General features: G+C 45.3%; 7 protein-coding genes, 2 long non-coding RNA genes and 1 pseudogene across 11 annotated transcripts; 7 read left to right on the top strand and 3 right to left on the bottom strand.

Moving 5' to 3' along the window:
* Positions 1 to 30,381: 30,381 nt before the first annotated feature.
* LOC311428803 (uncharacterized protein) lies at positions 30,382 to 48,429 on the bottom strand (the record flags this gene model as incomplete). The annotated part of the gene is made up of 6 exons (XM_084540080.1): positions 47,980 to 48,429; positions 47,720 to 47,875; positions 42,014 to 42,099; positions 40,868 to 41,348; positions 40,678 to 40,763; positions 30,382 to 30,390 (listed from the first exon to the last, which is right to left on the bottom strand). Exons 1-6 carry the CDS (start codon positions 48,404 to 48,406, stop codon positions 30,382 to 30,384), a joined length of 1,245 nt encoding a protein of 414 aa, XP_084396206.1. The 5' UTR covers positions 48,407 to 48,429.
* An 18,298-nt stretch (positions 48,430 to 66,727) lies between these two features.
* On the bottom strand, positions 66,728 to 69,032 carry LOC311428804. Its single transcript, XR_014687894.1, has 3 exons — positions 68,896 to 69,032; positions 67,798 to 67,844; positions 66,728 to 66,864 (listed from the first exon to the last, which is right to left on the bottom strand). It is a non-coding gene; the product is annotated as an uncharacterized lncRNA (long non-coding RNA).
* Positions 69,033 to 70,682: 1,650 nt separating this feature from the next.
* On the bottom strand, positions 70,683 to 73,841 carry LOC311428797. Its single transcript, XR_014687893.1, has 3 exons — positions 73,678 to 73,841; positions 71,983 to 72,187; positions 70,683 to 70,836 (listed from the first exon to the last, which is right to left on the bottom strand). It is a non-coding gene; the product is annotated as an uncharacterized lncRNA (long non-coding RNA).
* An 18,270-nt stretch (positions 73,842 to 92,111) lies between these two features.
* Positions 92,112 to 94,036, top strand: LOC311428800 (zinc finger CCCH domain-containing protein 11A-like; the record flags this gene model as incomplete). Its single annotated transcript, XM_084540078.1, has 5 exons — positions 92,112 to 92,188; positions 92,483 to 92,593; positions 93,326 to 93,388; positions 93,655 to 93,756; positions 93,960 to 94,036. The coding sequence occupies exons 1-5, from the start codon at positions 92,161 to 92,163 to the stop codon at positions 94,034 to 94,036; spliced, it is 381 nt and encodes a 126-aa protein (XP_084396204.1). The 5' UTR covers positions 92,112 to 92,160.
* A 512-nt stretch (positions 94,037 to 94,548) lies between these two features.
* On the top strand, positions 94,549 to 98,339 carry LOC311428799 (zinc finger CCCH domain-containing protein 11A-like; the record flags this gene model as incomplete). The annotated part of the gene is made up of 6 exons (XM_084540077.1): positions 94,549 to 95,036; positions 95,262 to 95,338; positions 96,049 to 96,241; positions 96,882 to 97,051; positions 97,466 to 97,527; positions 98,072 to 98,339. Exons 1-6 carry the CDS (start codon positions 94,562 to 94,564, stop codon positions 98,337 to 98,339), a joined length of 1,245 nt encoding a protein of 414 aa, XP_084396203.1. The 5' UTR covers positions 94,549 to 94,561.
* Positions 98,340 to 107,210: 8,871 nt separating this feature from the next.
* LOC311428802 (zinc finger CCCH domain-containing protein 11A-like) lies at positions 107,211 to 112,714 on the top strand (annotated as a pseudogene). The gene is made up of 10 exons: positions 107,211 to 107,631; positions 107,832 to 107,951; positions 108,731 to 108,854; positions 109,285 to 109,487; positions 110,129 to 110,248; positions 110,786 to 110,866; positions 111,161 to 111,271; positions 112,004 to 112,066; positions 112,333 to 112,434; positions 112,638 to 112,714. The product of its transcript is annotated as a zinc finger CCCH domain-containing protein 11A-like (transcript).
* Positions 112,715 to 115,645: 2,931 nt separating this feature from the next.
* On the top strand, positions 115,646 to 117,005 carry LOC311428798 (zinc finger CCCH domain-containing protein 11A-like). The gene is made up of 3 exons (XM_084540076.1): positions 115,646 to 115,706; positions 116,121 to 116,182; positions 116,727 to 117,005. Exons 1-3 carry the CDS (start codon positions 115,674 to 115,676, stop codon positions 116,992 to 116,994), a joined length of 363 nt encoding a protein of 120 aa, XP_084396202.1. The 5' UTR covers positions 115,646 to 115,673; the 3' UTR covers positions 116,995 to 117,005.
* Positions 117,006 to 125,749: 8,744 nt separating this feature from the next.
* Positions 125,750 to 139,918, top strand: LOC311428801 (zinc finger CCCH domain-containing protein 11A-like; the record flags this gene model as incomplete). Its single annotated transcript, XM_084540079.1, has 5 exons — positions 125,750 to 125,776; positions 126,161 to 126,338; positions 126,541 to 126,660; positions 127,440 to 127,563; positions 139,845 to 139,918. Coding segments are annotated over exons 2-5 (372 nt in total), but the record flags the coding sequence as incomplete, so codon positions are not given.
* On the top strand, positions 128,000 to 134,048 carry LOC311428806 (zinc finger CCCH domain-containing protein 11A-like; the record flags this gene model as incomplete). Its single annotated transcript, XM_084540082.1, has 11 exons — positions 128,000 to 128,196; positions 128,789 to 128,908; positions 129,414 to 129,494; positions 129,789 to 129,899; positions 130,631 to 130,693; positions 130,960 to 131,061; positions 131,265 to 131,330; positions 131,850 to 132,341; positions 132,567 to 132,643; positions 133,332 to 133,490; positions 133,995 to 134,048. The coding sequence occupies exons 3-11, from the start codon at positions 129,467 to 129,469 to the stop codon at positions 134,046 to 134,048; spliced, it is 1,152 nt and encodes a 383-aa protein (XP_084396208.1). The 5' UTR covers positions 128,000 to 128,196; positions 128,789 to 128,908; positions 129,414 to 129,466.
* LOC311428805 (zinc finger CCCH domain-containing protein 11A-like) lies at positions 134,276 to 135,630 on the top strand. Of its 2 annotated transcripts, XM_084540081.1 has the most exons (3): positions 134,276 to 134,334; positions 134,749 to 134,810; positions 135,355 to 135,630. In XM_084540081.1, exons 1-3 carry the CDS (start codon positions 134,302 to 134,304, stop codon positions 135,620 to 135,622), a joined length of 363 nt encoding a protein of 120 aa, XP_084396207.1. In that variant the 5' UTR covers positions 134,276 to 134,301; the 3' UTR covers positions 135,623 to 135,630. The 2 variants fall into 2 exon arrangements, 1 of the variants encoding a protein (XP_084396207.1); XR_014687895.1 differs by lacking the exons at positions 134,276 to 134,334; positions 134,749 to 134,810 and adding an exon at positions 135,027 to 135,143.
* Positions 139,919 to 140,665: the final 747 nt, after the last annotated feature.

Genomic DNA, 140,665 nt, shown 5'->3' with positions numbered 1-140,665 from the left:
AAGGATGATGTAGACTTGCGTTGCTGATAGTAAATAAGGCACTAAAAGGTGCTAGAGATCATTTCTGAGAGTAAATAAAGGACTAGAAGGTGCTAGAGAATGTATGAAAGTGAACTTGTTTATGCTTACTCGGTGCTTCCGTTCAAGCACGCTTCCTGCATAGCATCAACAGTATAGCGCAAGAACTCGTGTGCGTCTTCTTGACTGCCAAAACGGAAATGTTGTCCTATTCCTAAATAAGAAGATGATAGTATTGACCTCATTTAAAAATGAAATCATTCTTGTATTTCTAAAATCTCTCTTCATTGGAGTGTTAAAACCACTTAGACACATCAAATAATTATTTGAAGATTACAAGCTATCGAAAAGAAACACATCTGAAGCCACTTACGACTGAGATTACTGATAACATGCGTAGGCTCGATGGCATCAACAGTGCAACGCAGGGCCTGGTTAATGTGAGTCTCCATCGTGCACATCATGCAAAAATCTTGTTCACGACCTGAAGAGTGAAAGAACAAAGCATCCCAGTCCAGCGAAATATCCATACCTACGAACATCTAAGTACAATTTAAGCTATAGATACCATATCCACTCTCCTTGCTACATTCTCTTCTCCCAAGATGCCAATGTCCCAACAGTCTTGTAACATTTCATTTCACACAACTTGACAGAAGAAAAATATCCACTAAGCCTGTATTCAAATGCATTTTGTGATGAGAAATCTAAAAGACTACTGCAAAGTCGCAGTTGTAAAGGCTGACAGGAATGGAACTCCACAGGCTGCAAAATGTATTACTCTCTAAAATTATTACTAAATGCATTACTGTCCAATGCACTTCATTATTCCCATGAAGCAATAAATGATCCTTTAATAAACAAACAAACAAACAAACAAACAAATAACTAAATAAATAAACCATGGTGCATTAATTGCACTCCATATGCTATTCGGAGCCCACTGCTAATACGGTGCTCAAAGCCAGCTGCTACAGGTAAAATCAGGCAAATAAGCTTATCTCACAGAATCACTGCTGTTCTTTCACCTTCAGAGCTATCCAACAGATTCAAAATACTGTTAGAAAGTACTCACATGACTGGCTGTGCTCAAGAGAAAGCATGTAATTGGCAAGTGGGGGTGTGTAGGTCAAACACTGCAGAGTAGCATTAAGAAAACATGTGTTGCCAAGATTGTACAGGCCAACTCCAACACTTTGTGTTTCTCGCCAATCCATACAAATCTTCTCAGGTGGAAAAAGAATGCTCTGTGGCGGAGCAATTCCATCATTAACGACTGCAAGAAAGTTAAATTTAAAAAGAGATCTTGTTTGTTTGTTTCGAAGAAAGGTATTTAAAAAAATACTATTCTGCAGGAGCACCTAGAGGAGCTAGCTACAATCCAAACCAGAAAAACTTATTGCAGACAGCTTTAATACCACCAAATTCATATTGGCTGGTCAACACAATGTTTTGGGAAAAAAAAAACAAAAAACAAAAAACAAACAACTTTAGTCAACCATTTTAATGTTGACTGTAAATATATCAAAATTAATTTCTGTAACATCAGTCACTTCAGTTGCCTTAGGGGATTCGCTTTTGAAGTCTTTGTTCACAGTAGTCCCCTTCTCTATCAGCGCAACAAGTAAGAACTGCATTTTCTACTTTTGCTTTGAAGACAATGGAGGCAGGATAGAACGCACACTTACTTAGATCTCTTGGGGCAAAAGCCTTAGATTTTTCAGATGATCTACAGTAAATAGCACCTCCACGTCCTTGGGCCACAGAGACTTGGCTTGAATCTTCTGCAGGCACTATCCGGCCCCAGTTGGCGGTGCGTGACATCACTATTTTAGGACTTGGTTTCTTGGATTTGCCAGACCGCCTTGAAGAGGGCTTTTTAGGCTTTGAAGATTTGGGCTTCTTAGCTACGGTCATTGTTCACATCTGCAACAGAGACAGAAGTTCTGGCTGACGTAAGAATATCAAGAAGCATTCCAAGAAGAAAAGAGTAACAGAAGTCCTGTCACTTAATCTCAAAGAAACAGCCTTAAGAACTAAATCGCTGGTATGAATGATTTAAAAAGAATCCCCAAACTAAACACACAAAGTGAAAATTTCCATCTAAACTCTATCAGTATTACTTTTCGCTTCTGCAGAACTAGTGGCTGATGCCATTTCTTTCCCTTCCGTAGGATTTTAATCCATTACAACTCTGGAGTCTTTTTAATATAAAAATGTAGAAGACATTCTCTGAGGGGAATCAGTTATTTATTGATTTCCGGAGTTGCGCAATTATCTGTTAATTAGTACCTATGATCTAACAGATAATTGTTGCAATTATCTATTGCTGGCATTAGTAACGGAACACTATTACTTCACTGCCTGCGTTTTTCTGTTTCGTCTGCACAAAGGTACCCAGAACTCACTGCTACTTTTCTTCTGTCTTTCCAGGGCTCGCCCTCTACCTCACTGTCTACTGCACCAGTCATGAGGGGTTTGTTGTGATTCTATAATGAGCCTAGCTTTTAAATACACCTTTTCTGGGCGTCACTTGGTGACGGCAAGTTAATTTGTGAGGGCTCCTCAGTCTACATCATGCGGTCGCTTTTTCCAGGTGAAAAAGCGGAGCTGTAAGTGGCAGTACACTAAAGCCCTGGCATGCTGAGATCCAAGAGGAGAGATGTTTGGCCCTCCTTTTCACTCCTGGGAACCATATACCTCAAAACCCACAGAGGATGGGCTATATCTCAGAGAAATCTTGGGAAAGGAGAGCATGAAGAGCATGTTTGCAAATTCATTTCTCCCTGGGCTTCTTCTGCTTCTCCAAGAAAGACGAGTTTGAATATAACTTTGGCAGCAGTACTTCTGGTGTTTTACTCCTACCACATTTAAAACTCCTACGACAAACTGAAAAGTTAGACTAAAAAGCAGCTCTTTCCGTTCTACTTTGTAAAGTTGCACGCTTTCCTCATGCAAAACAACAGGGGAATGTAAGCTAGAAACGGAAATGCTGAATGTAAAACAAAACAAAACAAACCTCAGCCCTCCAGGACAAAAGCCAATAACTGCTACAAAGTCCTTTTTAAAATGCTGATTAGGTTTCAAGGTGATACCGCTTTAAATAAGCGTAGTTGTGTGTCCATAGGCAGAAGCTGAATAATGACAGGATGAACTTCTATACCTCATGTTTTGTTACTGTCTTACTGTAGCACACAGGGACTTGTTACCTTTAGGGAAACCACTAACCTCATGGAGGGTTTAAAACATAAGCTAGTTTGTTATACCAAAATGACGGAGAGAACAAAGCATAAAGTGCTTTCAGATTTCTAGCACACCTTGATTGCTGTCCATTAAACTTCAGACACGTTAAACAAAACACAGTAAATAAGAAAACTCCTAGTCCCACAGCTGGCAAATTGTGTGCAGAGGTTGTAATTAGAACTTTTTTGCCCTGACGTTTTACATTTAAAATTGATTTTAAATCCATTCTATACACACTTTCCATTCCTGAAAAAACAATACGCAAACCTGACAAATGCATTTACATGAGAAATGAAGTCGTCCTTGTCCGATTGGAAGACTAAGGTGACAGCTCCTGGGCTCAGGGATAAGCTCCGATCTTCACCAGTGACAGCTCCTTTTGTAGGATTGAAAGGGAAAATGTTTCAGCAACACTTTGGAAACATACTTAAGGGACAAGAAACAAAATCAAGACTGCAGTGAGAAGGAGAACAGAAAAACAATACTGGGGAAAATGAAAAGGGAAGGGAAGGGAAGGGAAGGGAAGGGAAGGGAAGGGAAGGGAAGGGAAGGGAAGGGAAGGGAAGGGAAGGGAAGGGAAGGGAAGGGAAGGGAAGGGAAGGGAAGGGAAGGGAAGGGAAGGGAAGGGAAGGGAAGGGAAGGGAAGGGAAGGGAAGGGAAGGGAAGGGAAGGGAAGGGAAGGGAAGGGAAGGGAAGGGAAGGGAAGGGAAGGGAAGAAGAAAAAAAAGAAAAAAAGAAAAAAAGAAAAAAAGAAAAAAAGAAAAAAAGAAAAAAAGAAAAAAAGAAAAAAAGAAAAAAGAAAAAAAAAATAAAAAAAGAAGAAAAAGAAAAAACGAAAAAAAGAAAAAAAGGGAAGGGAAGGGAAGCAAAGCGAAGCGAAGACCTTGATCTTTATACTGACCAATGAGATAAGCCTTACACATTTTTAAGTTTATTTTTGACAACTGATTGAGGTGTTACCAGGTATTAAGTACGATTCAAGAGCAAATATTAACACTAGAAAGAAGAAATCCGATCCACCACCACTGTTTCAAAATACATCCATTTCTCATTTGGAGATGACGTCTCTCTGGCAAGATAGTAGAAAAACTGTAAATACCAATAGAGCTTCCTCTCCCGATGTTCCATATACATACCGATGCTGTTCCTACACCTACGCTCTGAGCATAAATTTATGTTGACATGAGTGACAAGAGAGGGTGTTACTCCTCTCTTTGTTTGCCTTGAGAGACACACCTCTTGTCCATTGAAAAGTAAATTCAAGATTCCAGATCAGTTAAGACAGTTGCTATCCCCCCATTCAGAGTTCTGCAGCAGCACTCTTCAGATGTGTTTAGCAGTCTCTTTAGAAAATGTTATCACTTAGGACCTGCTTCTCAGTAGGTCCACGTTTGGCCTCCGCTTAGCAGAGAGTCAATCCCAGCTTAAGCTTTCGTACAAGAGCCCCTTCACGAAACGGAGTTGAACCCTGACATAACTGAGTTGAACCTTTAACCTTGAAGCTTCCTTAAAGAAGAAAGCAGCACCCAGGCCAGGAAATAGAAATTAATCGTCACTTTACCCTGAAACGCAGTGGGCTATTCTGTGCTGGCAGGATTGCTGCCGGGCTGGCCGACGAGGCGGCGGGCAGCTCCCCGGGGCCACAGGGCCTGGCACAGGGAGCCGCCGGGGGTCTCCAAGGTCCGGGAACAGCGGCAACAGCGGCAACAGCAGGGACAGAGGGGACAGCAGCGACAGCAGCAGCCACCTCAGCCGGGGCCGTCTCCACAACCGCCACAACGGCCTCGGAACGCCGCCGAACTCGGAGCTCCAGCGTGACGCCTTTTGAACCTGGCCGTGCTGCTCATGGCTAAAACCAGAGCGTTTCCTCCGGCGTGTGTTTACTGTCGGTGCCGGATCGGCCCTCACCCCGAGCTCTCCCTGCCGGGAGGGCTTTGGGGTTGGGGTTTCCCTCCCGCCGCCGCCGCGGGCAGGCCCCGCGCGCAAGGGGTCCGCGCTGGGGAGCAGCATCTCACCCACGGCGAGAGCCTGAGGGCACGACATGAAAAAGCCCCGACACGAAAAAGCCACGACATGCGGCCGAGGCGGCGGGGAGACGGCTCTGAGGGAGCTGCCACTTCGCCCCGCCGTCCTCCCCTCCCGGGCCGCCCCGCCGAGCCCCGTGCGCCTCAGGTGCTGCGCTGAGGGGGTGGCTGGCTACTGAGACAGCTGCCCAGGGCACTGCTCATGGCACCGAGCCTGACGGAGGTCAACAAGTGTTGAACAATGCTCTCAGACATCGGGTCTCACTTTGGGGTGGTCCTGTGTGGAGCCACCAGTTGGACTTGGTGATTATTGGGAGTCCTTTCCACCTTGGGATGTTCTCTGATTCTAGGTCAGCAATCCAGTAGCTGATGAGAAGTGTGGAGTCATTCAAAGGGAAGAGAGAGCACAACACTTCTCGTTTGCAGAAGCGGCTATTTGGTAACCAAACCGACGATTCCTTTGCTTCTAGAGCAACTAACAGCAGGGATCCGCTTTACAATGGAGGGAAAAGAGTCGTTGGCATGTCATGTGAAGTAACCTTCAAATCCCAGAGGATGATTTTGTTGGAACTTTATTCAGCTGAAAACACAGAAGCCTTGCTTTTGCTTGTGTTAGTTACAGCTCCAGTTTACTTTGGTTGGGAGGGAAGGCATTCCAGGCTAATGTGCTGTACCTGTTCCTTCAGCTCATTGTCCATAAATGGAGGAGCAAACGAAATCAGTTTTATCTCCATTAAATGCAGCAGACAAAGCGGAGTAGAGGGCGATCTAGCACTTAATTTTTCCTGTAAGCAGGAAACCCAGAACTCAACAACACTTTTCAAATCTTGTCCTGCAGTAAATGACCAGCTGAGTGAAGCTTGCATTTAGAGGATGTGCTCCTCCAGTAGACGGAAATAGCTTTTCCTCTTCACAAGTGCAACTGAGTGGTGGACTGGCAGCTACGTGGTTAACTAGTTGTGCCAAAGGGGTTGTGTTGAATGCACAGAAAAATATGCAGGTCCCAACAGTAAAGGGTTGTCTGTAGGCATGACACTGAGTACAGATGTTGTCTGCAGGTTCGTGCAGAGTGCACCGCGCCAATAAGCACCCAGAGTCGGAATGCACACGAAGGTCTTTTAATTATATAATTACTTATAGAACTCTGCAGAGTCAGGTACTTGGCCATCTTTCGCAAAGCAAGCACACCTCTGACTCGAATCACCGTCATTTATACACAGGAAACTTGTGAAAACTCTCTCTTTGGCTCCTTTGGATTGGTTATTACAGCTCACCTAACTTATCTCCACTGAGCTTGTGCATTACAGAGGAATACCGGGGGGGAGGGGGAACAGGAGAGGGGGGACACACACCGAATCCCACATTAGCATAGTTTAGCATTTTGACAGGTGTGATTTTTAATGTGCTAATGACCCTTAATGAGAAAAAGGTTACTAGAGGTCAGTCTGGAGCTGGTGTTCTCCTTCCTGTTTTTTCCCTTTTAGCCCTTCTCTTCCTTGCTTCTGCTAGCTCAAGGCTACCTGTCTCTCTCCTTCTTTATTTTCTCAGCTAAAAGACTGCACAAGCTACAGGCCTCCCTATTTGCTTCAACATTTCCTTGGTTTTGTTTTTTTTTTTTTTTTTTTTTTTCCCAGCTCTGGGACGACACAGGTGTGGTTTGATATTTGCCAGTATAGCTAAAACTCACGCCAGTCTGCTCACGCACAATAAGTAGTAAGATTTAAGGACTGGTTTCATCGGCTTCTTCCATACTAACATCCTTCTTATGTTTTAGATATGCTGAAGTTAAATCAACACTAAGTTACTACTTGTGGAGTAATCGCCTTAAGCGACTAGGCATCATAAGCACACCTCCATCCCAAAAGCTACCCGCCTCCAAGGTGCAACCACCCCTCACTGAGCACGCCCTCGGAATTTCTCACAGCCTGTACCTTTAAACGCAAGTGAGATCATTTCTACCAAGCACAACCAAGATATGCATGACTAGAGTCACTCAAGCTCCACCTTAAAGATAGAAAATAATATCAATTGCTTTAAGAGAAAGGGGATGTTAGGGAAGATACTATCAGGAAGGATTCCTTCTGACATCACTCGACAGGCTGAGCCTCTCACTCCCCCACCCCCACTCCATTGGGACGCCGTGGGGTAAGATCTGAACGCTTGCTTATACCAGGCGTCTCTGTGGAATCTTAGAAATCTCTAGAGTTTTGATGCTTTTTCATGTCTTAATACCTAGGCTGTGTACCTGTGCATTTCATGCATGCTAGCTTGCTTTTGCAGACAGTGAATTTATCACTGACAATCCAAAGAACCTGTGTACCTGTCGCCGTAAGAAATTGCACTTAATTGCATTCTTCCTAGCTGTGAGAGTTCTCCTTGAATGCGACTAGAGCGAGGCCGTACTGCGTTGTTGGTGAATCCGTGACCGTGATAGTTCAGCACCCTGAATCCGACGGGACCCATGACGGTCAATCGGCTACACCCCTTAACGCGACACTACTAGACGAAGAAGATGACAGGGCTTGCATGCACTGCATTAGGCTTTGCATGTGAAAACACCCCCAAATAATTTCACGTACATTTAACGTTTTTAAAGGGAAAAAAACAGGAAGGTGTAGTCTCTCTGTAAGCTACAGCCCTACATAGTTAAGGCATCAGCATTCATTCCTTTGCTTGATAGCAAAGTATGAACATACAGAAGAGTTAAATATTTTCTTTGCATTCTTAAAGGCGATTTTTCAGACTTGGGCTTCAGTTGTTGGAGTTGAAGAAATCAGTAGACATCCTTACTTTTACGTTAAGACCAAAATCTTTATCTAAGATTGTGTTATCTAACGCAACTAAACTCCCACCCCCACATGGTTTTTTTGTAACTTCGCAATGATCTTGCTGCAGTCCCACTCTGATGGTCTTTCAGTAACATGCAAACTGCCGTGGCAGATTCTGTTACGGTGCTTTTCTATTGACAGTGTGCATAACACTCAAGGTAAAGCCCCTCATTTTGCAGTGGGGACATAAAGTGTTTCTTTGGACCCTGCTGCTTCTGTTAGTACTCATTTTTTCACAAACTTCTTGAACCTGAGCCGTGCCTACTGAGCCAACGAATGCTTTGATGACACAGTATTTTGTCAAAGCAGTTTTGCTTCTTGGAGCTACAGAAGCAGCTCTGGCTACGTGATAGGGAATTGTGCTGCATTGGCAAAACCAGACTTAGCTACAGACTTACAACACTTGCTAACTCGATCTATTTCAAATCTCATTTTAACTTTAAAGGATAATCAGTTTTGTGGCTCCTGTCTTACTAATTTGCCTTGTTTTGCATGGAAGGGCAGCCTGTGAATGTTTTGCTTTATTGCATGCTTCAAAAAAAGGCTGAGGAAGAGACTGGAGGAACCTTTGCTATTCTATGGACTTTCCCCCGAGAGGGTGGAATTGCAGGCTACTTGGATGAATGTTCCAATGTGAGTAAGGGAGCAGACCTCAGCCAAAGGAGGTGGAATCCTTGCTTAATAGTAAGTATCAGTGTGGGGACATCTTTGCTTAACGGGAGCCGTTTAAACTCTTCATAGAAACAAAATAAGCTGGACATCTTATGTTTGGAAAGCAGTATGGTTACACAGCTGCTAACATAATGACTTGAGTCTACTGCTCTGCAACTTCAGGTTTTGTTTTCAAGCAGTGCATACATCAGTTTAAGCTTTGGACAAGGAGATTTGCAATGCAAATAGTGATAAACCAGAATCAGCGGCGCTGACGAGTGTAATGGTGAAATGCAGCAAATCAAGTATTCCTGCAGAAATGTGAGATTACAAAACTAGCAAGCCATGAAGCACTTTTGTTGTTGTTGTTGTTGTTTTTTAAATCAATTCTTATATGCTGAAATAGCACCTTCAAGAAAATCTGTTTATCTAGCCAGGTAACGGTGTCTCCCTGTAAACAGGAAGGAAATGCCAGGAGCAGCCATACCTCTTTGCTGTCAAACTAAAGAGCAAGTCGAGGCCAACATCATGCCATAGTGCAAAGGCTTGCTAAGAAAGATCATTCTAAGAGGTCTGCAAGAAAAGATGACTTACTTTGTCATAAGTTTGTCAAATAGAATGGACGAGTTAGTAGTCGAGTACCGCCTGTGTCCGACTCTACAGCTGCGGCGCAGCTCCAAGTCCCTGTTTTCTCCGTGGACTCGTCTCACAGTTTTTGCACCAGCTCTACTCCTCAGTGTTCTGGTGACTGAAACGCAGAAACAAAGGATTTTGAAACAGTGAAGATGGGATTCTCCTTATTTCACCGTTGCTCTTGTAAAATGGAAACAGACAAACAAAAAAGGCACCCTGAAGTGGATTGAGTTTTCTTTACATTTCAGATCAGAAGTTGGTGTCACAACCACTGCATTCCACTTCTTTATCGCTCTGCACGTTTAAACTGTCTACTTAAAACTGGGACCTGTAGGGAAATTTTTAAAGAGACTGAAAGCTAGCCAGACAAAAACAAACGTGCAACTTTTGTTCCATGCAGGAGGGAAATCTACTCCACTTATTTCTGTCTTGGAAAAGTGAGAACAATCAACACCTTTCTCTAAGGTGTTTTCACTCCATTCATGTCAAACTGTATCTAACAGTGCTCAAAACAAACACTAGGACATTGCAAGCCTCTTCCTAAGAGGTGTATGTTTGATTACTCTGTTTATGCATGCAGCACTTCCATTTCCTGCATTAGGATCTAACAGCTCAAGGAGGGAAGAATCGTTTCAAGAGAAACACCCAAACACCACATAAACTCGTGCTTTTTAGAAAAAAGCCTGCCCATTGTTTGCCATACAACACCCTTTGGCACAGGTTGGTTGCTTGCACTGTCATTAAAAGAGCTAAGAGGACAAGGGGAAGGGAAGAGCTACACCACTGTGCTGCTAGGATCACAGCTAAGGTTTACTTTTGTGCTTGCCAACTATAAAACTAAGTTTGAACTTATCAAGTATCGATTTACTTTGCACAATTAGAACAGTTTGCTTTGTGCCTACCAAGCTGCAATTCACACTGCTCCCTCCCCAAGGAATTCATAAAATCTCCTATTTGCACCTACCTCTCTTCACAGAAAAGTCACTGAGGAGTGAATTCAGCTGACTACAGAAGGCTTTGGGGCCAAATGAAAGCCATGGAGTGACCAAGTGCCATCCTCTTCAGTAACCAGCGTAAATAGGTATCCCGGGGACTTACAGCCACTTACCTGTGTTATATTCTTTTTTTCGTTCCAATTTTGGCTTTCTCAACTGCCTACATTAAGAAAGAGGACAGGGCAGAGAAGGGAGAAAAGACTTGTTGTATTAGACCCATCAAGGATGGGAAATTTCACCATGTTTACAAGCCAGTGCTCCATGGTATACAAAGAGAAGCCTGTAGGCCTCACGCAGGATCCACATCCCAAGTCTGTTGTGTGCCATATACACGCGGTTCTGTATGTACCCACATTTCCTAGCTTGCTCATGTTGAATTCTCAAAATTATGAGCAATAGCACCCAAGTGGAAAAGATACATGTCCTGGTTTCAGTTAGGACAGCGTTAGTTCTCCTCCTAGTAGCGGGTAGGTTGCTATGTTTTGGCTGAGGATGTGTGAAAGGATGTTTAGAAGAGTGCTGATACCACCCCGATATTTCAATTGCTGCAGAGCAGTACTTACAACAAGCCAAGGACCTTTCGGTGTCTCACTGTCCTACTGGCGATCAGAATCGGCGCACAGCAACAGCTGCGAGGGGACAGACTCAGGATGGCCGACCCCAACTGGCCAAAGAATTCTATGCCTTATGGCAACACGCTGCACCATGGATAGGGCGGGGCAGCCGGGCTGCTAGGGGTTACACTGGGCACTGGTCAGCGGGTAGTGAGCAACTGCATTGTACATCACTTGTTTTGTACACATTACTAGTAGCAGTACTATCATCATCATCATCATCATTATTATTATTTTCCTGTCTTAATAAACTGTCTTTATCTCAACTCGCGGGCTTCACTGTCCCGTTTCTCTCCCCCATCCCAGAGAGGGAGGTGGGAGGGTTGCAGAAGGGCTGTGTGGTGTTTAGCTGCCGGCCGGGTTAAACCACACCACCACCTCAAAGGGGTTGGGGAAAAAAACAGGCTTTTTTTAGAAAAGCAGAAGACTTTCACTGAGAAGAGGGATTCTAGTTTTAAGGTACTGGTACGCCATCAGCATGCTCATAGGCCTCTGCTGATTTTAGCCGGAGGTTTATCAGGCCACAACTCACTGCACATGCTTTCTCTCTTGCTTTTCAATCTACAAATCGAACAGAGATTGAACATATAGAAATACAGTACCTTGAAAAGCGTCTTCTCTTGACATTTCCCCTCAGTATCGCCATACTTTCTTCAAAGCTGGAGACTGAACACCGCAGGATGCTTTTGCTCATTGATCTTCAATGGTGTCCGTTGAAACATTCATTACTGGGAGAAGAATAATCCTAGGGAAAGAAGGAAACAAGAATATATTTATGTGAACCACGTAGATTCAGATAAAGAAATTCTGCCTCACGCAAGTTTAATTGACCCTCCTGACTTGGTAGTGGGGCAACTAATGGCAGGCAGACACTGAAACGCTGCTGTGCTCAAGAAAAACCTGGAGAGAAAAAAAAAAAAAAAAAAAAAAAACTTTCAAAACTAAAGCTTCCTTTTCCCCACCGTTTTCTTGTGGATAACTTAAGCTTAATATCCTTGGCAAAAAGATATTGCAGCAAAACCTTTCACATAAACTTAGTGTTTCGTGAAAAACTACAACAACAAAACATTAAATTCAATTGGAATTTTTTTCAATAAATTCAATTGGAATTTAAATTCAAAACTTTAAATTCAGTTGAATTTAAATTAAAAAAAATAAACTAATTAATTTAAATTAAAAAAATTTAAATTCAATTGACTGTTCAGAGGAACAGTCAAGCTTGACATTATACATCCTAGAATTAAAATCTAGTTTGAGTTTTTCTCCCATCTCCAGACCTTGCTAAAGATGCTTATTAGGAGCTCTGTCAAAAAAAGTGAAAGGCTTGTTATATCAAAGCTTCGAACCCTTCTTACTGCCCTTGACCTTCTTCACATTGCTGCTCCTACAAGGGTGAGTACTATCATTTTTAGTACGGGAGGGAAGCTGTCATATCCTTGAGTGGGGGGTCGTTCTGTTTACAAAATGAAGTTCCAGTAAGAGTACATCAAATGAACCAACTTTCTTTGAACTTTAATTCATCGCTATATTGAATGAATGACCTCTGGATTTCTCTCTCCCATTTGGAAGTCAATTTGAAAACAAACTACCTCTGCCATAAAGAGCCAGGCATCAGAGACACCTGTTGCGCCTCAAGAACAGAGAAGGTATGAATGACAAGAGCAGCTGAATAAAATGCAACTTGCCATTAGAAATGGGTGTACTGGCATCTACAGGTGCCGCTGGCATCTCCTCATTTTCATTACTCTCTTCATCTGGTTTCTCATCTTCAGTAGCAGGGTTCTGCTGTGGTGACTTGGAGTTGTCGCATGGAGCACACGCTGCAGAGGTGCGACCTTGCAAGAAAGAATAGATACCAAAGATCTTCGTCATGCATTTTCAGTTACAAATGCAGAGACAAGTCTTCAAATCCTTAGCGTTAAAGCACGTACCTCTTTTCTCACGAGATTCTTTAATTTGTTCACAAAGTCGTCTAAACTCTGTATCCAGTTCGTTCCTCACCATTGAATATGCAGTGTCTTGCAAAACATAGGCGCTGTGACGATCTGAAATTTTACAGACTTTAACTGAATGTTGTCTACCAACCAATGAAACTGTTTTGATCACAGAAGAAAATTGCTTTCTTCATAGGTTGGTTCCGAAAGGTTCTCTCAGTGAATATTTTCAGCATAACAACATCGAAGTTAATTAAAACAAAAGCACTAGTTCCTTGGGAACACTTATATCACAATTCCATGCCCAAGTAGCAAAATGATAAAATATTTACAGTCTGGACGTCCAAAATCATCTAATCCATCCGAAGTCTATTGTCCGCACACAGCATTTATCCATCTATACGTTTGACAGATTTTTTAAACTAGGGCTAAAAAGCACATCCTCACCTGTAGATCTTTGATCCGGGTAGTACTCTAAGGCATTGTTACAGATTAGATCGATGTCCTTCAGCTAGTCTCCGGCAGCGAGGTACTGGCGCGAGTCAATTTGAGTCAGAACTGTTGAAAGATCCATCGGCTCTTTAATCCTTGTGGCATAGTCAGGTACCTGCAGATCAAATACAAGCATTCAGAGGTTTTCTTAACCTTGCACACTGTCTACCAAAATTATTCTGAAGACTTTAAATAAACGACTTCCTAAAAACTCTGAACATTTGCGATGCATCAGAAGATGCTGACATTAACCAGTTTGCTTCTCAAAAATGGAAGGGCTTTTTCATTTTTTCATTAGAGCGGCCACGAGAGGACAACAAGAAGTAGGGAGGTCAGAAGCACATGCATGGTAGAGAAGAAACACTGAGGGTGGGAGATTCATTTCACTTTGCTTCAGAAAATCACAACAGTGAAAGCTGAGCAAGCCATCCGGCATTCTCTTTGTTGTCGACATTGAGGAAAAGGTGCATGAATTGCACCTGTGAAGTACCTATTGCAGGCATCTACTTTAGAATGAGATAACTGGGCCCTGAGGTGCTCATTTCTTCCCTCAGACCAGAAGAGGAGACTAATGACCAGTTCAGATGAGGACATATGTATCTGTCTAGATTTTTCACAGCTCAAGAACCTAGGAGAAAAGGGGAAGAAAAGCCAGTGGAGGCCCACATCAAGAGGACTTTGCTGATCCGCAGGTATATTCAAGTTACATCTGTCTTTGAAATATACGCCCCTAGTTTAGGCTTATCTCATAAATTAAGGAGAAAAAGGCATCTAAGCAGCCAATTGGAGGAAAAAGAAAATACACTGCACTTATGGTTGATTCCTATTGAGGAGTTCCAGATGAAACAGAGAACAGGATCTCAAAACTTAGTTTTACAAACTGCTGCTCTTATTCCTGTTCCCACAGGAACTGACAGTCCAAGAAAGGGCTTCAGACTTCACTCAAGTAGTCCTGTAAATACTGTTTGTAATTATAAGGAAAGATCTCTGTGCTTTGCAGTGCTGTGACACGCCTACATATCAAAGCTTTTTCACGAGCAAACTGTGTTGGCATTTGGACTGGCTTTTTAGAATGAAACCAGGGCTTTCAGCGAATAATCCCATAAGACACATTTGAGAGTCAGCAGAAGTAAAAGCACTGCCTCTGCTTCTTGCAAAATCCTTACAGTGCAGCCCTAAAAACAAAGTTGAACCTTCCCCAAAACGCTGAGAAGTACGAACACTGAGAAGTTACAGACACACACGGATCAGCACTACTTTACCTTCTGTGGGTCAACGGGCTTTGCAAATTCCCTGAAACGTCTGTCAGTGGCAAGTCTGTGAGTAACGTCCCTCAAGAAAATTCTAAGGTCACGCAAGGTATCCTCCTCTTCCTCCTCCAGCATCCCTACTTTTGTGGGGATCACTCTTGTGGCTTCTGAGGCTCAGCTGGTGGTGCTACAGGCACAACTTCCAATGTCCAATCAACTTCAATTCATCAGGAAAAATTAGCCAATTTACAGTACTCAAATACAAGCATACGACAAATTACTGACAGAAAATGACCACCAAAGCAAAGCCCTAAGAGCTAGTAACTTCGATAGGAAAGTTTTAGATGTACTTCTCATATCCTCCTCACCTCTTTTCTTTACAGGAGGCTTAGCCACTTCATTTAGAATTAGGTCCTCAAAAAAAGGCTGCTCTCTCTGCCCTACCAGGCAACTCAATATTGCACACTTCTCCAAATTCCGTATTAAATAATTTTTGCATCTAAAGCAGAAGGAGGAAAGACATTTCAGATTTAAGGCCACAAAAAACTCATCTTCTATTCCAAAAAGACGAGTACCTTTTCAAATTAAGAATAACCTGAAGAACACAAACTGAGAAAAGTTATCATCCTGGCCTTAAAACGCTACATTTTCAGAGGCTGGCACGGCAAATTCAAATATCACCTTTAAGAATCACCTGTAGAATTAAAGCTCGCTGAAGGGATTGTACGCTACACTGGTAAAGTAATGGCTTTCACCACATCCAACAGCGCCTCCTTTGTATTTACTTGCCTTGCTGCAGCCTTTACTTAGAACCTTTACGGCTATAGAGGGAAGAGAAAGGCTTCAGCAGACAAGTGAGGGCTTTTTGCTGAGTTTTTATTTCTCTCCCAAAAGGTGTCTGAAGTAGCTAGTACCTCTACGTCTTCCTCCATTTTCAAGTTCTAGTAATAAAAGGTAGGTGAGGAATTTCACTACTTATTTTAGAAGGAATTTACAGCCTGTACAAAAACTTCTGTGGGAACTCAAGCACTTTCAAAGCAGTTGATAATAAACACGTCTAGGTAAGACCCGTTCTCTTCCCCCAGTGACTGAGACCAAATCATCAGAATGACAACAGCGTGGTCCTGTTTTGGGCACCTTCCCTTAATGTAAACTCTCAGAAGTCAATGAAGTTCTGCACCTACTTTTACTACAGTTTATTTAGGACTACAACTAGAATTCGATTCCAAAGTTACTTTAGCAGAAATTGGAACTCAGCTTTCCAGCTTGGAAAGCTTTGGCCTATATGAAGAAAGAAACTGATTTACTTATTTTTTTTTAATCAAAGTGTTTCAATTCTCTACTAAATTGCATTATTAGCAGTTTACCCAACATAGCATGGAATGGCAGACTGTCAGAAGAAATCTCTTCAGTAAAAACCTCCTCTTGTCATTTCAAGCACTGCATATTCTTGACTGAACCACTTTGTAGCCACCAGAATTATTGTATTAATTTATTATTTGCATGTGTGAGAAGGGGGTGAAAGTCACTTGCTTGACTCAGAAAAAACCTTAAGCAGATGCTTTCACAGTATTTTTTTCTCTAAGCAAATTTTAAGTGATTTGTTAGGGTGCCTGAGTAATAACAGCATGCATTTAAGAAAGCACAGCATTTTGATGCTGAAAGCATTCATAAATTACAAGACACTGAAGAAATAGTAAGGAAGGTATTGACAAATACCTCTTCTGGGAGATCTAGTGACGTACATCAGACGGAGCAAGCAGCAAAACTGGCAAAAATGCTGGAATGTTACGTAGTAGAGTTAGAAAAGTAAGTTTCAAGGCAGGTCCAGCGTTGTCCCACCATAAATGGATATCTGGGACATAAATTGTGCTTGGTGCTGTCTTCTGAGCATTTCGGATCAGCTAGTGAAAAGGAAAGCTTGCGTAAGAAAACTAAAACACGTACAAGAACCTCTTAATACATAGCTACATAGCCATCTGACTGCCCCATGAAATGAAACTATGTGAACAGAGTGGCAAGCATCCTTTCACATAAGGAATTTCTCTGTGCACCCTTTCAGATTATCAGTATTCGGAGAACTCTAGTCAGAAGATGGGAAGGATATATTCAGGCAGTGGCTAGACACCGTAGCTATATGGCCACAGCCACAATCATCGCATAACAAAGAAAGGAAATGTCCCGCTTAAGGGACACATCAGTATTCAGTCGTGTAACATGTCTGTCCTTACTTGTATGGCTCTCAAACGTTTCCACTAAAGGTAAAAGTATTTTAAGGTAGTGATGCCAAACAAGAAAATGGATTTCCTGCCTAAAAGTAAAAGCACCAAATCTGTTCATTTTTTCTAGTTAAAACCACATCACCGTGCAAATGAAGTGTTTTCTGAATGTTAATGCTTTTAGTGCACATACTGCAACAGCACAAGTTGTGTATGTCCGTGCGAAAACAAAATAAACAGAAGCCCCAAACCTTGGTTGCCTTACTAATATAATTTAGAAGAAGCCTACAAAAAGTAGCCGACATGCAGTCTGATACAGAGCCATCTACTGGGAGCACACAGTCTTAGGAGGCAATGAGAACTACTTTCTGGATCCCAGTGACATGAGCAGCATTTCTTTCCACAAAGAGATGTTTATTAGCAACACCGCCCAGCTTCCTGAGCTGCTAGCAACAGCCTCACTGTAAAATTGGGTATGGAAAATGTGGACATGTACAACATCCAGATTGTTTGTGGTGCTGTCTAAAAGAAAAGGGGATTTTCAGACAGAAGCAAACATCCCAGCACATTAAAACAAGGCCACCTCCATTACCAATGAATTTTGCTCACCTTACTTGCAACTCGATTGATCCTTTACATACAGTCAGTGAATCCGATGAGAAGAAAAAGAAAAAAAGGTACCTGTCCGCAGATTTCTTCTGGCGATGCAACATTTGTAAGCAGAACAGAAAGGTCCAGGGTGTGAATGGGAAACTTCTCCAAAGCGTGCAACACCACGGGTGCCATGTAAGAAACGGGGCCGTACCCTTCTTTTCCTACTATTAGCAGACGGGGCTGGCATGATGTTGGTTCGCAGAAAGCACTCCTAGAACAAGAGTTAAGAAAACAAGCTTATAAATGAGGTGCTGAATAGACACACAGATGTTCCAAGTAATTTTCCTATAGACTTTCTTTTCCCTCCCCAAATAATCCAAATGGCAGCGGTACATTAAATACATGTAAGATTTCCAGTTAAGTTATTCACTCATTCCAATTGTTTCATCTTCTTCCCTTGTGTTTCCTATTCTTTACTAAACCAAGACTGCAAATTAATATCCCTGCAATCTTGCTTTACTTTATTATAAATTTATTATTTATTATATATTTATTATATACTTTATTTTAAATTTATTTTTTTTTAAAAATAAATTGGTGAGGACCATTTGTTTCCCCACTACAATCAGGCTGTACCTCTGCTGGCTTAAATCAAAGATGCTAGAGACTTAGCCTTGCTCTAGAGGACAGAAAATCTTCTGGACAGCACAGCAATAGAAACTGAGAAAAATAACTGATCCAGCTGTGACAACATGATCTAACTTTCCAACTGTGGGCTTGCATGACTTCCATACTAAAATAGCACAAGATTAACACAACTTGGTGGCTTAACAAATAAAGACACCATTCACATTTTTCTCAAGGTGTTTTAACAAGCCATTTCTCAGTTTTCTTTCTGCTACATAATTCACTACTGGTTTAACAATCCTGGAAAACAGAAGGGCAAAAGGTGGCAACACAAACCCAAAAAGTTGGGCTATTTTTAGCTAAAAGGACAGACTGCACATTTATGTGGTCTTGAGTCTTTCAAAGAATGCCATGGATTAAGTCAACGTGTTCTGGTAGTCTACGGATCACTTTGGCTTACGAAGAGAAGCCTGGGCTTTTCAATTTGGTCATTCAGAGCAACTTCATTACAACTTTAGTCCCTCCACCCTTTCTTCTTGTGAATACCAAGCACCCCTTCAACACACAAACTTGATGTTGCCCCTTCGTCTACCACCCCTCGCACTTTTAACAGCTGGAACTGTTTACAAAGACTCAGCAGACCTGAGAATTTAAACATAACAGGGATCTATCTTTCTTTACCTGCTGAAACAGAGGCATTTTTTCTCTGGTCCGTTAGGCATTCCATCTTTTAATTCATCTCCAGAAACCAAGGATGCATCGTCATCACTGTCAAACATATCATCTTGTAAAATAGGATTGAAATGCTCTGAAAGGCAAAAGAGGTTTGTTAACTTTCCTGAATAGCCTTTGTCTCTTTCTCTTCCATTAATACAGCTTCTAAATCAGTGCCAAAACCCTTTCTTCATTTGAGAGCACACACTGAAAGCTATTTCCTAGAGTTCAGCCCACCACAGATCTAAGGAGATGGCACAAGGCCCTACAAAGCTCTACTAAGTACCACTGATGTGTATGTATAAGGTACGCTACTCTTGGTGATTTTTTTCTCCCCCTTAGAATAAAGGAGATTACGAACAATTTCTGCAGTTGCTAAATAGCTAAAAAAACAAACAAACAAACAAACAAGACCATTTCTTTCTGGAGGAGGTTCCCACAATGAAAGCATGGGGATAAAGGATGTGATGGCCACAGAATTCCATTCATCTAGTAAATATCAATGCTAATTGATCTCATGTGCACGTGTATAGTACGATCCACAAACGTTTAAATTAGGAGACTGGTTAAAAAGGATGATAGCTAAAACAATATTTAGCTTAGACCAGTTATACTTGTATCCTGGTCCTGACATTCTTCAGAAAGGAATTAGAAACATTGACCTAGAAATGCTTCCCCTCCAAAGATCTGAGTTTTGATTTTTTAAAGAAAAATAGGTGCCTTATACTTCAAACCTCAAGTCAACCTCTACAAATGCTAATTATCTTAGCTGCCGTCAGAAGCAGGATGCTTCAGTAGAGAACGCATCGTCCTTTACTGTGTATTGAGTCATTCAGAGCTTCCATTTGGCATTTCAGTTTCGAATCCACAATAAAACCTATGTGTTGTATTCCAGACTTGCCCAAAAAAAAGACATGCACATGCAAATAATAAAATTCTACCACCATTATGTCTGAAAGCTATAAGTTGATTGCACAAACCACAAGTTTTTGCTTTAGCAGAATTATAAAGAAGTGGATGCTGTGGTTATACCTTGCTGTCGGTCCTCCTTTAGTGCAAGCTGTGCATGCGGGAAGATCTTCTGCACAACTTGTAAAATATTCTCTACTGATCTTTGAAAAAGTGGCTTGAAAATGGGTGATAGTGCTTGTACGGGTGAAGCCTTGATCCAGTTTGAAGCTGGAACAACCTTCTTCATAGCCATGAAAAAGTCCTTTGCTTTTATTTTAATAGAATTAACGTCTAGTAGCAACTTCTCCCTACTTGCATAAATCTGAGGATAGCATTGGCCATTGGCGTAGAGAGCACAGCGCAGCTTCAGTACAGAGGGATTTGATATCTGCACCACAGTCTCCTAACAAACAAAAATCAAACGTTACATCAGTCAAGGCCCAGGTTTACAACATGCAACATTTAAAGAATTTGTAATGCCAAAACCAAACAGCATAACAGGGAATTCAAAGTGCTACCGCTCTGCAAGGATGTTTCATGTTGCTCACTGCCTGATATCCTGCACTTATGCAGCTGAAGCAGACTCCTCATCAAAAAATATACTCTTGAGGAAGATGCCCCAGAACCACTTAATGTTCTCAGACAACAAGAGGAACGACAACAAAGAGTAAATAGATGAAAGGATCTCACACAGATTGCTATGAAGGCGTGCCAGCTGCCTCGTTGACTAGTTGTGCAACAAGGCACAAGAGCATGGGTACTGCCTGGTACAAGCTAAGGTTCTTTACAACTTGGTCACAAGCAAGAATCCGTTTCTGTTTCAGTCTTACCAATGCATTTCTCAGCTAGTTCATCAAGCAACATGTCCGGTGGCTGAGGGGTCCAGTCACGAGTATGAATCTTGACAATTTCTTTTCTAGCCTGGAAGCAAAATCATTGCATTTTAGCTTGTCCCAAGTTTTCCTTAAAAATACCAACAAGAAACAAACAAACCAAAAGGCAAACAAACAAACAACAAAAAACAAAACAGTCCTCCCTCAAAACCCCTCATCTACTAATACGCTTTTCTTACTTGCTCAACTTTCAAGTATTTTACAGTTATTTAATATACACTCTGCATTGTCAACCAGGAAATTGAATATTTCTTATTTGTTATACTGAACTTTTTCTAGGAACCTACAGTGAAAGAAAAGGCATTTATAGCTTCAATAACAAGTTTCCAAACTACGAGACCTAAGGACCCAGAGGAAAATACTGTAATGAAAAATTTATCCAGAAACATTTCTTTGCTGTCCAAAAAACTTCTCTAAAACTTAGCAAGCTTTCATTGGGACAGTCTCATTACTTCATCACATTTGCTTTCCAGTCAGTAAATTCACAGAAAGCACTTCTGGAACAATGCTTCCAATTGCTACAATTACTATAAAGAAGAAAAGAATTATGACTCAAACTACTACCACCGAGCAGGGGCACAATCAAATGCAAACACGTCCCCTATTCATTCATAAGTGAAGGACTGAGACCAAAAACACAACTTCATGATGAAAACACCCAAGTGGACTAAATAATTAAGCAAACAGGTACAACTTTGGGAATGAAAGGTTTGATTATAGAACTAACTACTTGGTGGTATCATCCTGACCGTATATATCCAGTACCAGATTTGTCCTCCATGGAACAACGCAGTGTCTCCACGTGTCACTCTTTTGTTCAAGTTGTCAATTATTTTTTTTTTCCTATAAAGTTGGACTTTGCCATGGTAGCACTAACGTTGAATTTAAGTTCTCACCTCTTTATTTGGCAAGTTGAAGAGGAAGTGTCTGCCAAAGCGTCCTGGTCTTCGTAAAGCAGGATCTATAGAATCCAGTCTGTTAGTAGCTCCGATTACCACGATCTCCCCTCTGTTATCTATGCCGTCCAGAAGGGTCAGAAGAGTTGAAACAATGGAACAAATAGAAAAATATAAGTTTTACTTACTGGTTCAGTAAATTTTGTTACATTCCACATGACTTTCTTGATGCCGGAATAACCTTCTTCCTAGTGGTCATTCAAAACTGGGAAAAAAATAGTCTACCAAGTCGGGGTTTTTTTGATTTGATAATAAATCTGCAGACTGTTAAGTCATCAAGCACTTCAAGACTGTTTGAAATAATCTCTACGTTAATATAAAAGGAGTACCGCACACTTCTGCTCAGGAAGAAAATCACGGAAAATGTCAACTTTGATTTTAGATGTTGAATTTGTTGCAGTGAGATCTTCCTCATCGCACGATTCTATTTGGATTTAAACCACATTATCTATGGAGAGACCAAGATTAGGACAAGAACAGCACAGAGTTCAGCATGAAGCCAATCAGGAGCTCAAGTTTGTATTCTTTGTATTCAACTTTATCCTTCTCTTGCTGGAAGGACCTGCTTTTTGACTCTCCTTCTCTTCACTAGGAGCATGTTCCCTCTTGCTTTGGTAATGCTCTTTCTCAGTGGTTTTAGTCTTGTCCTTTGTATCTTGGCATCTCTCTGTAACAGCTGAGGAGGAAAGGTTTTTAGAGCTACATTCAGTGTCAGACTCGAGAGAGGAAGTATGCCGCAATTTCTCACCAGGCTCACAAGACCCTTTGCCGTACAAAACGGTTTCTTTTGAAATGAGGTCACGTTCTTTTGATCTTCTTGCTTTCTCCTTGTCTCCACCGTCATCACATTGGTACTATGCGAGGTATTCATCGTTCCCAGGAGATTTCGGAGGGTCCACGACACTGCACAAAATAAAATCACATTTCTCACTTCTGCTGAAGGACGTGAATATTAAGAGTAAAACCTTCCAACGTCAAACAAACAAACAAAAACCTCCGGACTACAGGAACGCTCGCAAAGATATGCCATTTAGAAACCTCTCCGGTGATTAGGACACCTTCTTCAGCTCCCAGAGAAAGTGCTTTTTCCCCTCTTGCTTCTGAAGCCATTGCACTAAAAAAGCAAACGCATCTGTCTCCCTCCACATGCTGCTCTGAATAAGAGCCAGAATATTCAAAGCCACTCTATTTCTTCTCCCCACATAGCCGAAAAAACACCAGTTGAAAGAGTTTTCTACCTCTCTCCACGAATTTACATTCACATATCCTATGACTGCAAAAATAGAAGGCGGGGCTCAGGAGGAACAGCCAGTGCTGGAAATGAAAAAAAGCAGCCTGTTTCTTCAGAGTCTTAAGCCTATGCTACTAGGAACAAAACAAAACAAAACAAAACAAGAGGAGAGGAGAACAACAGCGGGAAATTTACCTATTCTCCAGGTGTTCAATTGCAAAGCCTCCTCTGGAGGATCAACAGTTGTGAATTCAGTGTGCTTAGGAGAAATCAGATCTACATCTGAACCACAACTATTTCAGTAGTATCACGAACTTCTGTTACTCTGAAGAAGCAGTCAGCACCGTTTCTATGTTAGGAAAGAGCTGAACAGAGTCTGTTACTCACATCAAGTAGTCAGGCAGGTTTCTTTAGGAAGGCTGGGTTTCACTAGAACATTACTAGCCTGTAAGCCTCATGGCATCACCTTCCATCTTGACTGCTGAACCTCCTTGCTCCCTACTATCTTCTTTGCCAAGATACAGCTGTCCACATTTACTTTTCCTACTTGGCTGGACTGAATTTAAGAAGATCTTGCATCTAAGAAAGGGAACAAAAGCTGCTGCCCAGCAGCGTCTGGCTCAGGGAGGAGTGAGAAAGCTCTGTGCAGCCCCCAGGGTCCGTGCAGCAGGAGGCAGGAGGTGCTCCAGGCTCACAGCAGCAGTTCCCCTGCGGCCTGTGCAGGGAGAGGCCCCTGGTGGAGCAGGCTGTGCCCCTGGTGGAGCAGGCTGTCCCCCTGCAGCCCATGGGTCCCCCGTGGAGCAGATCTCCACGCTGCAGCCCCCCTGCGGGTGGAGGAGCCCCCGGTGGAGCAGGTGGCTGTGGCCTGGAGGAGGCCGCGGCCTGTGGAGAGCCCCCGCAGGAGCAGGCCCCGGGCTGGACTGGAACAGGCTGTGCTGAGCCTGCTTTGCCCGTGACGCTCCTTGTGGAGTGATCTCCCTGTCCTTCTGGCAGCCCTTGAGCCCTTGCCAGCCTCTTTTCTCCCCTTGGCGTTGGAGGAGGGGCAGGGAGAGAGCGCTTGTGCTGGAGCTCAGCTGCCCAGCTGAGGAAAACCACCACGGCTCTGTCTTGCCGCTGCTGCAGCACGCTGGTAGCAGCCAGCACCGTCTGTTCTTCGAGCCTCAGCAAGCCCACAGCATCTTCCCAGAAGGGATCCCTTTCCTTCACGCCTGACAGGCGCCGCCTCCAGAGGCTGAGGGCTTGTGCCCTGTTTGCAAGCGCTTTCTCAGTGCCCCCTTCCCCAGAGAAGGATCCCAGCTGCTTGGCTTCCCTGCCCTCTGCTGCCAGGCTCCCGCAGCTGCTATCCCAGCAGCGCAGCAGCCAGCTGACAATGTGCTCGCCTGGAGGACAGCTGCAATCTTGTCCCATGGCTCGCAGCTCGCCCAGGGATGGGGATCACCTGCTTCCTGCTGCTTTTCTCTCTGCTCTCCTTTCCAACAGCCTCCTGTGCCCTGGGATGGCCCTACCTTGGGGTAGGCTGCCTCGCCTTCCTCTTGCTCCTTCCTCTTCTTGGGAGGACTTTCTGCCCTTCCGAAACGAGATGACTTCTGCATGCATTCCTTCCCCTTGTGTGTATTGGTGCCTGAGACAGCAACGGGGTCGTCCCTGGAGCCAGCTGTAGGGCCTGTGCCAGGCTTGGAGGGGCTGCAGGGAACATGCCAGGGGCTGGAGTGGCTGGATGTGAAGTACTATCAGTAAAGAATTTCTTCCTAACATATATTAGAAATCTAACTTTTCAGTGTAAAGCTATTAGTCCATGTCCTGTCACTCCAGGCCCTGATAAAGACCCCCTCCCCAGCTTTCCTATAGGTTGCCTTTAAGTACAGGAAGGCTCTCGGCCTGGCACACAGTAAAAGTGATGGCAGATCCTTCACAATATTATTTGAATTTCACGTAAATAGAACAGACTATCAACTTACTTAGGAGAAGTAATACAATTTCAGAACTATTCAAAACCAAAGGCATTCCAAACTAAGTTTAAGTTCAGAGGAAATCCAAAGAAAAAAACTAATTTTGAAACTAATAATCAGAGACCATAATCTTCTTCAAATGATAGATTTTCCTCCTGTACTGGGTAGTTTTGATCTGTCTTTAATGATCATCCAGACATGGCTTTGACACCGAGTATCTTGCTTTGCCTCTGCATTAAGTCTTCTTCTCATGTGAGGTAAATGTCCTGCTCTTATGGGATGGGCCTAGGAGACACACGCGCTGTGTCTCATGATGCTTGGATATCATCTTAATTCTGGGTGAAGATGAAAGGTCTCACTGCTTCCTGAACAGGGAAGTGGATGTCTGCAGTTAAGAACCCTCTGTCTAATCTAGAAACATGAAGGAAGGAGTTTGCTGGATTGCAAGTGACAGTGAAGAAAGCCACAGGTGACATATCAGACTGATTAAAATGTTATTTAGCTCAGGGCATGGCTAATGAAGTGGAGCTGGAATAGTTTGACGACTGTAATTACGCTCACTATCACTGTTACTTGTTTATAGGATGGTAATGCCTAAAGGTCCCACTGGAGCCTGAAACAAGGTTGTGCTGGGTGCTGCACGTGCATATCTCAGTAGCGCTTTGATAGCTAGTGATACAAACAGACAAAACAGAGATTGAAAGGAGAAACGGGGGGACAGAGATAAGAAGATCTTCCTGCAGGTCATTTAGGGTATGAGCCAGGAGTTCAGTGCATCCAGCTCTCTAGTGCTCTGCTGGCCCAGTGAGATGAATGGAAAACATTGCAGCCTTGGAAAAATAGTGCTTCTTCTAATTCTTTGGCCAGTTTTGATGATTTAGGACTGCTCTATTTATTTATTTATTGATTTTACTTTCCCCATTTGTGCTGGAGAAGGTGAACTTTTTAAATACCTATTCTGAATTCAAATATCATTTTCATTGTTATGTTTCTGTTTTGTTGGCACTATTCATAATGACTTCTACCCTTCAGTGGAAGCAAAAGCTTATCATACCATAAAACTGATAAAACAAAACATAAAACAAAACCAGGCTTAAAACGAAATTTTTGAGGCTTACAAATGCAAACTTTGAAATCTAAGGAAATGAATCATTGAGTCTGACTAAGCATCTCTGGGACTGGAGTGCAGAGAAGGCAGAGTTAAAATTCAAAATTCCGATGGGAAAAAAGCAATGAGAAAAGGTACATTTCAGAGGTTAAAAACTGCAAAAATAAAGTACGAATGACCCAAAACCTCCTTCACATAGGAAATTAAACAATAATAGTAAATGATACTTAAGCCACAGAACCCAGGGGGAACAAAGAGAACAAATTAGGACAGTTGCATACTCGAGGCAAAAATAGATCAAAAGTTAATGATGTCTCAAATGCTGCAAATCTTATTTCCTGCATCTAACAGCAACAACAATGTGATATTAAGGGCAGTGACAGGATTCCCATTGCAAATGAGGGTAGGGCACTAGGCACAACATCATCTGAGGTGAAATAAAAATCTACAGTGATTCAAGTGAAAAATGACAAGCTGATATCTACCTAGCCTATTAACAGCATTGGCACACAGAACAACAACTCAAGTAGGAAAAATACATCACAACTGTGCAAATCAGGGATAGAGGGATAGTCCCCAGAATGGGAGAGTAACAAATATACTTCTGTCCAGGAGAATGTAAAGAGTGATCCAGACAAGTGCAGGCCTGTTAGTTTGACATCAACGCTGGGCAAAGTTTTGTAGCAAGAAGAGATAAGACTAGGGAAGTAGCGGGTAATGTGGAATTTACAAGATAATTTATTAAAGCTAATTTGTTTCCAGAGAATTTAGTAGCTTGCCTTTGTAGGACCAGTGTTCCCCTACACAGGGGATGAACTACATCTATTTCACTTTCTGTGAGCTTCTGATACCTTATCTATGGATTTGGGCTTTGGGGCTGCAAGTGAATCAAGGGAGTTTGCAATTGTTCACACTGTTCGAAGAGGGAATTACCGGCAAAGGAGAGGTTACCTGTAGTGATTCTCAGAGACAGTTCTGAAACTGCAGCTGCTAAGGAGGCAAAGACTCATGGAGAAATGTAGGCTGGAAGGGACCTCTGAAAACCCAACCTCCTATTCAGAGCAGAGATGACTTCAAATTTAGGTATGTTCAGTACGGATATGGTGGCCGAAGACTAAAAATTACATATGAGCTTTGAGATTTCCAGGTGACGTAAAGTTGGGAAGTACTACCGAGCCTGACAGAAGGATATCCCTTGTGATTGAAATGGTTCAGGTGAAGTGACATTTGATAATACAAAGTAGAGCCATGCTTAGAGATTCTCAACAAAGGGTGTTTTTTTTTTTTTTTTTTGTCATGTTTGCTATATGGCAGTCAGGAGTTTAAAACAAACAATAAAACAACAAAACCCCATGTTCATGCACTGTTAACAGAAGAACTGAAAAAGTTAAGTGGTTATATGGTATGTATGGCTATTCTTTTTTTTTTTTTTTTTTTTTTCTCCAGTATAAATACACCTGACAGGGCAGCCCTGCCACACATATAAGACATGAGGCAAAATTCTGCCGCTTGTATTCACATTGAACTTAGGAGGAAGTGTTCAGAAGACAGAAGGAACAAGTTGCCTATTGTGTGGAAGGGAATTAAAGGACATCATTCTGCTCAGCCAGATGCCAGTTGAGAGAAAAATATGATGTCTCTGTGAAAATGCATTTCTTGAGTAAATATCAAGGAGAATTAGGAAATGTGTAAGTTGGGAGATACATCTGAAATGATGATTGCAGTTGGCTTATGAGGAACTTTGGACAGGAAATTGGTAGAAACTTCCCATTTTAAGAATAAAGTGCACCATAGATATGAAGTCAGCATTCACCTAAAGAGTAGAGGCCAACTCAAAGCCCCCACAACAAAGCAGTGGACAAACCAGAACACTAACATGTTGTGGTCTAGAGTCACACAGATATACATAAGTTTACTATACCTAAACATCTGAGGGGTTCCTTTGAGAGGCGGAGGGCTTGTGCCCCATTTCCATTTCCACTCTCAGTGTCCCCTGCCTCAGAGAAGGATCCCAGCTGCTTGGCTTCCCTGGCCTCTGATGCCAGGCTACCGGAGCAGGTATCCCAGCATCGCAGCAAACAGGTGACAATTTGAGTGCCACAGCAGTCCTCATTGCGAGCTGGACGCTCAGGGCACTTGCGGCCACCCACCTTTGTGAGCTCCAAGGCTGACAGTGACTCTCTGCTGAGCTGCCACGGCTCTCGGGTGTCCCGGTGACAGAGCTTTCGGCGCTAAGCTGACTGCCAGGACAAAAGGCTGCCGTGAAATGGCTGCTCCACAATGCCAGGAGCAAGGTCTGCTGGGCTGGGGGTTCGCAGGGGAGCTCGGCCTTGGGCCTGGCAACTGCGCCTGGAAGCCAGGGACGGCCTTGGTGTGCAGCTGGACACCTGGGCCTGAGAAAGCAAGGTCTCTTTCCAGACACTTGGCACCATCGTCACCCAGTGGCTGTCTCAGGGGGACGAGAGAAATGCACAGCATCTCTTGCTTTCCTGAAAAAGGGATGGATTTGGACCCCAAAGTGAGCTCCTTTCTCTCGGAAGCATCACGTCCTCCTGTCTTTCTTGTATTTGGCTATGACTTCAGGAATCCCTGCAATCCCTGCAGCTGTGTCCCCTGCCAGCTTCTTGTGTGCCCCAAGCATCCTCGCTTGCAGGGCAGTAGAAGATGCAGAAAAGGCCTTGCCTTAGTGGAAGCACTGCCCTGCAGGAGCTCCAACAACCCTCTCAGCAGCACGCTGTAGCCCCCAAATGCCCCCGAAAGGGCACATTTCAGCTACTGGGAAGGAAATGAGTTCGCTCAAGGTGATCTACCCGCTCAAGGCCCAGGTGTCTGTGAGGCAGTGTTGGCAAGGAGTCCTGTTGTGTGAGTCCGTTCTTTGTGGGTGCTCCGTCCCCACAAGGCTTGCTTTTCAAGGCCCAGGAGAGTCTTGTGGGCACTGGCCTGGGGTCCCAGGCTGAGCCAGCTGCTGGCTGGCAATCAGGGAGGCTCGCTCGGTGTCTTGGCTTGGGTTTGCGTGGCCAGGCTGTGGGAGCGGGGGGCTGCAGGGGTGTCTTCTGTGAGGAGAATGCAGCAGCTGCCCCATGGGAGCTCAGAGCCGCTTCCAGGAGGCTCCTTTGATTCAAAGATCGAAGCCGAAATTCCTTTAAGTGGTATATTCTTTATTGCAGCGCTGGATGCACGGGGGATCTCTCCACCTATCGTGCATACCTAAAGCGGAAAGCAGTCTTGAATTTATACAATCAATCTATCAATATTCTACAAGCACCTATACATATGCATTACCTATCCCCGCCTTCCCTCGCTTCTTATGCTAATTAGCCTTTTGGCACCTTGCGCCTGCGTAGAGCCTTCCAAGAATTGTGGGCAGGGGTCTTTGGGACGTGGGCAGGGGTCTTTGGGAGGAAGACCCCGAGTCTTCCTCACAGTGTACTTTTCACCTTTGGTCAGGAATCTGCTGAATTGGCAGGTTTCTTAATTGCAAGAGCTGGTTGTTGCTAATTCTTCCGTTTGTTGTATCTTTATAATGAATTCCAATGTCCAGTTTTGAGATTTATAGTCCTTACGTTTGTTTCTCTGTCCGTCTGCCGCTTCCTTATCATGAGTTCCAGTGTCTTGTTTCGAGATATACAGTCCATGTCTGGGGATTGTCCTTGCCTCCCCAATGCCTCCCCAATACCTCCTTAATCAATCCCCCCTTTTCTTTTCCCATGCAAATTCTTTTGCATCAGATACTTTCATTATTTACAGTAACACAACAAAGCAGGCATCTAAACAACATGCACACAAATATTCCTAATACTACTAATGCGATTAGAGCAATGAACACTTGTTTCAACCATTGAAAATTGGGCAACCAGGAGGTTAACTTATTCCATATTTCACTAAAACTCCACGAAAGATCATCTTTACTGATACCATGTAGGACCCTTGTCTGCTTCCATATTTCTTCCAGGTCGGTAGAGATCCTTCCACTCTGATCTACATACATACAACAACTTGTGTTTATTACTGTACAGACTCCCCCTTGAGTGGCCAGTAACAAGTCTAGGGTCATCCGCTTTTGTAATACTACCTGTGATAAACTAGATATCTCTTCTTGTTGAGCCTTTATAGCATCCAGAATTTTGTTTTCTAACTTCTCTATAATTGCAGAAATATTAACTATTGCCTTTTCCAATTCACTCACTCCTAACCATGTGATAAACCATCACACAAAACTATGAAAAGGGGTGTGTCTCTCTACCATTGTATTGTTAATTTTTCATCTGATTCTCCGGATATGATTTCTCAAGTAGGCTCGAGGCACTACATCGTGTACTGTCATATTGGGGACTACCGCTCCAAGAGTGCAAGTTCCCTTCCAATTCTCGGGCAAGACCTTACAGGCTGTATCATTGCATAGCCAATACCACCCTTTTCCTTCTGGAACCGTCCAGCTGGTTGAATTTGCCCAACTGCTAGTTGTACTAATATCAATTTTTCGATTACAAGATGTCTGATTCCCCACATAAGTAGTACCTGTATTTATACAATCCTGTTTTCCCATACCCTTAGGCGGGTTACACCTTTGTACACATACATAGTAAGATTCCAACGGCACGAAGCTACTAACTTCTAGTTCCAAAACTTCTTCATATTTTCGACCCCAAGATGTGTTTTCCCACAAATTAGTCCAAGATAAGTTTGCAGGCAACGGAATCCCGATTAACGATACACCCTTATTCCCATGCTGTGGCAGATGGGTGCATACCCAACAGTTCGTCTTATTAGTTACTTGAGAAATTGTTTGTATTAAGGTCAGGTGTAAGTTCTCATCCCAAGTTGCCCACCCCGAATCCGAGAACCGCACCCCTGCAATCATTAGGATCTGGAAAACCGTAATTTTGTTGGTCCAATTGGAGTGGTGGTCTATATCCTCGCTGGGACCTTCTTCACCCTTGAATTGTGGATCCAAGCTGCTTGCTTCTTAATCTTAATGGTGGTGTGTGTTGTCAGTAATACTTGGTATGGTTCCGTCCACTTTCCTTCCATTTTTCCTGTAGGGGTTGTCCTGAAAAAGTCTTTATATATATATAATCCCCGAGCTTAAAGGGGTGGATTGGTTGATCCAACCCTCTAGCCCTGGTCCCTAAAACAAATTTATGTACTTTATTTAATTGTTTCTGAAGTTCAGTTATATAAGCATATAAATATTCTGATCCTAACTGCATTAGGTCCTCTCCACTAAATAGAAATTGCTATGGCCTTCCATATAAGATTTTGAAGGGACTCAAATTCCCTTTTATTCTAGGTTTAACTCTAATTCCAAGTAATGCTAAAGGGAGGGATTGAGGCCATGACAAATTAGCTTCTTATCCAATTTTAGCTATTTATTGTTTAATTAAATGGTTCATTTTTTCTACCTGTCCACTTGCCTGTGGTCTATAAGGAGTATGCAGTTGCCAATCTATCTTTAGAATCTTACTTATCTGTTCTACCACTTGTGCACAAAAATGTGAAACTCTATCAGAAGACATTGCTACTAGAATCCCAAAGCATGGTATTATTTCATTTAACAAGACTTTAACCACTTCTCTTGCTTTGTTTGTTCGACAGGGAAAGGCTTCAGGCCTTCCTGAAAACGTGTCAGTCAGAACCAGTAATAATGATATCCCCCTTTTCTAGGGAGTTCTGAAAAATCAATTTGCCACTGTTGCCCCAAATAATTTCCTTTACCGATTATTCCAAATTTTATTCTATTCTTGGTATTGGGGTTATTGTGTAAGCAAATGCTACATTGTTGAGTTACTTGTTTTATCATATCGTCCCACTAATGTCTGACTCAGGCTCTTATGCAGTGTGCCAGCTCCCCAATGCGTTTTATTGTGTTCTGTAAGAACTATGGGCCATGTCAAACTAGAGAGTATTACTATGTGGTTATCTTTTAAATATACTCATCCATCTGGTTTCATTTTACCTTTCAAATCTTCAATTACTTTTAAGTCTTCTTTTGTATAATTTGGATATAGTTTGGATTTTACCGTCTGGTATCTAAGACAATGCCTTCACCTCAGTTATTTCAGCTGCCTGCTTAGCCTCTGCCAATCGATTTCCAATTTCAAAATCGGTGTTCCCCTTTTGGTGTCCCTGACAATGCATGATAGCTACCTTTTCTGGTTGTTTTACAGCCTCTAACAATTTTAAAATTTCTTCAGCATACTTTGTGTTTTCACTGAGCGGTCAGCAATCCATGTTCTTTCCAAATTGCTCCATGAGCATGTACCACGCCGAATGTATATTTAGAATCTGTCCAAATATTTACCCTTTTTCCCGCTGCCAGTTCCAATGCTCTCGTGAGAGCAACTATCTCCGCCTTTTGAGCTGATGTTCCAGGGGGTAAAGGCTTAGACTCGATTACCTGCTGAGTAGTTGTTATAGCATATCCAGCTTTACGTTGTATTTGCGTAACAAAACTGCTCCCATCCGTGAACCAAGTTTCTTCCGCATCTTCCATGGGCTCCTCCTTAAGGTCTGGTCAGCTGGAATACACAGTCTCTAGAGTTTCTAAACAATCGTGAATCACAGGCTGTGCCGGAGCATCACTAAGAAAAGAGGCTAGATTCACAATATTAGTTATCACAATTTCCACGTTGTCCTGTTCTACCAATATTGCTTGATATTTCAAAATCATCAATTCTTGTTTAAGTTGTTTAAAGACTTTTTGTGCTTCTCCAGTCCAGACTAACTTTGACTGGTTAATCTTTATCAATTCACATAGAGGCTTTACCAATAGTCCATAATTATAAATCCAAAGGCGACACCAACCTGTCATTCATAAAAAGGTTTGTAGCTCCTTTACCATTTGAGGTTCTGGAGTCTGGCAAATGACTTCCTTATGTTCAGTTCCTAGTTCTCGTTGTCCTTCCGAAATGTCAAATCCCAGATAGGTCACACTTTGTTGAGCCAGCTGGACTTTCTGTCAAGAGACTTGATATCCATTTAAACCCAGAAAATTAAGACGACTTATAGTCCATTGAATACAACTCCCTTTAGTCTCAGTAGCTATTAAGAGATCATCTACATATTGTAACAAAGCACCTTCAGTGTCCGGAGGCATCCATGTTTCGAGTTCCCTTGCTAATTGGTTTCCAAAAATAGTGGGGCTATTCTTGAATCCTTGAGGTAGTAATGTCCACGTAAGCTGCGTCTTTCTGCCTGAATCGGGATTTTCCCATTCAAAGGCGAATAGGTTTTGGCTTTCTGTGGCTAAGCCTAGGCAGAAGAAGGCATCTTTTAAATCCAGTACGGTAAACCAGACTTGACTATTCTTTAATTTAGTCAGCAAAGTATAAGGGTTTGCCACTACTGGATGTATATCCTCAGTGATTTTATTTATGGCCCTCAAATCCTGAACTAGCCTATAGCTTTTTCATCTGCCTTTTTAATTGGCAATATGGGTGTATTGTATTCTGATTCGCATTCAATCAATAATCCATACTGTAAAAATTTATTAATTATCTCTTTAATTCCTTTCCTATCTTCTATCCTCAAAGGATATTACTTAACCTTAATGGGTTTCTCTCCTGGCTTTAATTTAATAATTATTAAGGTCACAGTTTTACCTCTTTCAGGGGTTTCAGTAGCCCAAACTCCTGGACATACTTGATCTGTGATCTCTAAAGGTATTTCACTTTTAGGGTCAGTTTGTATTAGTGCCAAGCTTAACACATTTGTTAGTTGTTCTTCTCCTATACTTAATTCCATTTTCCCTTTTTCAAAGACAATTTCTGCTCCTACTTGCTCTAATAAATCTCTACCTAAGAGTGCCCATGAGGAGTTAGGCATATATAAAAATCTGTGTATGCCCCATTGTTTCCCTAACTTGTACTTCAAAGGTTCACAAAAATAAGCCTTTTCGGTTACACCTTGTCCTGGTTTCAGTTAGAACAGAGTTAATTTTCTTCCTAGTAGCTGGTAGAATGCTATGTTTTGGCTTAGGATGAGAAGAGTGCTGATAACACCCTGATGTTTTAATTGTTGCAGAGCAGTGCTTATACCAAGCCAAGGACATCTCAGCTTCTTGCTCTGTCCTGCCAACAGGCAGGCTGGGGGTGCAGTAAGAGCTGGGAGGGGACAGACCCAGGACAGGTGACCCAAACTAGCCAAAGGGGTATTCCATACCATCTGATGTCAGGCTAATACCATCTGATGTCAGGCTAAACAATACATAGGGGTGGCTAGCCAGGGGGAGGGGGCCGGACTGCTCGGGGTTAGGCTGGGCATCGGTCAGCGGGTGGTGAGCAATTGCATTGTGCATCACTTGTTTGTACACATTATTAGTAGTGGTACTATTATCATCATTGTATTATTATTATTATTATTATTATTATTATTATTATTATTATTATTATTATTTTGTCTTATTAAACTGTCTTTATCTCAACTCACGGGCTTCACTTTCCATTTCTCTCCCCCGTCCCAGAGAGGGAGGGGGAGGGTGAGCGAACAGCTGCGTGGTGTTTAGCTGCCGGCCGGGTTAAACCACGACACACCTTTTACCCTAACATAATAATTCTGTGAAGGCATTAATGCCTGATTTAGAACTGAATACGTTGCCCCATATCAATAAGAAATTTCACTTCCATTCCTCCCCTAGCTTCATTATAACCAGTGGAGGATCCGCTAGGGTAGATTCCCCAGGTCCCCATTATTCCTGTTGAAATCAGGGGTCAATTACCCTAGGAAAAGGCTAGTCAATTTGTCCTCCGAAGCCAGGTCCAAACCGTTTTGTTTTATTTATTTATTTATTTATTTTCATTACATTTCAGAGTTGGTCTAAAAATTCCATAGGGGTTTCTTTTAGACCTTGTTGGAAGCATATTCTCAATTCCCAATTCATCCAGGTTTTAGTATTTACTTAACCGTTCATAATTTTCGGGACGATTAGGGTCTTAGTGGGGGTCGGTCAGGGGAATGCAATTGTCCACAGTTCCCTGAGCGGTCCCATCGGCAATCTGAGCCCGCACATCAACTCAGGTTGTTTTAAGAGTTAACTGGTTTTCTGTTTCTGTGACAACTCTCTCGGACCCATCATGGTCCCTTTGCCCCAAAGGGCTAACACCCATGATTTTAAGATCTCTGCCTCGGGCAGAGGCAGAACTATTATCATTCCTACATCCTCTTTCCCTGCTCATTCAACTTCAAACACCTTTAACACTTTCAACAACCCTTTTAACACTTCCTTTATCTTTCTCCAGCCTGTACTTCTCTAATGCCATCATCAAAGGCTCAGTCAGGGGCCAACTTAATTCTGTACCTTTTCCCACCAAGATGCTGAAACATCAGTATACAACATTTCATCCTGTTCTGCTTCTCCAAAAACAACACTAACTGTAGCAAAATATTATAGTTTAAAGTTCCATTTAGGGGCCACTTTTCTCCACATTCCAGCTTATAAAGTGGCCACCACTGATTACGATATTTTATCAATGTTTTCCTGTTCACACTTCCACCGGCAGATCCTCCAATATCCTTCCAGTGACTTAAAACACATCCTAACACACTTTTCTTTAAAATTTCACTGCTTGTTTGCCCCCCCATTTTCCAGTTTACACTTTCAGAATACACATGTTACTTGCAAAAGCGTATCACAAAACGTATCACTCACAAAAATACGGGCACGCATTATCTTTCAGTAGCGATGTCACAAAACTACTATTACCAGCAATATTGCCAAAATCACAATAACAATAGTCAGAGTCAAATTCCACATGCGATAAGTCAGAAAACCGAACTGTGTAACACCGTAACGATATCTCTCTTATAACAATGCCACGAACCTACTATTACCACCAGAAAAATAGCCAAAATCGCAGTAACAATAACCAAAGTTAAATACCATACTCCATGAGTCAGAAAACCGAAATAGACAACACAATTCCAGATGGACCTTAAAGCGAGCTCTTTCCTTAAGGTCCCCAAATATACTTATGGTGCTTACCACAAAGTATATACCAAACACTGCCTCGCAGAAGATCACCTTCTGACTTACAGACAGTTCCAGATACAGATGGACCCCAAGGTCCCCAGATATACTTGTGGTACTAACCACAAAGTATATACCAAATACTGTCCTGCAGAAGTCACCTTCCGACTTACTGGACAGTCCCAGATGACCGGTCTACCAGAAAACCAAACCAGAATAAAGAATATACTCACTTACAATGATGGGGTCCTTGTCTGCCTCCGCAGTGGTCCGGTGAGTCGAGGAGTCCCTCCGGGAAATCCCGGGGGTACCCTAGGGAGTCCTGTTCCCAGCGGGTCCTGCGGTCCGGCAGAGAGGTTGTCCCATCTGGGGTGCCAGATTGATTCAAAGATCGAAGCCGAAATTCCTTTAAGTGGTATATTCTTTATTGCAGCGCTGGATGCACGGGGGATCTCTCCACCTATCGTGCATACCTAAAGCGGAAAGCAGTCTTGAATTTATACAATCAATCTATCAATATTCTACAAGCACCTATACATATGCATTACCTATCCCCGCCTTCCCTCGCTTCTTATGCTAATTAGCCTTTTGGCACCTTGCGCCTGCGTAGAGCCTTCCAAGAATTGTGGGCAGGGGTCTTTGGGACGTGGGCAGGGGTCTTTGGGAGGAAGACCCCGAGTCTTCCTCACAGTGTACTTTTCACCTTTGGTCAGGAATCTGCTGAATTGGCAGGTTTCTTAATTGCAAGAGCTGGTTGTTGCTAATTCTTCCGTTTGTTGTATCTTTATAATGAATTCCAATGTCCAGTTTTGAGATTTATAGTCCTTACGTTTGTTTCTCTGTCCGTCTGCCGCTTCCTTATCATGAGTTCCAGTGTCTTGTTTCGAGATATACAGTCCATGTCTGGGGATTGTCCTTGCCTCCCCAATGCCTCCCCAATACCTCCTTAATCACCTTCCAGGAGGGACCCACCCGCTGCTGCCCAGAACGCAGAGCAAAAGGATGATGTTTGCGCCTGGGGGAGAGCCCATCTAAGAAAGGGAACAAAAGCTGCTGCCCAGCAGCGTCTGGCTCAGGGAGGAGTGAGAAAGCTCTGTGCAGCCCCCAGGGTCCGTGCAGCAGGAGGCAGGAGGTGCTCCAGGCTCACAGCAGCAGTTCCCCTGCGGCCTGTGCAGGGAGAGGCCCCTGGTGGAGCAGGCTGTGCCCCTGGTGGAGCAGGCTGTCCCCCTGCAGCCCATGGGTCCCCCGTGGAGCAGATCTCCACGCTGCAGCCCCCCTGTGGCTGGAGAAGCCCCCGGTGGAGCAGGTGGCTGTGGCCTGGAGGAGGCCGCGGCCTGTGGAGAGCCCCCGCAGGAGCAGGCCCCGGGCTGGACTGGAACAGGCTGTGCTGAGCCTGCTTTGCCCGTGACGCTCCTTGTGGAGTGATCTCCCTGTCCTTTTGGCAGCCCTTGAGCCCTTGCCAGCCTCTTTTCTCCCCTTGGCATTGGAGGAGGGGCAGGGAGAGAGCGCTTGTGCTGGAGCTCAGCTGCCCAGCTGAGGAAAACCACCACGGCTCTGTCTTGCCGCTGCTGCAGCACGCTGGTAGCAGCCAGCACCGTCTGTTCTTCGAGCCTCAGCAAGCCCACAGCATCTTCCCAGAAGGGATCCCTTTCCTTCACGCCTGACAGGCGCCGCCTCCAGAGGCTGAGGGCTTGTGCCCTGTTTGCAAGCGCTTTCTCAGTGCCCCCTTCCCCAGAGAAGGATCCCAGCTGCTTGGCTTCCCTGCCCTCTGCTGCCAGGCTCCCGCAGCTGCTATCCCAGCAGCGCAGCAGCCAGCTGACAATGTGCTCACCTGGAGGACAGCTGCAATCTTGTCCCATGGCTCGCAGCTCGCCCAGGGATGGGGATCACCTGCTTCCTGCTGCTTTTCTCTCTGCTCTCCTTTCCAACAGCCTCCTGTGCCCTGGGATGGCCCTAGCTTGGGGTAGGCTGCCTCGCCTTCCTCTTGCTCCTTCCTCTTCTTGGGAGGACTTTCTGCCCTTCCAAAACGAGATGACTTCTGCATGCATTCCTTCCCCTTGTGTGTATTGGTGCCTGAGACAGCAGCGGGGTCGTCCCCGGAGCCAGCTGTAGGGCCTGTGCCAGGCTTGGAGGGGCTGCAGGGAACATGCCAGGGGCTGGAGGGGCTGCAGGGACCATGCCAGGGGCTCGAGGGGCTGCAGGGTGTGTGACAAGGCTTTGAGGGGCCTCAGGTCCTGCCGCAGTGGTTGAAGTCGATGCAGGGAACATCAGAGTTGTTGGAGGGGCTGCAGGTAAAATGCCAGGGCTTGCAGCAGCTGCAGGCTGCGTCACAGCTTTGCATCAGGTCAAGACGCATTTTCCTAGAACCATACATTTCCTCCTGAAGGGGCTGAAGAGCATGGAATGGTCTTCAAAATGCACAGAGCAGACCCCAGCAAATGTAGAGCTGCTGCTAGCAAGTAGGTAACTTTATTGTTCCTGTTGTTAATTTTGTTTCACAACAACAGATGCAAATATGTATCTTGAATGAGGGCAAAGGTGACCTTGGATCTGAAGCACACAGGCGTTCGCTAGTGTCCCCCCATCCGGAGTGAATCCAGAATGACTCGGAAGGAAAAATAAAGTCCAAACCAGTGCGTTGTGATAAAGAGAGTTTAATAGGGTAGAAAAGGAATAAAAACCAACAAAATAATAAATAATGATACTTACAGTTTATAAGATATTAATATATAAAAATATTTAATACTATTAAATACTTATAATTTTATAATAATAAAACAATGCCATACCGTACAACACAGTCAATAAAGTGGATTTAATTAAATAAATAAGAAAACCAATAAATTAAATGAAAATTAAAAAATTTAAATTTAATACAAATAAAACCCATTTTTCCCATTCCAATGAATTGCTATCCCCATCATCACTTCCCATCCCACTGATCATTTGCTATCCCAAAGACCTCCCAGTTCTTATCCCCTTGGCATGCCAGTGCAAGAAGAAGTGCTCTGCAGGCAGAGGCCTTGCTGAGTGACCACCTAAGGAGAGGAATTTGATCCAGAAGGCAGGAAAGAAGAGCAATGCCCCGAAAGAAGAAGCAAGTCTTGTCTCTCAGCCCTTTGGTGTCCCAAGCAGCAGTTGCCATGGCCAAGCTTTCCCAGCCCAGCTGCTGCCAGCATCTCCCCAGCTTGCCATTGCCACCTTCCTGGGTGAGGCGCGCGCGCATTTGCCATTGGCGCTGTTGCCATCCCTGTGAGTGGCAAGCCCATCCCCTAGCTCCAGCACGAGAGAGGGGAGAGGGCAAGCGAGAGGGGCAAGGGCTGAGGAGCGTGGCTGAAGCTGGAGCAGGTGCCTGCAGAGGTCTCTGTGCCTGCCTGGGTGCTGCGGGGGCCGTCGAGGAGAAGCCCGAGGTCGGTCACGGGTAGCTGGAGCCTGGCACTGTCGGCGGGGCGCTGGGCATGCTGCTGGGGCTGCTGGAGGTGGGCTGCGGCTGCACACAGGCCAGCTGGCACGCTGGCCCCAGCGCCTTGGCCCTGGCCCCCAGCGGCTGCAAAGTCTCGCTGGGGGTCTTTGTCCCCGGCTGCTGGCGCTGCAGCGTCCTGGCCCCGCTGGCCTGGGGACAGAGCCTGTCCTGGGGCCGCACGGCACGGGGCTCCCCACTCGGAGTCTCCGGCAGCAGCCGCGCTCTGCGGGGAGGTGGCGCCGCTGCTCCTTGCCCCCCTGCAGCCCCCGGGCTTCGCGCTCTCTTGCTGGGTGCCGTGGTGCTGTTGATCGCCAGCTGCTGCGCGCTGCTGCCTGCTTCCCTGCTGCTGCCAGCCACCGTGCTGCTGCCAGCCGTCTTCCCCTGGCACGGTCTCTTGCGGCCTTGGCCAGCCTGGCCCAGCAGCGTCTTCCTCTCCTTGCCGGGGGGGTTCTCCGTCGTCGGCCTCCTGTGCTGGCAGCTCTGCGCTGTCCCGGGGGTGCTGCTGGGCGCGGGGCGCTTGGCCCCCTGCTTGGTGCCGGTGGACGCAGGGGCAGGCGGGGGACTCTTGAGGGGACCCAGGGGGCGTTTGGGCAGGGGTCTCCTATGGTCACTGCGGCCCTTGGGGTTGGGGCGTTTCTTGGGGGAACTCAGGGGGGATTTGGGCTGGGGTCTACGAAGGGCACTGCGGCCCTTGGGGTTGGGGCGTTTCTTGGGGGAACTCGGGGGGGATTTGGGCTGGGGTCTACTAAGGGCACTGCGGCCCTTGGGGTTGGGGCGTTTCTTGGGAGAACTCGGGGGGGATTTGGGCTGGGGTCTACTAAGGGCACTGGGGACCTTGGGGTTGGGGCGGGTCTTGAGGGAACGCTGGGGGGGTTGGGGCAGGGGTCTACTAAGGGCACTGAGGAGCTGGGTGTCAGGGAGGCTCCTGGGGGGACTCAGGGGTGGACTGGGTAGGGGGCTCCTAAGCGCACTGGGCAGGGGACTGGCTGCAGGGCTGAGCGGGGGGCTCACTGCTGGCACGACGGGGGACTGCAGCGACAGCCCACCCTCAAGCTTCTCGGGGCGCAGCCCAGGGGTTGAGGGGACCTCACCGAGGGCTCCTGTGGCTTCCAGTCCCTGCGTGCTCGGCTCCTCGATGTCCTCGCAGAGGTCGGGCAGCTGCGAGAGGAAGCGGCTGAGGGCAGGACTGCTGGGCAAATCGGGGAAGGCGTCCTGGGGCTCCACGGCATCGAGCCAGCTGAGCAGCTCCTCCATGCCGGGGATGGGGATGTCCAGGTCGGCCAGGAGCTCGTCCTGCATGTGCTGCAGCTGCTGGCTGTCCCCTGCCAGCTCTGGAAAGGCCTCGGCAAAGGCATCAGGGCCCAGCTCGGGCAGCTGCGGGGGCTCCTCAGGCACCTGCGGGGCTGTCGCCGCTGAGGACGAAGCAAGAAAATCCCCCAAGACGGGCGATGTCAGCTTTCCCATGGCCCCTGGGTGTGGGGCGCCCAGCGGCCGGCTGTGCCAGCCCCAAACTCACCGTCAGGCGTCGCCGTCTGGGTGCTGGCGGTCCTTGGAGCCTGGGCAGGCTTGGGGGCAGTGGGGCCGGGCAGCGGGGGCCCCTGGTCCTCGCTGAGCCCCACGGCGTGCAAGCAGGGCTCCGGCAGCTGCCCCCGGCTGCTGCTCAGGGTGCGGGGCGTGGGGAGCGCCTGCCCCCGCAGCGGAGGCCCCGGGACGAGGGGTGGCGGGGGGTTGCGCTGGGCGGGGGCCTGCAACAGGCAGGTGCCTGCGGGGTGCAGGAGCTCCCCATGGAGCACGGCCCTGGGCCCCAGCCCCAGCGCATGGTGGGGTACCAGTGTCCCCGTCACCATGGGCTGTCCCCACTGATGGACGGGGGCACAGGGAGGAGCGGTGTGGGGGAGCTGCCCCCCGGCGGGGAGCTGCACCAGCTGCAGCTGGTGCCCCATGGTTGGGAGCTGCACCAGCTGCAGGTTTTGCTCCACAGCGGGGAGCTGCACCAGCTGCAGGTTTTGCCCCACAGCGGGGAGCTGCACCAGCTGCAGCTGGTGCCCCACGGCGGGGAGCTGCCCCACAGCAGGGAGCTGCCCCCCGGCGGGGAGCTGCCCAAGCTGCAGGTGGTGCCCCTGGGCTGGGAGGTGCCCCCCAGGTGGCAGCTGCACCCCGGCGGGGAGCTGCAGCACCTGCCCCTGGACCCCCGGCACCACGTGCCAGACGGTGGCCTGGGGCAGCGCGGAGGGGAGGGTGGGTACCTGCGGGGGCTGCAAGGGCAGCGCCGTCGCTCCGGGGAGGGAGGGCAGCAGCCAGGCAGCCACCGTTGGCGGCACGGCTGGGACGACGAAGGGGGAGTTTTGCGTCTGCGCAAGCCGCGGAAGCCGTCTGGGGAAACCCTCTGTGGGAAAAAGGCCGCTGGGCTGAGCTCTGGGGCGCTGGGCTCGCCAGCAGGGCCGCAGCCCCGGGAGGAGCGGGAGCCGGCTGCTGGACCTGCCATGGTGGCTGGAGAGTGGGGCGGTTGCTTGGGGAACCCGGGCAACGGGGGTTCCGTCCCAACGGCTCACCAGCCCCTCGCCGACATCTTGGGGAGGACTGCAGGCTTTGGACCCAAGCAGGCTGCCCAGCGCAAGACTTGGCCATCCCCAGCAGGCTTGCCCTCCCACGCAGCACTTGCCATGCCCACCATGCTTCCACACCGCCTCTTTTCCCTGGCATTTCCCATGCCAGGACCAGCTTTCATCCTCATGGTCATTTCCCATCCTGACAAGTTCACATGAGAACAGATTCCCAGACAAAAGATTTCCCATCAACACGAAGCATTTCTTCATCCAAAGAGATCTCGTCCCAAAGAATTTCCCTCTCTTGGATGACTTTTCCAAGTATTTCCTTCCTCAGCGAATGTTACCCACCCCTTTCAAGACTTCCCATCCCAATGTTTTCCCATCCCAGGAACGATTGCTCATCCCAATGCTTTTGCTTCCCAGTGCTTTCAAAGCCCGGGAACATTTCCCACCTCTCTCATTTCCTAGCCCAATGCCTTTCCACGCCAAGGAAACCTTCCCATCCCAGCAAGGATTTCTCGGCCCACTCAGCCTTCCCCATCCCAAGCATTTCCCAGCTTCACCATCCAACACACAGCTTGGCCAGCCCACAGCTCTAGAGAGGGATTTGGACGATGCTGATAGACACAAGGTCACGGGGATTTGCTGTGCTGATGATTGCTCTTTATTACAGATCAACACAGATCCCCAGTCCCAAGGGTGCTAGGATGAATCTGGCAAATATGTAGATACGAGGCTCTTCCATTTCTTACCGGGAAACAAAGAGATCTGTGCGTTTCTCTCTCTCCACCTTAGGAAAAACATAGGAAGGGGAGAGTACTAATGAAAAGGAGCATGCTCAGCTCAGCCACCACGAAGGAGGCTGCCCGCTCCTCAGCACCTCTAAGCAGCAGCACCTTCAAGTCTCCTCCTGCAGCAGCAGCACATCAGTGTCTCTTGTCCCACCAGCAGGACAGTGGCGTCTCCCATTGCACCATACCGACCTCCACGCCTCGAGTGCCAGCACCAGTCCTCATTGCGAGCTGGACGCTCAGGGCACTTGCGGCCACCCACCTTTGTGAGCTCCAAGGCTGACAGTGACTCTCTGCTGAGCTGCCACGGCTCTTGGGTGTCCCGGTGACAGAGCTTTCGGCGCTAAGCTGACTGCCAGGACAAAAGGCTGCCGTGAAATGGCTGCTCCACAATGCCAGGAGCAAGGTCTGCTGGGCTGGGGGTTCGCAGGGGAGCTCGGCCTTGGGCCTGGCAACTGCGCCTGGAAGCCAGGGACGGCCTTGGTGTGCAGCTGGACACCTGGGCCTGAGAAAGCAAGGTCTCTTTCCAGACACTTGGCACCATCGTCACCCAGTGGCTGTCTCAGGGGGACGAGAGAAATGCACAGCATCTCTTGCTGCCCTGCAGTGCTGCTGTCCTACGCCCTTGGGGGTCTCCAGGATAGAAAAAGGGACGGATTTTGACCCAAAACCCAGCTCCTTTCTATCAAGAGCATCACGTCCTCCTGTCTTTCTTGTATTTGGCTATGACTTTAGGAATCCCTGCAATCCCTGCAGCTGTGTCCCCTGCCAGCTTCTTGTGTGCCCCAAGCATCCTCGCTTGCAGGGCAGTAGAAGATGCAGAAAAGGCCTTGCCTTAGTGGAAGCACTGCCCTGCAGGAGCTCCAACAACCCTCTCAGCAGCACGCTGTAGCCCCCAAATGCCCCTGAAACGGCACATTTCAGCTACTGGGAAGGAAATGAGTTCGCTCAAGGTGATCTACCCGCTCAAGGCCCAGGTGTCTGTGAGGCAGTGTTGGCAAGGAGTCCTGTTGTGTGAGTCCGTTCTTTGTGGGTGCTCCGTCCCCACAAGGCTTGCTTTTCAAGGCCCAGGAGAGTCTTGTGGGCACTGGCCTGGGGTCCCAGGCTGAGCCAGCTGCTGGCTGGCAATCAGGGAGGCTCGCTCGGTGTCTTGGCTTGGGTTTGCGTGGCCAGGCTGTGGGAGCGGGGGGCTGCAGGGGTGTCCTCTGTGAGGAGAATGCAGCAGCTGCCCCATGGGAGCTCAGAGCCGCTTCCAGGAGGCTCCTTCCAGGAGGGACCCACCCGCTGCTGCCCAGAACACAGAGCAAAAGGATGATGTTTGCGCCTGGGGGAGAGCCCATCTAAGAAAGGGAACAAAAGCTGCTGCCCAGCAGCGTCTGGCTCAGGGAGGAGTGAGAAAGCTCTGTGCAGCCCCCAGGGTCCGTGCAGCAGGAGGCAGGAGGTGCTCCAGGCTCACAGCAGCAGTTCCCCTGCGGCCTGTGCAGGGAGAGGCCCCTGGTGGAGCAGGCTGTGCCCCTGGTGGAGCAGGCTGTCCCCCTGCAGCCCATGGGTCCCCCGTGGAGCAGATCTCCACGCTGCAGCCCCCCTGCGGGTGGAGGAGCCCCCGGTGGAGCAGGTGGCTGTGGCCTGGAGGAGGCCGCGGCCTGTGGAGAGCCCCCGTAGCAGCAGGCCCCGGGCTGGACTGGAACAGGCTGTGCTGAGCCTGCTTTGCCCGTGACGCTCCTTGTGGAGTGATCTCCCTGTCCTTTTGGCAGCCCTTGAGCCCTTGCCAGCCTCTTTTCTCCCCTTGGCATTGGAGGAGGGGCAGGGAGAGAGCGCTTGTGCTGGAGCTCAGCTGCCCAGCTGAGGAAAACCACCACGGCTCTGTCTTGCCGCTGCTGCAGCACGCTGGTAGCAGCCAGCACCGTCTGTTCTTCGAGCCTCAGCAAGCCCACAGCATCTTCCCAGAAGGGATCCCTTTCCTTCACGCCTGACAGGCGCCGCCTCCAGAGGCTGAGGGCTTGTGCCCAGTTTGCAAGCTCTTTCTCAGTGCCCCCTTCCCCAGAGAAGGATCCCAGCTGCTTGGCTTCCCTGCCCTCTGCTGCCAGGCTCCCGCAGCTGCTGTCCCAGCAGCGCAGCAGCCAGCTGACAATGTGCTCGCCTGGAGGACAGCTGCAATCTTGTCCCATGGCTCGCAGCTCACCCAGGGATGGGGATCACCTGCTTCCTGCTGCTTTTCTCTCTGCTCTCCTTTCCAACAGCCTCCTGTGCCCTGGGATGGCCCTAGCTTGGGGTAGGCTGCCTCGCCTTCCTCTTGCTCCTTCCTCTTCTTGGGAGGACTTTCTGCCCTTCCAAAACGAGATGACTTCTGCATGCATTCCTTCCCCTTGTGTGTATTGGTGCCTGAGACAGCAGCGGGGTCGTCCCCGGAGCCAGCTGTAGGGCCTGTGCCAGGCTTGGAGGGGCTGCAGGGAACATGCCAGGGGCTGGAGGGGCTGCAGGGACCATGCCAGGGGCTCGAGGGGCTGCAGGGTGTGTGACAAGGCTTTGAGGGGCCTCAGGTCCTGCCGCAGTGGTTGAAGTCGATGCAGGGAACATCAGAGTTGTTGGAGGGGCTGCAGGTAAAATGCCAGGGCTTGCAGCAGCTGCAGGCTGCGTCACAGCTTTGCATCAGGTCAAGACGCATTTTCCTAGAACCATACATTTCCTCCTGAAGGGGCTGAAGAGCATGGAATGGTCTTCAAAATGCACAGAGCAGACCCCAGCAAATGTAGAGCTGCTGCTAGCAAGTAGGTAACTTTATTGTTCCTGTTGTTAATTTTGTTTCACAACAACAGATGCAAATATGTATCTTGAATGAGGGCAAAGGTGACCTTGGATCTGAAGCACACAGGCGTTCGCTAGTGTCCCCCCATCCGGAGTGAATCCAGAATGACTTGGAAGGAAAAATAAAGTCCAAACCAGTGCGTTGTGATAAAGAGAGTTTAATAGGGTAGAAAAGGAATAAAAACCAACAAAATAATAAATAATGATACTTACAGTTTATAAGATATTAATATATAAAAATATTTAATACTATTAAATACTTATAATTTTATAATAATAAAACAATGCCATACCGTACAACACAGTCAATAAAGTGGATTTAATTAAATAAATAAGAAAACCAATAAATTAAATGAAAATTAAAAAATTTAAATTTAATACAAATAAAACCCATTTTTCCCATTCCAATGAATTGCTATCCCCATCATCACTTCCCATCCCACTGATCATTTGCTATCCCAAAGACCTCCCAGTTCTTATCCCCTTGGCATGCCAGTGCAAGAAGAAGTGCTCTGCAGGCAGAGGCCTTGCTGAGTGACCACCTAAGGAGAGGAATTTGATCCAGAAGGCAGGAAAGAAGAGCAATGCCCCGAAAGAAGAAGCAAGTCTTGTCTCTCAGCCCTTTGGTGTCCCAAGCAGCAGTTGCCATGGCCAAGCTTTCCCAGCCCAGCTGCTGCCAGCATCTCCCCAGCTTGCCATTGCCACCTTCCTGGGTGAGGCGCGCGCGCATTTGCCATTGGCGCTGTTGCCATCCCTGTGAGTGGCAAGCCCATCCCCTAGCTCCAGCACGAGAGAGGGGAGAGGGCAAGCGAGAGGGGCAAGGGCTGAGGAGCGTGGCTGAAGCTGGAGCAGGTGCCTGCAGAGGTCTCTGTGCCTGCCTGGGTGCTGCGGGGGCCGTCGAGGAGAAGCCCGAGGTCGGTCACGGGTAGCTGGAGCCTGGCACTGTCGGCGGGGCGCTGGGCATGCTGCTGGGGCTGCTGGAGGTGGGCTGCGGCTGCACACAGGCCAGCTGGCACGCTGGCCCCAGCGCCTTGGCCCTGGCCCCCAGCGGCTGCAAAGTCTCGCTGGGGGTCTTTGTCCCCGGCTGCTGGCGCTGCAGCGTCCTGGCCCCGCTGGCCTGGGGACAGAGCCTGTCCTGGGGCCGCACGGCACGGGGCTCCCCACTCGGAGTCTCCGGCAGCAGCCGCGCTCTGCGGGGAGGTGGCGCCGCTGCTCCTTGCCCCCCTGCAGCCCCCGGGCTTCGCGCTCTCTTGCTGGGTGCCGTGGTGCTGTTGATCGCCAGCTGCTGCGCGCTGCTGCCTGCTTCCCTGCTGCTGCCAGCCACCGTGCTGCTGCCAGCCGTCTTCCCCTGGCACGGTCTCTTGCGGCCTTGGCCAGCCTGGCCCAGCAGCGTCTTCCTCTCCTTGCCGGGGGGGTTCTCCGTCGTCGGCCTCCTGTGCTGGCAGCTCTGCGCTGTCCCGGGGGTGCTGCTGGGCGCGGGGCGCTTGGCCCCCTGCTTGGTGCCGGTGGACGCAGGGGCAGGCGGGGGACTCTTGAGGGGACCCAGGGGGCGTTTGGGCAGGGGTCTCCTATGGTCACTGCGGCCCTTGGGGTTGGGGCGTTTCTTGGGGGAACTCAGGGGGGATTTGGGCTGGGGTCTACGAAGGGCACTGCGGCCCTTGGGGTTGGGGCGTTTCTTGGGGGAACTCGGGGGGGATTTGGGCTGGGGTCTACTAAGGGCACTGCGGCCCTTGGGGTTGGGGCGTTTCTTGGGAGAACTCGGGGGGGATTTGGGCTGGGGTCTACTAAGGGCACTGGGGACCTTGGGGTTGGAGCGGGTCTTGAGGGAACGCTGGGGGGGTTGGGGCAGGGGTCTACTAAGGGCACTGAGGAGCTGGGTGTCAGGGAGGCTCCTGGGGGGACTCAGGGGTGGACTGGGTAGGGGGCTCCTAAGCGCACTGGGCAGGGGACTGGCTGCAGGGCTGAGCGGGGGGCTCACTGCTGGCACGACGGGGGACTGCAGCGACAGCCCACCCTCAAGCTTCTCGGGGCGCAGCCCAGGGGTTGAGGGGACCTCACCGAGGGCTCCTGTGGCTTCCAGTCCCTGCGTGCTCGGCTCCTCGATGTCCTCGCAGAGGTCGGGCAGCTGCGAGAGGAAGCGGCTGAGGGCAGGACTGCTGGGCAAATCGGGGAAGGCGTCCTGGGGCTCCACGGCATCGAGCCAGCTGAGCAGCTCCTCCATGCCGGGGATGGGGATGTCCAGGTCGGCCAGGAGCTCGTCCTGCATGTGCTGCAGCTGCTGGCTGTCCCCTGCCAGCTCTGGAAAGGCCTCGGCAAAGGCATCAGGGCCCAGCTCGGGCAGCTGCGGGGGCTCCTCAGGCACCTGCGGGGCTGTCACCGCTGAGGACGAAGCAAGAAAATCCCCCAAGACGGGTGATGTCAGCTTTCCCATGGCCCCTGGGTGTGGGGCGCCCAGCGGCCGGCTGTGCCAGCCCCAAACTCACCGTCAGGCGTCGCCGTCTGGGTGCTGGCGGTCCTTGGAGCCTGGGCAGGCTTGGGGGCAGTGGGGCCGGGCAGCGGGGGCCCCTGGTCCTCGCTGAGCCCCACGGCGTGCAAGCAGGGCTCCGGCAGCTGCCCCCGGCTGCTGCTCAGGGTGCGGGGCGTGGGGAGCGCCTGCCCCCGCAGCGGAGGCCCCGGGACGAGGGGTGGCGGGGGGTTGCGCTGGGCAGGGGCCTGCAACAGGCAGGTGCCTGCGGGGTGCAGGAGCTCCCCATGGAGCACGGCCCTGGGCCCCAGCCCCAGCGCATGGTGGGGTACCAGTGTCCCCGTCACCATGGGCTGTCCCCACTGATGGACGGGGGCACAGGGAGGAGCGGTGTGGGGGAGCTGCCCCCCGGCGGGGAGCTGCACCAGCTGCAGCTGGTGCCCCATGGTTGGGAGCTGCACCAGCTGCAGGTTTTGCTCCACAGCGGGGAGCTGCACCAGCTGCAGGTTTTGCCCCACAGCGGGGAGCTGCACCAGCTGCAGCTGGTGCCCCACGGCGGGGAGCTGCCCCACAGCAGGGAGCTGCCCCCCGGCGGGGAGCTGCCCAAGCTGCAGGTGGTGCCCCTGGGCTGGGAGGTGCCCCCCAGGTGGCAGCTGCACCCCGGCGGGGAGCTGCAGCACCTGCCCCTGGACCCCCGGCACCACGTGCCAGACGGTGGCCTGGGGCAGCGCGGAGGGGAGGGTGGGTACCTGCGGGGGCTGCAAGGGCAGCGCCGTCGCTCCGGGGAGGGAGGGCAGCAGCCAGGCAGCCACCGTTGGCGGCACGGCTGGGACGACGAAGGGGGAGTTTTGCGTCTGCGCAAGCCGCGGAAGCCGTCTGGGGAAACCCTCTGTGGGAAAAAGGCCGCTGGGCTGAGCTCTGGGGCGCTGGGCTCGCCAGCAGGGCCGCAGCCCCGGGAGGAGCGGGAGCCGGCTGCTGGACCTGCCATGGTGGCTGGAGAGTGGGGCGGTTGCTTGGGGAACCCGGGCAACGGGGGTTCCGTCCCAACGGCTCACCAGCCCCTCGCCGACATCTTGGGGAGGACTGCAGGCTTTGGACCCAAGCAGGCTGCCCAGCGCAAGACTTGGCCATGTTCATTAGAACATTACTAGCCTCTAAGCCTCATGGCATCACCTTCCATCTTGACTGCTAAACCTCCTTGCTCCCTACTATCTTCTTTGCCAAGATACAGCTGTCCACATTTACTTTTCCTACTTGGCTGGACTGAATTTAAGAAGGGAGCTTGCAACTCTTCCTCTTGTTTGCCACTTCATCATCAAACCAAATGAAAATAGAGCTTAGGGAAATGGTTTAGTGGGGACTGTTAGCGTTAGGTCAGAGGTTGGACTCGATGACCTTGAGGTCTCCTCCAACCTAGAAAATTCTGTGATTCTGTGAAAACCATTTGCCTTTAACCTCTTTATTTCAGGCCTTCTTTCCTAGTGGCCATTCAAAACTGGGAAAAAAATAGTCTACCAAGTGGGGTTTTTTTTTGATTTGATAATAAATCTGCAGACTGTTAAGTCATCAAGCACTTCAAGACTGTTTGAAATAATCTCGAGATTAATACAAAAGGAATTCCTCACACACGCTGCGGCCGCTTACCTTTAGTATAGTCGTTGGATGCGATGGAGCAGTATTTCTTGCTTTCGCCTGCACTGGAAGTCTTCCCTTCCTTGTAAGGTTGTTTACTGCTCTCACTTCTGCATTACTGACATGAAGAGCCATCTGGAGGATGGCATTCTTCCTTCTTCTCCCGCGTTATCTTCTGGAAACGAGGATCCAAGTGTTCCAAGGAGCCTTTCGCTTTCCTGGTGTTTCTCCTTCTTCTTCTTTTTCTTCTCCTTTTTCTTCTTTTTCTTACGCTTGCGATTGGCATTGTCAAAGCGGAGCGCACAGAAACACAAATCATGAAGTCTGAAAGAAACATGCAAGTTAAAAAGGGAAAAAAAGATGTGGCACTTGTTGCCTATATGAAACTTGATTTATTTTACCACAGGTGATGATTTGCAGCATGTCAGCTATTTTGTGGTGCTTTGTGCACACGCAACTTACTTTAGATGCAGCAAACTTAAGCCGTCAGATTGAAGGACCATAGGTCCTGGTTTGTACACAGATCATTAACAACGGCTAGCTCTGGAATATGTGCAAGCAGAAAAAATCTTTTAACCTAATCTGGAATGGTGTACGGATGTGATTCGAACTATGTGGTCCAAAGCTAGTGCTCTGACACAATTCAGCAAGAGCTTTCCTGTCTTCACTGATCAACCTAACAACATGATCCCCAGCCAGCTGGTGCTATCTAAAGAACTTAGAAACTACCAGAAAAAAAAAAAAAAAAAAAAAAAAAAAAAGGAAGACATGAGAAGCACCCAGAAAAGAATTAGGATAAAAAATGCGGAGTATGCTGGAATCCTTGCTTACTTGGAATCCTTCTCTCCATCTTTATCCTTAGACTTCTGTTTCTTCCAGAACTTGTGATATTTTTGCATTTTTTTCACCACCTAAAAGCTCCTTTTCTATCTTTCTGTCTTTCCTTTCTATTTCACTTTCACTACCTTCTGCACGGGTATATTTTCTTTTTCTGTTTCCTTCTGTTTCATTTTTCTGGCGACAGTTCTCCAAATGAGCTGACACAGGTGGAAGCGCATGTCTTTCACGAGAATGTCTTCCGGAATGTTGCTGAGGTACCGAGCAACGATGCAAGTCTGCTCGGGGTGTGCTAAAGCGACGTACATCTTCCTCTCTCAAGAGGGAACCGTGAGGCCATCCGCTTTTGTAATGATAATGCTTATGTGACCTGCTGTAGTAAGTTGCAGTCCATCTGTCAAAGGCTGAATCGCCGTGAGAGAACTTTCTCTCTCTACTGTCTCCTGTCGCATGAGGTGAATAGTAATCCTTGTAATAGCCACATCTTTCCCATCTCCGTGCTTCGTCTCGATAGTATCTTTCTCTGCTCCAACTTCTTTCCCCTTTGGATCGGTAGTACCTATTGCTACCTTGTTCTGATCTTCCTCCGCTGCCAGATCTGTACTTTGAATATTTGACTGCTCTTCTGCCATTCTCAGGGCTGTTTCTTTCACGAGGGAAAGATCTGTACCTGCTTCCCTCCCAGTACTCCTGCTTGTGACTCTTTTGCTCAACAAATTCCACGCTCTGAGAACACCTCCTCTTGCTGGAAGGACCTGCTTTTTGACTCTCCTTCTCTTCACTAGGAGCATGTTCCCTCTTGCTTCGGTAATGCTCTTTCTCAGTGGTTTTAGTCTTGTCCTTTGTATCTTGGCGTCTATCTGCAATAGCTAAGGAAGAAAGATTGTTAGAGCTACATTCAGTGTCAGACTTGAGAGAGGAAGTTTGCCGCAATTTCTCACCAGGCTCACAAGACTCTTTGCCGGACAAAACGGTTTCTTTTGAAATGAGGTCACGTTCTTTTGATCTTCTTGCTTTCTCCTTGTCTCCACGGTCATCACATTGGTACTGGGCGAGGTATTCATCGTTCCCAGGAGATTTCGGAGGTTCCGCAACACTGCATAAAATAAAAACCCATTTCTCACTTCTGCTGAAGGACGTGAATATTAAGAGTAAAACCTTCCAAAGGCAAACAAACAAACAAAAACCTCCGGACTACAGGAACCCTCGCAAAGATATGCCATTTAGAAACCTCTCCTGTGATTAGGACACCTTCTTCAGCTCCCAGAGAAAGTGCTTTTTCCCCTCTTGCTTCTGAAGCCATTGCACTAAAAAAGCAAACGCATCTGTCTCCTTCCACCTGCTGCTCTGAGAAAAAAGGCATAGGGGCGAGCGGGGAACAGCCAGTGTTTCTCCAGACAGTGGAGAAAAATGGAAAAACATTCTATAAAGGAACACAAGTTCTCCTTGAGGCACCAACCTGCATCAGAGTGATATGCTCAGTGCTGATCATTAGTTCTGTTCGTGACACTGGACACACAGTATGGAATTGTACTAATTTAAATCCTTCCATTAAATACTATTAGTAGACAGATAAAACTGTAACGAACTTCCATAAAGTCTTGTCTTAATCAGACTGTGCTCATTTTACCTCATTTCCTCTGACAAACTGTTCAGCTGGCTGGCTGTGAAGGACTCCGTGATGACTTCTCGATTGACTGAAGGCATAGCTCCAGGCATCTGCAATTAAAACGCACAAGTCAGCAGACAAAAAAATACTATTTGTAGTAGTACTGAGGACTAGTCTTGTCAGAATTTCTCCATTAAATGGTAAGCAAGACCGCTGTGAGTTGTATGCATTATCTACACTTCAAAGATAACCCCAACTCACCCCCCAAAATCTACTTTATGAAACTTAGGAATTTTTATCTCAGCTGAGCTTAAGTTGACAAGTTCTAATGTAAGCTCAGGTCTGCAAATTCTAAGGGGATAATACCACAAAGTCTTATGATCACGTGTGTGCTGTGTTTTCTCAGTATTTCACCTGAATTAGGAACACAATAAACACTCCCGAATACATCGTAGGTGAGAAATTCTCGATGGAGCAAATCTATGTTTCAAGCAATCCATTTGTTTTAGAAAAGAACATCTCAGAAGGTTTAACAGGTTCTACTCGGCAAGTGGAATCATCAAGTTTCAGTCCGTTTTCTTTAGATTCATTAACTAACCTAATAGCACCATTTAGTGAATCTGTTTTTGGCAGCTCATGCTGGGATCTTCCTTTGTCAGCATTCTGACAGGAAGAATTGGAATGCTGCAATGTACGGACTACCTTTCACACCAAAATTCCATTAGAGGACATTGCATTGCATTTCAAATTCCTTTGAAATAAGCCCTTTGACTCCTCCTCAGATTTTCCTGAAGATTCTGCACCATAAGGGACTGTGTTATCAGAGCTGAGTTTAGGATTTTCATTCACTGTTGGCTCCACAAAAATTTCATCAGAAACTTTTTTGTTTGTTTGCATTTGCTTCATTTGCATTACCAAATTTGTAATTGTGGATGAAGGAACAGCCTGGTAGAGATCTTCATCCTCCACAGCACTGCTAAGAAAGTCAGGCTGTGACACAGTCTGACGAGCAGGCAATTTATTGTGAATACTGATGGTGATCTTCTGTTTTCTTGACGTATCAGTAATTGAAGGCCTGGTAATTGCCTGGTTTTGAACACAGGCCATTGGTGGTGCTGAAGATGGCCTTTTTAGGGTGACACCAGTGGTCTTTGCGTCCTCTTTTATGGATCCATTTCCATTTAAACGGCTTGAATTCTGTATTTAAAAAGAAGAAATTGCAAGATGGATTAACGCAAACACTGCATGTAACATTTTGAAACACAAAACTCTCCTACTGAGTGTTTCTACAAATGGTCTTAACACCTAAAAAGAAAAACACACTGCCCGTTAAGGATAAATGCAAGTCCAATAAGCGTATTCAATTCCTGCTTTTGGTTTACTGCAGATTGGTATCAAATTAACATCATCTTTGAAAAACAGCCAAGCAACTTAACATTACCTGCTGCTATTCCCAAATATATTTATTTTCCCCTTTAAACATACCCTGAAAAGCCTGAAGTAATCGTTCTGGTGCTCAGGAATAAGACATTTAGTTTTCCCTGTCTTAGCTAAAGTGACGAGGATAGGAAAAACAAGTCCTCTTTTAAATGATTTGAGGATTAGTACACTCTGCTTAAATAGTCAAAGAGCGTAGCTCTCTGTGCTTTAGAAAGCTGTCTTGGAGGTATAAAGTAATGGAGTCGCATGGCTGCACAATTTAGCAGTAACCACTGTTTGAATGACTCTGGCTGTAGCATGAGGGCTGTGAAGAAAGCTGCAGCGTGGGAAGGAAAACAAAACTAAGATGCCGAAAACCAAACAAAAAACCCCACACCAAACCCCAAACCCACTAGCAGTTTGGTGCCGTTATCTGCCCTCCCGCTTCCCTGAATTACCTTAATCATATGAGGAAGAAGTCGTGGTCCCAGAAATCCAGCCTGCTTACTATTAGCCCCCTGCTGACCAGGAGGGAATGAACAGGGATAAGATGGTGCTGGCAAGTAAAACGCACGTTCTCCAAGTGTCAAATCATAGCGCCTTCAGAAAAGAGCAGTGATCGTAGTTTAGTTTTTCTTTCAGCCTACTCTTGGATTAAATCCCATCCTATCATTTTAGAGGAACAGCTCATACGATATGGAAGCCTTCTCTACAGAAGGCTTCGCCATGACTACAGACTGAAAAGTAGAGAACAGTCTTCCTACTAAGACTATCACTTGCACAGCAATAATTCATTCTTACACCACAGATGGCCTTCATTTCTCTCCTTCTCTAAATTAGCCAGCTACAGATAACACATAGATAGCAATTTACATGAGTGCTGCAGTTTAAGGCCGAGCAACAAAAGATAATAAACGACACAGAGAATTTCAGGTTAGACAGAACTGAATTAGACAAATAATAATCTTCTCCCGGGATAGCAAGAAAAACACTTGCAAAACAGAAAAATATCAATAACAGGAAAGTAAATCTCTTCTGAACACATTTTAAGATTTGTTATTACCTGATATAAAAAAGTATGTAAGCTTGCTGACCAAGAACTCTTTTAATGTCAGTATGCACTACTTTAGCATCATTCATCTGATACCAAAGTCCATTACCAGCCTGCAAATAAAGACAACGATTTCTTTAGGTGAATTGCACGTTTTCCAATTGAAATCACGGATAGGAACAAAATACACACATGTCAAATAAAAATATAATGAAATCTTTTTCCCTAGAAACAGTAGCTGCTAGTCATGCTTTAATTGGTTTGCCAGCACAACCTTTACCCTGTTAGAAATGCTGTTGACTTCTACCTTTACATAGCATATATAGTGTCCTGAGTGACAGCTGACACCGTGATGTACCAGCACCGCGTATAAGGCATAGAGCAGTGGTTCTCCCATTGACTGCGACATGTAGGCTCTCAGGTCCAAATACTCCGGATATTTCACCTCCTAAAGAGACATCAAGAAGATAGAAAAATTATCCCAGAGTACTTCGTGGACTAGCCAGAGAAAAACACTTCCAAAAAACACAGACTAGAATTGATTTCTAGAATATATTTCTCGAATATATTTCTTGATTCACTACAAATAAGTCTTCCCATAAACAACGGTTAAGACTAGAAGTTGCAGAGAACTGTTTCCTGATGAATCAGCCTTCTCAGAGGAAAGCATATGCTTCTTGTCAAGCGGGAACTTTATTGATATTAAGAGAAAGAATAAGCCATAGTCGTTAGTCTACAATTATTGTCTGAAAATATTAACAACTTTCAGCTTTGGGGGATGTCCCATTACACAATGATATAGTTGCATTACAGTGGTAAATATACCTTGTTGATCTTTCCACCTGTGAAATCTGCAAATCTTTTCAGTGATATTGTGAGAACCTGGGAAGAACGGTGTATGGTAAATCTCTTGGACGCAGGAACCATCTTTTTACACCTTAAAAACAAGCAGAGATAAGTGTTTGAAGGCATCTTCTTTTTTCGCCCCCAAAACAAACTCCTTTTAATGTCTCACGCGTGCCTATGCTATTTGAATGATATTTACTTGCATAATAGGTTGGTCTTTTTTCTTTTCATAAACCCATGCACTGCGTGTCAGGTTTGTTAATACAGAGAAGAAGGTCAATTTTCCCAACAACTCAGAGCATAGCAGGAACAGGAATCTCTCACAAAAGGGTATGACCAGGTTGGATGGCAAGGTACCATTTCTTGGTCTACAAAAGTGGCTATTTGAACTCCAATCCTGGATACATTCTTTCAGCTTTCAAGGGAAATACAAATACTGAAAGCGGAACGAGAGAGCCTTGGTCCCCAGGGCTAGAAATTGCAAATAATCTCCAACATAGGTCGACTATCAACATCAAAAATACAACAGAAGCACATGGTCATTCTACAGGAGGGAGACATTTAACAGTAGGAAGTCTTCATGTACTGAGCTTGTCTGGAAAGACACTGAACCCATCTGCCATCCTTTGAAACAAAATAGTTCAGTTTGACACATTGCCCGCTCCAAGGTAGGACCTACGGTGTAAGCAGTGAAAATTAGCCACTAGCCCAGAGAACAACGGAAACTGGGCAGTTTACATCAAGAAAAGTACTGTCGAGAGCTAATAAATAGAAAGAACAAAAGTAGCTCTTTTTGAATTCTGATGGCAAAATACAAGCCAGAGAATTGCAAACCCATAGGGAATGCCTATGAACAAGACTTCCCCCCTCCAAGGAAACAAAAATCCAAGTCTTTTATAAACTTCCACAAAACTTGTAAGTAGATCCAAAGTTTAGAGGTAGTCCAACAGAGTCATGCAACATAGAAAACTGACATCTAGGATTAAGACCTAATTCGTCAAAATCTTACTCGCTACATTTATAGCAATTCTCTCCATCCAGCTCTTCAGGTTTCACAAAGAGTTCCAGAGCTCTGCTAACAGACGAAACCGCCTAGAGCAGCGAGAAAGAAGAGCGTAAAGTCACCGTAATTCAAAATTCCAGAGACATACTAGTAGTTTATAAGAGAATCTTACTAACATACTCAAGCGATCTACTAGGAGCACTGTGAAGAAGGAGGCAGAAAGAGCATGCTCAGCATTGACCTCACCTGGAAGGCATTTGACTTTGGAACAAATACTTTCCCAGTTGCCTAGACAGCATCTACAGTGTGCTTTGTCATCAATACTGGGGACAAATTCATCAGTCTAACAATTAGATGTATATTGAGGTAGAACAACAAAGAAGTAGGACAGCATTATAATTTTTGCAGAAAGAGAATTCTTTCCCCTTAAACCCAATGCAAATGTGGAGACTATTTACATGGGTTCCACGGAAGGACAAAGTCCAATCCACTTCCTTAGCACCACCAAGCTCTTACGTTTTAACATTATATGTGGTTTGGTTTTTTAAGTTAAACAAGTTTAATTTAGAAAGTTATGCATGTACTTAAACATCATGAATTATATTTAGAAAACATCTTACCTTTATATCCAAAGTGATATCAAGAAATGCCTCATACGTATCCGAAACTGCTTTGCAATTCAAGCACTTCACTGGAAACAAAATATAAATGCTTAACATTATGTGAAGGAGACTAACTGTCCAAATTCAAGTTGTTGACAGATACTACTTTAGACAAACTACAGACTGCTTTACTACTGACAAAAGACACAGATCAGTTCTAAGGACAGGAATATTTTTTCAAGTACCTCTTGATCTTAGAAATCCTCCAAATATTTGATGAATGATGGTGGTAGCTTGAGAAGATCTGTCCAATCTGGAAATAAATTATAATCAGACCTCAGAAGATTTAAGGCACAGAATTAACTCTTCAAAGAGTTTGATGAAAACCAAGGATGATGTAGACTTGCGTTGCTGATAGTAAATAAGGCACTAAAAGGTGCTAGAGATCATTTCTGAGAGTAAATAAAGGACTAGAAGGTGCTAGAGAATGTATGAAAGTGAACTTGTTTATGCTTACTCGGTGCTTCCGTTCAAGCACGCTTCCTGCATAGCATCAACAGTATAGCGCAAGAACTCGTGTGCGTCTTCTTGACTGCCAAAACGGAAATGTTGTCCTATTCCTAAATAAGAAGATGATAGTATTGACCTCATTTAAAAATGAAATCATTCTTGTATTTCTAAAATCTCTCTTCATTGGAGTGTTAAAACCACTTAGACACATCAAATAATTATTTGAAGATTACAAGCTATCGAAAAGAAACACATCTGAAGCCACTTACGACTGAGATTACTGATAACATGCGTAGGCTCGATGGCATCAACAGTGCAACGCAGGGCCTGGTTAATGTGAGTCTCCATCGTGCACATCATGCAAAAATCTTGTTCACGACCTGAAGAGTGAAAGAACAAAGCATCCCAGTCCAGCGAAATATCCATACCTACGAACATCTAAGTACAATTTAAGCTATAGATACCATATCCACTCTCCTTGCTACATTCTCTTCTCCCAAGATGCCAATGTCCCAACAGTCTTGTAACATTTCATTTCACACAACTTGACAGAAGAAAAATATCCACTAAGCCTGTATTCAAATGCATTTTGTGATGAGAAATCTAAAAGACTACTGCAAAGTCGCAGTTGTAAAGGCTGACAGGAATGGAACTCCACAGGCTGCAAAATGTATTACTCTCTAAAATTATTACTAAATGCATTACTGTCCAATGCACTTCATTATTCCCATGAAGCAATAAATGATCCTTTAATAAACAAACAAACAAACAAACAAACAAATAACTAAATAAATAAACCATGGTGCATTAATTGCACTCCATATGCTATTCGGAGCCCACTGCTAATACGGTGCTCAAAGCCAGCTGCTACAGGTAAAATCAGGCAAATAAGCTTATCTCACAGAATCACTGCTGTTCTTTCACCTTCAGAGCTATCCAACAGATTCAAAATACTGTTAGAAAGTACTCACATGACTGGCTGTGCTCAAGAGAAAGCATGTAATTGGCAAGTGGGGGTGTGTAGGTCAAACACTGCAGAGTAGCATTAAGAAAACATGTGTTGCCAAGATTGTACAGGCCAACTCCAACACTTTGTGTTTCTCGCCAATCCATACAAATCTTCTCAGGTGGAAAAAGAATGCTCTGTGGCGGAGCAATTCCATCATTAACGACTGCAAGAAAGTTAAATTTAAAAAGAGATCTTGTTTGTTTGTTTCGAAGAAAGGTATTTAAAAAAATACTATTCTGCAGGAGCACCTAGAGGAGCTAGCTACAATCCAAACCAGAAAAACTTATTGCAGACAGCTTTAATACCACCAAATTCATATTGGCTGGTCAACACAATGTTTTGGGAAAAAAAAAACAAAAAACAAAAAACAAACAACTTTAGTCAACCATTTTAATGTTGACTGTAAATATATCAAAATTAATTTCTGTAACATCAGTCACTTCAGTTGCCTTAGGGGATTCGCTTTTGAAGTCTTTGTTCACAGTAGTCCCCTTCTCTATCAGCGCAACAAGTAAGAACTGCATTTTCTACTTTTGCTTTGAAGACAATGGAGGCAGGATAGAACGCACACTTACTTAGATCTCTTGGGGCAAAAGCCTTAGATTTTTCAGATGATCTACAGTAAATAGCACCTCCACGTCCTTGGGCCACAGAGACTTGGCTTGAATCTTCTGCAGGCACTATCCGGCCCCAGTTGGCGGTGCGTGACATCACTATTTTAGGACTTGGTTTCTTGGATTTGCCAGACCGCCTTGAAGAGGGCTTTTTAGGCTTTGAAGATTTGGGCTTCTTAGCTACGGTCATTGTTCACATCTGCAACAGAGACAGAAGTTCTGGCTGACGTAAGAATATCAAGAAGCATTCCAAGAAGAAAAGAGTAACAGAAGTCCTGTCACTTAATCTCAAAGAAACAGCCTTAAGAACTAAATCGCTGGTATGAATGATTTAAAAAGAATCCCCAAACTAAACACACAAAGTGAAAATTTCCATCTAAACTCTATCAGTATTACTTTTCGCTTCTGCAGAACTAGTGGCTGATGCCATTTCTTTCCCTTCCGTAGGATTTTAATCCATTACAACTCTGGAGTCTTTTTAATATAAAAATGTAGAAGACATTCTCTGAGGGGAATCAGTTATTTATTGATTTCCGGAGTTGCGCAATTATCTGTTAATTAGTACCTATGATCTAACAGATAATTGTTGCAATTATCTATTGCTGGCATTAGTAACGGAACACTATTACTTCACTGCCTGCGTTTTTCTGTTTCGTCTGCACAAAGGTACCCAGAACTCACTGCTACTTTTCTTCTGTCTTTCCAGGGCTCGCCCTCTACCTCACTGTCTACTGCACCAGTCATGAGGGGTTTGTTGTGATTCTATAATGAGCCTAGCTTTTAAATACACCTTTTCTGGGCGTCACTTGGTGACGGCAAGTTAATTTGTGAGGGCTCCTCAGTCTACATCATGCGGTCGCTTTTTCCAGGTGAAAAAGCGGAGCTGTAAGTGGCAGTACACTAAAGCCCTGGCATGCTGAGATCCAAGAGGAGAGATGTTTGGCCCTCCTTTTCACTCCTGGGAACCATATACCTCAAAACCCACAGAGGATGGGCTATATCTCAGAGAAATCTTGGGAAAGGAGAGCATGAAGAGCATGTTTGCAAATTCATTTCTCCCTGGGCTTCTTCTGCTTCTCCAAGAAAGACGAGTTTGAATATAACTTTGGCAGCAGTACTTCTGGTGTTTTACTCCTACCACATTTAAAACTCCTACGACAAACTGAAAAGTTAGACTAAAAAGCAGCTCTTTCCGTTCTACTTTGTAAAGTTGCACGCTTTCCTCATGCAAAACAACAGGGGAATGTAAGCTAGAAACGGAAATGCTGAATGTAAAACAAAACAAAACAAACCTCAGCCCTCCAGGACAAAAGCCAATAACTGCTACAAAGTCCTTTTTAAAATGCTGATTAGGTTTCAAGGTGATACCGCTTTAAATAAGCGTAGTTGTGTGTCCATAGGCAGAAGCTGAATAATGACAGGATGAACTTCTATACCTCATGTTTTGTTACTGTCTTACTGTAGCACACAGGGACTTGTTACCTTTAGGGAAACCACTAACCTCATGGAGGGTTTAAAACATAAGCTAGTTTGTTATACCAAAATGACGGAGAGAACAAAGCATAAAGTGCTTTCAGATTTCTAGCACGCCTTGATTGCTGTCCATTAAACTTCAGACACGTTAAACAAAACACAGTAAATAAGAAAACTCCTAGTCCCACAGCTGGCAAATTGTGTGCAGAGGTTGTAATTAGAACTTTTTTGCCCTGACGTTTTACATTTAAAATTGATTTTAAATCCATTCTATACACACTTTCCATTCCTGAAAAAACAATACGCAAACCTGACAAATGCATTTACATGAGAAATGAAGTCGTCCTTGTCCGATTGGAAGACTAAGGTGACAGCTCCTGGGCTCAGGGATAAGCTCCGATCTTCACCAGTGACAGCTCCTTTTGTAGGATTGAAAGGGAAAATGTTTCAGCAACACTTTGGAAACATACTTAAGGGACAAGAAACAAAATCAAGACTGCAGTGAGAAGGAGAACAGAAAAACAATACTGGGGAAAATGAAAAGGGAAGGGAAGGGAAGGGAAGGGAAGGGAAGGGAAGGGAAGGGAAGGGAAGGGAAGGGAAGGGAAGGGAAGGGAAGGGAAGGGAAGGGAAGGGAAGGGAAGGGAAGGGAAGGGAAGGGAAGGGAAGGGAAGGGAAGGGAAGGGAAGGGAAGGGAAGGGAAGGGAAGGGAAGGGAAGGGAAGGGAAGGGAAGGGAAGGGAAGGGAAGAAGAAAAAAAAGAAAAAAAGAAAAAAAGAAAAAAAGAAAAAAAGAAAAAAAGAAAAAAGAAAAAAAATAAAAAAAGAAAAAAAAGAAAAAACGAAAAAAAGAAAAAAAGGTAAGGGAAGGGAAGCAAAGCGAAGCGAAGACCTTGATCTTTATACTGACCAATGAGATAAGCCTTACACATTTTTAAATTTATTTTTGACAACTGATTGAGGTGTTACCAGGTATTAAGTACGATTCAAGAGCAAATATTAACACTAGAAAGAAGAAATCCGATCCACCACCACTGTTTCAAAATACATCCATTTCTCATTTGGAGATGACGTCTCTCTGGCAAGATAGTAGAAAAACTGTAAATACCAATAGAGCTTCCTCTCCCGATGTTCCATATACATACCGATGCTGTTCCTACACCTACGCTCTGAGCATAAATTTATGTTGACATGAGTGACAAGAGAGGGTGTTACTCCTCTCTTTGTTTGCCTTGAGAGACACACCTCTTGTCCATTGAAAAGTAAATTCAAGATTCCAGATCAGTTAAGACAGTTGCTATCCCCCCATTCAGAGTTCTGCAGCAGCACTCTTCAGATGTGTTTAGCAGTCTCTTTAGAAAATGTTATCACTGAGGACCTGCTTCTCAGTAGGTCCACGTTTGGCCTCCGCTTAGCAGAGAGTCAATCCCAGCTTAAGCTTTCGTACAAGAGCCCCTTCACGAAACGGAGTTGAACCCTGACATAACTGAGTTGAACCTTTAACCTTGAAGCTTCCTTAAAGAAGAAAGCAGCACCCAGGCCAGGAAATAGAAATTAATCGTCACTTTACCCTGAAACGCAGTGGGCTATTCTGTGCTGGCAGGATTGCTGCCGGGCTGGCCGACGAGGCGGCGGGCAGCTCCCCGGGGCCACAGGGCCTGGCACAGGGAGCCGCCGGGGGTCTCCAAGGTCCGGGAACAGCGGCAACAGCGGCAACAGCAGGGACAGAGGGGACAGCAGCGACAGCAGCAGCCACCTCAGCCGGGGCCGTCTCCACAACCGCCACAACGGCCTCGGAACGCCGCCGAACTCGGAGCTCCAGCGTGACGCCTTTTGAACCTGGCCGCGCTGCTCATGGCTAAAACCAGAGCGTTTCCTCCGGCGTGTGTTTACTGTCGGTGCCGGATCGGCCCTCACCCCGAGCTCTCCCTGCCGGGAGGGCTTTGGGGTTGGGGTTTCCCTCCCGCCGCCACCGCGGACAGGCCCCGCGCGCAAGGGGTCCGCGCTGGGGAGCAACATCTCACCCACGGTGAGAGCCTGAGGGCACGACATGAAAAAGCCCCGACACGAAAAAGCCACGACATGCGGCCGAGGCGGCGGGGAGACGGCTCTGAGGGAGCTGCCACTTCGCCCTGCCGTCCTCCCCTCCCGGGCTGCCCCACCGAGCCCCGTGCGCCTCAGGTGCTGCGCTGAGGGGGTGGCTGGCTACTGAGACAGCTGCCCAGGGCACTGCTCATGGCACCGAGCCTGACGGAGGTCAACAAGTGTTGAACAATGCTCTCAGACATCGGGTCTCACTTTGGGGTGGTCCTGTGTGGAGCCACCAGTTGGACTTGGTGATTATTGGGAGTCCTTTCCACCTTGGGATGTTCTCTGATTCTAGGTCAGCAATCCAGTAGCTGATGAGAAGTGTGGAGTCATTCAAAGGGAAGAGAGAACACAACACTTCTCATTTGCAGAAGCGGCTATTTGGTAACCAAACCGACGATTCCTTTGCTTCTAGAGCAACTAACAGCAGGGATCCGCTTTACAATAGAGGGAAAAGAGTCGTTGGCATGTCATGTGAAGTAAGCTTCAAATCCCAGAGGATGATTTTGTTGGAACTTTATTCAGCTGAAAACACAGAAGCCTTGCTTTTGCTTGTGTTAGTTACAGCTCCAGTTTACTTTGGTTGGGAGGGAAGGCATTCCAGGCTAATGTGCTGTACCTGTTCCTTCAGCTCATTGTCCATAAACGGAGGAGCAAACGAAATCAGTTTAATCTCCATTAAATGCAGCAGACAAAGCGGAGTAGAGGGTGATCTAGCACTTAATTTTTCCTGTAAGCAGGAAACCCAGAACTCAACAACAGTTTTCAAATCTTGTCCTGCAGTAAATGACCAGGTGAGTGAAGCTTGCATTTAGAGGATGTGCTCCTCCAGTAGATGGAAATAGCTTTTCCTCTTCACAAGTGCAACTGAGTGGTGGACTGGCAGCTACGTGGTTAACTAGTTGTGCCAAAGGGGTTGTGTTGAATGCACAGAAAAATATGCAGGTCCCAACAGTAAAGGGTTGTCTGTAGGCATGACACTGAGTACAGATGTTGTCCGCAGGTTCGTGCAGAGTGCACCACGCCAATAAGCACCCAGAGTCGGAATGCACATGAAGGTCTTTTAATTATATAATTACTTATAGAACTCTGCAGAGTCAGGTACTTGGCCATCTTTCGCAAAGCAAGCACACCTCTGACTCAAATCGCCGTCATTTATACACAGGAAACTTGTGAAAACTCTCTCTTTGGCTCCTTTGGATTGGTTATTACAGCTCATCTAACTTATCTCCACTGAGCTTGTGCATTACAGAGGAATACCGGGGGGGAGGGGGAACAGGAGAGGGGGGACACACAACGAATCCCACATTAGCATAGATTAGCATTTTGACAGGTGTGATTTTTAATGTGCTAATGACCCTTAATGAGAAAAAGGTTACTATAGGTCAGTCTGGAGCTCGTGTTCTCCTTCCTGTTTTTTCCCTTTTAGCCCTTCTCTTCCTTGCTTCTGCTAGCTCAAGGCTACCTGTCTCTCTCCTTTATTTTCTCAGCTAAAAGACTGCACAAGCTACAGGCCTCCCTATTTGCTTCAACATTTCCTTGTTTTTGTTTTTTTTTTTTTTTTCCCAGCTCTGGGACGACACAGGTGTGGTTTGATATTTGCCAGTATAGCTAAAACTCACGCCAGTCTGCTCACGCACAATAAGTAGTAAGATTTAAGGACTGGTTTCATAGGCTTCTTCCATACTAACATCCTTCTTATGTTTTAGATATGCTGTAGTTAAATCAACACTAAGTTACTACTTGTGGAGTAATCGCCTTAAGCGACTAGGCATCATAAGCACACCTCCATCCCAAAAGCTACCCGCCTCCAAGGTGCAACCACCCCTCACTGAGCACGCCCTTGGAATTTCTCAGAGCCTGTACCTTTAAACGCAAGTGAGATCATTTCTACCAAGCACAACCAAGATATGCATGACTAGAGTCACTCAAGCTCCACCTTAAAGATAGAAAATAATATCAATTGCTTTAAGAGAAAGGGGATGTTAGGGAAGATACTATCAGGAAGGATTCCTTCTGACATCACTCGACAGGCTGAGCCTCTCACTCCCCCACCCCCACTCCATTGGGACGCCGTGGGGTAAGATCTGAACGCTTGCTTATACCAGGCGTCTCTGTGGAATCTTAGAAATCTGTAGAGTTTTGATGCTTTTTCATGTCTTAATACCTAGGCTGTGTGCCTGTGCATTTCATGCATGCTAGCTTGCTTTTGCAGACAGTGAATTTATCACTGACAATCCAAAGAACCTGTGTACCTGTCGCCGTAAGAAATTGCACTTAATTGCATTCTTCCTAGCTGTGAGAGTTCTCCTTGAACGCGACTAGAGCGAGGCCGTACTGCGTTGTTGGTGAGTCCGTGACCGTGATAGTTCAGCACCCTGAATCTGACGGGACCCGTGACGGTCAATCGGCTACACCCCTTAATGCGACACTACTAGAGGAAGAAGATGACAGGGCTTGCATGCACTGCATTAGGCTTTGCATGTGAAAACACCCCGAAATAATTTCACGTGCATTTAACGTTTTTAAAGGGAAAAAAACAGGAAGGTGTAGTCTCTCTGTAAGCTACAGCCCTACATAGTTAAGGCATCAGCATTCATTCCTTTGCTTGATAGCAAAGTATGAACATACAGAAGAGTTAAATATTTTCTTTGCATTCTTAAAGGCGATTTTTCAGACTTGGGCTTCAGTTGTTGGAGTTGAAGAGATCAGTAGACATCCTTACTTTTACGTTAAGACCAAAATCTTTATCTAAGATTGTGTTATCTAACGCAACTAAACTCCCACCCCCATATGTTTTTTTTGTAACTTCGGAACGATCTTGCTGCAGTCCTACTCCGATGGTCTTTCAGTAACATGCAGACTGCCGTGGCAGATTCTGTTACAGTGCTTTTCTATTGACAGTGTGCATAACACTCAAGGTAAAGCCCCTTAAGTGTTTCTTTGGACCCTGCTGCTTCTGTTAGTACTCATTTTTTCACAAACTTGTTGAACCTGAGCCGTGCCTACTGAGCCAACGAATGCTTTGATGACACAGTATTTTTTCAAAGCAGTTTTGCTTCTTGGAGCTACAGAAGCAGCTCTGGCTACGTGATAGGGAATTGTGCTGCATTGGCAAAACCAGACTTAGCTACAGACTTACAACACTTGCTAACTCGATCTATTTCAAATCTCATTTTAACTTTAAAGGACAATCAGTTTTGTGGCTCCTGTCTTACTAATTTGCCTTGTTTTGCATGGAAGGGCAGCCTGTGAATGTTTTGCTTTATTGCATGCTTCAAAAAAAAAGGCTGAGGAAGAGACTGGAGGAACCTTTTCTATTCTATGGACTTTCCCCCGAGAGGGTGGAATTGCAGGCTACTTGGATGAATGTTCGAATATGAGTAAGGGAGCAGACCTCAGCCAAAGGAGGTGGAATCCTTGCTTAATAGTAAGTATCAGTGTGGGGACATCTTTGCTTAACGGGAGCCATTTAAACTCTTCATAGAAACAAAATAAGCTGGACATCTTATGCTTGGAAAGCAGTATGGTTACACAGCTGCTAACATAATGACTTGAGTCTTCTGCTCTGCAACTTCAGGTTTTGTTTTCAAGCAGTGCATACATCAGTTTAAGCTTTGGACAAGGATATTTGCAATGCAAATAGTGATAAACCAGAATCAGTGGCGCTGACGAGTGTAATGGTGAAATGCAGCAAATCAAGTATTCCTGGAGAAATGTGAGATTACAAAACTAGTAAGCCATGAAGCACTTTTGTTGTTGTTGTTGTTGTTGTTTTTTAAATCAATTCTTATATGCTGAAATAGCACCTTCAAGAAAATCTGTTTATCTAGCCAGGTAACGGTGTCTCCCTGTAAACATGAAGGAAATGCCAGGAGCAGCCATAACTCTTTGCTGTCAAAATAAAGAGCAAGTCGAGGCCAACATCATGCCATAGTGCAAAGGCTTGTGAAGAAAGATCATTCTAAGAGGTCTGCAAGAAAAGATGACTTACTTTGTCATAAGTTTGTCAAATAGAATGGACGAGTTAGTAGTCGAGTACCGCCTGTGTCCGACTCTACAGCTGCGGCGCAGCTCCAAGTCCCTGTTTTCTCCGTGGACTCGTCTCACAGTTTTTGCACCAGCTCTACTCCTCAGTGTTCTGGTGACTGATACGCAGAAACAAAGGATTTTGAAACAGTGAAGATGGGATTCTCCTTATTTCACCGTTGCTCTTGTAAAATGGAAACAGACAAACAAAAAAGGCACCCTGAAGTGGATTGAGTTTTCTTTACATTTCAGATCAGAAGTTGGTGTCACAACCACTGCATTCCACTTCTTTATCGCTCTGCACGTTTAAACTGTCTACTTAAAACTGGGACCTGTAGGGAAATTTTTAAAGAGACTGAAAGCTAGCCAGACAAAAACAAACGTGCAACTTTTGTTCCATGCAGGAGGGAAATCTACTCCACTTATTTCTGTCTTGGAAAAGTGAGAACAATCAACACCTTTCTCTAAGGTGTTTTCACTCCATTCATGTCAAACTGTATCTAACAGTGCTCAAAACAAACACTAGGACATTGCAAGCCTCTTCCTAAGAGGTGTATGTTTGATTACTCTGTTTATGCATGCAGCACTTCCATTTCCTGCATTATGATCTAACAGCTCAAGGAGGTAAGAATCGTTTCAAGAGAAACACCCAAACACCACATAACTCAAACTCGTGCTTTTTAGAAAAAAGCCTGCCCATTGTTTACCATACAGCACCCTTTGGCACAGGTTTGTTGCTTGCACTGTCATTAAAAGAGACAAGAGGACAAGGGGAAGGGAAGAGCTACACCACTGTGCTGGTAGGATCACAGCTAAGGTTTACTTTTGTGGTTGCCAGCTATAAAACTAAGTTTGAACTTATCAAGTATCGATTTACTTTGCACAATTAGAACAGTTTGCTTTGTGCCTACCAAGCTGCAATTTACACTGCTCCCTCCCCAAGGAATTCATAAAATCTCCTATTTGCACCTACCTCTCTTCACAGAAAAGTCACTGAGGAGTGAATTCAGGTGACTACAGAAGGCTTTGGGGCCAAATGAAAGCGATGGAGTGACCAAGTGCCATCCTCTTCAGTAACCAGCGTAAATAGGTATCCCGGGGACTTACAGCCACTTACCTGTGTTATATTCTTTTTTTCGTTCCAATTTTGGCTTTCTCAACTGCCTACATTAAGAAAGAGGACAGGGCAGAGAAGGGAGAAAAGACTTGTTGTATTAGACCCATCAAGGATGGGAAATTTCACCATGTTTACAAGCCAGTGCTCTATGGTATACAAAGAGAAGCCTGTAGGCCTCACGCAGGATCCAGATCCCAAGTCTGTTGCGTGCCATATACACGCGGTTCTGTATGTACCCACATTTCCTAGCTTGCTCATGTTGAATTCTCAAAATTATGAGCAATAGCACCCAAGTGGAAAAGATACATGTCCTGGTTTCAATTAGGACAGAGTTAGTTCTCCTCCTAGTAGTGGGTAGGTTGCTATGTTTTGGCTTAGAATGTGTGAAAGGATGTTTAGAAGAGTGCTGATACCACCCCGATGTTTCAATTGCTGCAGAGCAGTACTTACAACAAGCCAAGGACCTTTCGGTGTCTCACTGTCCTACTGGCGATCAGAATCGGCGCACAGCAACAGCTGCGAGGGGACAGACTCAGGATGGCTGACCCCAACTGGCCAAAGAATTCTATGCCTTATGGCAACACGCTGCACCATGGATAGGGCGGGGCAGCCGGGCTGCTAGGGGTTACGCTGGGCACTGGTCAGCGGGTAGTGAGCAACTGCATTGTACATCACTTGTTTTGTACACATTACTAGTAGCAGTACTATCATCATCATCATCATTATTATTTTCCTGTCTTAATAAACTGTCTTTATCTCAACTCGTGGGCTTCACTTTCCCATTTCTCTCCCCCATTCCAGAGAGGGAGGTGGGAGGGTTGCAGAAGGGCTGTGTGGTGTTTAGCTGCCGGCCGGGTTAAACCACAAGAACACCTCAAAGGGGTTGGGAAAAAAAAAACAGTTTTTTTTAGAAAAGCGGGAGACTTTCACTGAGAAGAGGGACTCTAGTTTTAAGGTACTGGTACACCATCAGCATGTTCATAGGCCTCTGCTGATTTTAGCCGGAGGTTTATCAGGCCACAACTCACTGCACATGCTTTCTCTCTTGCTTTTCAATCTACAAATCGAACAGAGATTGAACATATAGAAATACAGTACCTTGAAAAGCATCTCCTCTTGACATTTCCCCTCAGTATCGCCATACTTTCTTCAAAGCTGGAGACTGAACACCGCAGGATGCTTTTGCTCATTGATCTTAAACGGTGTCCGTTGAAACATTCAATACTGGGAGAAGAATAATCCTAGGGAAAGAAGGAAACAAGAATATATTTATGTGAACCACGTAGATTCAGATAAAGAAATTCTGCCTCATGCAAGTTTAATTGACCCTCCTGACTTGGTAGTGGGGCAACTAATGGCAGGCAGACACTGAAACGCTGCTGTGCTCAAGAAAAACCTGGAGAGAAAAAAAAAAAAAAAAAAAAAAAAAAAAGCTTTCAAAACTAAAGCTTCCCTCTCCCCACCATTTTCTTGTGGATAACTTAAGCTTAATATCCTTGGCAAAAAGATATTGCAGCAAAACCTTTCACATAAACTTAGTGTTTCGTGAAAAACAACAACAAAAACTTTAAATTCAATTGGAATTTTTTTCAATAAATTCAATTGGAATTTAAATTCAAAACTTTAAATTCAATTGAATTTAAATTAAAAAAAATAAACTAATTAATTTAAATTAAAAAAAATTAAATTCAATTGACTGTTCAGAGGAACAGTCAAGCTTGACATTATACATCCTAGAATTAAAATCTAGTTTGAGTTTTTCTCCCATCTCCAGACCTTGCTAAAGATGCTTATTAGGAGCTCTGTCAAAAAAAGTGTAAGGCTTGTTATATCAAAGCTTTGAACCCTTCTTACTGCCCTTGACCTTCTTCACATTGCTGCTCCTACAAGGGTGAGTACTATCATTTTTAGTATGGAGGGAAGCTGTGATATTCTTGAGTGGGGGGTCGTTCTGTTTACAAAATGAAGTTCCAGTAAGAGTACATCAAATGAACCAACTTTCTTTGAACTTTAATTCATTGCTATATTGAATGAATGACCTCTGGATTTCTCTCTCCCATTTGGAAGTCAATTTGAAAACAAACTACTTCTGCCATAAAGAGCCAGGCATCAGAGACACCTGTTGCGCCTCAAGAACAGAGAAGGTATTAACGACAAGAGCAGCTGAATAAAATGCAACTTGCCATTAGAAATGGGTGTACTGGCATCTACAGGTGCCGCTGGCATCTCCTCATTTTCATTACTCTCTTCATCTGGTTTCTCGTCTTCAGTAGCAGGGTTCTGCTGTGGTGACTTGGAGCTGTCGCATGGAGCACACGCTGCAGAGGTGCGACCTTGCAAGAAAGAATAGATACCAAAGATCTTCGTCGTGCATTTTCAGTTACAAATGCAGAGACAAGTCTTCAAATCCTTAGCGTTAAACCACGTACCTCTTTTCTCACGAGATTCTTTAATTTGTTCACAAAGTCGTCCAAACTCTGTATCCGTTTCGTTCCTCACCATTGAATATGCAGTGTCTTGCAAAACATAGGCGCTGTGACGATCTGAAATTTTACAGACTTTAACTGAATGTTGTCTACCAACCAATGAAACTGTTTTGATCACAGAAAAAAATTGCTTTCTTCATAGGTTGGTTCCGAAAGGTTCTCTCAGTGAATATTTTCAGCATAACAACATCGAAGTTAATTAAAACAAAAGCACTAGTTCCTTGGGAACACTTATATCACAATTCCATGCCCAAGTAGCAAAATGATAAAATATTTACAGTCTGGACGTCCAAAATCATCTAATCCATCCGAAGTCTATTGTCCGCACACAGCATTTCTCCATCTATACATTTGACAGATTTTTTAAACTAGGGCTAAAAAGCACATCCTCACCTGTAGATCTTTGATCCGGGTAGTACTCTAAGGCATTGTTACAGATTAGATCGATGTCCTTCAGCTAGTCTCCTGCAGCGAGGTACTGGCACGAGTCAATTTGAGTCAGAACTGTTGAAAGATCCATCGGCTCTTTAATCCTTGTGGCATAGTCAGGTACCTGCAGATCAAATACAAGCATTCAGAGGTTTTCATAACCTTGCACACTGTCTACCAAAATTATTCTGAAAACTTTAAATAAACGACTTCCTAAAAACCCTGAACATTTGCGATGCATCAGAAGTTGCTGAAATTAACCAGTTTGCTTCTCAAAAATGGAAGGGCTCTTTCATTTTTCATTAGAGCGGCTAGGAGAGGACAACAAGAAGTAGGGAGGTCAGAAGCACATGCATGGTAGAGAAGAAACACTGAGGGTGGGAGATTCATTTCACTTTGCTTCAGAAAATCACAACAGTGAAAGCTGAGCAAGCCATCCGGCATTCTCTTCGTTGTCGACATTGAGGAAAAGGTGCATGAATTGCACCTGTGAAGCACCTATTGCAGGCATCTACTTTAGAATGAGATAACTGGGCCCTGAGGTGCTCATTTCTTCCCTCAGACCAGAAGAGGAGACTAATGACCAGTTCAGATGAGGACATATGTATCTGTCTAGATTTTTCACAGCTCAAGAACCTAGGAGAAAAGGGGAAGAAAAGCCAGTGAATGCCCACAAGAAGAGGACTTTGCTGATCCGCAGGTATATTCAAGTTACATCTGTCTTTGAAATATACGCCCCTAGTTTAGGCTTATCTCATAAATTAAGGAGAAAAAGGCATCTAAGCAGCCAATTGGAGGAAAAAGAAAACACACTGCACTTATGGTTGATTCCTATTGAGGAGTTCCAGATGAAACAGAGAACAGGATCTCAAAACTTATTTTTACAAACTGCTGCTCTTATTCCTGTTCCCACAGGAACTGACAGTCCAATAAAGGGCTTCAGACTTCATTAAAGTAGTCCTGTAAATACTGTTTGTAATTATAAGGAAAGATCTCTGTGCTTTTCAGTGCTGTGACACGCCTACATATCAAAGCCTTTTCACGAGCAAACTGTGTTGGCATTTGGACTGGCTTTTTAGAATGAAACCAGGGCTTTCAGCGAATAATCCCATAAGAGACATTTGAGAGTCAGCAGAAGTAAAAGCACTGCCTCTGCTTCTTGCAAAATCCTTACAGTGCAGCCCTAAAAACAAAGTTGAACCTCACCCAAAACGCTGAGAAATACGAACACTGAGAAGTTACAGACACACACAGATCAGCACTACTTTACCTTCTGTGGGTCAACGGGCTTTGCAAATTCCCTGAAACGTCTGTCAGTGGCAAGTCTGTGAGTAACGTCCCTCAAGAAAATTCTAAGGTCACGCAAGGTATCCTCCTCTTCCTCCTCCAACATCCCTACTTTTGTGGGGATCATTCTTGTGGCTTCTGAGGCTCAGCTGGTGGTGCTACAGGCACGACTTCCAATGTCCAATCAACTTCAATTAATCAGGAAAAATTAGCCAATTTACAGTACTCAAATACAAGCATATGACAAATTACTGACAGAAAATGACCACCAAAGCAAAGCCCTAAGAGCTAGTAACTTCGATAGGAAAGTTTTAGATGTACTTCTCATATCCTCCTCACCTCTTTTCTTTACAGGAGGCTTAGCCACTTCATTTAGAATTAGGTCCTCAAAAAAAGATGCTCTCTCTGCCCTACCAGGCAACTCAATATTGCACACTTCTCCAAATTCCTTATTAAATAATTTTTGGATCTAAAGCAGAAGGACGAGAGACATTTCAGATTTAAGGCCACAAAAAACTCATCTTCTATTCCAAAAAGACGAGTACCTTTTCAAATTAATAATAACCTGAAGAACACAAACTGAAAAAAGTTATCTTCCTGGCCTTAAAAGGCTACATTTTCAAAGGCTGGCACAGCAAATTCAAATATCACCTTTAAGAATCACCTATAGAATTAATGCTCGCTGAAGGGATTGTACGCTACACTGATAAAGTAATGGCTTTCACCACATCCAACAGCGCCTCCTTTGTATTTACTTGCCTTGCTGCAGCCTTTACTTAGAACCTTTATGGCTATCGAGGGAAGAGAAAGGCTTCAGCAGACAAGTGAGGGCTTTTTGCTGAGTTTTTATTTCTCTCCCAAAAGGTGTCTGAAGTAGCTAGTACCTCTACGTCTTCCTCCATTTTCAAGTTCTAGTATTAAAAGGTAGGTAAGGAATTTCACTACTTATTTTAGAAGGAATTTACAGCCTGTACAAAAACTTCTGTGGGACCTCAAGCACTTTCAAAGCAGTTGATAATAAACCCGTTCTCTTCCCCCAATGACTGAGACCAAATCATCAGAATGACAACAGCGTGGTCCTGTTTTGGGCACCTTCCCTTAATGTAAACTCTCAGAAGTCAATGAAGTTCTGCACGTACTTTTACTACAGTTTATTTAGGAATACAACTAGAATTCGATTCCAAAGTTACTTTAGCAGAAATTGGAACTCAGCTTTCCAGCTTGGAAAGCTTTGGCCTATATGAAGAAAGAAACTGATTTATTTATTTATTTTTTTTAATCAAAGTGTTTCAATTCTCTACTAAATCGCATTATTAGCAGTTTACCCAACATAGCATGGAATGGCAGACTGTCAGAAGAAATCTCTTCAGTAAGAACATCCTCTTGTCATTTCAAGCACTTCATATTCTTGACTGAACCACTTTGTAGCCACCAGAATTATTGTATTAATTTATTATTTGCATGTGTGAGAAGGGGGTGAAAGTCACTTGCTTGACTCAGAAAAAACCTGAAGCAGATGCTTTCACAGTATTCTTTTTCTCTAAGCAAATTTTAAGTGATTTGTTAGGGTGCCTGAGTAATAACAGCATGCATTTAAGAAAGCACAGCATTTTGATGCTGAAAGCATATATAAATTACAAGACACTGAAGAAATAGTAAGAAAAGTATTGACAAATACCTCTTCTGGGAGATCTGAGTGACGTACATCAGACGTAGCAAGCAGCAAAACTGGCGAAAATGCTGGAATGTTACGTAGTAGAGTTAGAAAAGTAAGTTTCAAGGCAGGTCCAGCGTTGTCCCACCATAAATGGATATCTGGGACATAAATTGTGCTTGGTGCTGTCTTCTGAGCATTTCGGATCAGCTAGTGAAAAGGAAAGCTTGCGTAAGAAAACTAAAACACGTACAAGAACCTCTTAATACATAGCTACATAGCCATCTGACTGCCCCATGAAATGAAACTGCGTGAACAGAGTGGCAAGCATCCTTTCACATAAGGAATTTCTCTGTGCACCCTTTCAGATTATCAGTACTCGGAGAACTCTAGTCAGAAGATGGGAAGGATATATTCAGGCAGTGGCTAGACACCGTAGCTATATGGCCACAGCCACAATCATCGCATAACAAAGAAAGGAAATGTCCCTCTTAAGGGACACATCAGTATTCAGTCGTGTAACATGTCTGTCCTTACTTGTATGGCTCTCAAATGTTTCCACGAAAAGTAAAAATATTTTAAGGTAGTGATGCCAAACAAGAAAATGGATTTCCTGCCTAAAAGTAAAAACACCAAATCTGTTCATTTTTTCTAGTTAAAACCACATCACCGTGCAAATGAAGTGTTTTCTGAATGTTAATGCTTTTATTGCACATACTGCAACAGCACAAGTTGTGTACGTCCGTGCGAAAACAAAATAAACAGAAGCCCCAAACCTTGGTTGCCTTACTAATATAATTTAGAAGAAGGCTACAAAAAGTAGCCGACATGCAGTCTGATACAGAGCCATCTACTGGGAGCACACAGTCTTAGGAGGCAATGAGAACTACTTTCTGGATCCCAGTGACATGAGCAGCATTTCTTTCCACAAAGAGATGTTCATTAGCAACACCGCCCAGCTTCCTGAGCTGCTAGCAACAGCCTCACTGTAAAACTGGGTATGGAAAATGTCGACATGTACAACATCCAGATTGTTTGTGGTGCTGTCTAAAACAAAAGGGGATTTTCAGACAGAAGCAAACATCCCAGCACATTAAAACAAGGCCACCTCCATTACCAATGAATTTTGTTCACCTTACTTGCAACTCCATTGATCCTTTACATACAGTCAGCGAATCCGATGAGAAGAAAAAGAAAAAAGGTACCTGTCCGCAGATTTCTTCTGGCGATGCAACGTTTGTAAGCAGAACAGAAAGGTCCAGGGTGTGAACGGGAAACTTCTCCAAAGCATGCAACACCGCGGGTGCCACGTAAGAAACCTGGCTGTACCCTTCTTTTCCTACTATTAGCAGACGGGGCTGGCATGATGTTGGTTCACAGAAAGCACTCCTAGAACAGGAGTTAAGAAAACAAGTTTATAAATGAGGTGCTGAATAGACACACAGATGTTCCAAGTAATTTTCCTATAGACTTTCTCTTCCCTCCCCAAATAATCCAAATGGCAGCGGTACATTAAATACATGTAAGATTTCCAGTTAAGTTATTCACTCATTCCAATTGTTTCACCTTCTTCCCTTGTGTTTCCTATTCTTTACTAAACCAAGACTGCAAATTAATATCCCTGCAATCTTGCTTTACTTTATTATAAATTTATTATTTATTATATATTTATTATTTACTTTATTATAAATTTATTTTTATTTAAAAATAAATTGGTGAGGAGCATTTGTTTCCCCACTACAATCAGGCTGTACCTTTGCTGGCTTAAATCAAAGATGCTAGAGACTTAGCCTTGCTCTAAAGCACAGAAAATCTTCTGGACAGCACAGCAATAGAAACTGAGAAAAATAACTGATCCAGCTGTGACAACATGATCTAACTTTCCAACTGTGGGCTTGCATGACTTCCATACTAAAATATCACAAGATTAACACAACTTGGTGGCTTAACAAATAAAGACACCATTCAATTTTTTCTCAAGGTGTTTTAACAAGCCCTTTCTCAGTTTTCTTTCTGCTACATAATTCACTACTGGTTTAACAATCCTGGAAAACAGAAGGGCAAAAGGTGGCAACACAAACCCATAAAGCTGGGGTATTTTTAGCTAAAAGGACAGACAGCACATTTATGTGGTCTTGAGTCTTTCAAAGAATGCCATGGATTAAGTCAACGTGTTCTGGTAGTCTACGGATCACTTTGGCTTACGAAGAGAAGCCTGGGCTTTTCAATTTGGTCATTCAGAGCAACTTCATTACAACTTTAGTCCCTCCACCCTTTCTTCTTGTGAATACCAAGCACCCCTTCAACACACAAACTTGATGTTGCCCCTTCGTCTACCACCCCTCGCACTTTTAACAGCTGGAACTGTTTACAAAGACTCGGCAGACCTGAGAATTTAAACGTAACAGGGATCTATCTTTCTTTACCTGCTGAAACAGAGGCATTTTTTCTCTGGTCCGTTAGGCATTCCATCTTTTAATTCATCTCCAGAAACCAAGGATGCAACGTCATCACTGTCAAACATATCATCTTGTAAAATAGGATTGAAATGCTCTGAAAGGCAAAAGAGGTTTGTTAACTTTCCTGAATAGCCTTTGTCTCTTTCTCTTCCATTAATACAGCTTCTAAATCAGTGCCAAAACCCTTTCTTCATTTGAGAGCACACACTGAAAGCTATTTCCTAGAGTTCAGCCCACCACAGATCTAAGGAGATGGCACAAGGCCCTACAAAGCTGTACTAAGTCCCACTGATGTGTACGTGTAAGGTACGCTACTCTTGGTGATTTTTTTCTCCCCCTTAGAATAAAGGAGATTACGAACAATTTCTGCAGTTGCTAAATAGCTAAAATAAAACAAAAACAAACAAGACCATTTCTTTCTGGAGGAGGTTCCCACAATGAAAGCACGGGGATAAAGGATGTGATGGCCACAGAATTCCATTCATCTAGTAAATATCAATGCTAATTGATCTCACGTGTATAGTACGATCCACAAACATTTAAATTAGGAGACTGGTTAAAAATGATGATAGCTAAAACAATATTTAGCTTAGACCAGTTATACTTGTATCCTGGTCCTGACATTCTTCAGAAAGGAATTAGAAACATTGACCTAGAAATGCTTCCCCTCCAAAGATCTGAGTTTTGATTTTTTAAAGAAAAATAGGTGCCTTATACTTCAAACCTCAAGTCAACCTCTACAAATGCTAATTATCTTAGCTGCCGTCAGAAGCAGGATGCTTCAGTAGAGAACGCATCATCCTTTACTGTGTATTGAGTCATTCAGAGCTTCCGTTTGGCATTTCAGTTTCAAATCCACAATAAAACCTATGCGTTGTATTCCAGACTTGCCCAAAAAAAAGACATGCACATGGAAATAATAAAATTCTACCACCATTATGTCTGAAAGGTTTAAGTTGATTGCACAAACCGCAAGTTTTTGCTTTAGCAGAATTATAAAGAAGTGGATGCTGTGGTTATACCTTGCTGTCGGTCCTTCTTTAGCGCAAGCTGTGCATGCGGGAAGATCTTCTGCACAACTTGTAAAATATTCTCTACTGATCTTTTAAAAAGTGGCTTGAAAATGGGTGATAGTGCTTATACGGGTGAAGCCTTGATCCGGTTTGAAGCTGGAACAACCTTCTTCATAGCCATGAAAAAGTCCTTTGCTTTTATTTTAATAGAATTAACGTCTAGTAGCAACTTCTCCCTACTTGCATAAATCTGAGGATAGCATCGGCGTAGAGAGCACAGCGCAGCTTCAGTACATAAAGATTTGATATCTGCACCACAGTATCCTAACAAACAAAAATCAAACGTTACATCGGTCAAGGCCCAGGTTTACAACATGCAACATTTAAAGAATTTGTAATGCCAAAACCAAACAGCTTAACAGGGAATTCAAAGTGCTACCGCTCTGCAGGGAAGTTTCATGTTGCTCACTGCCTGATATCCTGCGCTTATGCAGCTGAAGCAGACTCCTCATCAAAAACTATACTCTTGAGGAAGATGCCCCAGAACCATTTAATGTTCTCAGACAACAAGAGGAACGATAACAAAGAGTAAATAGATGAAAGCATCTCACTCAGATTGCTATGAAGGTGTGCCAGCTGCCTCGTTGACTAGTTGTGCAGCAAGGCACAAGAGCATGGGTACTGCCTGGTACAAGCTAAGGTTCTTTACAACTTGGTCACAAGCAAGAATCCGTTTCTGTTTCAGTCTTACCAATGCATTTCTCAGCTAGTTCATCATGCAACATGTCCGGTGGCTGAGGGGTCCAGTCACAAGTATGAATCTTGAAAATTTCTTTTCTAGCCTGGAAGCAAAATCATTGCATTTTAGCTTGTCCCAAGTTTTCCTTAAAAATACCAACAAGAAACAAACAAACCAAAAGGCAAACAAACAGACAAAAAAAAAACAGTCCTCCCTCAAAACCCCTCATCTATTAATACACTTTTCTTACTTGCTCAACTTTCAAGTATTTTACAGTTATTTAATATACACTCTGCATTTTCAACCAGGAAATTGAATATTTCTTATTTGTTATACTGAACTTTTTCTAGGAACCTACAATGAAAGAAAAGGCATTTATAGCTTCAATAACAAGTTTCCAAACTACGAGACCTAAGGACCCAGAGGAAAATACTGTAATGAAAAATTTATCCAGAAACATTTCTTTGCTGTCCAAAAAACTTCTCTAAAACTTAGCAAGCTTTCATTGGGACAGTCTCATTACTTCATCACATTTGCTTTCCAGTCAGTAAATTCACAGAAAGCACTTCTGGCACAATGCTTCCAATTGCTACAATTACTATAAAGAAGAAAAGAATTATGACTCAAACTACTACCACTGATCCGGGGCACAATCAAATGCAAACACGTCCCCTGTTCACTCATAAGTGAAGGATTGAGACCAAAAACACAACTTCATGATGAAAGCGCCCAAGTGGACTAAATAATTAAGCAAACAGGTACAACTTTGGGAATGAAAGGTTTGATTATAGAACTAACTACTTGGTGGTATCATCCTGACCATATATATCCAGTACTAGATTTGCCCTCCATGGAACAACGCAGTGTCTCCACGTGTCACTCTTTTGTTCAAGTTGTCAATTATTTTTTTTTTCCTATAAAGTTGGACTTTGCCATGGTAGCACTAACGTTGAATTTAAGTTCTCACCTCTTAATTTGGCAAGTTGAAGAGGAAGTGTCTGCCAAAGCGTCCTGGTCTTCGTAAAGCAGGATCTATAGAATCCAGTCTGTTGGTAGCTCCGATTACCACGATCTCCCCTCTGTTATCTATGCCATCCATAAGCGTCTGAAGAGTTGCAACAATGGAACTAATAGAAAAATATAATTTTTACTTACTGGTTCAGTAAATTTTGTTACATTCCACATGACTTTTTTGATGCCGGAATAACCTTCTTCCTAGTGGTCATTCAAAACTGGGAAAAAAATAGTCTACCAAGTCGGGGTTTTTTTGATTTGATAATCAATCTGCAGACTGTTAAGTCATCAAGCACTTCAAGACTGTTTGAAATAATCTCTACGTTAATATAAAAGGAGTACTGCACACTTCTGCTCAGGAAGAAAATCACGGAAAATGTCAACTTTGATTTTAGATGTTGAATTTGTTGCAGTGAGATCTTCCTCATCGCACGATTCTATTTGGATTTAAACCATATTATCTATGGAGAGACCAAGATTAGGACAAGAACAGCACAGAGTTCAGCATGAAGCCAATCAGGAGCTCAAGTTTGTATTCTTTGTATTCAACTTTACCCTTCTCTTGCTGGAAGGACCTGCTTTTTGACTCTCCTTCTCTTCACTAGGAGCATGTTCCCTCTTGCATTCGTAATGCTCTTTCTCAGTGGTTTTAGTCTTGTCCTTTGTATCTTGGCATCTCTCTGTAACAGCTGAGGAGGAAAGGTTTTTAGAGCTACATTCAGTGTCAGACTCGAGAGAGGAAGTATGCCGCAATTTCTCACCAGGCTCACAAGACTCTTTGCCAGACAAAACGGTTTCTTTTGAAATGAGGTCACGTTCTTTTGATCTTCTTGCTTTCTCCTTGTCTCCACGGTCATCACATTGGTACTGGGCGAGGTATTCAACATTCCCAGGAGATTTCGGAGGGTCCACGACACTGCACAAAATAAAATCACATTTCTCACTTCTGCTGAAGGACATGAATATTAAGAGTAAAACCTTCCAACGTCGAACAAACAAACAAAAACCTCTGAACTACAGGAACCCTCGCAAAGATATGCCATTTAGAAACCTCTCCTGTGATTAGGACACCTTCTTCAGCTCCCAGAGAAAGTGCTTTTTCCCCTCTTGCTTCTGAAGCCATTGCACTAAAAAAGCAAACGCATCTGTCTCCCTCCACATGCTGCTCTGAATAAGAGCCAGAATATTCAAAGCCACTCTATTTGTTCTCCCCACATAGCCGAAAAAACACCAGTTGAAAGAGTTTTCTACCTCTCTCCACGAATTTACATCCACATATCCTATGACTGCAAAAATAGAAGGCGGGGCTCAGGAGAAACAGCCAGTGCTGGAAATGAAAAAAAGCAGCTTGTTTCTTCAGAGTCTTAAGCCTATGCTACTAGGAACAAAACAAAACAAAACAAAACAAGAGGAGAGGAGAACAACAGCGGGAAATTTACCTATTCTCCAGGTGTTCAATTGCAAAGCCTCCTCTGGAGGATCAACAGTTGTGAATTCAGTGTGCTTAGGAGAAATCAGATCTACATCTGAACCACAACTATTTCAGTAGTATCACGAACTTCTGTTACTCTGAAGAAGCAGTCAGCACCGTTTCTATGTTAGGAAAGAGCTGAACAGAGTCTGTTATTCACATCAAGTAGTCAGGCAGGTTTCTTTAGGAAGGCTGGGTTTCACTAGAACATTACTAGCCTGTAAGCCTCATGGCATCACCTTCCATCTTGACTGCTGAACCTCCTTGCTCCCTACTATCTTCTTTGCCAAGATACAGCTGTCCACATTTACTTTTCCTACTTGGCTGGACTGAATTTAAGAAGATCTTGCATCTAAGAAAGGGAACAAAAGCTGCTGCCCAGCAGCGTCTGGCTCAGGGAGGAGTGAGAAAGCTCTGTGCAGCCCCCAAGGTCCGTGCAGCAGGAGGCAGGAGGTGCTCCAGGCTCACAGCAGCAGTTCCCCTGCGGCCTGTGCAGGGAGAGGCCCCTGGTGGAGCAGGCTGTCCCCCTGCAGCCCATGGGTCCCCCGTGGAGCAGATCTCCACGCTGCAGCCCCCCTGCGGGTGGAGGAGCCCCCAGTGGAGCAGGTGGCTGTGGCCTGGAGGAGGCCGCGGCCTGTGGAGAGCCCCCGCAGCAGCAGGCCCCGGGCTGGACTGGAACAGGCTGTGCTGAGCCTGCTTTGCCCGTGACGCTCCTTGTGGAGTGATCTCCCTGTCCTTCTGGCAGCCCTTGAGCCCTTGCCAGCCTCTTTTCTCCCCTTGGCGTTGGAGGAGGGGCAGGGAGAGAGCGCTTGTGCTGGAGCTCAGCTGCCCAGCTGAGGAAAACCACCACGGCTCTGTCTTGCCGCTGCTGCAGCACGCTGGTAGCAGCCAGCACCGTCTGTTCTTCGAGCCTCAGCAAGCCCACAGCATCTTCCGTGAAGGGATCCCGTTCCTTCACGCCTGACAGGCGCCGCCTCCAGAGGCTGAGGGCTTGTGCCCCGTTTGCAAGCGCTTTCTCAGTGCCCCCTTCCCCAGAGACGGATCCCAGCTGCTTGGCTTCACTGCCCTCTGCTGCCAGGCTCCCGCAGCTGCTATCCCAGCAGCGCAGCGAACATGCGGATAGAAGGCTGCATCATCGTGAGTATCCGCACGTCCCCATGTTACATCTTTCATTTCCCTCATTCACAATCGTGTTTTTTGGTCAAGAAAAGTTATCACAAGGAAAAAAAGAATTGTACTTCTCTAATAAGTAGTCTTTGTTGTCCGGCCAGGATCAGTAAAAATCCCTGCTCGCCGGTAACTAGAGCCCTTCATAGACCAGCGGGGGGCAGGGGAAAGGCCTCCTGCCCGGCCGGGCTCCCCTCTGCTGCCCTGAGGGGGAGCAGGCCGTGTCGCAGGCCCTGTGGGTCGGGGTGCCCTTAGGGGAGGGGGGGAGGTGAAGGCCGCAGGGCCTGGAGGCAGGGCTGGGGGCTGGGGTGTTCCCTCCCCCTGTATCAGCCCCTTCTGGGCCCTGTGAGACGCGGAGCTGCTGCCCGGGGTTATGCCCAAGGTCTCCTGTCAGGCCCGGGGCCGCCCTTCCCCTCGCCCTGCCCTTCCCTCCCGCTCCTGAGCCCTTCGTCAGGCCTTGCTGGGCCCTCTGTCCGGCTGTCTGTCTGTCCGTCCATCTGACCCTCTGGCCATCTGTCCCACCACCCTGCCCCGTCCCTGCCCTCTCCCTAAGGAAGCAAAGAGTCCCCGGGCTGCCTTCATGGGGGGGGTGGGGGGCAGAGGGGAGGTTCTGCTGAGAAAAAAATGAAAGATTTCCCCCTTAACGGGCACCTTGCGAGTTCTTTCGAGTTCCAACCTTCTGCCTTCCTTCCGTAGCAGTGCCTCTAAGGGGTGCGCTGTAAGGCAGCCCTCATCTGGCGCGTTGCTCCTCCGTTCCCCCAAGGAACTGCCTTCAGGATCTGACTAACTCTGGATGCACCCGGTTGTCGCCTTAATTTCTCCTTTAGCTTGCTGAAAACAAGCCGGTTGGGTGACCTTTTGCGTTTCTCGCTTAAAATTTGGATCGAGGAGGTCTGTGTTTCCTTACGCTGATGTCCACGCTGAAGGTGCAGAAGGGTTCCGTGCTGTTGCTTGGGTCAGCCTTGTTGCCAGGTTCGGAATGTTTAGCCTACCGGTGCTTCAGTGCTGTTGGGCTGCACTCAGAGTGTGAGCTCTGGGCGTTATTTCTCAAATACTGCGTTATTTGAGCATACAGACCCGAGATATTCTGCGGAGAGGTGATTTAAGGCACGTCAGAACCACCGCTGCGGCGTGTGCCAGCGTCGGACGCCCGTTCGAGTGATCGGGCGGAGCAGGTGAGTTGAATTTGGTGCTGGGTGGCGAGGTGGTGTTGGGGGAAGAGCTAGGCTAAGGAGAGCTTCCTCTTGCTCTGCCCCTTCCCATCTCAAATGGCCGCTTCCTGGGGAGATGGGTTCGTTGGGAGGTTAACTACAATGTTACAGTGAGGATGAGGAATCATCTTTAGTCCCGTAGGTATTTGCTGCCAGGCCGCAGCGTTGATTTCAGAAATTGTATTTAAAAAAGGGAAAAGAAAGGAAAGATGTATTCTTTAACATACTCTCTTTTCTCGGAGAGTAGATGGAGGAGCTTCAGCAGTGCCCTTCCTCCGGAAACGATTCCCAGTGTCTGCTCAGACACTGAGGAGGAAAATGGAGGAGAGCCACCCGATAGAAATAAAGGAAAGAAGGGGTCATGGATTAAGGGAAAAGCACTACTTAAAAAATTGGTGCTCTCTAAAAACGGGTTAAGGGTTTGGGACCTGCAGGTGCTGCCTACAGCTGTGTGTGTTGCAGTCGTGCCTGTTGCCACTGAGCAAAACGGGGAGAGCTGCTTTGTCGAACGCGGCGTGTTAAAGCACGTGCCACTGCCTGGAAGAAAAGCACGGACTTCCCTCGTGTGGGCCTTCTTCCCTAGCGATCTGTGGTTTACCTGATGGTTTCCCATAAGCTGAGAATGTTTAAAAGAAAAAAAAAAAAAAACAAAAATCAAAAACCAACACCAACGTTGAGAGTGGTGAGGCAGATCCTCACGTGGGGACTCAGAATCAGCGGTGACATCACCATGCGAAGCATTGTGTGCGCTTCGGGTTGGGGCTGCTGCGAGCCTCGCAGCGGGGAGGGAGAGCGGATCCGGGGTGCCTCTGTGTCAGCCCTCTGCCCTGGTGGCTTCGTGAGCGCTGAGAGTTTGACTCCTGTGTTCCCAGCTTTCGCTTCCGCACCTGCGGTGTGGCAGAGCCAGCGAGCTGCTTGCTCAGCTGGAGGAGGAAGAGGAGTGACCTCAACATTGCCGAGGTAAAGCACAGTTACTGAAAAGATTTGGCAAAGATGTGGGTTGTACCAGCGCGGCTGCTGCAGCTGCAGCAGATCCTGGAGCATTGGAGAAGATAGAGAGGGGTTTCTTCATGAAAAGAATGCTGTTAAAAGTGTTTTCATGCCAGAAATTAGGATAAACGCCTCTGTTGTTTGACATCCTCTATTGAGCTGGCACATTGGCATTACAGCGTACCTGGCACGCTGTTTGTATTAAAAAAAAAAGGTATTTTATTCAGGGCAGGCCAGAAACCTGCCTTGGCACTTGCACATCGCAGCAATGCTTACAGACCCTGCATCCTGGCTGCCAGGCCAGGATCTAAATCCGATGGTGCTGTTGGTAAACTGAAGCTCAGGAAGCGCTTCTGGGTTTTTTTGTCCTTCCATGTGAATTTTTACCCTGTGAAGATGGTGTATGAAGCTATTTTCGTAACAACAAATAGGTTTAAAAGCAGTTTCAGTTTAACATCTACACGCTTGGGTGTTATCAACAGAGCTTTGTATACTGAGCTGGTGCTTGGTAGGAGAAAAACCATCAATCTTACCTGGGAAACCTGGACCCCCTCAGCTCCATACTGCTATGAGGAAACTCAGATGTAAGAACACACTTAAATAACACCTCACCAGAGCTGTTGTGCTCCTGACCACCAAAGGCACCTTTTTCCAACACCGTCGTTCTGGAAGTTGATGCAGCTGGTTCCATCCGTAACGTGTGACTGTACAGTGCTGTAAAAGAACTATTTTTTCACAGTTTTGGAGAAAGTGAAGCAGAGAAAACCACGCGTAACCACTGATACCTGGACCCCAAACTGCCACAGACTGACGGTGATGCCCACTGGATATCTCCTGATACCCTGCTGCCTTCTGACTGCTCCAGCAGAAGTCCCGTTTTAATTAGCCAGCAGGTCCCTCTGAGGGAGGGACTTTGCTAAAAGTCCTGCCGTAGGAAGTATCCTACGGGAGCCAAGTTGCTAAACTGATGTGTGGTTTTCCCTTAACCCCCTCACCCCTGACTTTCCAGCTCCTGACGACACTGCCAACGTGTGCAGTGTCACCGTGTGCCAACTAGGTGCCAGCTGCCATGGTTTATATATTGTAAAATTAGTGATTTGGGACTCGTGAGCACTGAGGAGAGGCTAGCAATTGCTTAAGAGCTTTCCTTGTGTCGCTCTGGGGCAGGGAGATGGGTGAAACATCTTAGGCTTGAAAGTGATTCCCTGCAGAGTGACGTGCTCAGATCTGCACAACAGATCTGTCGTTTTGGTCACCTTATTAGATCCCTGCTTGAGAGGTTGCTTGCAAGAATCGATTCCTCTTCACCTTGATGTGTCAAGCTAAAGACAAATCTGTGCCGAAGCACTGTTTGATCAGACGAGTGCCTCGGTTCAGGATTGTTCTTTGACAGCTACAGAAACAGCAGGACGATCAGCGCCTTCAGGAACAGATGAATTTGATCTTGAGGCTGTCGTAAAACAGGTCCCTGAAGTTTGAAGACTCTTCAAATAGTTTGGGCCAGCAAGGAGCAGCTGTACGTGGCGGCTGCGGTAACTCGGGGCTCCGAGTCTCAGAGAGCGTGGTGAAAGGTGACCCCCAGCTGGCTGCTGGAGGAAGCTGAGGCAGCGTTCAGCTCTAACCTTTGCCTTCTTGGCTGGCATCTTTGCACTCCTGCTGTCAGTGGGTGTTGAGTGTCCTTCCCGGCAGCCTCAGAACGTGCCCTCAGATGTAGGCAGCGTTTAGCAGCTAGAATTCCCTCAAATAGAAAGAGTACAAATGATGCGTTTTCTGCTTTTGCTTTGGAACTCTTAGCTTGAGGTTTTCCTGCAGGCCTTGAGGTTTCTTGCAGCAGCAGGGATGAGTTCTGTTAGCAAGAGGCTGTTCTGTGCTTCGACTGTGGGAAGATGAATGGTTACGTGTGCACCGTTAAATATAACTTGACACCTAGCACACCGCACTTGCAGCCTGTGGGGTGCTTTAACAAGCAGGTAAATCAGCAGAGGCTGTTTTGCAGCCGGGGTGATGCTGGGTGATTAAAAAGCAGGGGCAGAACAAGGAGTTTCTAGTGTTTGTTCTTGCTTGTCATCCGACTCTCCACTTCCACTGTTCTTTAAACAAACAAACAAACAAACAAACAAACAAAACAAGCAAGGGGTAAGCATCTTAATATCTTTATTATAAATGGAAGGCACAAAAGAGGCCAGCAACAGAGACTGTCCAAGAGAAATGCTTTGTGCTTTATAAACAAACAAGGAAGTACCCTTAGGTGGGTGTGATAATCCTCCTCTAATGCGTTTTTGGGGTGCAAAAATAGATTTGTTCCTTTCTTGCTCTTCTCTGCAGGACAAAGGCAGAATAGGCACTGCAAAGTTCGACCAGGGAGGTCAGTTTGTTCCGTACTGAGAAAGACAAGCCTGTAAAACAAACTAGACAGATTTTCTTTGTACTATTCATCTTCCTTCAGCAAAGGCAAAGCTTATGACACTTGTTGGTGTGTATTTCCAGACCCCCAGCTACTGGCACTGTAGCGCATCTCTAATTCTTTGGTACAAAAGGTTCAAAATCTCTTAATGCAAAAATTTTACCAGCACCCTGGAGCAAAAAAAAGAAATCTAAAACCCTTACCAACTTCTATTACAGACCTGCTGAGTGCACCAGAGTTACTCATTTTTATTCAGGCTTTCAGGGGCAACTTCAGTTGGTTTAGTGCTTGGATTGCTCTGTTAGCAGATGTCAGTTTAAAAAAAAAAAAAAGCTTTTGAGGTCCTTTTTAAAATGAGACTGCTTTTTTGGAATTTGGAATACTGCAAGGTATCGTTGGTTTTGCTTTCTTCCCATTCCTTAGACCAGATCCATTCAGATTCTGAACAGCGTTCCCGGTCTGTTCAGGAAAATGGAAGGCAACAAGCAAAATGATGAGCTCCTTGGGCAGTCAAAAGAGCTAAATCTGGAGAGTGTTTTGAGTCAAACTTCCATGCTAAGGAGCACCAGTAATTGTTAGAAGTAGCTGCAGAGGAACCTGCATGGCACTGGGTGTGTTTCTGAAGGTGCTAAAGGTCCGAAGTGACGATTCCTATCCATACTAAAGAAGAGAAGGAAACCTTGCACTTAACTACTGTTTTTATTCCCTTTGTCCAGCAGTCAAAAGCAGTAACTAATATGAGAACCCAACTTTTCCTCTCTTTATTTTAGATTTGGGAAAATTCCCTGCCAAAACAATATTTCCTGGAAAATTCACTAGTGTTTGTGTGAGTAAAAGCTTCCAACCTTTTATTATTAATTTGTAAGAACTATTTCATCCACTTTTGTCCAGAAGAGTCAGAAATAATTTGCACAGAAATGTGCAGCGTTTTAATGAAAGGATTCAGAATCACTCTGAATTGAACTTTATCTGGTCTGGTTGCAGGTTTTGTGACATTTAGTGTCTTTAAAAAAAAATAAATCAAAATTTCTGACTTCATATCAGAAAAAAAGAAAAAAAAATGCTTGTGGCGAAATAAAATCTGTTGCAGCTCTGCTCATCGAAAACTCATTGGCTGTTAAATTGGACCTAAGTCGTCTTCTCTAACCTTTCATGATCCTGCAGCAATGGATGATGATGGATATATGGATTAGGGAACAGCACGTGATGGCAAACCTGTGGTATTTGCTACAGCGCAGAAAGAAAAACCAAATTGCTTCCAAAAAATCAAAGTAATTCAAAATCCTTGGTATCATGCAGCCGTGCCACTGGCAAAGTGAGCATTCCCCTGCCTCTCAAAGCTTGCTGTACCCTTGATCTGCTGTCTTGCTGCTGTTAATTGATTGCAACTCTACGTGTCTGATCAGGGCTACGAGTTGTTCTCGATATGGAGATCATACAACATCTACTGTGCACGCTTGTGTGTATAGATATGTTTATCCTGTATGCATGTACATCCGTATGCATATTTGTGTGCTGGCCCCCAGATCCCTCATGTTACAAAGCATCGGCCTCGAAGGCATACTCATCAAAATCTTTTGTAGAGCCTCCATTTTTTTCTAGTTCCCTCAAAATGAGAGAATTTTTACGCGCTCTCTGTGTCGAAAAGGCAAAAATTCTGATTTTCACTGTCGCTCTCGCTAACTTTCTCTCACTCCCTCCTCGTGTGTGTATAAACACAGATGTGTGTATGCGTATGCACATCTGTGGCTTTAGATGCACTGGTATGTTTTTTGCTGTACAGGCAATAAAGACGGGGAAAGGTTTTTGTGTTTTCTTAATAGGTGAAGAAATCTTGAAGACCAGAGATTGGAAACATGCTGAATTTTAAATTAAAAAAAAAAAAAAAAAAGTTAAATTGCCCGGCTGTGGAAGATGGAGCCTCATTTTTGCAGCCACTTTGAATCACGAGTTCATCTCTAAATGCGCTGGTTTTTTTTTGTTTTTGTTTTGTTTTGCTTTTTGGTTTTTATTTTTTTGAAGAGCTAACTAACCCTGGCTGCATCCAGTCTGAGAGAGCATTCAAATGGACTTGCTTCCTCTCTTAGTTATAAGCTGTTTAAAAGCGCATCCTATGTTTGAATTGTGGATGAGAGGTTCCCTTGGCAAAGTGAGGAGGAAAATTCTTCCTACCCCTTTATTATTAATTCACGGATTCAGTCTTGGTTCGGCCTACAGGAGCAGTTAACTGGAAGCCTTTGAAGATCGATAACTTTGCTGAGGTTGTCCAGGTAGGTGAAATCGAAGACCCACAGGGCCTGGAACGTGCTGTTTAATGCGTCCTAACTGTGTTCTAGAGAAGTTATTTGTAGCCATAGTTGATTATTGACTCGCATGTATCATCAGGTGTTTTTTTAAGGAGTGACTCCGTTTTCAGGCTTCCAGATGTGCTCCAAGTCATATTATTGAGGATGTGGAAGAGAACGCTTGCTGACAAAGCTCCTGGCAGCTTTACAGAACTTTAATATTTAGTTAGTTCATGTAACAGCTGATTTCAAGGCTTTGCTCTCTTTGAGAGACTGATAACTTGATTTGATTAACTGAAGAAAGCTGGAAAAATGTTGGTTCCTCATTATTTTTCACTTGTTACTTTCTTTCGGGTTACTTTTAAAAAGAAGATTTCACTGATCACAAGCCAGTAGAAGACTTTCAGCCCAAGCAAGGGTGAAGACAGCTCTCTCCAAGAGCAGAGGAAGTCCCTGTGGAGTGAACCCGAGCTTGTTAGCAGAACTCGTCGGCATGTCTAAACAAGGAGACGATTGCTACTTCTATTTCTATTCTACCTGTAGCAAGGTATGGCTGGCTTTCCTTTGCTTTGCTTTTTTTCCCCCTTTTTTTCAGGAAGGAGTAGATTAGGAGGAGGAAGCACACTGGTCTTTGGTTAACTTGAGAACCAGATAGATTGTGAATTCAGTTGTAGCACCATTAGGCAGCAGCATGGCCATTTTTGAGGCTGTACTCTATTTTCCTTGTTGGTTTCCTTTTGGTTCCAGGGAGACAAATGTGCCTACCGCCACTGCGAAGCTGCTCTGGGCAATGAGACGGTCTGCAAGCTGTGGCAGAAGGGTCGTTGTTTCAGGAATGTCTGCCGATTCAGACACATGGAAATTGACGTGAGTGCCTAACAATGTGTTCTCAAAATAAATCCACAAAAGCATTTTTCAGTGCCGTAGGTGTACTGATTGTGCTTTTGCAGGATAGATTTGTTTGCTTCAAAATCATACTGGTTTCTGTTACCAAGAGGGGGGGTGGGAGGAAGCAGAGGGAAATAAAATCAATGCCTTAGGTATGTCTTAGCAAGATATTTGTTTATTTTTTTTTATTAGATGCTGACAGTTTTCTCAAGAGATGCAGAATAGCTGTTAAATAGACTGCTAAAACCTGCTGGAGCAGGGGGGTAATAAACAGGCTGTTCTATCCTCATGGGAGCAGGCTTGATAATGAACTATCAGGTGTCTTCTGACCCACAGTCCTTCAGATAACGCTGTTGTAGCTGCCTGGGGTAGGAAGTGGGGAAAGTTAAAGGTGCAGCAGAACTAAGTGTCCAAGAAGTAGTTCTAGACAGGGTTAGCCTAGGCAATTTCAGATGTTCTTTTTCCCTCTGAATAATCCTAGTATAATCCTAGGTGTATTAGTTTAAGCCACCCTCAACTGATGTCTGAGAGTGCCTGTCTTCTCAAACTGAGTGATGACCAAACTAAATGTGCATAGTGGTTACAGCTTATGCAAACTTTGTGAATATGCCCAGAAATACTACACTTAACTGAGAAACTGACCTTTGGAATGATGTTTCAGCACTGTGTTGTGACAGCTGTCACGATCTGGAGCTGTGCATCTCTTTGCAAGCCTCAGGTGCATGTTATCACGAGCTTTTCTTTCTTTCTGTCTTCAGAAAAAGCGCAGTGAGATTCCTTGCTACTGGGAGAACCAGCCGGGAGGCTGTCAGAAAGCCAACTGTGCTTTTCATCATGCAAAGGGACGTTACATCGATGGACAATTCTTACCACCAAGCAAGAGTGAGTTTAGGTCCTTTTTCTTTAAGCGCTGAAGAATTAATTTTGAGTAGTACTTAGTGGGTGCCAATCCTGTAGGGGGCGTCAGGTAACTGTTCATTTGTGAGGGCAGGAAAAGGTCTGCAGTCATAGGTGTACTGCACCGAGTGTACTGCTGGTGTTTGTTTTCTGCTTTCGTGCTCAGCTTCTCTTTGCTTAGTGTGATGTTTGCCTTGCAGTTTGCTTCCTGTTGTTTCCTCTTTTGCTGGGTGGTAGGGAGATGTGTTGTTGTTGGAAGGGAAGTCATTGTTCACGGCGTAAGCAGTGATGGGATGGGCAAAAGGAGATGCTGAACTCGTTGTCTGTGCGGGTTATCTGCCTTTGCTACCATCTCTTTGCATTGTGGTCAAAGTTTTAAACTGCCATATTACCGATGATCCTCGTCTTCCTCTAGCTACACTGCCAAGTCCGCCTGAGTGCGCGGACGATGATCTGAAAGTGGCTCAGATGTCACTGCAGCAAAACAAACTTTCTGTCCAGTCAAATCCCTCTCCACAGCTAAGGGGGTGACGAAAGTGGAAAACTCTGAAAATGTCCCAAGCCCTACACACCCTCCAGTTGTAATCAATGCTGCAGATGATGATGAAGATGATGATGGTGAGCATGTTTTGGTTCTTGGAAGGAATTTGTGCTGTAAATGATTGTGTAAATCTTTGGTTCTTGAAGGAATTTGTGCTGTAAATGAATGTGTTAAATCTTTGGTTCTTGAAGGAATTTGTGCTGTAAATGAATGTGTTAAATCTTTGGTTCTTGGAAGGAATCTGTGCTGTAAATGAATGTATAAATCACAGATGACCTGAGGTCTGACTAGCGATAGGGCAGGCAGTCTGGCCAGGTCACTGGTGGCTTTGTCTGGCAGTCAGTGGACAGAAGCTGAAACGTTGGAGGAAAGCTTAGAACCACTCCTGGCTTTAGCTGGTCTTTTGTGTAAAGTTCTATGTGAAACTAGGAAGGAAATTTCTTTTTTCTGTCTGAAGAGCAATGTGTTGTGTAGTAGTTAAAGCTGCAGAGAGAATCTAGAGTCCTAGATGTTTTGTCCTAGTGTATTCTACTTAGGAGTTCATCAGGTCAGTGTAGCTGTTTAAAAACAAACAAACAAACAAACAAACAAACAAACAAAAAAAACAAAACAGCAACAAAGTTTTTTATATGAACCATGGGCTGAAGTGTCACTGCATGAGCTACGTAATCATGACCAACCTGGTCTATGCATAACTGAATCGATTTTTCCCCTTCAGACCAACTTTCTGAGGAAGGAGAAGAAACTAAAACTCCCGTCCAGCATCCAGCTGCGGAAGGCAAAAATGGATTACGGGTGATTTCCACTCGGAAAGGCAGTTCTACTACAACTAAACAAGGTATGCCAGCACCTTAGTAGGATAAATCAGAAGAACTTGACAGTTAAGTCAAAAGCAGCGTGGTGTAAAAACACAACAAAATGTAGGGGTGCTGAATGGAGTCGGTTATTTCCATGATCTCATTTCTGCCATTAATACCATCATGTGCCCATTGGGTCAGAAAGGTGAACTCCTTTTCTTTACTTTTGGAGAACAAAACAGGGCCACAGCATGGAGTTTAAATGGCTGCACGTGCAGCCTTGCAACCACTGTTGATAAGCCATATCTAACGATAGAGGGATCTAATATCGTGTAAATGGATTAAAATGTGGATCTAATATCGTGTAAATGGATTAAAATTAAAACTACATTTTGAACCCTGAAGGATGAAAGGAGGGGCAAAATGCCATTGGTTCTATGGCTCTTTCACTTGTGAGGAGTGTTGACAGGCTTTATTCGAAATACTTCAGAAAGTTCCTGAGCGCTAAGAAGCCTGAGGACCTGTGGTCCTCAGTGAGTGCCTCTAAGCCTGTCTCATGAACTGTTTCCTGTTTTCAGAGGGCAATCTGAATTTTGGAATAAAAACACTTGAGGAAATCAAATGGCAGAAGATGAAGGAAAAAAATAAGAGACACGGTGGTGAGTTAATATTCCCTACTTTCTTATCCTGTTCACGGCAGGTGATGGTGACTGGGAGCTGCTTGAGGGACAGACTTCCATTTTTAGCTGGGGGCATAAAGCAACCTGATTCTCAGCCAGCTGGTATTCTAAATGGGAGTTCAAAGGGCAATCAGAGGCAAATTAGTCACCTCTCTTCTTTACATGCTCTGCTTGCTGTATTTTTGACAGTAACAAATCATTTAAAGTTTTTTGTTCTTTGTGATAGTTTTTTATGTTGGGCAAACTTCCTTACGTTTTGGTTGCTCTGAACAGAAGGTTCTTCAAGATCTTCTCTTCGTCCCGTTGATTCTATGATTTTTCCTGCTCCAGAAGAGGAAAATGTCCGGACAGTGGTGAGAACTGTGACAGTGTCTTCCAAGAAAGGTAATAATGAATGCTTTTGTTTTGATTTCATTACTCCTAAACTGGAGGGTTAAGCAATACTTAAAACAATTCACCCATGTTAGCCTTCTGGTGCTGCCTTCTGTTCAAAACGTGCTTTTATGCTTAAAGTCCCTGGTTGTACTGGAAAGATTTGGTGCTCAGGTTAAGTGCAGCGGCAGGAGAAAAAAAAAAAAGTGTCAGTATGCAAATAGGGGGGTAACTGAAAAACAGAAGAGTAACGAGAAGAAAGAGCTGTAGAAGCCAGTGCTATATAAGAAGCAATTTCTGAAGCATTAAAGAGGCGTACAGTGGCAGGTGTGGACGCAGTATGACAGGAGTTTGTATATAAATTGTTTAGAGCTGTGCAAATGCCTTTTAAAGGGAAAAAAGTGTGGAAGTACTTTTACTCGTAGACATTCACCTTAGAAAGGAATATTTCTCAGCATTTGTACCTAAGAATATTTTGCTTGCTTATGCAGCTTTGTTCTGCACAAAGTATAGGTGTCAAGCAGACTCAGATTCACTCTCTACTATCTCAGCTGGAATTTGAAGCAAGCACTGAGACTATTAATATTTTTTTCTATGTTAATTATAGTTAAAATATGAGTTTATGTGGTTTAGCTGTCAAAAGAGTGTCTGACTGGGGTTTTTTGGACATGGGCTAACAGGATACTATTTCTGTTGGCTACTGGTTTCTGTGAAATAGAAAAAAAAAATTCCCTTTTGTTTTAGGGGAGGAACCTGTGGTTCGAGTAGATCTTGCTGATAGACAAGGAAAACGGAAAGCCTCCGCGGGTAAGAACTTTTTACGAGCTGTTACGTAGGTGCTGCCTTCTATATATGACTGCATTAAAGATTATTTGTGGTGTATGAAAGGAAAATACATTGCAGTGGAGATCTGTGTTGACGGCAGAAATGGCAAATAAATAAATAAATAAATCATTTAGCAGCTGAAAGGCAATTCTATGAAAATATGCTTGAAAAAGAGAAGCTTATTGTTGACTGTTCTCAAACCTTCCTGCAAAGAAAAGTTCTTACAATATTCCTTGTTTTCTCTGAAGATGATGTAAGCAGCCTTCCAGTGAAGCGCAGCCTTGCTGAAAGGCTGGGGAAGAAGGTAGAGGCTCCGGGAAATGCTGACAAAGCACCCAAGAGAGAGACAGGTACTAAACGGGCATCTGGATTGGATTCCTGGGTTTCGTATTTAGTCTTTCTGTTTGTCCTTTTCCAGTGATGTTTCTTTTTGCATGTTGGCTGAGGTCGTAATCACTGGGATTCAAAGTCACCTTTCCTGTCTTGTTTTGAAATGTGAACCTGAAGTTGACATTATGCAGCCTCCCTAATTCGTTCTTTTTCTGTTTTGCAGTTCGAGTTCCCAAGTCTCTGAAGGACAGGCTGGGATTACCTCCTAAGCAGACCAGTACTGAGAGAGGTAACAGCTAGATATTAAATGTGCTTTCTCCTCCTTCCTTTCCACGAACTTGGACTGCTTTCATACATCCCTACAAACTAATTTAAACGAAAACAAAGAACTGACGCCTCTTGCTTGAGTGCTGAAGCTCTTCTGACAGCCACTATCAGAACTCTGGCTCTAGGTGTGTGTTTATTTTCTACTTGTGCCTTGTCAAGGTTTTTAGCTGCTTCTGTGAACCGTTACGTACAATTAGAATAGAACCACTGCCAGGAGCAGGAATTTGAAATGCAGTCTGAAAAAGTAATAAAGTAAAGCAGCATTTCTGTGTAGCAGTTCTCTCTGGATAGGGCTGGTCTTCAAAATACAAGTGGCTCAGAGGAAGAGGAGAATGTTGTCCTAAGGATATTGTTCTAAGATGCATTATTGGGAACGCTCAAGATGAGTTTTCCTTAGTGCTCTGACAAATTTTGGAGACTTAAAATATTGCTGGACTCTCTTTAGATGTTGGTGCTTCTCCTCATTTCTTGATGATGACAGGGAAGGCTGCTAAGCCGATGGGAGAGATCCATGTGAAAACACTGGAGGAAATCCGTCACGAGAAAGCTCTTCAGAGACGCGAAACTCAAGCCAAAGCCCAGGCTGAAGGGCATGGTAAAACTGAAGATTCCAGCGCAGGGGCAAGAGCTGCTCGTGCAGGTCGCATCCAAACTTTCTCTGAAGCCTTGTCTGAAAAAAAGAATAATCGCTTGGTAGAAGAGAAGAAAAAAGCAGGAGAATGCCATAGCAAGAGCAAAATTCAGGGTGAGTCCAAGAAGCAGCTCGCTCTGTCCGGGCCCAGCAAAGGGCAGGCGAAGGAGCCGGCAGGAAAAGTCAAGCCAGAAGGAGAAGTGCGTGTTAAAACCTTGGAAGAAATAAAGCGTGAGAAAGCTCTGCGGATGCAGCAGAGTGAAGGAGATGTGCCAGCTCCCTCAGCACAACCCGGACCTGCCCCAGCAGAGCAGAAATCTTTATGGAGCACAAAACTAACAGGTAATAAGATGCTTTAATGCCTGCCCCAGTGAGGTGCTTCCCATATTGAGCAAGTTCAGTTTGCTCAGGATCTGCTTCATGGATAAATGCTGAATGGCTTGCACATTGTAGCCTTTCTCTCTCTCTCTCTCATGGGACACAAGGAAATAAATGCACAAAGGAAACAAGTACCCAGCTTTCTTTATTTCTGCCGTTGACAACACTTTTTTTTGTCTTTTTTTAAAGCACCTGAAAAAGAAGAAAAGAAGGCAGTGGAATTGAACCGGCCTTTTCCTAAACTTTCCTCTGGACCTGATGTACAGGTGAGTCCTCTGTGAAGACACACATACATTCGTACAATTTCTGATAATTCTGACAAGTTTTGTTACTCACCGTGTGCCACCCTCTTGAGTGTGTTCTTACCCTTCAGCAGCTGGTAGGAGCTGCAGTGCAGTCTAAATCCTATCGCCAGCAGCATTTCCAGACAGCTCTGTAATCCTCAAACTTGGAATCAGTCTGTCTATACCACAGCAACAAAGAAACCCTGTTAGCACCAGCTGAAATCTACACAGTTAACGTGGAGGGAATTCTTTTTGTTCTTACTGACTTGATCTGTCAGACATGAAGGATTTAATACAGAAGGCCAGAGTTCTGTGTTCAAGGAAATCAATCTGTCAGTGGATACTGTATAGGGGAACTTGTATGACTTTCTGCTGCTTAAAAAGAATGTGATAAATAGATGTACAGCAGAACACCCTATCTGTTTAAAGAAGCTTGCCATAGTGGATATTGCAGATATGTGAGACTGTGTCCGTAGTAAAGCATGGCTCTTGTTACAGGCAGAATTTTATGGAAAAAAAAAAAAAACAAAAACAAACAAAAAAAAACCAACAGTAACCTGAACGAGATTAATATGCTGTTCCACATCAAGACCATTTTGGAGGGATTGCTGATCAGATTTTCTTAACGAAATCTCCACGGATTTTATTTATTTTTTTTGTCCTATTCATGCACTACTTTTCTTTCCTTCTAGCCCACTCAGCAGAGTGGAACTCGTAAATGTCCAGAGAAGAGCTTTGAAGAGAGACGGTGGGAGAAGTGGCAACAGAGAGAACAACAAGAGAAGCTTCGGCAGGAGGAAGCTGCTGTCAAATCTACTGCTGGCTTCTTTAATACTGAACCAGCAGGGAAAGTGGCAGCTCAATTTCAGGGCCAGGAAGCTAAAAGTAAGTGTTGAAGGTTAAGAGTTACTTAGGTTGTCTTCTGAAATACAGACAGAAGATGACAATTCTCATGCTGTAACTCTGGCTGGGTGCATTTGGCCACGCAATGCTACGAAGCGAAGGGTGTACTTTCTTTTTCTTAGTTTGTTTCTTTTCCTGCCAGCCAGATGTTAGGTAGGGAACGGGAGACTAGAAAATGACACTACAAATGTGGACTTTGTAGAACAACTTAACTGTGGGACATCACTGCAAGGGAGAGGAAGCTGGTACAACAGTTGCATACACTCTTGTCCTACTATAACTGCTGCTTTTTCCTTTCCTAGCGGGAGCAGGACTTTAAATATAAAAGCCGTCTATATTTGTGAACCTAGCTTGCACTTAGGATTGCTATGTGTCTGAGGTTTCCCTTGTCCTGGATTATTATTTACTGTAGCTCTTCGGTTTCTTTGTTCCTTTGTATGGATTGTTGGTAGACAGAGTTTCCTATGTGGAAAAGATTCCTGAGAATCCAGGCAATGGCGGTGTAATTGTGCTGGCCAAATGCATTTAAGTGTGTAGAAGGACTGTGGAAATGATTAAGAGAACCTGGATTTTTCCTGAGGCAGAGCAAGACTGTATCAGTTCTCTCTTCCTTTTACTCTAGCCAACTTTATGACACCTGCGAAGCCTTCGCGTGGGAAAGTCACTTTCCCCAAGAAGAAGGCACTGAAACGTAAGGCACCTGGGAGTTATCCCTCTGCCATAGCAGCTGTGGAACTACAGACTGCCTTTGATGCTGACATGATGGGACCTCCAGCCAGAAAAGCAGCCATGGTAAGGCCAGGGGCTAATGCAGCGATGGATCCCTTGTTAAATTTCTACCCTCCTCTATTTGAAAAGGTGGAAAACTCAAACGTTCTGCAGGCCTTCTGTTTCCTTTGAAATCCAGTAGCTGTCTCCAGGATGCTTGTAGAACCCTTCTGTATTTATGAGATGAATGGCACTCTTTAACCGGTACTCTGATGCTGTGATTTCTCTGGTGTGGGGGATTTTGTCCATTAATGCCATGTTCTTAAAAGACACAAGATCATGAGTAACCTCCAGGTGAATGTGAACTTTCTTCAGGAGCACCTTGGTTTTGTATTTTGGCCACGGCTCCGCAATGCCAGAGGAGAAGCAGTGTGGAGGAAAAAGCTATTAAGGAATCTTTTACCCATGTGTCATAAATACTGTTTTGCTGCTTTCTAGGGTGTTTCAGACGTGCCGGAGCACGTCCCAGCCATCAGACTTGAAGAAAATCCCCCAAACAGGTGACAACCCCAACTTGTTCTTTTTCTTAATCAGTGTATATCCCCAGGGAAACATAAGTTCTGTCACATGTGGGAAAAAATGAGGGTTCTGAGATAATTGAAGCCCAAATCCATCAAAGGAATAAGTCACCTGAAACCACTTTCTAGCAGCTAGCAGGATTGCTTAATTAGGCTTTCTTGAAATGCTGCAAGTCAGCACAGCTTTCCGGTGACTTCTTGGGTTGTCTGAATACCTGAACGAGGATGAGGTGAAGTTCTACTTCCTCGTGAGGTGATAGATGATGAGTAGTGTCCTCTGCCTTTTGGTCCTCAAGAATGCCACCTCAACTCCAGGTGCCCTGGCTTCACAGATAAACCCCCAGACTGAAAAATGTACCTGGTAACGCATCGGGCTCTAAATGTAGCCCTGGGTTGATTGATAACAATCCCTGTGTAAGATTGAAGCGTAGGAGGGCTTGCCTACAATTTTAAGAGCCGGTTTGCAGGAAAGGGATTTCCCGTTAAGAAATGGCATATCCTGATTGTTCTTTCTTGCTCTCCCAAGACCTGAAGTGCGTCTTGGAAGCCCAGAAAGATTTGAGGAGCAGATGGAGATGGATCTCGAGACCTCGACCTCAGCTTCTTCCCAGCTAGAAGAGGCACGGACACACCGGCTGAGTTCCACAGGGAACGCGCCCTTATCTGCGGATGAAGATTTTGAGAAGCTACTTTGGGAAACCTCAGGAGGCAGACTGGAAGCCGAAATTGACTTAGACCCAGGGAAGGACGAGGATGACCTCCTCCTTGAACTCTCCGAGATGATTGACAGTTGAACTGCGTAGTCCTATGGTAGAATTAAAAAAAAAAAAAAAAAAATTAAAACTGTTCTTCTTGTTGGATACCCTGAGGTGATCCTTTTTCTAACTGAGGCTTTGCAATGAGACTTAAAGCACGGTCCAAAGTGGTAGAAATTGGCAGGATCTGCACTCAGTTGTCCTAAATTTCCCTGCTGGTCAGAGTTAAGGTCTTGTGCATCCGTTCTCTTACCTTCGATATTGAGAGGACAAAGCACTTCTTTTGGCACAGAAAGATCTCCATTGGCACGCCATGGTGGCTGCAAATCGATCTTCTGATGGAGCGATGCTCTGAAGGCTTAAACGTAAAGCTTCTTTCTTCCTCCGCCCTTGGCACAACTCGATGTTGGGCACATTGTGAAGCTTCGGTGTTCTGATTTCTCGGACAGTTGATAGCCAAATCCTGGAGTTACTATGTCAACTCTTGACTTTTACTCGTGTATGCCATTGTTTTGACTGTACCCGTGTCAGATGATGAAGCTGTAGGGGTGGGAGGGAGCAGAATCGTTATTGCAGTGTGTTGTGGACCAAACTTGCTGCCAGGAGTGGGGGTGGGGGTCAGCCCACCCAGCCTTCCTTTCAATTATCAGGGAGGATCAAATGGTGAAAAGCAGCAGCTCTGCCATGCGGCTCCGCTACCCCCACTCCCTTCTCTTGTGCTGTACCAAAGTTCCCCCAGGCTTTGGTTGGTGCTTTTTGCTGGTGTGAGGACTCCGGGGCGAGCAGTCGGGACTCTGCCGCAGTTACGGGGTCGATGAAAGGTTGTTTAAGTGCCTCTTGGTTTTAAAACTTGCTCCCCTGAGCTGCTGGCTCTGCTGCCTGCTACAGCAAATGTTCGGGTCCCATCAGCATCGCGCTTGGGCGTGGGCACTGACTCTGCGGAGGACAAAGCTGAGATTTGGGTGTATTGTGTACCCTGCCACCAGCCATCGTTTTTTTTCCCCTAGCAGATCAATTTTGAATTATTTTCCGAACTTTTCGTGGCACGGTAGGCTCTTCCTGCTATGATTTGTGAAGCTGTGGGGGCCCTCAGGCATTTGCTGCTGGCAGAGGAAAAGCGCTTGTCGAATTTGTTGTAAATACTTAATGTTTGGACAAAACCACGCGTCTCTGTGTGTGTGTGTGTGTGTGTGTGTGCTGTGACGCCCCGGCCCCACCAGGGAAAACCTCCGCCGACGAAACTGCTGCTGGAGCTCACGCAGGCCTTCATCGTGCCAAAGGACTTCACGGGGACTTCTGCCAGCTCAGTAATGGGGGAGACAAAGCAAAATCAGGAGGAGGAGAGCTCAGAGACTGCACCCACCTGCCCTCGCTTTCCCTTCACCCCAAGCCCTGTTCTACCATCAGCCTTCGCCTCTTCTGCCTGCGGTGCTGGCAGCGGGAGCGGCGAGGCGGCGGCAGCCATGGCGTACCGCGAGCAGGACCAGAAGGTGCAGAAGGTGATGGTGCAGCCCATCGTATCCTTCCTGCGGCTGGGGGGTGCCGGGGAGGTGGGTGGGGGGCGGCTTGGACCTCAGGGGTCTCGGATTTGGGGCCCTGGGGGCTCGGCCTGGGCCTTGAGGCCTTGTCGCGGGGCCCTGAGGCCTCGTTGTGGGGTTTGGGGCCTTGTCCCGAGCCCGGAACTGTCGTCCCCGTGCTGAGCCCTTAACGCAGCGCCCCAGAACCTCATCTTCCGCTATCTGCAGAACGTGAGTACCGCGGGGAGGGGGCGGGGATGGGGATTTGGGAGGTGTGGGGGGAGTGGGGAGGGTCTGGGGATTCCCCTCAGTGAGTTTTCGGCTCCTGGCCGTGTCCCGGGACGGGTTTGTGGGGGATGGACAGCTGTGCGGCGTGCTGGTGGGCACAAGGAGCCCAGCGTTTCCCCCTCGTGTAGCCGGGCGTGCAGGGGTGTTCCCTTGTGACTGGAAACGTGTTCTTCACCGAATGTGTAGTATTCACCCGATGGTATAACGCTCAAATGTCAGATTGCTCATTGAAACTGCCCCTGAGAGTTGCTCCTCGGAGCGTTTGGGAGCTGTCGTGGCTGTGGCTAGCAGGTATTTCTGAACACATGAGAGAACAAAAGTGCTCAGTGTTTGTGGCCCGACTTACTCTCCTCCTTCGTTCTGCAGAGGTCGAGGATCCAGGTGTGGCTCTATGAGCAGGTGAACATGCAGATAGAAGGCTGCATCATCGTGAGTATCCGCACGTCCCCATGTTTCATCTTTCATTTTGCCTCATTCACAATCGTGTTTTTTGGTCAAGAAAAGTTATCACAAGGAAAAAAAGATTTGTACTTCTCTGCCCTTCCCCTCGCCCTGCCCTTCCCTCCTGCTCCTGAGCCCTTCCTCAGGCCTTGCTGGGCCCTCTGTCCGGCTGTCTGTCCGTCCATCCGACCCTCTGGCCATCTGTCCCACCACCCTGCCCCGTCCCTGCCCTCTCCCTAAGGAAGCAAAGAGTCCCCAGGCTGCCTTCTTGGGGGGAGGGGGGGAAGTGGGGAGGTTCTGCTGAGAAAAAAATGAAAGATTTCCCCCTTAACGGGCACCTTGCGAGTTCTTTCGAGTTCCAACCTTCTGCCTTCCTTCCGTAGCAGTGCCTCTAAGGGGTGCGCTGTAAGGCAGCCCTCATCTGGCGCGTTGCTCCTCCGTTCCCCCAAGGAACTGCCTTCAGGATCTGACTAACTCTGGATGCACCCGGTTGTCGCCTTAATTTCTCCTTTAGCTTGCTGAAAACAAGCCGGTTGGGTGACCTTTTGCGTTTCTCGCTTAAAATTTGGATCGAGGAGGTCTGTGTTTCCTTACGCTGATGTCCACGCTGAAGGTGCAGAAGGGTTCCGTGCTGTTGCTTGGGTCAGCCTTGTTGCCAGGTTCGGAATGTTTAGCCTACCGGTGCTTCGGTGCTGTTGGGCTGCACTCAGAGTGTGAGCTCTGGGCGTTATTTCTCAAATACTGCGTTATTTGAGCGTACAGACCCGAGATATTCTGCGGAGAGGTGATTTAAGGCACGTCAGAACCACCGCTGTGGCGTGTGCCAGCGTCGGACGCCTGTTCGAGTGATCATGCGGAGCAGGTGAATTGAATTTGGTGCTGGGTGGCGAGGTGGTGTTGGGGGAAGAGCTAGGCTAAGGAGAGCTTCCTCTTGCTCTGCCCCTTCCCATCTCAAATGGCCGCTTCCTGGGGAGATGGGTTCATTTGGAGGTTAACTACAACGTTACAGTGAGGATGAGGAATCATCTTTAGTCCCGTAGGTATTTGCTGCCAGGCCGCAGCGTTGATTTCAGAAATTGTATTTAAAAAAGGGAAAAGAAAGGAAAGATGTATTCTTTAACATACTCTCTTTTCTCGGAGAGTAGATGGAGGAGCTTCAGCAGTGCCCTTCCTCCGGAAACGATTCCCAGTGTCTGCTCAGACACTGAGGAGGAAAATGGAGGAGAGCCACCCGATAGAAATAAAGGAAAGAAGGGGTCATGGATTAAGGGAAAAGCACTACTTAAAAAATTGGTGCTCTCTAAAAACGGGTTAAGGGTTTGGGACCTGCAGGTGCTGCCTACAGCTGTGTGCGTTGCAGTCGTGCCTGTTGCCACTGAGCAAAACGGGGAGAGCTGCTTTGTCGAACGCGGCGTGTTAAAGCACGTGCCACTGCCTGGAAGAAAAGCACGGACTTCCCTCGTGTGGGCCTTCTTCCCTAGCGATCTGTGGTTTACCTGATGGTTTCCCATAAGCTGAGAATGTTTAAAAGAAAAAAAAAAAAAAACAAAAATCAAAAACCAACACCAACGTTGAGAGTGGTGAAGCAGATCCTCACGTGGGGACTCAGAATCAGCGGTGACATCACCATGCGAAGCATTGTGTGCGCTTCGGGTCGGGGCTGCTGCGAGCCTCGCAGCGGGGAGGGAGAGCGGATCCGGGGTGCCTCTGTGTCAGCCCTCTGCCCTGGTGGCTTCGTGAGCACTGAGAGTTTGACTCCTGTGTTCCCAGCTTTCGCTTCCGCACCTGTGGTGTGGCAGAACCAGCGAGCTGCTTGCTCAGCTGGAGGAGGAAGAGGAGTGACCTCAACATTGCCGAGGTAAAGCACAGTTACTGAAAAGATTTGGCAAAGATGTTGGTTGTACCAGCATGGCTGCTGCAGCTGCAGCAGATCCTGGAGCATTGGAGAAGATAGAGAGGGGTTTCTTCATGAAAAGAATGCTGTTAAAAGTGTTTTCATGCCAGAAATTAGGATAAACGCCTCTGTTGTTTGACATCCTCTATTGAGCTGGCACATTGGCATTACAGCGTACCTGGCACGCTGTTTGTATTAAAAAAAAAAAAAGGTATTTTATTCAGGGCAGGCCAGAAACCTGCCTTGGCACTTGCACATCGCAGCAATGCTTACAGACCCTGCATCCTGGCCTGGCAGCCAGGATCTAAATCCGATGGTGCTGTTGGTAAACTGAAGCTCAGGAAGCGCTTCTGGGTTTTTCTGTCCTTCCATGTGAATTTTTACCCTGTGAAGATGGTGTATTAAGCTATTTTCGTAACAACAAATAGGTTTAAAAGCAGTTTCAGTTTAACGTCTACATGCTTGGGTGTTATTAACAGAGCTTTGTATACTGAGCTGGTGCTTGGTAGGAGAAAAACCATCAATCTTACCTGGGAAACCTGGACCCCCTCAGCTCCATACTGCTATGAGGAAATTCAGATGTAAGAACACACTTAAATAACACCTCACCAGAGCTGTTGTGCTCCTGACCACCAAAGGCACCTTTTTCCAACACCGTCATACTGGAAGTTGATGCAGCTGGTTCCATCCGTAAAGTGTGACTGTACAGTGCTGTAAAAGAACTATTTTTTCACAGCTTTGGAGAAAGTGAAGCAGAGAAAACCACACATAACCACTGATACCTGGACCCCAAACTGCCACAGACTGACAGTGATGCCCACTGGATATCTCCTGATACCCTGCTGCCTTCTGACTGCTCCAGCAGAAGTCCCGTTTTAATTAGCCAGCAGGTCCCTCTGAGGGAGGGACTTTGCTAAAACTCCTGCTGTAGGAAGTATCCTACGGGAGCCAAGTTGCTAAACTGATGTGTGGTTTTCCCTTAACCCCCTCACCCCTGACTTTCCAGCTCCTGACGACACTGCCAACGTGTGCAGTGTCACCGTGTGCCAACTAGGTGCCAGCTGCCATGGTTTATATATTGTAAAATTAGTGATTTGGGACTCGTGAGCACTGAGAAGAGGTTAGCAATTACTTAAGAGCTTTCCTTGTGTCGCTCTGGGGCAGGGAGATGGGTGAAACATCTTAGGCTTGAAAGTGATTCCCTGCAGAGTGACGTGCTCAGATCTGCACAACAGATCTGTCGTTTGGTCACCTTATTAGATCCCTGCTTGAGAGGTTGCTTGCAAGAATCGATTCCTCTTCACCTTGATGTGTCAAGCTAAAGACAAATCTGTGCCGAAGCACTGTTTGATCAGACGAGTGCCTCAGTTCAGGATTGTTCTTTGACAGCTACAGAAACAGCAGGACGATCAGCGCCTTCAGGAACAGATGAATTTGATCTTGAGGCTGTCATAAAACAGGTCCCTGAAGTTTGAAGACTCTTCAAGTAGTTTGGGCCAGCAAGGAGCAGCTGTACGTGGCGGCTGCGGTAACTCGGGGCTCCGAGTCTCAGAGAGCGTGGTGAAAGGTGACCCCCAGCTGGCTGCTGGAGGAAGCTGAGGCAGCGTTCAGCTCTAACCTTTGCCTTCTTGGCTGGCATCTTTGCACTCCTGCTGTCAGTGGGTGTTGAGTGTCCTTCCCGGCAGCCTCAGAACGTGCCCTCAGATGTAGGCAGCGTTTAGCAGCTAGAATTCCCTCAAATAGAAAGAGTACAAATGATGCGTTTTCTGCTTTTGCTTTGGAACTCTTAGCTTGAGGTTTTCCTGCAGGCCTTGAGGTTTCTTGCAGCAGCAGGGATGAGTTCTGTTAGCAAGAGGCTGTTCTGTGCTTCGACTGTGGGAAGATGAATGGTTACGTGTGCACCGTTAAATATAACTTGACACCTAGCACACCGCACTTGCAGCCTGTGGGGTGCTTTAACAAGCAGGTAAATCAGCAGAGGCTGTTTTGCAGCCGGGGTGATGCTGGGTGATTAAAAAGCAGGGGCAGAACAAGGAGTTTCTAGTGTTTGTTCTTGCTTGTCATCCGACTCTCCACTTCCACTGTTCTTTAAAAAAACAAACAAACAAACAAACAAACAAACAAACAAAACAAGCAAGGGGTAAGCATCTTAATATCTTTATTATAAATGGAAGGCACAAAAGAGGCCAGCAAGAGAGACTGTCCAAGAGAAATGCTTTGTGCTTTATAAACAAACAAGGAAGTACCCTTAGGTGGGTGTGATAATCCTCCTCTAATGCGTTTTTGGGGTGCAAAAATAGATTTGTTCCTTTCTTGCTCTTCTCTGCAGGACAAAGGCAGAATAGGCAACTGCAAAGTTAGACCAGGGAGGTCAGTTTGTTCCGTACTGAGAAAGACAAGCTTGTAAAACAAACTAGACAGATTTTCTTTGTACTATTCATCTTCCTTCAGCAAAGGCAAAGCTTATGACACTTGTTGGTGTGTATTTCCAGACCCCCAGCTACTGGCACTGTAGCGCATCTCTAATTCTTTGGTACAAAAGGTTCAAAATCTCTTAATGCAAAAATTTTACCAGCACCCTGGAGCAAAAAAAAGAAATCTAAAACCCTTACCAACTTCTATTACAGACCTGCTGAGTGCACCAGAGTTACTCATTTTTATTCAGGCTTTCAGGGGCAACTTCAGTTGGTTTAGCGCTTGGATTGCTATGTTGGCAGATGTCAGTTTAAAAAAAAAAAAAAAAAAAGCTTCTGATCTGGTCCATTCAGCTTTCCAATCTGAATGGACCAGATCCATTCAGATTCTGAACAGCGTTCCCGGTCTGTTCAGGAAAATGGAAGGCAACAAGCAAAATGATGAGCTCCTTGGGCAGTCAAAAGAGCTAAATCTGGAGAGTGTTTTGAGTCAAACTTCCATGCTAAGGAGCACCAGTAATTGTTAGAAGTAGCTGCAGAGGAACCTGCATGGCACTGGGTGTGTTTCTGAAGGTGCTAAAGGTCCGAAGTGACGATTCCTATCCATACTAAAGAAGAGAAGGAAACCTTGCACTTAACTACTGTTTTTATTCCCTTTGTCCAGCAGTCAAAAGCAGTAACCAATATGAGAACCCAACTTTTCCTCTCTTTATTTTAGATTTGGGAAAATTCCCTGCCAAAACAATATTTCCTGGAAAATTCACTAGTGTTTGTGTGAGTAAAAGCTTCCAACCTTTTTTTTTATGAATTTGTAAGAACTATTTCATCCACTTTTGTCCAGAAGAGTCAGAAATAATTTGCACAGAAATGTGCAGCGTTTTATTGAAAGGATTCAGAATCACTCTGAATTGAACTTTATCTGGTCTGGTTGCAGGTTTTGTGACATTTAGTGTCTTTAAAAAAAAAAAAAATCAAAATTTCTAGCTTCATATCAGAAAAAAAGAAAAGAAAATGCTTGTGGCTAAATAAAATCCAGTTCTGCTCATCGAAAAATCATTGGCTGTTAAATTGGACCTAAGTCGTTTTCTCTAACCTTTCATGATCCTGCAGCAATGGATGATGATGGATATATGGATTAGGGAACAGCACGTGATGGCAAACCTGTGGTATTTGCTACAGCGCAGAAAGAAAAACCAAATTGCTTCCAAAAAATCAAAGTAATCCAAAATCCTTGGTATCATGCAGCCGTGCCACTGGCAAAGTGAGCATTCCCCTGCCTCTCAAAGCTTGCTGTACCCTTGATCTGCTGTCTTGCTGCTGTTAATTGATTGCAACTCTACGTGTCTGATCAGGGCTACGAGTTGTTCTCGATATGGAGATCATACAACATCTACTGTGCACGCTTGTGTGCATAGATATGTTTATCCTGTATGCATGTACATCCGTATGCATATTTGTGTGCTGGCCCCCAGATCCCTCATGTTACAAAGCATCGGCCTCGAAGGCATACTCATCAAAATCTTTTGTAGAGCCTCCATTTTTTTCTAGTTCCCTCAAAATGAGAGAATTTTTACGCGCTCTCTGTGTCGAAAAGGCAAAAATTCTGATTTTCACTGTCGCTCTCGCTAACTTTCTCTCACTCCCTCCTCGTGTGTGTATAAACACAGATGTGTGTATGCGTATGCACATCTGTGGATTTAGATGCACTGGTATGTTTTTTGCTGTACAGGCAATAAAGACGGGGAAAGGTTTTTGTGTTTTCTTAATAGGTGAAGAAATCTTGAAGACCAGAGATTGGAACATGCTGAATTTTAAATTAAAAAAAAAAAAAAAAAAGTTAAATTGCCCGGCTGTGGAAGATGGAGCCTCATTTTTGCAGCCACTTTGAATCACGAGTTCATCTCTAAATGCGCTGGTTTTTTTTTGTTTTTGTTTTGTTTTGCTTTTTGGTTTTTATTTTTTTGAAGAGCTAACTAACCCTGGCTGCATCCAGTCTGAGAGAGCATTCAAATGGACTTGCTTCCTCTCTTAGTTATAAGCTGTTTAAAAGCGCATCCTATGTTTGAATTGTGGATGAGAGGTTCCCTTGGCAAAGTGAGGAGGAAAATTCTTCCTACCCCTTTATTATTAATTCACGGATTCAGTCTTGGTTCGGCCTACAGGAGCAGTTAACTGGAAGCCTTTGAAGATCGATAACTTTGCTGAGGTTGTCCAGGTAGGTGAAATCGAAGACCCACAGGGCCTGGAACGTGCTGTTTAATGCGTCCTAACTGTGTTCTAGAGAAGTTATTTGTAGCCATAGTTGATTATTGACTCGCATGTATCATCAGGTGTTTTTTTAAGGAGTGACTCCGTTTTCAGGCTTCCAGATGTGCTCCAAGTCATATTATTGAGGATGTGGAAGAGAACGCTTGCTGACAAAGCTCCTGGCAGCTTTACAGAACTTTAATATTTAGTTAGTTCATGTAACAGCTGATTTCAAGGCTTTGCTCTCTTTGAGAGACTGATAACTTGATTTGATTAACTGAAGAAAGCTGGAAAAATGTTGGTTCCTCATTATTTTTCACTTGTTACTTTCTTTCGGGTTACTTTTAAAAAGAAGATTTCACTGATCACAAGCCAGTAGAAGACTTTCAGCCCAAGCAAGGGTGAAGACAGCTCTCTCCAAGAGCAGAGGAAGTCCCTGTGGAGAGAACCCGAGCTTGTTAGCAGAACTCGTCGGCATGTCTAAACAAGGAGACGATTGCTACTTCTATTTCTATTCTACCTGTAGCAAGGTATGGCTGGCTTTCCTTTGCTTTGCTTTTTTTCCCCCTTTTTTTCAGGAAGGAGTAGATTAGGAGGAGGAAGCACACTGGTCTTTGGTTAACTTGAGAACCAGATAGATTGTGAATTCAGTTGTAGCACCATTAGGCAGCAGCATGGCCATTTTTGAGGCTGTACTCTATTTTCCTTGTTGGTTTCCTTTTGGTTCCAGGGAGACAAATGTGCCTACCGCCACTGCGAAGCTGCTCTGGGCAATGAGACGGTCTGCAAGCTGTGGCAGAAGGGTCGTTGTTTCAGGAATGTCTGCCGATTCAGACACATGGAAATTGACGTGAGTGCCTAACAATGTGTTCTCAAAATAAATCCACAAAAGCATTTTTCAGTGCCGTAGGTGTACTGATTGTGCTTTTGCAGGATAGATTTGTTTGCTTCAAAATCATACTGGTTTCTGTTACCAAGAGGGGGGGTGGGAGGAAGCAGAGGGAAATAAAATCAATGCCTTAGGTATGTCTTAGCAAGATATTTGTTTATTTTTTTTTATTAGATGCTGACAGTTTTCTCAAGAGATGCAGAATAGCTGTTAAATAGACTGCTAAAACCTGCTGGAGCAGGGGGGTAATAAACAGGCTGTTCTATCCTCATGGGAGCAGGCTTGATAATGAACTATCAGGTGTCTTCTGACCCACAGTCCTTCAGATAACGCTGTTGTAGCTGCCTGGGGTAGGAAGTGGGGAAAGTTAAAGGTGCAGCAGAACTAAGTGTCCAAGAAGTAGTTCTAGACAGGGTTAGCCTAGGCAATTTCAGATGTTCTTTTTCCCTCTGAATAATCCTAGTATAATCCTAGGTGTATTAGTTTAAGCCACCCTCAACTGATGTCTGAGAGTGCCTGTCTTCTCAAACTGAGTGATGACCAAACTAAATGTGCATAGTGGTTACAGCTTATGCAAACTTTGTGAATATGCCCAGAAATACTACACTTAACTGAGAAACTGACCTTTGGAATGATGTTTCAGCACTGTGTTGTGACAGCTGTCACGATCTGGAGCTGTGCATCTCTTTGCAAGCCTCAGGTGCATGTTATCACGAGCTTTTCTTTCTTTCTGTCTTCAGAAAAAGCGCAGTGAGATTCCTTGCTACTGGGAGAACCAGCCGGGAGGCTGTCAGAAAGCCAACTGTGCTTTTCATCATGCAAAGGGACGTTACATCGATGGACAATTCTTACCACCAAGCAAGAGTGAGTTTAGGTCCTTTTTCTTTAAGCGCTGAAGAATTAATTTTGAGTAGTACTTAGTGGGTGCCAATCCTGTAGGGGGCGTCAGGTAACTGTTCATTTGTGAGGGCAGGAAAAGGTCTGCAGTCATAGGTGTACTGCACCGAGTGTACTGCTGGTGTTTGTTTTCTGCTTTCGTGCTCAGCTTCTCTTTGCTTTGTGTGATGTTTGCCTTGCAGTTTGCTTCCTGTTGTTTCCTCTTTTGCTGGGTGGTAGGGAGATGTGTTGTTGTTGGAAGGGAAATCATTGTTCACGGTGTAAGCAGTGATGGGATGGGCAAAAGGAGATGCTGAATTCGTTGTCTGTGTGGGTTATCTGCCTTTGCTACCATCTCTTTGCATTGTGGTCAAAGTTTTAAACTGCCATATTACCGATGATCCTCGTCTTCCTCTAGCTACACTGCCAAGTCCGCCTGAGTGCGCGGACGATGATCTGAAAGTGGCTCAGATGTCACTGCAGCAAAACAAACTTTCTGTCCAGTCAAATCCCTCTCCACAGCTAAGGGGGTGACGAAAGTGGAAAACTCTGAAAATGTCCCAAGCCCTACACACCCTCCAGTTGTAATCAATGCTGCAGATGATGATGAAGATGATGATGGTGAGCATGTTTTGGTTCTTGGAAGGAATTTGTGCTGTAAATGATTGTGTAAATCTTTGGTTCTTGAAGGAATTTGTGCTGTAAATGAATGTGTTAAATCTTTGGTTCTTGAAGGAATTTGTGCTGTAAATGAATGTGTTAAATCTTTGGTTCTTGGAAGGAATCTGTGCTGTAAATGAATGTATAAATCACAGATGACCTGAGGTCTGACTAGCGATAGGGCAGGCAGTCTGGCCAGGTCACTGGTGGCTTTGTCTGGCAGTCAGTGGACAGAAGCTGAAACGTTGGAGGAAAGCTTAGAACCACTCCTGGCTTTAGCTGGTCTTTTGTGTAAAGTTCTATGTGAAACTAGGAAGGAAATTTCTTTTTTCTGTCTGAAGAGCAATGTGTTGTGTAGTAGTTAAAGCTGCAGAGAGAATCTAGAGTCCTAGATGTTTTGTCCTAGTGTATTCTACTTAGGAGTTCATCAGGTCAGTGTAGCTGTTTAAAAACAAACAAACAAACAAACAAACAAACAAACAAAAAAAACAAAACAGCAACAAAGTTTTTTATATGAACCATGGGCTGAAGTGTCACTGCATGAGCTACGTAATCATGACCAACCTGGTCTATGCATAACTGAATCGATTTTTCCCCTTCAGACCAACTTTCTGAGGAAGGAGAAGAAACTAAAACTCCCGTCCAGCATCCAGCTGCGGAAGGCAAAAATGGATTACGGGTGATTTCCACTCGGAAAGGCAGTTCTACTACTACTAAACAAGGTATGCCAGCACCTTAGTAGGATAAATCAGAAGAACTTGACAGTTAAGTCAAAAGCAGCGTGGTGTAAAAACACAACAAAATGTAGGGGTGCTGAATGGAGTCGGTTATTTCCATGATCTCATTTCTGCCATTAATACCATCATGTGCCCATTGGGTCAGAAAGGTGAACTCCTTTTCTTTACTTTTGGAGAACAAAACAGGGCCACAGCATGGAGTTTAAATGGCTGCACGTGCAGCCTTGCAACCACTGTTGATAAGCCATATCTAACGATAGAGGGATCTAATATCGTGTAAATGGATTAAAATGTGGATCTAATATCGTGTAAATGGATTAAAATTAAAACTACATTTTGAACCCTGAAGGATGAAAGGAGGGGCAAAATGCCATTGGTTCTATGGCTCTTTCACTTGTGAGGAGTGTTGACAGGCTTTATTCGAAATACTTCAGAAAGTTCCTGAGCGCTAAGAAGCCTGAGGACCTGTGGTCCTCAGTGAGTGCCTCTAAGCCTGTCTCATGAACTGTTTCCTGTTTTCAGAGGGCAATCTGAATTTTGGAATAAAAACACTTGAGGAAATCAAATGGCAGAAGATGAAGGAAAAAAATAAGAGACACGGTGGTGAGTTAATATTCCCTACTTTCTTATCCTGTTCACGGCAGGTGATGGTGACTGGGAGCTGCTTGAGGGACAGACTTCCATTTTTAGCTGGGGGCATAAAGCAACCTGATTCTCAGCCAGCTGGTATTCTAAATGGGAGTTCAAAGGGCAATCAGAGGCAAATTAGTCACCTCTCTTCTTTACATGCTCTGCTTGCTGTATTTTTGACAGTAACAAATCATTTAAAGTTTTTTGTTCTTTGTGATAGTTTTTTATGTTGGGCAAACTTCCTTACGTTTTGGTTGCTCTGAACAGAAGGTTCTTCAAGATCTTCTCTTCGTCCCGTTGATTCTATGATTTTTCCTGCTCCAGAAGAGGAAAATGTCCGGACAGTGGTGAGAACTGTGACAGTGTCTTCCAAGAAAGGTAATAATGAATGCTTTTGTTTTGATTTCATTACTCCTAAACTGGAGGGTTAAGCAATACTTAAAACAATTCACCCATGTTAGCCTTCTGGTGCTGCCTTCTGTTCAAAACGTGCTTTTATGCTTAAAGTCCCTGGTTGTACTGGAAAGATTTGGTGCTCAGGTTAAGTGCAGCGGCAGGAGAAAAAAAAAAAAGTGTCAGTATGCAAATAGGGGGGTAACTGAAAAACAGAAGAGTAACGAGAAGAAAGAGCTGTAGAAGCCAGTGCTATATAAGAAGCAATTTCTGAAGCATTAAAGAGGCGTACAGTGGCAGGTGTGGACGCAGTATGACAGGAGTTTGTATATAAATTGTTTAGAGCTGTGCAAATGCCTTTTAAAGGGAAAAAAGTGTGGAAGTACTTTTACTCGTAGACATTCACCTTAGAAAGGAATATTTCTCAGCATTTGTACCTAAGAATATTTTGCTTGCTTATGCAGCTTTGTTCTGCACAAAGTATAGGTGTCAAGCAGACTCAGATTCACTCTCTACTATCTCAGCTGGAATTTGAAGCAAGCACTGAGACTATTAATATTTTTTTCTATGTTAATTATAGTTAAAATATGAGTTTATGTGGTTTAGCTGTCAAAAGAGTGTCTGACTGGGGTTTTTTGGACATGGGCTAACAGGATACTATTTCTGTTGGCTACTGGTTTCTGTGAAATAGAAAAAAAAAATTCCCTTTTGTTTTAGGGGAGGAACCTGTGGTTCGAGTAGATCTTGCTGATAGACAAGGAAAACGGAAAGCCTCCGCGGGTAAGAACTTTTTACGAGCTGTTACGTAGGTGCTGCCTTCTATATATGACTGCATTAAAGATTATTTGTGGTGTATGAAAGGAAAATACATTGCAGTGGAGATCTGTGTTGACGGCAGAAATGGCAAATAAATAAATAAATAAATCATTTAGCAGCTGAAAGGCAATTCTATGAAAATATGCTTGAAAAAGAGAAGCTTATTGTTGACTGTTCTCAAACCTTCCTGCAAAGAAAAGTTCTTACAATATTCCTTGTTTTCTCTGAAGATGATGTAAGCAGCCTTCCAGTGAAGCGCAGCCTTGCTGAAAGGCTGGGGAAGAAGGTAGAGGCTCCGGGAAATGCTGACAAAGCACCCAAGAGAGAGACAGGTACTAAACGGGCATCTGGATTGGATTCCTGGGTTTCGTATTTAGTCTTTCTGTTTGTCCTTTTCCAGTGATGTTTCTTTTTGCATGTTGGCTGAGGTCGTAATCACTGGGATTCAAAGTCACCTTTCCTGTCTTGTTTTGAAATGTGAACCTGAAGTTGACATTATGCAGCCTCCCTAATTCGTTCTTTTTCTGTTTTGCAGTTCGAGTTCCCAAGTCTCTGAAGGACAGGCTGGGATTACCTCCTAAGCAGACCAGTACTGAGAGAGGTAACAGCTAGATATTAAATGTGCTTTCTCCTCCTTCCTTTCCACGAACTTGGACTGCTTTCATACATCCCTACAAACTAATTTAAACGAAAACAAAGAACTGACGCCTCTTGCTTGAGTGCTGAAGCTCTTCTGACAGCCACTATCAGAACTCTGGCTCTAGGTGTGTGTTTATTTTCTACTTGTGCCTTGTCAAGGTTTTTAGCTGCTTCTGTGAACCGTTACGTACAATTAGAATAGAACCACTGCCAGGAGCAGGAATTTGAAATGCAGTCTGAAAAAGTAATAAAGTAAAGCAGCATTTCTGTGTAGCAGTTCTCTCTGGATAGGGCTGGTCTTCAAAATACAAGTGGCTCAGAGGAAGAGGAGAATGTTGTCCTAAGGATATTGTTCTAAGATGCATTATTGGGAACGCTCAAGATGAGTTTTCCTTAGTGCTCTGACAAATTTTGGAGACTTAAAATATTGCTGGACTCTCTTTAGATGTTGGTGCTTCTCCTCATTTCTTGATGATGACAGGGAAGGCTGCTAAGCCGATGGGAGAGATCCATGTGAAAACACTGGAGGAAATCCGTCACGAGAAAGCTCTTCAGAGACGCGAAACTCAAGCCAAAGCCCAGGCTGAAGGGCATGGTAAAACTGAAGATTCCAGCGCAGGGGCAAGAGCTGCTCGTGCAGGTCGCATCCAAACTTTCTCTGAAGCCTTGTCTGAAAAAAAGAATAATCGCTTGGTAGAAGAGAAGAAAAAAGCAGGAGAATGCCATAGCAAGAGCAAAATTCAGGGTGAGTCCAAGAAGCAGCTCGCTCTGTCCGGGCCCAGCAAAGGGCAGGCGAAGGAGCCGGCAGGAAAAGTCAAGCCAGAAGGAGAAGTGCGTGTTAAAACCTTGGAAGAAATAAAGCGTGAGAAAGCTCTGCGGATGCAGCAGAGTGAAGGAGATGTGCCAGCTCCCTCAGCACAACCCGGACCTGCCCCAGCAGAGCAGAAATCTTTATGGAGCACAAAACTAACAGGTAATAAGATGCTTTAATGCCTGCCCCAGTGAGGTGCTTCCCATATTGAGCAAGTTCAGTTTGCTCAGGATCTGCTTCATGGATAAATGCTGAATGGCTTGCACATTGTAGCCTTTCTCTCTCTCTCTCTCATGGGACACAAGGAAATAAATGCACAAAGGAAACAAGTACCCAGCTTTCTTTATTTCTGCCGTTGACAACACTTTTTTTTGTCTTTTTTTAAAGCACCTGAAAAAGAAGAAAAGAAGGCAGTGGAATTGAACCGGCCTTTTCCTAAACTTTCCTCTGGACCTGATGTACAGGTGAGTCCTCTGTGAAGACACACGTACATTCGTACAATTTCTGATAATTCTGACAAGTTTTGTTACTCACCGTGTGCCACCCTCTTGAGTGTGTTCTTACCCTTCAGCAGCTGGTAGGAGCTGCAGTGCAGTCTAAATCCTATCGCCAGCAGCATTTCCAGACAGCTCTGTAATCCTCAAACTTGGAATCAGTCTGTCTATACCACAGCAACAAAGAAACCCTGTTAGCACCAGCTGAAATCTACACAGTTAACGTGGAGGGAATTCTTTTTGTTCTTACTGACTTGATCTGTCAGACATGAAGGATTTAATACAGAAGGCCAGAGTTCTGTGTTCAAGGAAATCAATCTGTCAGTGGATACTGTATAGGGGAACTTGTATGACTTTCTGCTGCTTAAAAAGAATGTGATAAATAGATGTACAGCAGAACACCCTAGCTGTTTAAAGAAGCTTGCCATAGTGGATATTGCAGATATGTGAGACTGTGTCCGTAGTAAAGCATGGCTCTTGTTACAGGCAGAATTTTATGGAGAAAAAAAAACACAACAGTAACCTGAACAATATTAATATGCTGTTCCACATCAAGACCATTTTGGAGGGATTGCTGATCAGATTTTCTTAACGAAATCTCCACGGATTTTTTTTTTTTTTTTGTCCTATTCATGCACTCCTTTTCTTTCCTTCTAGCCCACTCAGCAGAGTGGAACTCGTAAATGTCCAGAGAAGAGCTTTGAAGAGAGACAGTGGGAGAAGTGGCAACAGAGAAAACAACAAGAGAAGCTTCGGCAGGAGGAAGCTGCTGTCAAATCTACTGCTGGCTTCTTCAATACTGAACCAGCAGGGAAAGTGGCAGCTCAATTTCAGGGCCAGGAAGCTAAAAGTAAGTGTTGAAGGTTAAGAGTTACTTAGGTTTTCTTCTGAAATACAGACAGAAGATGACAATTCTCATGCTGTAACTCTGGCTGGGTGCATTTTGCCACGCAGTGCTACGAAGCGAAGGGTGTACTTTCTTTTTCTTAGTTTGTTTCTTTTCCTGCCAGCCAGATGTTAGGTAAGGAACGGGAGACTAGAAAATGACACTACAAATGTGGACTTTGTAGAACAACTTAACTGTGGGACATCACTACAAGGGAGAGGAAGCTGGTACAACAGTTGCATACACTCTTGTCCTACTATAACTGCTGCTTTTTCCTTTCCTAGCGGGAGCAGGACTTTAAATATAAAAGCCGTCTATATTTGTGAACCTAGCTTGCACTTAGGATTGCTATGTGTCTGAGGTTTCCCTTGTCCTGGATTATTATTTACTGTAGCTCTTCGGTTTCTTTGTTCCTTTGTATGGATTGTTGGTAGACAGAGTTTCCTATGTGGAAAAGATTCCTGAGAATCCAGGCAATGGCGGTGTAATTGTGCTGGCCAAATGCATTTAAGTGTGTAGAAGGACTGTGGAAATGATTAAGAGAACCTGGATTTTTCCTGAGGCAGAGCAAGACTGTATCAGTTCTCTCTTCCTTTTACTCTAGCCAACTTTATGACACCTGCGAAGCCTTCGCGTGGGAAAGTCACTTTCCCCAAGAAGAAGGCACTGAAACGTAAGGCACCTGGGAGTTATCCCTCTGTCATAGCAGCTGTGGAACTACAGACTGCCTTTGATGCTGACATGATGGGACCTCCAGCCAGAAAAGCAGCCATGGTAAGGCCAGGGGCTAATGCAGCGATGGATCCCTTGTTAAATTTCTACCCTCCTCTATTTGAAAAGGTGGAAAACTCAAACGTTCTGCAGGCCTTCTGTTTCCTTTGAAATCCAGTAGCTGTCTCCAGGATGCTTGTAGAACCCTTCTGTATTTATGAGATGAATGGCACTCTTTAACCGGTACTCTGATGCTGTGATTTCTCTGGTGTGGGGGATTTTGTCCATTAATGCCATGCTCTTAAAAGACACAAGATCATGAGTAACCTCCAGGTGAATGTGAACTTTCTTCAGGAGCACCTTGGTTTTGTATTTTGGCCACGGCTCCGCAATGCCAGAGGAGAAGCAGTGTGGAGGAAAAAGCTATTAAGGAATCTTTTACCCATGTGTCATAAATACTGTTTTGCTGCTTTCTAGGGTGTTTCAGACGTGCCGGAGCACGTCCCAGCCATCAGACTTGAAGAAAATCCCCCAAACAGGTGACAACCCCAACTTGTTCTTTTTCTTAATCAGTGTATATCCCCAGGGAAACATAAGTTCTGTCACATGTGGGAAAAAATGAGGGTTCTGAGATAATTAAAGCCCAAATCCATCAAAGGAATAAGTCACCTGAAACCACTTTCTAGCAGCTAGCAGGATTGCTTAATTAGGCTTTCTTGAAATGCTGCAAGTCAGCACAGCTTTCCGGTGACTTCTTGGGTTGTCTGAATACCTGAACGAGGATGAGGTGAAGTTCTACTTCCTCGTGAGGTGATAGATGATGAGTAGTGTCCTCTGCCTTTTGGTCCTCAAGAATGCCACCTCAACTCCAGGTGCCCTGGCTTCACAGATAAACCCCCAGACTGAAAAATGTACCTGGTAACGCATCGGGCTCTAAATGTAGCCCTGGGTTGATTGATAACAATCCCTGTGTAAGATTGAAGCGTAGGAGGGCTTGCCTACAGTTTTAAGAGCCGGTTTGCAGGAAAGGGATTTCCCGTTAAGAAATGGCATATCCTGATTGTTCTTTCTTGCTCTCCCAAGACCTGAAGTGCGTCTTGGAAGCCCGGAAAGATTTGAGGAGCAGATGGAGATGGATCTCGAGACCTCGACCTCAGCTTCTTCCCAGCTAGAAGAGGCACGGACACGCTGGCTGAGTTCCACAGGGAACGCGCCCTTATCTGCGGATGAAGATTTTGAGAAGCTACTTTGGGAAATCTCAGGAGGCAGACTGGAAGCCGAAATCGACTTAGACCCAGGGAAGGACGAGGATGACCTCCTCCTTGAACTCTCCGAGATGATTGACAGTTGAACTGCATAGTCCTATGGTAGAATTAAAAAAAAAAAAAAAAAATTAAAACTGTTCTTCTTGTTAGATACCCTGAGGTGATCCTTTTTCTAACTGAGGCTTTGCAATGAGACTTAAAGCACGGTCCAAAGTGGTAGAAATTGGCAGGATCTGCACTCAGTTGTCCTAAATTTCCCTGCTGGTCAGAGTTAAGGTCTTGTGCATCCGTTCTGTAACTATAGGTGGTTACCTTCGATATTGAGAGGACAAAGCACTTCTTTTGGCACAGAAAGATCTCCATTGGCACGCCATGGTGGCTACAAATCGATCTTCTGATGGAGCGATGCTCTGAAGGCTGAAACGTAAAGCTTCTTCCTTCCTCCGCCCTTGGCACAACTCGATGTTGGGCACATTGTGAAGCTTCGGTGTTCTGATTTCTCGGACAGTTGATAGCCAAATCCTGGAGTTACTATGTCAACTCTTGACTTTTACTCGTGTATGCCATTGTTTTGACTGTACCCGTGTCAGATGATGAAGCTGTAGGGGTGGGAGGGAGCAGAATCGTTATTGCAGTGTGTTGTGGACCAAACTTGCTGCCAGGAGTGGGGGTGGGGGTCAGCCCACCCAGCCTTCCTTTCAATTATCAGGGAGGATCAAATGGTGAAAAGCAGCAGCTCTGCCATGCGGCTCCGCTACCCCCACTCCCTTCTCTTGTGCTGTACCAAAGTTCCCCCAGGCTTTGGTTGGTGCTTTTTGCTGGTGTGAGGACTCCGGGGCGAGCAGTCGGGACTCTGCCGCAGTTACGGGGTCGATGAAAGGTTGTTTAAGTGCCTCTTGGTTTTAAAACTTGCTCCCCTGAGCTGCTGGCTCTGCTGCCTGCTACAGCAAATGTTCGGGTGCCATCAGCATCGCGCTTGGGCATGGGCACTGACCCTGCGGAGGACAGAGCTGAGATTCAGGTGTATTGTGTACCCTGCCACCAGCCATCGTTTTTTTTCCCCTAGCAGGTCAATTTTGAATTATTTTCCGAACTTTTCGCAGCACGGTAGGCTCTTCCCGCTATGATTTGTGAAGCTGTGGGGGCCCTCAGGCATTTGCTGCTGGCAGAGGAAAAGCGCTTGTCGAATTTGTTGTAAATACTTAATGTTTGGACAAAACCACGCGTCTCTGTGTGTGTGTGTGTGTGTGTGTGTGTGTGCTGTGACGCCCCGGCCCCACCAGGGAAAACCTCCGCCGACGAAACTGCTGCTGGAGCTCACGCAGGCCTTCATCGTGCCAAAGGACTTCACGGGGACTTCTGCCAGCTCAGTAATGGGGGAGAAAAAGCAAAATCAGGAGGAGGAGAGCTCAGAGACTGCACCCACCTGCCCTCGCTTTCCCTTCACCCCAAGCCCTGTTCTACCATCAGCCTTCGCCTCTTCTGCCTGCGGTGCTGGGAGCAGGAGCGGCGAGGTGGCGGCAGCCACGGCGTACCGCGAGCAGGACCAGAAGGTGCAGAAGGTGATGGTGCAGCCCATCGTATCCTTCCTGCGGCTGGGGGTGCCGGGGAGGTGGGTGGGGGGCGGCTCGGACCTCAGGGGTCTCGGATCTGGGGTCCTGGGGGCTCAGCCTGGGCCTTGAGGCCTTGTCGCGGGGCCCTGAGGCCTCGCTGTGGGGTTTGGGGCCTTGTCCCGAGCCCGGAACTGTCGTCCCCGTGCTGAGCCCTTAACGCAGCGCCCCAGAACCTCATCTTCCGCTACCTGCAGAACGTGAGTACCGCGGGGAGGGGGCGGGGATGGGGATTTGGGAGGTGTGGGGGGAGTGGGGAGGGTCTGGGGATTCCCCTCGGTGAGTTTTCGGCTCCTGGCCGTGTCCCGGGACGGGTTTGTGGGGGATGGAGAGCTGTGCGGCGTGCTGGTGGGCACAAGGAGCCCGGCGTTTCCCCCTCGTGTAGCCGGGCGTGCAGGGGTGTTCCCTTGTGACTGGAAACGTGTTCTTCACCAAACGTGTAGTATTCACCCGATGGTATAACGCTCAAATGTCAGATTGCTCATTGAAACTGCCCCTGAGAGTTGCTCCTCGGAGCGTTTGGGAGCTGTCGTGGCTGTGGCTAGCAGGTATTTCTGAACACATGAGAGAACAAAAGTGCTCAGTGTTTGTGGCCCGACTTACTCTCCTCCTTCGTTCTGCAGAGGTCGAGGATCCAGGTGTGGCTCTATGAGCAGGTGAACATGCAGATAGAAGGCTGCATCATCGTGAGTATCCGCACGTCCCCATGTTTCATCTTTCATTTTGCCTCATTCACAATCGTGTTTTTTGGTCAAGAAAAGTTATCACAAGGAAAAAAAGATTTGTACTTCTCTGCCCTTCCCCTCGCCCTGCCCTTCCCTCCTGCTCCTGAGCCCTTCCTCAGGCCTTGCTGGGCCCTCTGTCCGGCTGTCTGTCCATCCATCCGACCCTCTGGCCATCTGTCCCACCACCCTGCCCCGTCCCTGCCCTCTCCCTAAGGAAGCAAAGAGTCCCCGGGCTGCCTTCTTGGGGGGAGGGGGGGAAGTGGGGAGGTTCTGCTGAGAAAAAAATGAAAGATTTCCCCCTTAACGGGCACCTTGCGAGTTCTTTCGAGTTCCAACCTTCTGCCTTCCTTCCGTAGCAGTGCCTCTAAGGGGCACGCTGTAAGGCAGCCCTCATCTGGCGCGTTGCTCCTCCGTTCCCCCAAGGAACTGCCTTCAGGATCTGACTAACTCTGGATGCACCCGGTTGTTGCCTTAATTTCTCCTTTAGCTTGCTGAAAACAAGCCGGTTGGGTGACCTTTTGCGTTTCTCGCTTAAAATTTGGATCGAGGAGGTCTGTGTTTCCTTACGCTGATGTCCACGCTGAAGGTGCAGAAGGGTTCCGTGCTGTTGCTTGGGTCAGCCTTGTTGCCAGGTTCGGAATGTTTAGCCTACCGGTGCTTCGGTGCTGTTGGGCTGCACTCAGAGTGTGAGCTCTGGGCGTTATTTCTCAAATACTGCGTTATTTGAGCATACAGACCCGAGATATTCTGCGGAGAGGTGATTTAAGGCACATAAGAACCACCGCTGCGGCGTGTGCCAGCGTCGGACGCCCGTTCGAGTGATCGGGTGGAGCAGGTGAGTTGAATTTGGTGCTGGGTGGCGAGGTGGTGTTGGGGGAAGAGCTAGGCTAAGGAGAGCTTCCTCTTGCTCTGCCCCTTCCCATCTCAAATGGCCGCTTCCTGGGGAGATGGGTTCGTTTGGAGGTAAACTACAACGTTACAGTGAGGATGAGGAATCATCTTTAGTCCCGTAGGTATTTGCTGCCAGGCCGCAGCGTTGATTTCAGAAATTGTATTTAAAAAAGGGAAAAGAAAGGAAAGATGTATTCTTTAACATACTCTCTTTTCTCGGAGAGTAGATGGAGGAGCTTCAGCAGTGCCCTTCCTCCGGAAATGATTCCCAGTGTCTGCTCAGACACTGAGGAGGAAAATGGAGGAGAGCCACCCGATAGAAATAAAGGAAAGAAGGGGTCATGGATTAAGGGAAAAGCACTACTTAAAAAATTGGTGCTCTCTAAAAACGGGTTAAGGGTTTGGGACCTGCAGGTGCTGCCTACAGCTGTGTGCGTTGCAGTCGTGCCTGTTGCCACTGAGCAAAACGGGGAGAGCTGCTTTGTCGAACGCGGCGTGTTAAAGCACGTGCCACTGCCTGGAAGAAAAGCACGGACTTCCCTCGTGTGGGCCTTCTTCCCTAGCGATCTGTGGTTTACCTGATGGTTTCCCATAAGCTGAGAATGTTTAAAAGAAAAACAAACAAACAAACAAACAAACAAAAAAAAACACCAACGTTGAGAGTGGTGAGGCAGATCCTCACGTGGGGACTCAGAATCAGCGGTGACATCACCATGCGAAGCATTGTGTGCGCTTCGGGTTGGGGCTGCTGTGAGCCTCGCAGCGGGGAGGGAGAGCGGATCCGGGGTGCCTCTGTGTCAGCCCTCTGCCCTGGTGGCTTCGTGAGCACTGAGAGTTTGACTCCTGTGTTCCCAGCTTTCGCTTCCGCACCTGCGGTGTGGCAGAGCCAGCGAGCTGCTTGCTCAGCTGGAGGAGGAAGAGGAGTGACCTCAACATTGCCGAGGTAAAGCACAGTTACTGAAAAGATTTGGCAAAGATGTGGGTTGTACCAGCGCGGCTGCTGCAGCTGCAGCAGATCCTGGAGCATTGGAGAAGATAGAGAGGGGTTTCTTCATGAAAAGAATGCTGTTAAAAGTGTTTTCATGCCAGAAATTAGGATAAACGCCTCTGTTGTTTGACATCCTCTATTGAGCTGGCACATTGGCATTACAGCGTACCTGGCACGCTGTTTGTATTAAAAAAAAAAGGTATTTTATTCAGGGCAGGCCAGAAACCTGCCTTGGCACTTGCACATCGCAGCAATGCTTACAGACCCTGCATCCTGGCCTGGCAGCCAGGATCTAAATCCGATGGTGCTGTTGGTAAAGTGAAGCTCAGGAAGCGCTTCTGGGTTTTTCTGTCCTTCCATGTGAATTTTTACCCTGTGAAGATGGTGTATGAAGCTATTTTCGTAACAACAAATAGGTTTAAAAGCAGTTTCAGTTTAACATCTACACGCTTGGGTGTTATTAACAGAGCTTTGTATACTGAGCTGGTGCTTGGTAGGAGAAAAACCATCAATCTTACCTGGGAAACCCGGACCCCCTCAGCTCCATACTGCTATGAGGAAACTCAGATGTAAGAACACACTTAAATAACACCTCACCAGAGCTGTTGTGCTCCTGACCACCAAAGGCACCTTTTTCCAACACCGTCGTACTGGAAGTGGATGCAGCTGGTTCCATCCGTAAAGTGTGACTGTACAGTGCTGTAAAAGAACTATTTTTTCACAGCTTTGGAGAAAGTGAAGCAGAGAAAACCACACATAACCACTGATACCTGGACCCCAAACTGCCACAGACTGACAGTGATGCCCACTGGATATCTCCTGATACCCTGCTGCCTTCTGACTGCTCCAGCAGAAGTCCCGTTTTAATTAGCCAGCAGGTCCCTCTGAGGGAGGGACTTTGCTAAAAGTCCTGCCGTAGGAAGTATCCTACGGGAGCCAAGTTGCTAAACTGATGTGTGGTTTTCCCTTAACCCCCTCACCCCTGACTTTCCAGCTCCTGACGACACTGCCAACGTGTGCAGTGTCACCGTGTGCCAACTAGGTGCCAGCTGCCATGGTTTATATATTGTAAAATTAGTGATTTGGGACTCGTGAGCACTGAGAAGAGGTTAGCAATTACTTAAGAGCTTTCCTTGTGTCGCTCTGGGGCAGGGAGATGGGTGAAACATCTTAGGCTTGAAAGTGATTCCCTGCAGAGTGACGTGCTCAGATCTGCACAACAGATCTGTCGTTTTGGTCACCTTATTAGATCCCTGCTTGAGAGGTTGCTTGCAAGAATCGATTCCTCTTCACCTTGATGTGTCAAGCTAAAGACAAATCTGTGCCGAAGCACTGTCTGATCAGACGAGTGCCTCAGTTCAGGATTGTTCTTTGACAGCTACAGAAACAGCAGGACGATCAGCGCCTTCAGGAACAGATGAATTTGATCTTGAGGCTGTCATAAAACAGGTCCCTGAAGTTTGAAGACTCTTCAAGTAGTTTGGGCCAGCAAGGAGCAGCTGTACGTGGCGGCTGCGGTAACTCGGGGCTCCGAGTCTCAGAGAGCGTGGTGAAAGGTGACCCCCAGCTGGCTGCTGGAGGAAGCTGAGGCAGCGTTCAGCTCTAACCTTTGCCTTCTTGGCTGGCATCTTTGCACTCCTGCTGTCAGTGGGTGTTGAGTGTCCTTCCCGGCAGCCTCAGAACGTGCCCTCAGATGTAGGCAGCGTTTAGCAGCTAGAATTCCCTCAAATAGAAAGAGTACAAATGATGCGTTTTCTGCTTTTGCTTTGGAACTCTTAGCTTGAGGTTTTCCTGCAGGCCTTGAGGTTTCTTGCAGCAGCAGGGATGAGTTCTGTTAGCAAGAGGCTGTTCTGTGCTTCGACTGTGGGAAGATGAATGGTTACGTGTGCACCGTTAAATATAACTTGACACCTAGCACACCGCACTTGCAGCCTGTGGGGTGCTTTAACAAGCAGGTAAATCAGCAGAGGCTGTTTTGCAGCCGGGGTGATGCTGGGTGATTAAAAAGCAGGGGCAGAACAAGGAGTTTCTAGTGTTTGTTCTTGCTTGTCATCCGACTCTCCACTTCCACTGTTCTTTAAAAAAACAAACAAACAAACAAACAAAAAAAAAAAAAACAAGCAAGGGGTAAGCATCTTAATATCTTTATTATAAATGGAAGGCACAAAAGAGGCCAGCAAGAGAGACTGTCCAAGAGAAATGCTTTGTGCTTTATAAACAAACAAGGCAGTACCCTTAGGTGGGTGTGATAATCCTCCTCTAATGTGTTTTTGGGGTGCAAAAATAGATTTGTTCCTTTCTTGCTCTTCTCTGCAGGACAAAGGCAGAATAGGCACTGCAAAGTTCGACCAGGGAGGTCAGTTTGTTCCGTACTGAGAAAGACAAGCCTGTAAAACAAACTAGACAGATTTTCTTTGTACTATTCATCTTCCTTCAGCAAAGGCAAAGCTTATGACACTTGTTGGTGTGTATTTCCAGACCCCCAGCTACTGGCACTGTAGCGCATCTCTAATTCTTTGGTACAAAAGGTTCAAAATCTCTTAATGCAAAAATTTTACCAGCACCCTGGAGCAAAAAAAAGAAATCTAAAACCCTTACCAACTTCTATTACAGACCTGCTGAGTGCACCAGAGTTACTCATTTTTATTCAGGCTTTCAGGGGCAACTTCAGTTGGTTTAGTGCTTGGATTGCTCTGTTAGCAGATGTCAGTTTAAAAAAAAAAAAAGCTTTTGAGGTCCTTTTTAAAATGAGACTGCTTTTTTGGAATTTGGAATACTGCAAGGTATCGTTGGTTTTGCTTTCTTCCCATTCCTTAGACCAGATCCATTCAGATTCTGAACAGCGTTCCCGGTCTGTTCAGGAAAATGGAAGGCAACAAGCAAAATGATGAGCTCCTTGGGCAGTCAAAAGAGCTAAATCTGGAGAGTGTTTTGAGTCAAACTTCCATGCTAAGGAGCACCAGTAATTGTTAGAAGTAGCTGCAGAGGAACCTGCATGGCACTGGGTGTGTTTCTGAAGGTGCTAAAGGTCCGAAGTGACGATTCCTATCCATACTAAAGAAGAGAAGGAAACCTTGCACTTAACTACTGTTTTTATTCCCTTTGTCCAGCAGTCAAAAGCAGTAACTAATATGAGAACCCAACTTTTCCTCTCTTTATTTTAGATTTGGGAAAATTCCCTGCCAAAACAATATTTCCTGGAAAATTCACTAGTGTTTGTGTGAGTAAAAGCTTCCAACCTTTTATTATTAATTTGTAAGAACTATTTCATCCACTTTTGTCCAGAAGAGTCAGAAATAATTTGCACAGAAATGTGCAGCGTTTTATTGAAAGGATTCAGAATCACTCTAATTTGAACTGGTTGCAGGTTTTGTGACATTTAGTGTCTTTAAAAAAAAAAAAATCAAAATTTCTGACTTCATATCAGAAAAAAAGAAAAAAAAATGCTTGTGGCGAAATAAAATCTGTTGCAGCTCTGCTCATCGAAAACTCATTGGCTGTTAAATTGGACCTAAGTCGTCTTCTCTAACCTTTCATGATCCTGCAGCAATGGATGATGATGGATATATGGATTAGGGAACAGCACGTGATGGCAAACCTGTGGTATTTGCTACAGCGCAGAAAGAAAAACCAAATTGCTTCCAAAAAATCAAAGTAATTCAAAATCCTTGGTATCATGCAGCCGTGCCACTGGCAAAGTGAGCATTCCCCTGCCTCTCAAAGCTTGCTGTACCCTTGATCTGCTGTCTTGCTGCTGTTAATTGATTGCAACTCTACGTGTCTGATCAGGGCTACGAGTTGTTCTCGATATGGAGATCATACAACATCTACTGTGCACGCTTGTGTGCATAGATATGTTTATCCTGTATGCATGTACATCCGTATGCATATTTGTGTGCTGGCCCCCAGATCCCTCATGTTACAAAGCATCGGCCTCGAAGGCATACTCATCAAAATCTTTTGTAGAGCCTCCATTTTTTTCTAGTTCCCTCAAAATGAGAGAATTTTTACACGCTCTCTGTGTCGAAAAGGCAAAAATTCTGATTTTCACTGTCGCTCTCGCTAACTTTCTCTCACTCCCTCCTCGTGTGTGTATAAACACAGATGTGTGTATGCGTATGCACATCTGTGGATTTAGATGCACTGGTATGTTTTTTGCTGTACAGGTAATAAAGACGGGGAAAGGTTTTTGTGTTTTCTTAATAGGTGAAGAAATCTTGAAGACCAGAGATTGGAACATGCTGAATTTTAAATTAAAAAAAAAAAAAAAAAAAGTTAAATTGTCCGGCTGTGGAAGATGGAGCCTCATTTTTGCAGCCACTTTGAATCACGAGTTCATCTCTAAATGCATTGTTTTTTTTTTTGTTTTTGTTTTGTTTTGGTTTTTGTTTTTTATTTTTTTGAAGAGCTAACTAACCCTGGCTGCATCCAGTCTGAGAGAGCATTCAAATGGACTTGCTTCCTCTCTTAGTTATAAGCTGTTTAAAAGCGCATCCTATGTTTGAATTGTGGATGAGAGGTTCCCTTGGCAAAGTGAGGAGGAAAATTCTTCCTACCCCTTTATTATTAATTCACGGATTCAGTCTTGGTTCGGCCTACAGGAGCAGTTAACTGGAAGCCTTTGAAGATCGATAACTTTGCTGAGGTTGTCCAGGTAGGTGAAATCGAAGACCCACAGGGCCTGGAACGTGCTGTTTAATGCGTCCTAACTGTGTTCTAGAGAAGTTATTTGTAGCCATAGTTGATTATTGACTTGCATGTATCATCAGGTGGTTTTTTAAGGAGTGACTCCGTTTTCAGGCTTCCAGATGTGCTCCAAGTCATATTATTGAGGACGTGGAAGAGAACGCTTGCTGACAAAGCTCCTGGCAGCTTTACAGAACTTTAATATTTAGTTAGTTCATGTAACAGCTGATTTCAAGGCTTTGCTCTCTTCGAGAGACTGATAACTTGATTTGATTAACTGAAGAAAGCTGGAAAAATGTTGGTTCCTCATTATTTTTCACTTGTTACTTTCTTTCGGGTTACTTTTAAAAAGAAGATTTCACCGATCACAAGCCAGTAGAAGACTTTCAGCCCAAGCAAGGGTGAAGACAGCTCTCTCCAAGAGCAGAGGAAGTCCCTGTGGAGAGAACCCAAGCTTGTTAGCAGAACTCGTCGGCATGTCTAAACAAGGAGATGACTGCTACTTCTATTTCTATTCTACCTGTACCAAGGTATGGCTGGTTTTCCTTTGCCTTGCTTTTTTTTCCCCTTTTTTTTTCAGGAAGGAGTAGATTAGGAGGAGGAAGCACACTGGTCTTTGGTTAACTTGAGAACCAGATAGATTGTGAATTCAGTTGTAGCAACATGAGGCAGCAGCATGGCCATTTTTGAGGCTGTACTCTATTTTCCTTGTTGGTTTCCTTTTGGTTCCAGGGAGACAAATGTGCCTACCGCCACTGCGAAGCTGCTCTGGGCAATGAGACAGTCTGCAAGCTGTGGCAGGAGGGTCGTTGTTTCAGGAATGTCTGCCGATTCAGACACATGGAAATTGACGTGAGTGCCTAACAATGTGTTCTCAAAATAAATCCACAAAAGCATTTTTCAGTGCCGTAGGTGTACTGATTGTGCTTTTGCAGGATAGATTTGTTTGCTTCAAAATCATACTGGTTTCTGTTACCAAGAGAGGGGGTGGGAGGAAGCAGAGGGAAATAAAATCAATGCCTTAGGTATGTCTTAGCAAGATATTTGTTTATTTTTTTTTATTAGATGCTGACAGTTTTCTCAAGAGATGCAGAATAGCTGTTAAATAGACTGCTAAAACCTGCTGGAGCAGGGGGGTAATAAACAGGCTGTTCTATCCTCATGGGAGCAGGCTTGATAATGAACTATCAGGTGTCTTCTGACCCACAGTCCTTCAGACAACGCTGTTGTAGCTGCCTGGGGTAGGAAGTGGGGAAAGTTAAAGGTGCAGCAGAACTAAGTGTCCAAGAAGTAGTTCTAGACAGGGTTAACCTAGGCAATTTCAGATGTTCTTTTTCCCTCTGAATAATCCTAGTATAATCCTAGGTGTATTAGTTTAAGCCACCCTCAACTGATGTCTGAGAGTGCCTGTCTTCTCAAACTGAGTGATGACCAAACTAAATGTGCATAGTGGTTACAGCTTATGCAAACTTTGTGAATATGCCCAGAAATACTACACTTAACTGAGAAACTGACCTTTGGAATGATGTTTCAGCACTGTGTTGTGACAGCTGTCACGATCTGGAGCTGTGCATCTCTTTGCAAGCCTCAGGTGCATGTTATCACAAGCTTTTCTTTCTGTCTGTCTTCAGAAAAAGCACAGTGAGATTCCTTGCTACTGGGAGAACCAGCCGGGAGGCTGTCAGAAAGCCAACTGTGCTTTTCATCATGCAAAGGGACGTTACATCGATGGACAATTCTTACCACCAAGCAAGAGTGAGTTTAGGTCCTTTTTCTTTAAGCGCTGAAGAATTAATTTTGAGTAGTACTTAGTGGGTGCCAATCCTGTAGGGGGCGTCAGGTAACTGTTCATTTGTGAGGGCAGGAAAAGGTCTGCAGTCATAGGTGTACTGCACCGAGTGTACTGCTGGTGTTTGTTTTCTGCTTTCGTGCTCAGCTTCTCTTTGCTTAGTGTGATGTTTGCCTTGCAGTTTGCTTCCTGTTGTTTCCTCTTTTGCTGGGTGGTAGGGAGATGTGTTGTTGTTGGAAGGGAAGTCATTGTTCACGGCGTAAGCAGTGATGGGATGGGCAAAAGGAGATGCTGAACTCGTTGTCTGTGCGGGTTATCTGCCTTTGCTACCATCTCTTTGCATTGTGGTCAAAGTTTTAAACTGCCATATTACCGATGATCCTCGTCTTCCTCTAGCTACACTGCCAAGTCCGCCTGAGTGCGCGGACGATGATCTGAAAGTGGCTCAGATGTCACTGCAGCAAAACAAACTTTCTGTCCAGTCAAATCCCTCTCCACAGCTAAGGGGGTGACGAAAGTGGAAAACTCTGAAAATGTCCCAAGCCCTACACACCCTCCAGTTGTAATCAGTGCTGCAGATGATGATGAAGATGATGATGGTGAGCATGTTTTGGTTCTTGGAAGGAATTTGTGCTGTAAATGATTGTGTAAATCTTTGGTTCTTGAAGGAATCTGTGCTGTAAATGAATGTGTTAAATCTTCGGTTCTTGAAGGAATCTGTGCTGTAAATGAATGTATAAATCACAGATGACCTGAGGTCTGACTAGCAATAGGGCAGGCAGTCTGGCCAGGTCACTGGTGGCTTTGTCTGGCAGTCGGTGGACAGAACCTGAAACGTTGGAGGAAAGCTTAGAACCACTCCTGGCTTTAGCTGGTCTTTTGTGTAAAGTTCTATATGAAACTAGGAAGGAAATTTCTTTTTTCTGTCTGAAGAGCAATGTGTTGTGTAGTAGTTAAAGCTGCAGAGAGAATCTAGAGTCCTAGATGTTTTGTCCTAGTGTATTCTACTTAGGAGTTCATCAGGTCAGTGTAGCTGTTTAAAAACAAACAAACAAAACAAAACAAAAAAAAAAAAACACAAAACAGCAACAAAGTTTTTTATATGAACCATGGGCTGAAGTGTCACTGCATGAGCTACGTAATCATGACCAACCTGGTCTATGCATAACTGAATCGATTTTTCCCCTTCAGACCAACTTTCTGAGGAAGGAGAAGAAACTAAAACTCCCATCCAGCATCCAGCTGCGGAAGGCAAAAATGGATTACGGGTGATTTCCACTCGGAAAGGCAGTTCTATTACTACTAAACAAGGTATGCCAGCACCTTAGTAGGATAAATCAGAAGAACTTGACAGTTAAGTCAAAAGCAGTGTGGTGTAAAAACACAACAAAATGTAGGGGTGCTGAATGGAGTCGGTTATTTCCATGATCTCATTTCTGCCATTAATACCATCATGTGCCCATTGGGTCAGAAAGGTGAACTCCTTTTCTTTACTTTTGGAGAACAAAACAGGGCCACAGCATGGAGTTTAAATGGCTGCACGTGCAGCCTTGCAACCACTGTTGATAAGCCATATCTAACAATAGAGGGATCTAATATCGTGTAAATGGATTAAAATTAAAACTACATTTTGAACCCTGAAGGATGAAAGGAGGGGCAAAATGCCATTGGTTCTATGGCTCTTTCACTTGTGAGGAGTGTTGACAGGCTTTATTCGAAATACTTCAGAAAGTTCCTGAGCGCTAAGAAGCCTGAGGACCTGTGGTCCTCAGTGAGTGCCTCTAAGCCTGTCTCATGAACTGTTTCCTGTTTTCAGAGGGCAATCTGAATTTTGGAATAAAAACACTTGAGGAAATCAAATGGCAGAAGATGAAGGAAAAAAATAAGAGACACGGTGGTGAGTTAATATTCCCTACTTTCTTATCCTGTTCACGGCAGGTGATGGTGACTGGGAGCTGCTTGAGGGACAGACTTCCATTTTTAGCTGGGGGCATAAAGCAACCTGATTCTCAGCCAGCTGGTATTCTAAATGGGAGTTCAAAGGGCAACCAGAGGCAAATTAGTCACCTCTCTTCTTTACATGCTCTGCTTGCTGTATTTTTGACAGTAACAAGTCATTTAAAGTTTTTTGTTCTTTGTGATAGTTTTTTATGTTGGGTAAACTTCCTTATGTTTTGGTTGCTCTGAACAGAAGGTTCTTCAAGATCGTCTCTTCGTCCCGTTGATTCTATGATTTTTCCTGCTCCAGAAGAGGAAAATGTCCGGACAGTGGTGAGAACTGTGACAGTGTCTTCCAAGAAAGGTAATAATGAATGCTTTTGTTTTGATTTCATTACTCCTAAACTGGAGGGTTAAGCAATACTTAAAACAATTCACCCATGTTAGCCTTCTGGTGCTGCCTTCTGTTCAAAACGTGCTTTTATGCTTAAAGTCCCTGGTTGTACTGGAAAGATTTGGTGCTCAGGTTAAGTGCAGCGGCAGGAGAAAAAAAAAAAAGTGTCAGTATGCAAATAGGGGGGTAACTGAAAAACAGAAGAGTAACGAGAAGAAAGAGCTGTAGAAGCCAGTGCTATATAAGAAGCAATTTCTGAAGCATTAAAGAGGCGTACAGTGGCAGGTGTGGACGCAGTATGACAGGAGTTTGTATATAAATTGTTTAGAGCTGTGCAAATGCCTTTTAAAGGGAAAAAAGTGTGGAAGTACTTTTACTCGTAGACATTCACCTTAGAAAGGAATATTTCTCAGCATTTGTACCTAAGAATATTCTGCTTGCTTATGCAGCTTTGTTCTGCACAAAGTATAGGTGTCAAGCAGACTCAGATTCACTCTCTACTATCTCAGCTGGAATTTGAAGCAAGCACTGAGACTATTAATATTTTTTTCTATGTTAATTATAGTTAAAATATGAGTTTATGTGGTTTAGCTGTCAAAAGAGTGTCTGACTGGGGTTTTTTGGACATGGGCTAACAGGATACTATTTCTGTTGGCTACTGGTTTCTGTGAAATAGAAAAAAAAATTCCCTTTTGTTTTAGGGGAGGAACCTGTGGTTCGAGTAGATCTTGCTGATAGACAAGGAAAACGGAAAGCCTCTGCAGGTAAGAACTTTTTACAAGCTGTTACGTAGGTGCTGCCTTCTATATATGACTGCATTAAAGAGTATTTGTGATGTATGAAAGGAAAATACATTGCAGTGGAGATCTGTGTTGACGGCAGAAATGGCAAATAAATAAATAAATAAATCATTTAGCAGCTGAAAGGCAATTCTATGAAAATATGCTTGAAAAAGAGAAGCTTATTGTTGACTGTTCTCAAACCTTCCTGCAAAGAAAAGTTCTTACAATATTCCTTGTTTTCTCTGAAGATGATGTAAGCAGCCTTCCAGTGAAGCGCAGCCTTGCTGAAAGGCTGGGGAAGAAGGTAGAGGCTCCGGGAAATGCTGACAAAGCACCCAAGAGAGAGACAGGTACTAAACGGGCATCTGGATTGGATTCCTGGGTTTCGTATTTAGTCTTTCTGTTTGTCCTTTTCCAGTGATGTTTCTTTTTGCATGTTGGCTGAGGTCGTAATCACTGGGATTCAAAGTCACCTTTCCTGTCTTGTTTTGAAATGTGAACCTGAAGTTGACATTATGCAGCCTCCCTAATTCGTTCTTTTTCTGTTTTGCAGTTCGAGTTCCCAAGTCTCTGAAGGACAGGCTGGGATTACCTCCTAAGCAGACCAGTACTGAGAGAGGTAACAGCTAGATATTAAATATGCTTTCTCCTCCTTCCTTTCCACGAACTTGGACTGCTTTCATACATCCCTACAAACTAATTTAAACGAAAACAAAGAACTGACGCCTCTTGCTTGAGTGCTGAAGCTCTTCTGACAGCCACTATCAGAACTCTGGCTCTAGGTGTGTGTTTATTTTCTACTTGTGCCTTGTCAAGGTTTTTAGCTGCTTCTGTGAACCGTTACGTACAATTAGAATAGAACCACTGCCAGGAGCAGGAATTTGAAATGCAGTCTGAAAAAGTAATAAAGTAAAGCAGCATTTCTGTGTAGCAGTTCTCTCTGGATAGGGCTGGTCTTCAAAATACAAGTGGCTCAGAGGAAGAGGAGAATGTTGTCCTAAGGATATTGTTCTAAGATGCATTATTGGGAACGCTCAAGATGAGTTTTCCTTAGTGCTCTGACAAATTTTGGAGACTTAAAATATTGCTGGACTCTCTTTAAATGTTGGTGCTTCTCCTCATTTCTTGATGATGACAGGGAAGGCTGCCAAGCCGATGGGAGAGATCCATGTGAAAACACTGGAGGAAATCCGTCGTGAGAAAGCTCTTCAGAGACGCGAAACTCAAGCCAAAGCCGAGGCTGAAGGGCATGGTAAAACTGAAGATTCCAGCGCAGGGGCAAGAGCTGCTCGTGCAGGTCGCATCCAAACTTTCTCTGAAGCCTTGTCCGAAAAAAAGAATAATCGCTTGGTAGAAGAGAAGAAAAAAGCAGGAGAATGCCATAGCAAGAGCAAAATTCAGGGTGAGTCCAAGAAGCAGCTCGCTCTGTCCGGGCCCAGCAAAGGGCAGGCGAAGGAGCCGGCAGGAAAAGTCAAGCCGGAAGGAGAAGTGCGTGTTAAAACCTTGGAAGAAATAAAGCGTGAGAAAGCTCTGCGGATGCAGCAGAGTGAAGGAGATGTGCCAGCTCCCTCAGCACAACCCGGACCTGCCCCAGCAGAGCAGAAATCTTTATGGAGCACAAAACTAACAGGTAATAAGATGCTTTAATGCCTGCCCCAGTGAGGTGCTTCCCATATTGAGCAAGTTCAGTTTGCTCAGGATCTGCTTCATGGATAAATGCTGAATGGCTTGCACATTGTAGCCTTTCTCTCTCTCTCTCTCATGGGACACAAGGAAATAAATGCACAAAGGAAACAAGTACCCAGCTTTCTTTATTTCTGCCGTTGACAAAACTTTTTTTTGTCTTTTTTTAAAGCACCTGAAAAAGAAGAAAAGAAGACAGTGGAATTGAACCGGCCTTTTCCTAAACTTTCCTCTGGACCTGATGTACAGGTGAGTCCTCTGTGAAGACACACATCCATTCGTACAATTTCTGATAATTCTGTCAAGTTTTGTTACTCACCGTGTGCCACCCTCTTGAGTGTGTTCTTACCCTTCAGCAGCTGGTAGGAGCTGCAGTGCAGTCTAAATCCTATCGCCAGCAGCATTTCCAGACAGCTCTGTAATCCTCAAACTTGGAATCAGTCTGTCTATACCACAGCAACAAAGAAACCCTGTTAGCACCAGCTGAAATCTACACAGTTAACGTGGAGGGAATTCTTTTTGTTCTTACTGACTTGATCTGTCAGACATGAAGGATTTAATACAGAAGGCCAGAGTTCTGTGTTCAAGGAAATCAATCTGTCAGTGGATACTGTATAGGGGAACTTGTATGACTTTCTGCTGCTTAAAAAGAATGTGATAAATAGATGTACAGCAGAACACCCTAGCTGTTTAAAGAAGCTTGCCATAGTGGATATTGCAGATATGTGAGACTGTGTCCGTAGTAAAGCATGGCTCTTGTTACAGGCAGAATTTTATGGAGAAAAAAAAACACAACAGTAACCTGAACAATATTAATATGCTGTTCCACATCAAGACCATTTTGGAGGGATTGCTGATCAGATTTTCTTAACGAAATCTCCACGGATTTTTTTTTTTTTTTTTGTCCTATTCATGCACTCCTTTTCTTTCCTTCTAGCCCACTCAGCAGAGTGGAACTCGTAAATGTCCAGAGAAGAGCTTTGAAGAGAGACGGTGGGAGAAGTGGCAACAGAGAAAACAACAAGAGAAGCTTCGGCAGGAGGAAGCTGCTGTCAAATCTACTGCTGGCTTCTTTAATACTGAACCAGCAGGGAAAGTGGCAGCTGAATTTCAGGGCCAGGAAGCTAAAAGTAAGTGTTGAAGGTTAAGAGTTACTTAGGTTGTCTTCTGAAATACAGACAGAAGATGACAATTCTCATGCTGTAACTCTGGCTGGGTGCATTTTGCCACGCAGTGCTACGAAGCGAAGGGTGTACTTTCTTTTTCTTAGTTTGTTTCTTTTCCTGCCAGCCAGATGTTAGGTAAGGAACGGGAGACTAGAAAATGACACTACAAATGTGGACTTTGTAGAACAACTTAACTGTGGGACATCACTGCAAGGGAGAGGAAGCTGGTACAACAGTTGCATACACTCTTGTCCTACTATAACTGCTGCTTTTTCCTTTCCTAGCGGGAGCAGGACTTTAAATATAAAAGCCGTCTATATTTGTGAACCTAGCTTGCACTTAGGATTGCTATGTGTCTGAGGTTTCCCTTGTCCTGGATTATTATTTACTGTAGCTCTTCGGTTTCTTTGTTCCTTTGTATGGATTGTTGGTAGACAGAGTTTCCTATGTGGAAAAGATTCCTGAGAATCCAGGCAATGGCGGTGTAATTGTGCTGGCCAAATGCATTTAAGTGTGTAGAAGGACTGTGGAAATGATTAAGAGAACCTGGATTTTTCCTGAGGCAGAGCAAGACTGTATCAGTTCTCTCTTGCTTTTACTCTAGCCAGCTTTATGACACCTGCGAAGCCTTCGCGTGGGAAAGTCACTTTCCCCAAGAAGAAGGCACTGAAACGTAAGGCACCTGGGAGTTATCCCTCTGTCATAGCAGCTGTGGAACTACAGACTGCCTTTGATGCTGACATGATGGGACCTCCAGCCAGAAAAGCAGCCATGGTAAGGCCAGGGGCTAATGCAGCGATGGATCCCTTGTTAAATTTCTACCCTCCTCTATTTGAAAAGGTGGAAAACTCAAACGTTCTGCAGGCCTTCTGTTTCCTTTGAAATCCAGTAGCTGTCTCCAGGATGCTTGTAGAACCCTTCTGTATTTATGAGATGAATGGCACTCTTTAACCGGTACTCTGATGCTGTGATTTCTCTGGTGTGGGGGATTTTGTCCATTAATGCCATGTTCTTAAAAGACACAAGATCATGAGTAACCTCCAGGTGAATGTGAACTTTCTTCAGGAGCACCTTGGTTTTGTATTTTGGCCACGGCTCCGCAATGCCAGAGGAGAAGCAGTGTGGAGGAAAAAGCTATTAAGGAATCTTTTACCCATGTGTCATAAATACTGTTTTGCTGCTTTCTAGGGTGTTTCAGACGTGCCGGAGCACGTCCCAGCCATCAGACTTGAAGAAAATCCCCCAAACAGGTGACAACCCCAACTTGTTCTTTTTCTTAATCAGTGTATATCCCCAGGGAAACATAAGTTCTGTCACATGTGGGAAAAAATGAGGGTTCTGAGATAATTAAAGCCCAAATCCATCAAAGGAATAAGTCACCTGAAACCACTTTCTAGCAGCTAGCAGGATTGCTTAATTAGGCTTTCTTGAAATGCTGCAAGTCAGCACAGCTTTCCGGTGACTTCTTGGGTTGTCTGAATACCTGAACGAGGATGAGGTGAAGTTCTACTTCCTCGTGAGGTGATAGATGATGAGTAGTGTCCTCTGCCTTTTGGTCCTCAAGAATGCCACCTCAACTCCAGGTGCCCTGGCTTCACAGATAAACCCCCAGACTGAAAAATGTACCTGGTAACGCATCGGGCTCTAAATGTAGCCCTGGGTTGATTGATAACAATCCCTGTGTAAGATTGAAGCGTAGGAGGGCTTGCCTACAGTTTTAAGAGCCGGTTTGCAGGAAAGGGATTTCCCGTTAAGAAATGGCATATCCTGATTGTTCTTTCTTGCTCTCCCAAGACCTGAAGTGCATCTTGGAAGCCCGGAAAGATTTGAGGAGCAGATGGAGATGGATCTCGAGACCTCGACCTCAGCTTCTTCCCAGCTAGAAGAGGCACGGACACGCCGGCTGAGTTCCACAGGGAACGCGCCCTTATCTGCGGATGAAGATTTTGAGAAGCTACTTTGGGAAATCTCAGGAGGCAGACTGGAAGCCGAAATCGACTTAGACCCAGGGAAGGACGAGGATGACCTCCTCCTTGAACTCTCCGAGATGATTGACAGTTGAACTGCGTAGTCCTATGGTAGAATTAAAAAAAAAAAAAAAATTAAAACTGTTCTTCTTGTTAGATACCCTGAGGTGATCCTTTTTCTAACTGAGGCTTTGCAATGAGACTTAAAGCACGGTCCAAAGTGGTAGAAATTGGCAGGATCTGCGCTCAGTTGTCCTAAATTTCCCTGCTGGTCAGAGTTAAGGTCTTGTGCATCCGTTCTCTTACCTTCGATATTGAGAGGACAAAGCACTTCTTTTGGCACAGAAAGATCTCCATTGGCACGCCATGGTGGCTACAAATCGATCTTCTGATGGAGCGATGCTCTGAAGGCTGAAACGTAAAGCTTCTTCCTTCCTCCGCCCTTGGCACAACTCGATGTTGGGCACATTGTGAAGCTTCGGTGTTCTGATTTCTCGGACAGTTGATAGCCAAATCCTGGAGTTACTATGTCAACTCTTGACTTTTACTCGTGTATGCCATTGTTTTGACTGTACCCGTGTCAGATGATGAAGCTGTAGGGGTGGGAGGGAGCAGAATCGTTATTGCAGTGTGTTGTGGACCAAACTTGCTGCCAGGAGTGGGGGTGGGGGTCAGCCCACCCAGCCTTCCTTTCAATTATCAGGGAGGATCAAATGGTGAAAAGCAGCAGCTCTGCCATGCGGCTCCGCTACCCCCACTCCCTTCTCTTGTGCTGTACCAAAGTTCCCCCAGGCTTTGGTTGGTGCTTTTTGCTGGTGTGAGGACTCCGGGGCGAGCAGTCGGGACTCTGCCGCAGTTACGGGGTCGATGAAAGGTTGTTTAAGTGCCTCTTGGTTTTAAAACTTGCTCCCCTGAGCTGCTGGCTCTGCTGCCTGCTACAGCAAATGTTCGGGTGCCATCAGCATCGCGCTTGGGCGTGGGCACTGACTCTGCGGAGGACAAAGCTGAGATTCAGCTGAGATTCAGGAGATGGGTTCGTTGGGAGGTAAACTACAACGTTACAGTGAGGATGAGGAATCATCTTTAGTCCCGTAGGTATTTGCTGCCAGGCCGCAGCGTTGATTTCAGAAATTGTATTTAAAAAAGGGAAAAGAAAGGAAAGATGTATTCTTTAACATACTCTCTTTTCTCGGAGAGTAGATGGAGGAGCTTCAGCAGTGCCCTTCCTCCGGAAACGATTCCCAGTGTCTGCTCAGACACTGAGGAGGAAAATGGAGGAGAGCCACCCGATAGAAATAAAGGAAAGAAGGGGTCCTGGATTAAGGGAAAAGCACTACTTAAAAAATTGGTGCTCTCTAAAAACGGGTTAAGGGTTTGGGACCTGCAGGTGCTGCCTACAGCTGTGTGCGTTGCAGTCGTGCCTGTTGCCACTGAGCAAAACGGGGAGAGCTGCTTTGTCGAACGCGGCGTGTTAAAGCACGTGCCACTGCCTGGAAGAAAAGCACGGACTTCCCTCGTGTGGGCCTTCTTCCCTAGCGATCTGTGGTTTACCTGATGGTTTCCCATAAGCTGAGAATGTTTAAAAGAAAAACAAACAAACAAACAAACAAACAAAAAAAAACACCAACGTTGAGAGTGGTGAGGCAGATCCTCACGTGGGGACTCAGAATCAGCGGTGACATCACCATGCGAAGCATTGTGTGCGCTTCGGGTTGGGGCTGCTGCGAGCCTCGCAGCGGGGAGGGAGAGCGGATCCGGGGTGCCTCTGTGTCAGCCCTCTGCCCTGGTGGCTTCGTGAGCACTGAGAGTTTGACTCCTGTGTTCCCAGCTTTCGCTTCCGCACCTGCGGTGTGGCAGAGCCAGCGAGCTGCTTGCTCAGCTGGAGGAGGAAGAGGAGTGACCTCAACATTGCCGAGGTAAAGCACAGTTACTGAAAAGATTTGGCAAAGATGTGGGTTGTACCAGCGCGGCTGCTGCAGCTGCAGCAGATCCTGGAGCATTGGAGAAGATAGAGAGGGGTTTCTTCATGAAAAGAATGCTGTTAAAAGTGTTTTCATGCCAGAAATTAGGATAAACGCCTCTGTTGTTTGACATCCTCTATTGAGCTGGCACATTGGCATTACAGCGTACCTGGCACGCTGTTTGTATTAAAAAAAAAAGGTATTTTATTCAGGGCAGGCCAGAAACCTGCCTTGGCACTTGCACATCGCAGCAATGCTTACAGACCCTGCATCCTGGCCTGGCAGCCAGGATCTAAATCCGATGGTGCTGTTGGTAAAGTGAAGCTCAGGAAGCGCTTCTGGGTTTTTCTGTCCTTCCATGTGAATTTTTACCCTGTGAAGATGGTGTATGAAGCTATTTTCGTAACAACAAATAGGTTTAAAAGCAGTTTCAGTTTAACATCTACACGCTTGGGTGTTATTAACAGAGCTTTGTATACTGAGCTGGTGCTTGGTAGGAGAAAAACCATCAATCTTACCTGGGAAACCCGGACCCCCTCAGCTCCATACTGCTATGAGGAAACTCAGATGTAAGAACACACTTAAATAACACCTCACCAGAGCTGTTGTGCTCCTGACCACCAAAGGCACCTTTTTCCAACACCGTCGTACTGGAAGTTGATGCAGCTGGTTCCATCCGTAACGTGTGACTGTACAGTGCTGTAAAAGAAATATTTTTTCACAGCTTTGGAGAAAGTGAAGCAGAGAAAACCACGCGTAACCACTGATACCTGGACCCCAAACTGCCACAGACTGACGGTGATGCCCACTGGATATCTCCTGATACCCTGCTGCCTTCTGACTGCTCCAGCAGAAGTCCCGTTTTAATTAGCCAGCAGGTCCCTCTGAGGGAGGGACTTTGCTAAAAGTCCTGCCGTAGGAAGTATCCTACGGGAGCCAAGTTGCTAAACTGATGTGTAGTTTTCCCTTAACCCCCTCACCCCTGACTTTCCAGCTCCTGACGACACTGCCAACGTGTGCAGTGTCACCGTGTGCCAACTAGGTGCCAGCTGCCATGGTTTATATATTGTAAAATTAGTGATTTGGGACTCGTGAGCACTGAGGAGAGGCTAGCAATTGCTTAAGAGCTTTCCTTGTGTCGCTCTGGGGCAGGGAGATGGGTGAAACATCTTAGGCTTGAAAGTGATTCCCTGCAGAGTGACGTGCTCAGATCTGCACAACAGATCTGTCGTTTTGGTCACCTTATTAGATCCCTGCTTGAGAGGTTGCTTGCAAGAATCGATTCCTCTTCACCTTGATGTGTCAAGCTAAAGACAAATCTGTGCCGAAGCACTGTTTGATCAGACGAGTGCCTCGGTTCAGGATTGTTCTTTGACAGCTACAGAAACAGCAGGACGATCAGCGCCTTCAGGAACAGATGAATTTGATCTTGAGGCTGTCGTAAAACAGGTCCCTGAAGTTTGAAGACTCTTCAAATAGTTTGGGCCAGCAAGGAGCAGCTGTACGTGGCGGCTGCGGTAACTCGGGGCTCCGAGTCTCAGAGAGCGTGGTGAAAGCTGGCTGCTGGAGGAAGCTGAGGCAGCGTTCAGCTCTAACCTTTGCCTTCTTGGCTGGCATCTTTGCACTCCTGCTGTCAGTGGGTGTTGAGTGTCCTTCCCGGCAGCCTCAGAACGTGCCCTCAGATGTAGGCAGCGTTTAGCAGCTAGAATTCCCTCAAATAGAAAGAGTACAAATGATGCGTTTTCTGCTTTTGCTTTGGAACTCTTAGCTTGAGGTTTTCCTGCAGGCCTTGAGGTTTCTTGCAGCAGCAGGGATGAGTTCTGTTAGCAAGAGGCTGTTCTGTGCTTCGACTGTGGGAAGATGAATGGTTACGTGTGCACCGTTAAATATAACTTGACACCTAGCACACCGCACTTGCAGCCTGTGGGGTGCTTTAACAAGCAGGTAAATCAGCAGAGGCTGTTTTGCAGCCGGGGTGATGCTGGGTGATTAAAAAGCAGGGGCAGAACAAGGAGTTTCTAGTGTTTGTTCTTGCTTGTCATCCGACTCTCCACTTCCACTGTTCTTTAAACAAACAAACAAACAAACAAACAAACAAAACCTTGAGGTCTCTTCCAACCTAGAAAATTCTGTGATTCTGTGATTCTGTGATTCTGTGAAGCAAGGGGTAAGCATCTTAATATCTTTATTATAAATGGAAGGCACAAAAGAGGCCAGCAAGAGAGACTGTCCAAGAGAAATGCTTTGTGCTTTATAAACAAACAAGGCAGTACCCTTAGGTGGGTGTGATAATCCTCCTCTAATGCGTTTTTGGGGTGCAAAAATAGATTTGTTCCTTTCTTGCTCTTCTCTGCAGGACAAAGGCAGAATGGGCAACTGCAAAGTTCGACCAGGGAGGTCAGTTTGTTCCGTACTGAGAAAGACAAGCTTGTAAAACAAACTAGACAGATTTTCTTTGTACTATTCATCTTCCTTCAGCAAAGGCAAAGCTTATGACACTTGTTGGTGTGTGTATATATATTTATCCGGTGCTCTCACAACAAAATTTTGATTTGAAGAGGGCACACAGATTTGATTTTTTTATTCTTTTCCAGTAAATAGTATAATAAGCACTGGTATATTTGTATAAAATCAGAGAAATACAAAACAAAAGACTGAATATTATGTGGTATGCATGACATTTAAAAAAATGGTGGTTTCAACGCAATATGTACCCTTGGGTGTTTGCCATATACTAGAGTCCAGCTTAAAGTGCACGTGATGTGTATTGCATTTTGATATTAATCTCTATGTACAATGTTTTACATGTAATTTATATGGTTCTTGGGAGAAAAAAAAAAAAAAAAAAAAAGAGAAAACCCCCCAAAACCATAGATACACCCAAAAACAGCCCTAAACCTACCTGATGTTCTCCAAAAAAAAAAAATTTACTCTTTTCCACCACGATGACCACGGAAAACCCAACGAAACCCAATGGAGACCCCAAAACACGTCGAAAACACCCCAAACAAGAATGGCATCACCCCCAAAACTGGAAGAAAATGCCCAAAAAGCACGGATACAATCCGAAAAGCACCCTAAACCTACCTGATGTTCTCCAAATCCCAAAGACCACTCCCAACCACCATAAAATCCATTAGGAACTAAACGAAACACAACGGAAACCCCAAAACACAT

This window comes from Aythya ferina (genome assembly GCF_964211825.1).
Source record: "Aythya ferina genome assembly, contig: HAP1_SCAFFOLD_141, whole genome shotgun sequence".
NCBI lineage: Eukaryota > Metazoa > Chordata > Aves > Anseriformes > Anatidae > Aythya > Aythya ferina.
Note: the sequence above shows the minus strand (reverse complement) of the source record. Positions and strands in the feature narration are given on the sequence as shown.

What these genes read in the sequence shown, in the direction of transcription:
- LOC311428798 (XM_084540076.1), top strand. Translation starts at nt 115,674, where the DNA reads ATGATGGGACCTCCAGCCAGAAAAGCAGCCATG. An exon ending in CAGCCAGAAAAGCAGCCATG is followed by an intron (nt 115,707 to 116,120) that starts GTAAGGCCAGGG and finishes GCTGCTTTCTAG; the next exon opens with GGTGTTTCAGACGTGCCGGA. An exon ending in GAAGAAAATCCCCCAAACAG is followed by an intron (nt 116,183 to 116,726) that starts GTGACAACCCCA and finishes TGCTCTCCCAAG; the next exon opens with ACCTGAAGTGCGTCTTGGAA.
- LOC311428805 (XM_084540081.1), top strand. Translation starts at nt 134,302, where the DNA reads ATGATGGGACCTCCAGCCAGAAAAGCAGCCATG. An exon ending in CAGCCAGAAAAGCAGCCATG is followed by an intron (nt 134,335 to 134,748) that starts GTAAGGCCAGGG and finishes GCTGCTTTCTAG; the next exon opens with GGTGTTTCAGACGTGCCGGA. An exon ending in GAAGAAAATCCCCCAAACAG is followed by an intron (nt 134,811 to 135,354) that starts GTGACAACCCCA and finishes TGCTCTCCCAAG; the next exon opens with ACCTGAAGTGCATCTTGGAA.